The sequence below is a fragment of the Paramormyrops kingsleyae genome, chromosome 23 (assembly GCF_048594095.1).
Source record: "Paramormyrops kingsleyae isolate MSU_618 chromosome 23, PKINGS_0.4, whole genome shotgun sequence".
Taxonomy (NCBI): Eukaryota; Metazoa; Chordata; class Actinopteri; order Osteoglossiformes; family Mormyridae; genus Paramormyrops; species Paramormyrops kingsleyae.
In genome coordinates, this window is record NC_132819.1 from 17,557,117 (window position 1) to 17,701,295 (window position 144,179).

Genomic DNA, 144,179 nt, shown 5'->3' on the forward strand with positions numbered 1-144,179 from the left:
GGCCCTGGGGAAACTCGCTGACTTTCTGGAATTCGCATGTATGTCCCCCTCGAGGTAACTGACGTAGAACAATAGTTAAACACGAAAACACCCTGACAAAACGAAACCCTCACTGGTTCAGGAGCAGAGAAAATACTACACACCACTGGAAACTGCATCAACAAGACTTAATTGTTCCCGACTGGCTAATGTGCTGTGTGCAAACCTGTCTGTATTTTGACACTCGGTAAATGGAATTAATACAAATTGGTCTTTGTAACCATTACGCATTTACCCGAGGGTTATAGTACCCGTATCCAATGTCGATCTATTCTTAGACAAGTTTTCCTTTTTCACAAGGGCATAGCCAAATTAAAACGCAGTCACATTGCATCATATGACCTTCTCTGAAGACAATAACCCAAACGAAAATACTCCGAGTAGGATGTGGGAACTCGAGGGGCTGTTTATGCAGGTAAATTCGCTTTTGTCTATCGGCGTAATGCATTCGGTCTGTCAGGTTAGACGACGAGGTGGCAACAAGTTCCCCGGCTCGTTAACACCAGGAACGGCATTTGTGCTCCAGGTTGTCTCCCTGAATTTTAAAACTGTCAAACAAATCGAAAAAGCCTCGGGGCCATCTATAAAATGTCAGCTCTCGTCAGCGTTCCCCTTCCTCCTGCAGTCGCTGCTTAGCGCCCACAATGGCACCCCCTACAGGTCGATCTGGCTCAGCCAGGGGTTCACGTCCCGTCTGAGGGGGCTCCTCAATGACGGACATTCTGGGGTCACCCCCCCCCCAAAAAAAAAAAAAAAAAACGTCAAGAAAACCAAGATGCCGCTGGGATTATAGTGACGGCATGACGATGCTGATCTGGCAGTCCACTCACCTGCTCTCAGATCCGCTCATCCGGGGAGACGTGATGGACACGGAATGCGATGCGGGGAAAACCTTCAGGAAAGCTAATTATTTTAGCGGCATTAACGGCCTCTGACGGTATGGCAGAGTGCAGCCAGCAACCTCGGGGGTTTTACACGCAACTTAACTGCAGTTCCGTGGTGAAGCAGGAGGGAAGAACTTCATGCTGTAATGCATGCAGCAGTAAACTGCATCGTTTGATAATAACTAAAGCTTGATAGACAGACAAAGACAGATTTCATTAATCCCAGAGGGAAAATTAAATTGACCTTTTTGCGCATATTTAAGACGAAAAAGCAGAACCAAATGAAAATGCCAGTTGTAAGAATTTGAGCTGCGGATCTTTCTCATGAGAGACCATTGCAAGTCTAGTCTGATAGTTTATCTTTGTATTCCAGTGCCTAAAGACTCACTTCTCCCCAAAGCACAGCACCAGCACACAATGATGCATGACAGTAGGCAGTGGTTCAATGGTCTTTTTCCTTTATAATCATAATTATCTTTGATGATTAACATTTATCTAATGTTTTCTCAATGCACAAGTGAGGCAATGGATTCAATGCTGTAAGGAGGGGTAAGCATTCATACAGTCGGGTCTTAATGTCAGAAACTGACCAGGTGACAGTGGAACAGTAACAGAGTTACAGCTGAATCAAACTTGTGATTGCCTCACGAGGCCCTGAAGGTGTAAACACACATACACACACACACACACACACACACTGGCATACCTATCTAAATGGGGATCATCCAAACATTTCTATGGGCAAAACCTTAATCCCAATCATGACATCCTTAACTCCTACCCAGCTCTAAACTTAACCATAAGTAACCGAATAAAATACAGGACAGATTTGGCATTTTTAATTTTTTGATTGCAGTCACAGATTTGTATAAAACTGAAGTTATCCAAATGGAGACCTGAAAAATGTCCCCAAAAGTAAGGAAATTTCAGGTTGATGTGATCCACACACACACACTTTGTCAGTCACATGATTAAGCAGAAATTCGAAGGACAGGATTGTCTAATTAGATGATCCGCTGCAGGTTGAAAATTTTATAATCTACCTGCTTAGAATTTACATTTATAGTTTAAGGTGATCCATCCTCCAATCGCTTATCCTAGTCTGGGTCACATGGAAGAACTGGGAGCAATCACAGGCAGCATAGGCAGAGGTGAAACAGAATGGAATGCCAGTTTAAATGGATGATTTCAAACTATTTGGTAGAGTTATTGAATTTGAACAATCCATCTTACTATTATAGTACTGAAATAAACCACTGGGTGCCCCAACAGGTGGCTGCCCTTCGCGGACAACTTACTCTACAAAGAGCAAGTGGAGGGAGGCGTAAAAACAATTTCCCCACGGGGATCAATAAAGTATCAATTATTATTAATTATTATTGCGCTTGGCTTTGTATTACACTTTTTTTTTCAATACTTCCTTATATATTTCACCTTTACTTGTCTTATTTTAAAAATCTGTCTTATTTAATGCGTGGATTTTAATCTCTGCAGTCTTTCCCTCATTCTCTTAACAACAACCAGGGGCAATGTCTGCAGATTAACCAGGAATAGCAACGCAACAGACTCCTCTTGGTAGCACAGAACAACTCGATCAGCAAACAGGCGAGAGCTGCTTACTGTGTGCATCGCACCCTGAGGCAGACATTCATCATCAGGAAGGGGTGTTTTTTTCGGACCTATGAGCCAAATTCTCCTTAATGGCTTTTGTGTCGGACACAGCTTCAGGTTGGGAATTTCTCCCGTGCTTTTTCCCGTAGGGTGGTGGGCGTGCTTCCGGCGCGGGCGCTCCCAATGGGGCGGCACAGGCAGCGCGGCTCGCCTCCCGCCCACCTGCGCCTCCGTCAGGCCGCGAATTCCTGCCAAGGAGCACGGCGCAGCAGCGGGCCGGGGAATGCGGCGCGGGGGCATTCCTGGGTGCCCTGCTCATACACACCCGGTGCAGAGAGCGGCCTTCGGCGCGGCCTTAACGAGGGCGGGGTGCCAGAGCCGCCTCCCCGCCGACCGCCGGCTCCTTCTGCTTCCGCCGTGTCGCTTCCACACTCAGAAAAGTGAAAGGAATGACAACAGCACACCGTCTGCAAACGCAACGTTACCCTGGCACTACGTCTTTGTTCGGTTTTGAAGGCCTGGTAACTTAATACACTTCGGTTTAACCCCACCGTCAATAAACATTATGGACGTTTACCTAGTCAAGATGGGATTCTTCTTTCAGTCACAGGCCTGCCGAGGCTTGCAGTTTATTGTGATCAGCCCACCTTAAAGGTTTACGTGATTCACTCTAGAGTAACAATTACACTAACACCACATAATCGCTACTGGAAGTCCAAGGTAGCAAACAGGATAAACCCAGACGAACGGCTACCGCAAATTTAAGACGGAGTAGAGCTCAGGAAATACTGTGCAGGCTTCTTCACAAGGCTCTCATCTACAGTACCGTACTAAAGCTGATTAGCTGGCACTCTGCAACCCAAAGCACCAGAGTGTTAAATGAAAGACAACTGGTTATGCTGCAACAGTTCAGCCTCTACTGGAAAACCTTTAAAATTCCCTTGTATCTCTGGGTGATGTGTTACGCGCCACCAACACCATGATAACAGATATCCACCGTGCAGAAAAAGGAATGTTTTTCGAGAACCATAACTTGATTACAGATAACCCTTTTTAGTATATAATTGTCTTGGTCTATTAGTTTACGCACACACATAGGAGGGCACACAGACAAACAAAATGGCGATGCAGATCGTTAAAGATATGACTGAAAAAGTACAGTTTAATATAGGCTTAAAATGCTTTACGGTGATTTTTTTTTTTTTGGAGAATCATGCAAAAAAAAAGCACAAATGAACAACATCAGTGGAAGGTAAGCAGGTGATAAATACTTCAACATTCATTCAGTAAAAGGATCTGGAGACGACAATGCATTCAACCTGCTTTTACGGAAATAAATCAGTCACTTAAGAAAATGTGCAATTTCATATGTTGTTCCTTTGTGTTTGTGCACAGACACAGGTGGGGGGTGTCATCTAAGGCTGGCCTCTTTTGACAGCTTATATTTTTGATAACCTTCACATAATAAAATGGTAAAAAACAAACATTTATTTTAACATGTAATACTGTGTTAGGCTGGAAATTATGATAATTTAGCATCTGGTGATAGAGGCTGGCTATTACATCATTGGCACCTTTGCGGATAACTGTAAGGCTGACTGCTTGGGGAGCAAGCCCACTTCCCCGATAAGGCCACGAGAGACTGCGGACCACCCTCCAGGATTCACACATAAAGGTCCGTCAAGGGGAAGCAACTGAAAAGCAGGAACCGCCACCTCTTCAACTGGGGGCAAAGTAAAAACCAAATCAAAAATTGACCAAAAAATAAAAAACTAAATAAATCCATAAAATGACAACTCTTTTAAAAACACCACTGATGTATAATGTGGTAAGCAGAGTAAAGCCTAAAAACAGCACCCTCGAAAGGTACGCCGGACATCAGCGGGCAAACAAGGAGTCTGCTCCCATGACATGGTATCATTGTGCTATGGATTCAGCACGTGGACAGAAACCCCCTGGGTCGCTGCCACCTTGCCCCATGCACGGTCAACTCAGGACCCACAGTATGCATGAGGCCTGAGAAGTAAAAAGCAGCCTTGGCTTGGTTATTTTAGTCGAACCCCCCCGACCCGATGATTAAACGAGGGTGCGGGCATTTCACACACGCCGACGTGGTCCGCTCCACTCCAAAGCCTCTTCAGCCAGCCGCCGCGGGACTTCAGCTGTTTGAGGGCCTCTGACGAGGGCAGCTGAACGGCCAGTGTCCACCGCATGCAGCACGGGGCTCTATTTAAAGCCCTTACAGGACAGAGATATAAAAAGGAACAAAGGCACTCGACTTTCCAACTACAGCATTTCGATTTGGAATACTTTTTTGTTTTTCAGAGGGAAAAAAAAAACAAAAAAAAAACTATAAATCCCAAGATAAAGCCACATTATGATAGAGAGACATTACTATGGAGAGAGTGGATTTTGGGGTTCAACTATAAGTAAACCATAGTTATTCCGCGAAACAGTGACACGATGTTACATCTTAGATCAATGCGTACCTATGGCACATGTGCTTTTACTTCCGGTACGTTCTCTCAAGCCAATCGCAGGTCAAGAGCGGTTATTTAAAAAAAATCCCATTAGCCATGATTCCTACAATCATCCTAACTTTCAATGGAAAAAAAAATCAAGTTTCTGTACCGCTAAATGTGCATGAACCATTAGATTCAGAGGGAATATGAAGCCTAAACCGTTACGAAGCTCAGAGTTTTAATTTCATTGTGTCAGAAAGTCAGTCGATGCCCTTGAAAGAGCCGAATCACAAACAAAAACGGGAAGCATCGCCAACCCTAAACAGTCAAAGCACCAAGGGCTGCTTTGTTATGAAGAGGATACTAACGAACACACTGTGAAAAAAGGCATTTGGACCAAATACAGCCAGTTTTGTACAAACAAAAGATCTCGCTGGGCCCCCTCGATGCCTAATTTTGACCGTAAACTATACAAAGGGTTGGGGGGGGGGGGTGGAGAAACTCAGCTGTGCACAAGCCAAGTAAAACTCAGACCCAAGTAAAAACTCAGACATTCTCAAGGAGAGTTTACATTGAAAAAAACCGTACCTTTTCTATTTTGTCCAAAATACAAGTAGAATTAAAGTAGTGAATGTGTCTTTTTTTAAATACAAATATATACTTACAAAAATCTCAAATGCTTATTTACAAGAAACCATATGAAAGAGTGTCCATCACTTTGCCGCGCAAATGGCCACCAATCGGTCCATAGGGGTTCAGGTGGCAGCAGGGCGGATGCAGTCACACGGTCGTCTCGCCGTGTTTACTGCTGGCCAGTCTCGTGTAAAACTTCCGCCACGAGTTCAACGTCTTGCCTGACCAAATCCAGAACCCCGAGGTGATGCCGACGATCAGGGTCATAAGGTATTTAATCATGAAGACGGTGAAGTCGGGGCTCATCTTGGGCGGCGGATGCTGCGGGCAGGGGATGGCAAACGTTTTACACGTCTGGCTGACCCAGGTGCGCTCCCACTGCTCGCGAAAGGCCTGCTCGTAAAAGTAGCAGGCGATGACGATGGTGGCCGGCACGGTGTAGAGCACACTGAAGACACCGATGCGCACCATCAGCTTCTCCAGCTTCTCCGTCTTGGTGCCGTCGTGCTTCATGATGGTCCTGATGCGGAAGAGCGACACGAAGCCGGCTAGCAGGAAGGAGGTGCCGATGAAGAGGTAGACGAAGAGGGGCGCCAGCACGAAGCCGCGCAGGGCGTCCACGCTGTGCAGGCCCACGAAGCAGACCCCGCTGAGGACGTCGCCGTCCACCTGCCCCACAGCCAGAATGGTGATGGTCTTGATGGCCGGCACAGCCCAGGCGGCCAGGTGGAAATACTGAGAGTTCGCCTCTATAGCTTCGTGACCCCATTTCATCCCTGCTGATAAAAACCACGTTAGAGCCAGGATAACCCACCAGATGGAGCTGGCCATGCTGAAGAAGTACAGCATCATGAACAAAATGGTGCAGCCCTCTTTCTTGGTGCCTTGGACCACCGTGCGGATGTTGCTGTCAAACTTCTCGTTGCAGACCACCTTGTCCTCCAGCAGAAAGCCAGCGATGTACGCGACAGATACCATCGTGTAACAGCCAGAGAGGAAGATGATGGGCCGCTCTGGATAACTGAACCTCTTCATGTCCACTAGGTAGGTCAAAACTGTGAACAAGGTCGAGGCGCAACACAACACGGACCAGATGCCAATCCAAATACGAGCGAATTTCAACTCGTCCTGGTTAAAGTACATGACCTCACTGGAGTCTGTAGACTGGCATGGAGCCCCACAGTCTTCTTCCCCCAAGAAACGGTAATTTAGATAGGGAGGCACTTTTAAAGCTTTGGGACACCTGAAGCGCCCTTTGGGACCACCGTCATCTCCGGGCGGTTCCGTCACGCCAGGCGTTGGGTTGATCGGCGTGGGTTTATCGGACATGTTCTGACCCACGCACAACTCGCCGGCTCCGTGCACCGGGAAGGACTCGCAAGCCAGGCTGTCTGGCCACTGGAAGCCGAATTTATTCATGAGAGCCTCGCAGCCCTGCCGAGCCCTCTCGCAGAGCGACCTGCACGGGGGCAGAGCCTGCTCCAGCACGGTGCACACCGGGGCGTACATAGAGCACAGAAAGAACTTGAGATCGGGCGAACACTGAACTTTCACCAGCGGGTAGAACTGGTGCACCTCCAGCCCCGCGTCTTCCTGGTTCGTGTGTCCCAGCAAATTCGGCATGATAGTCTCATTGTAGGCTATATCCGTACAAAGGGGGATGGAAATCGGCTGGCAGAAGCCGTGCTCCGGGATGGACATCCCTCGCTCTCCGTACTGCCCGTTTACTCCCAATAGTCCGATAAGGAGAAAGGGAAGCAGCGGAGAAAGTATCCGAATAACTTTACAATGATGCATTACGGCGCAACTGCAATCCGCCATAGCGCGCCTGCTCTTTATATGGAATACACCAACTTCTCCGATCTTTCTCCTTAAAGGTCTTCTCGCAGATATTCCGAAAGTCTGCACGGCTCCACTTTTTCTGATGCACCGGGCTCTCGATCCCTTAATTCCTCTGCAAAAAGCTGAAAGCGCAGAGATGTTCGGAACCCAGCGACTCACTGGCGACCGCTCGCATCGCACCCGCACTCCGCTCTGCCCCGTTTCCAGGCGCCCCACTGTCTCTCCTTCATATGGAAAGGGAGGGACCTTGAAACAGATGGCAGATTTAGGGAGCGTGTACATTTTCCCACATTATGCGCTTTCGTTTTGGAAAAACCAGAATAATTGATTTGTGTACTACATCGATTCCAAAAGTCTGCCACACATCTTGATGACATTAACATCGTACGTGTGGAATACGAAAGTCTAAGAATTTCGATTTGATTAACATGACTGACGTAAGAACCAATAGCAGAGTTGTTTTAAAAAGTGTCTGTAAACTCCAAAATCACTGAATATATCTATGTCCAGTACTCCTCCACTGTCATGATGATAATAGATGTAAGAACAACAACTCAGATAAATTACTGGTGAGAAAAAAACGACGTCGTTAATAAGGGTGCGATGTGAACTCGACTCAGTACATATCACCCTTTCTTAATTGTACGAGTTAAAATGTAGAATTAAGGGAACGGGAATCCAGAGAAAATACTTTATGCAACACATACAGACTCTTCTAATGTATTTAGTGGTGTGTGGAGCAGACGTGGGTCTGATAATTGAAGTGTCTTTTAAAATAATTTCATTTTTTTAGATTTAATAACTAATTTAGCACATTTTTTTTTCCGGAGGGACTCTTGCCCTGCTGTCAGTGCAGCACAGTGCCAGCTATCGCCAGTCAGTGTTTCACCACTGCATCGCTTCTGACCCAGATCGTCCCCCTCTCTCCGTGAGCTCCCCATCCCCATGATTTAACGAGGCTTGCGCCGGTCGAATACTCTCCCAAGCCCCCACTGAAGAACCCAAACCAGATGGCAAATCCAAGCACAACTAAAGTCTAACAGCCTTGTGGTCTCCATTATAATAGGCCGCAATGGCTGAAGATAGGGTCTCTTAGTGGTGGTGGGGGGGAGGGATTGGGGAAAATCACTCTGCCTTAACTCCAAATCACTGTGTGATTTCTAAACTAATAATAATCTAGTATTTGCAATAAACCGGATGAGTATTTTCAAACTAGTAGATGAAATCGTGATTTCATGCAAAGGCATGTTTTTTTTTTTACTATCAAGTAAAATCGCGATGCTCCCTAAATAAATTAGGTCCTATATCCTTCCTTATTGGCTGTCGTGTGTTTCTATTAGGCTGAAACAATTTACACCTGACATCACTTGGACCGGAAAGCAATGCTGTTCAGTTGGAGGTCATCGATACACTTTTGAAATGACTGCATTATTGAAATATTTTGCATATATGCATCTAAAAACTGTAGCGAATGCAAGTATTTTGTAATGTCGTTTATCAGTTGTTTTTTTGACTGGTAAACAGCACAAACTAATTTCATTGTTTTAAATGTATATGCAACAGCAATTATTTTAGTTTTTTAATCCTTTATAAACCTGAAAATATACGTTCATGAAAAATGACCAGACTAAAAAGTTAACTTGTCAGGCGCTTTGCTCTTCGTTCCCATAGCGATCCCAGACATGTAATCTTTTGGTAGAATTCCAAAGGAAATAAATTGCTCACAGCATCTTTTTACTTAATTTAATTGACCAAGGATCTCTAAGGGAATTCTATAGTTTATTGTATACAGTGTTTAGAATTGGGTTAAACTTATTGACCGCAGACGATCAGTGGTGACATGCATTCATTTTTTCACCCTGTGGTCTTGCATGTTGACTGGGCAACCAGCGCGTGCGAGATGATGTTCACAGTAATTGCGATCCCAGTGCCCATCCGCCAGCGGACCCAAACTGGGCCGATGAAAGTGCACTGCAGCGATAAAGCCGTACAGCCGGTCTGCAGGGGGCTGCTGTCCCTGGCTGGATTAATGACGGATGGAGGGAACTGTGAAATTAAAGCAGATTGTGAACTGACAAGCCCGCAGCTGGCCGGTTATCTGGCTGCAGAACTAACAAGGCGTTCGCCTGGGGGGTGATGTGGAGGAGCCCAGCCTTATTGCCCTGTGGACCAGCACGGTGGGAGGAGGTGAATTGAAACTATCTGTGTTCTGAGCACAGTCAGCTGCAATATTTCCGTTGTTTTCTTTCTCTCTCTCTTAACAATCCTGTATATACTCTGACTATAAGAAAAAACACCTAAATGATATAAAAATGTCTAACATTTAATCCTAATCCAGAAACAATAACTGGACAGTTTATCTAAAAAACACAAAATTATGCAAGTTGCCTTTTCGGATGGAGAACATGAGGCGCACTTCTATCGTTTCACGGCGGGAGGTATTGATGTTTTATTTTAGGTAACGGTAACAGTTTACAGGGGACATTATATTTCCCGTACTGACATTACATCCAGGTCATAACAAAGAGAGATAAGCAGCCACTACTGCACTGAGCCACAGCATGTAGAATGTGACACGGTTTAAACTCGGGATCCGGGCTGCTTCTCAGCGGCAGGGAGACAGCAAGCGAGCCTTTCAAAATGCAGACTCTGGCCTCAGCACAGCAGGGACACGTGTAAAATACACACACACACACACACACACATATATATACAGTATATATATAACTGTATATATGTTTGTGTGTGAATATATATATATATATATACATATATATATCACCTTCTATTTTACTAACCCTGAGGGACACCAATGGTCCAAATTGCCTGGGTTTAAGCATTATTATTATTATTATTATTATTACTACATACACTGGCCTAGTCTTAACAGTTCATAACAAAAGTTACACAACAAATAAATATATGTATGTTACGGACGTCACATTCGGGATGTCAAATTATCTCAGAAATCTCAGAAATGCCAAGAATGAGAAGAACCCCAGTAATGCAGGAAACAATGCATCACATCACAGGCAGTTACTCTTAGCCATCCGTGTAGGTATTTTTAAATTAAAAGCAATTTAGTTATGGAACAAATCCAGCTCCCATAAAAAAGACGACATGAAATATACTTCAAATAAACATGCTCACGTACACATATAACCATCAATCTATCAATGGCCTCACTTTCACTCAACAAATTATAGTATAGATTGACAATCAAATTAAAATAAGAGGCTTCAAGTACTTCTGTAATTCAGTTTTGTAAAATATTGGACTAATTAAAATACAGTTTTTGCAATGATTACATCAACACTATAGACATCTGAGTGCAAGGTGATAACTTGAGACTAGAACGTTGATCAGAAGGCTATAGAGCCAAAGCAGACCGTTAACTTGATGTATTACAACCAGCATCTGTAATATAAGCAGTACCAAGATTGCATTAAATTAGTGTAGCAAGGATAAGAAATAACTTCGGAATAACTGATGGCTGTTTCGCTGCTTTATGTACAAACCAGTTTGTAAGGGGGTTAGAGGAAAAAGTCTAACATAAAAAAAATATGTACAGAAGATGAGTATGCAGTATGCCACCATCAAACAGATGTACAGCAGTCAAACTTGAAAACAAACAACTGGTTTCTGTTACTCCACAGCATTAAGGAACGCCCTGACACCCGGCTGTAATACAACCAGGTGTAATAGTCATTGTAACAGTAATATATAAATATTGATTTATTTTCATGCATTGCTTTTTCCCTTGGGTCTCAGTATTGAAGAAATTCCTATACATATTTGAGGGAAGCATTCAGAAAGTTTAACGGCTGAATGGCCACTAGAAATATTTGTCCTAAAAAGGACGTCAATTATGGTGTATTTGACTTCATGCACAGCCCAGCCTAGAAGTGTTGCGTCTTTGCCTAATGATGGATTTGTCTATTAAATCCACAGTAGCATCAATGTGTCTATCTATATTGCCTCAGTAAATATATACAAGTTTGTGTGTGTGTATGTCAGTAATACAACTATGTAGCTGAAGAATGAAGCCCTTCAGTACTGAAGGCAATCATCAGATAATCTGCTTTGGCCTTGGCCTGAATTGCTGAACTCCCTTACCTGGTCAAACACTCAAGATATATATCTTGAGTGTCAACATGATTATTGCCTTGAATTTTCTTTTATGGATCAAAAGTTTCACTTCATCTGTGTGAGAAGACATGAGCGGAATCAGAAGCCTTACAGTTTTTATATTTGTGGGTTTTTCCAAAGAAGGAATTAGAAGACACAATCGCATGGTCGGCACGTTAGATGCAGCGGACGTTGTTGAGGGCGGCACGTCAACAGGTGCTCACACGGTGTAAGACGCACATCGAGCATTTCCTCAGGGGACCGGGCTTGTCGCTTTGCCCGCAAGGCTGATCTGAACTGAAGAATGACGGAATAATGAAACAAAAATCCCCACTGCAGCTCATTCCCCTTCTTGTCATTGTGATCTAGAAGAGAAGAAAACAAATACAGTGAATGTAAGCGGTTCCCGTGTATGTCACAGTCACAGTTTACAGTCACAGTAACCTTTATGCTGGATTCCAGGAACTGCACAGCTTTGCAAAGTCCGCATTACAAAAGATAATGGCTTATTTTTTCACTGTAAGACTTATCACCCTGTATAAGAATATACTAGCTATGTGGTTTTTTTTTTTGCACATAATTATTTTACTGGTTTCAGTACCAGTCCGCTGCTGCTGAACATTATTTGGTTTTGCCGGTTTTGACACTTGAGATAACTCAATAACTGTTTCGTGGATCTTTTTCAGACTTTTCAGAGACATTGTAGGAGGGGCGACAATTTACTGATTAAATTTTGACACAGGTGGACCCAAAATTGAAGTGATGCCGCTTAGTGACTGCAAAAGGAAGGGTGAACGCAGATGGCATTTGACTATGTGAATGTGACAAGTTAAAAAGTATTTAATGTAGAATGATTCTGCAAATTGTCATAGAAGTGGAATGTGCAATAAATGAATATACTTACCTATCATGACAAGGACTCACAGAATTCCGGTAAAAACACATTTATGAACCTTTACATTTCCAGGTGATCCAGGTGAAATTGTACAAGATGTGCATGTGGGATGAGTAGAGTTTAGAGGAAATGTCCAGGGAATACAGTGCTGTCATTTCCAACTGCACCAAATCTAGTTTTCATTGCTGATGACATCAGTTAACCCAGTGGCAGCTGAATATGATTATTTTGGTTTGTAAACAAACAGATGCATCCGTTCTCCCTCAATATAAACACCTATAGAAGATGATGAGGAAGCCGCTGACTTCTGTGAGCAAGGTGAACAGACATGAGCAGCCTTATAAACATTTGATGGTGTTCCTCCATGAGTCGGTGTAACATACTGGGTCTGGCTGGTTTATCAATCCTTAATCCCTCTTTTTTTGTCTGGGGCTACTGCCAATCTTGCACTGTTGAATAATTTATTTGTTACCACAACCCCCCTCCCCCTCCCGGTCTTGGAAATCATTTCCCAGCAGACCTGTGGCTAACCGTGCCTGAAAATCTCAGATGGCCAAGGCTTCTTCCAAAAGGCCCCTTGTAAGCTTGGCCAGCGGCCGGCCCGAGCCCATTAACGGAGGCCTAATTCAAAAGAGTCCCGCCTGCGAGAAACGGACGAATGAGCTGCAAGTGAAGGAGAAAGAGGAAGACAGCCGGTATGAGAGGAAGAGCAGAAGGAAGCCTGGATGCCTGCTAGGAATGTGAGTGACCCGTGACGGTGACGGTCCAACCGGGTTGGATCGAGCTTGTGCCAACTGCCTTATGCCCATTGATTAGTCTGTATTTAACCTGCCAGCGATCAGGCTCCCGAGACTAATTAGTGCTAATGCTACCGGCAGGGACGCCCCATTAAAACCTCGCCTGCTTCACGGGGCCTTGATGTCAGCTCTCAGCGATGCCGCCTCATGTCAGCCGTTTCGCGTAAGCGGCGTGCCCAGCCTTCGTTAACATTCCGTACCATGCCAGCAGAGGCACGAGCGTTCGCCAGTTCCTGGCAAACCTGTCGAAGGGGAAAAGTCTGCCCAAGGTAGCTGATTCTCTCTCCTCGCTCGAAACGTTTCGGCAAAGCAAATGTTGGTTTCCGAGTGCCCCGCCGCGCCTGTACTCTTTGGAAAGTCTGCAGCCTGCATGCTGTGCCTTTTGAGCTGAAACAGTGGAACGTAGTGCAACGATGGCCTGCCAAATCCCGGTGAAACGCAGGCTTACGTTCATCGACTAAAAGAACAGGGCCTTCCAGCTCAGCCACCGCTGGTCCTACTCCTGACCACCCCCCTTCTCTGCCAGTGCCTTAGCGCGTCTAAGACAGACGAGGCTGGATTGTCCTGGTTTAACAGCCAATATATACATATTTTTGGTGCTCAATGCCAGCACACAAAGTAATCTGCTCCGGCGGGATCAAAAACAGCCAACGGAACATGGTTTTCCAGGGATCTCCGGGTGAAGCTGCTCCCCATTTGGCCAGCTGCTCTGCATAGCGTGATTGTAAATCAGGGGTGGACTACAGTACTTAAAGCCCACTACAATGATGCTGCTAGGGAGGAACACTTGCTCGGGACATTGGGCACACTATGGTTCCAGATGCTTCCGCGGCTCCATAGAGGGAGTCTAATAGAAAGCCCAGCATCCATGATTATGTCTGTACCACTGCTCCCAATTCCGGGGGTCTTAAGGGTCTTGCCCGCACAGCTTGACCCATCATCCCACCGTTATCCCCACTGCGAGGCAAATTCTGATAATTTTATCCAGCCTGTAAACAGAAGCACTGGAGAAAAAAGAGCAAAAACATATGGAGGGGTGAACTCAAGATGAGGACGGTGCTGCTTGACTTTAAGGCTCCCCACTGGAAAGGCGGAATTGTAGCGAGATCTGTCATTTCATTTTCTCCCAGTCTTAAAAATAAAAACACAGAGGTAAGAATTGCTGCTTATGTTGATATGTGGGAATGCTTGTTTTAATTTGGTCCTGCAACGGCCACTATAGTCGTAAGTGATGCTGACGTGTGAGATGTAGCGAGAGAACATACAGGAGATGGTGAAGGACACATGTGAACAAATTATTAAAGTTTATTTATAAAAAACAGCTCACAGAACAAACCATGGTACCAGGAGTGCACTGCTACTTCACTGCGGTCCTCAGATTAATTATGGATTCTTTGTGTCCACTGGACGCAAAGGTTTCAGCTGTCGGGGAATGTCGATAGCAACTGGAGGGCGTTCAGTCAGCAATTCGAACTGTATATGGCAGCCGTCAGGTTAGATAACAAGCTTGAAGGAAGGAAGATCACGTTGCTACTCACCATTGCTGGTCCACAGACAGTTGAAGTGTTCACCACTTTTGAATCTGCAGAATCAGAGGAAGATAATCGAAAAGTTCACCGCGCATTGCTTGCCACAGAAGAATGTCACCTATGAAAGGTACGTGTTCTGAACACACATACAGTGACAGAATTAGAGTTTTGACAACTTTGTGACAGATCTGAAATTAAAAGCACAGACACGTTAATTTGCCAACCTGAAGGATTCCATGGCTAGAAACCAAATTGTGTTCAGCTTTTACGATAAAAATTATCAGAGAACATTTGCTCAGGGATGCCAAATTAACTTTGGAAGAAGCAAAAATAAAATACCATGCCAGTGAACTTTGTAGCAGCATGCTAAAACGTTCAATGAGATCACAGGCGAAGCATCAGCAGTGAGAAAAATCAACTGCAACCAAATAAAAATAAGAAACAAACAGCTTGTGAGAAATTTAATTGCAGACGATGTGAATCCCAGCACCAAATTAAACAATGGCCCACATTTGGAAAACAATGTGCAAAATGTAAAGGAAAAAAATCACTTTGCTAAAATGTGCTTCTCAAAGCCAAAACAGAACAGTGATAAATCTGTTAATCAAACTGAAAACATGGGCCTAGAAGATACATTTCTTGTGGGCATGACTTCAAATGATCCAGGTGAAAATGTTGCAGAAGGCAATGTTAATGTAGTAAATGATGACAAATGGATTGCGCAACAACGATCAGGCTAAAAGGCCAAATTAATAAGCACATAAGACATTAAAAAGATGAAAGACAAACCACAGTTCTACGGAAAGTCTACTGCAGTGAATGACTACAATGAGAAAAGATACAGTGTTTGTCAATGCAGGCTGAAAAAAAATGTGAAAGACAAAGTGCATAATTTTACTTTTTACGCGAATCACTGCTGACAATGCATCGAAGTATATGGGACTGGTTAAATGAACATTCCAGATTAGCTGTTCTCCCGCACTACCAAAATCAGACATGGCAGACTCCATCATCCAGAGCTACACAGACGTGTTCAAAGGGTTAGGTGTCTAAAAAAAAAAGTCTAACTGAAAAGAGATGCCCAGCCTGTAGAGCAGACACCGAGATGAGTTCCAGCTTCATTGCATGCTCGCTTGAAGACAGAGTTAGACAAAATGACCGAGATGGATGTAATCACAAAGGTCCAGGAGCCGACCGAGTGGGTGATCTCCATGGTATGCATAGGGAAGAACAGAGACTTGAGAATTTGCATTGATCCAGGTGACCTAAATGCAAACACAAAGAGTGGGCATTGCCAAATTCCAAAGTATGATGAAATAATCAGTAAGATGGTAGGGGCACAATTCTTCTCAAAGCTTGATGCAGCACATGGATTCTGGCAATAATTATGAAAGTTCAAGATACTGTACCTTTAACACACCATATAGGAGGTAAAGATTCCTGTGAATGCCCTTTGGGATTGTTTCAGCCTCAGAAATCTATCGTAAGGCCATGGATCTGATGTTAGAAGGCCTGGATAGTGTCAAATGCTACATCAATGACATAATCGTATGGGGATCCTCAAGGGAGGAACACGGTGAGCGACTGGAAAAAGTGCTAAAAGCTGAATAAAGAAAAATGTGATCTGTTTATATAAGGAATTGCCTTTTTACGAGACAAACTGTCAGCCAAGGGTGTGGAACCTGACCAGATGAAGGTGAACACCATACTCCACAGACAAGAAATAGGTCCTAAGAGTGATGGGGATGATCACAACAGAGTTCCAGTGGATGACAAAGCATGAGCAAGAGTTCGCTGACTTGAACACAGCGCTGACATCTGTTCCTGTATTAAAGCACTACAATCCAACAAAGAGGCTCAAAGCATCACCAGATATATCCAGAAATGGTCCCGGTCTGGTACTACTCCAAGCAGAAGGAGAAGATTGGAAGCCGGTGGCCTACGCATTCAGGTCAATGGCACAAGCTGAATGTAGGTATGTGAAAGTCTGGGCCTTGTGTTTGGCCTACAAAAGTTCCATCGCTACATTTACAGGCTACCTACCTTCACAGGTGAGACAGACCACTGGTCACTGATAGCAATCAAGAAAATGTCTAAATGACATGTTGCCAGAAATCCAGAAATTAATGATGAAACTACAGAAGTATGACCTCTAGTTAATCTACACTCCAGGAAAGCACATAATCTTGGCTGATGTGCCGTCTTATGTACCAGCAGTGAGCCTGGTGAATAGTTCAGAAAAGGATGTTGGAGCTCATGTCGCCATGGTGACATCCACACTGCCAGCGATGGACAAGAAATCACAACAATTAGCTGAAGAAACTGCCAAAGATCCAGAGTTATAGTAAGTGATTGATTACATCAACAACGGTGTCGTAAATGACATGTTAGAGAGGCGGGGCAGAATAGGGATTCCACTAAGTGTGTGGCAGGAGATCCTGAACAGAGGACATCTGGGCATTGAAAAATGTAAAAGAAGAGCAAGAGAGTGTGTGTGTCTGCAGGCCAGGGAGACATTAGAACATCAAAAAATTGATAAGTAGATGGGAACCTTTCAAAAACATCAAAACAGACAAGAAGAAGAGCCAATAATGACTGCTGTCTGTCCCTCCTGCTACACCGTGGGAAAAGGTGGGAACAGACTAGTTTCACCTCAATGGGCAAGGCTATGTGATTGTGATTGGCTACCTTTCTAATTACCCAGAAATGGTGCTGCTACTTAACCAATCAGCAGCAACAGTGATTACTTTGCCTGACATGGCGTATCAAGAAAAGTAGTGAGTGACAATGGGCCTTGTTTTAAATGACAATTTGCAGAACAATATGATGTCATCCACTTCTACTCCAACATATTCACAGCCTAATGGCAAAGCTGAAAAGTGGGTTCATAGCCTAAAACAAGTGTTGAAGAAAGCTATTGAATGTAGGTCTGACCCATATGTTGCTCTACTAAGCTATAGAGCATCACCAATAGATTGCGGCTTATCACCTGCTGAGTTACTGAGGCATCACAACATTCGTACAACATTGCCTTTTTCTGGAAGAGATAAACAGAACACAGTGATGGAAAAATTCAAACTTGCAAAACAGAGACAGAAGCATCACTATGACAAGTCAGTGAAACATCTAAAGCAAGTGAACAAAGATGATGTTGTCGGGGTCAAAGATGCATGGACCAGGAAAACCACTGTTCCTCAGGAGGTTAAACCCAGATCCTACACTGTAAAGACAGAAGATGGTAAAATTCTGAGACAGCAGAAGCATTCCAACCATCCACAAGGGATGATGTAACAGACATGCAGCTAGAACAAGCAAATGGCGAGACACGTCACAAGAAGTTGAGCTGCAGAGCCATCAGGCTTAGCAAGCTTACGAAGATCCACAAGAACAATTAAGAAACCTGAGAGACTATTTAAGTAAAAAAAAGCAATATGAATAATATTTCAGTTGTTATGGACTGTCAGCATTTCTTTCTTCGTGTTTTTTGTTGCTAAATATTTGTATAAAAGAGCTTCTGAAGTGAAACTTTCAATTAAGAAGTATTATTTTAGTTTTCTGATATTTTATTGGATTGATATTTTAATTTGATGATGGTGTTACTATAGTTAAGAAAGGGGGATTTGTTGATATGTAGAAATGCTTGTTTTAATTCGGTCCTGCGTGGCCCACTATAGCTGTACGCGATGCAGACGTGTGAGGAGATATAGTGAGAGAATGTACAGGAGATGGTGAAGGTCATGCACAAATTAAATTTAAAATGTTTATTCATAAAAAATGGCTCACATAGCATTTTGTTCACGGGGACATAAAACTGCTTAGACTCGTGATTTAGATTATTGTGAAAAATCGTCTTTAAAAATGTCATGACAGGTTCAGAGGGATCTAAAAAATAAACCTCTGCAGGGTCTCAGGTTATAGTGCAACAGGAAGGTCTTAACGGCATCATCTCTTTAAATATATATGAAATCTTAATAATATCTTTTATGCTTTGTTTTATTATTCAGTATAAGAAACTGAGTGGCCTATATTAAACACAGCTTAAATAGATGGATGTTCTTCAGAATGTGTCATCAGCTGAAAACAAATGGAAGGGTGGTGATGAGGAGTTTCCACAAAACACATCACAAGTGCATTAGGCAAAATATCAGTGGATGGCACCTGTAATATTTAAATATGTTTGCCAGCTTTTGACAGGGACATGCAGAATTTTTTTTTTATTAGTCATTCCATTTCCTCCAATTTAATCTCCGTAAAGGAGGAATTAGCTGCAACGTAAATGCCTTTTGATTATGTAAATGCATTTTCAGGAATATCCAGAGGTTATAGAAAGACTGCTTTCTGCCAGAGTGAGAGGCAGCTAGCAGGCTGTTTAAACAGGACGGAAGGCGAGAGATATGAGAGGCGCAGCGGCGGCAGTTGAAATGCTTGTTTTAATTGTCATTTTACTGAGACACAGCTGCGGCCAACTGATAAAATGCATGTTAAGCGCAGAAGTTGCTCCTTTGCTACGGCGATTCCTTTGACTGGAAGCTATCAGCAGCATCTCCTCCATCCTCTTTTCCACATTCTCTCACTGTTGCCGGCTCTGACCCCTCCCAGCTCCCCTCTGCCCCCCCTCCTTCCTCCCCCCTCCCCCACGCACCTGCCCCCAGCACCTGTCCTGCTTCATTATTTCCAGTGCGCAGCCCTGGCCAGCCAAAGGCACTGGCCTTCATCCCTTATTTCTGATTGATCAAAGTGCCGTCACCAATTCTCAGATCACAAAGAGAGGGGATGACTCCTCTATGCAAATCGGGGGGTGGACCTTGCTGGCCTTATTACCAAAGGAATTTATAATGCGTACAAGTAAAGAGTATATATCCAAATCATACTCTCGGCAGTGCTTATTTAACACCAATGGAGAGTAAATGTACCTGCACCTTGCACAGCTTATCACCTTTCTCCCTTTAAGATAACGAGGTATTTGGGGGCACTGGCCATTAGATCACTCCTGTATTTACATGGGTCATTTGGACAGGAGCGGACTCCCTGCGGCCAAACGGTAGCCCCTGTGTTCTCACCCTCACAGGTCCCGGCAGTGACACTGGAAGAGCACGCTCAATGGGAGCGTGTGTGTGGCATTTGTACTTGTGGTTGTTTTGTCTCTCACCATTTTCACCAACTTCACGGCATAATGTTTTGTTTTGTTTGGGGATAAAAAGTGACAGGTTAATTACGTGGGTTCAGTGCTATTCTTTTCGGTAATTACATGAAACTTTAAGCACATAAAATCACATAACAAGCCGGCACCATTTCCAATAAACATGTACACTCCTTGTGTTACATACAATACAAGAAAAATAAGTATTCATACCTCACAGCCATCCCATAATGTATAGTAAGAACTTTTAATTTCTTATCTGTGACAGTGCCTGGCTCTGGGAATTACTGGCAACTTTAATGAAATATAATAAGCTAAAATGAACCAAATCTGTGATAAAACGTCTAGGATTTACGATGGTTCCCTCTATAAAAACACTGTGTTTCGTTTCGACATGTATTAGTAACACGATCAGTGAAATTCCAGTGCACATGGATTCATTCCAGACTCATTCCAGATCTGTGCTCCTTTAATATCGTGCCAATGAACAACTGGAGTTTCCAAAACACAACCTTCAAGGAGCAATTTGTTAATCAAGATAATAGGCATTTGTGTGAAAATAACAGGCTTTCTTTTATATTTATGCTTTTCTTCCAGGTAATTCCTTCTCTTTGGTGTTCCGGAGCAATGAAAACGCAACAAATTTGAGGGACAGAGCGTGCAGCGGCCTGTCTGCTTGCAGCCAAGCAAAGGCGGCACTAAGCCTGTCTTGTGAAGCCGGCTGTGTAGGACCTTCCACAAGTGTGTGTGCTGTAGGAAAGCTACAATGTAAAGAAGGGAAAGCCACTGAGCTCCAGGCATCTATCAGAGGGATTATTCCTTAATGAAACGCGAGCAGAGGTGCATAGTGAGCACTACATCACTCAGAATATGAACCTGAGCCAGACCACCTCAGCTCAAGATGAATATTTTAGTTTCTTGACGCTATTTTAAAATTTTATTCTCTCCTCTACAAGGACAATATGTCACTTCTTAAGGTGCCAATGTGCAGACGACGGAGGGAGAAAGCGTAAAGCTGAAGTGCGCAGAGAGCGACGGTCGCATCCTCGTCACCTAACGGTGACCTACATGACCGAGACTACCCTGCCAACGCCATGGGACAGTTGTCTTAGCTGATTCCGGTCTTGTAGTTACAAGCTGACAGGGGAAAATGAAAACAGCCCAGTGGCCATTGTGGGATATTATCAACATGCTGCAGTTCCATGGAAACATTTCAACTCTCATCAGGCTGCCGCTCTCTTCAAAGGTTCAGGAGATGAGATCCAAGGGGCCCCAGATGTCCCTAGATGGCCTTCCGATATGGAAGATAGCAGGATGCCATGTCAACGCTGAACCCCAGCCATGTTTTAACTGGTTCCTTTTTTCTACGGTGAAATTGCCCAGCACAGAATGGATCCAGGGTCACTAAGGCTCCTCGCCACAAATCAACATCAATATACATCAATTTTAATATACATTCTTATATTTTGTCTTCTGACATCAGACTGACTGCAAGTTCTCTCAGTCCCCAGCACTACTGTACGGCTCGGGTTGTTGGAGCGGAAAACGTTCCCATTCGTACTCATTCCGCCCCGCTGCTCCATTAAACCCATCTCTACTCCTGCACCACCCCATTCCTTTCTCGCATCACTGAATCACGGGATACTGTTTGCTGTCCAGCCAGGAGTGTGTCTTGAAAAAAACCCAACCCATAATTCAGCATCAAAGACCAATGTGTGCAACACATCTGGAGGACGTACCCCTTCTGGTACACACAAGGCCCCAAAGGCTCCCGTGTGTCGTAACCAAGTGAGCGTACTTCCGTCTTCTGGTAGTCGTGAACGGTCTCCTAAAGCCCAGCTCTCATGCAAACTGCTGCTTTCCACCACCAGTCATTATAGGGTGTCTTTAACGCTACTGATTCATCTGTTTCCAATTTCCTAATGAACTGGCAACTAGTCTTTTACTGGACAATTTCCCTTCTGTCAGCAATTTTTCTGTCTTCGATCAAGCTGAGCAACACAGAAATTCAACCCAGTTTCACCAAAACACAATTGTTCAAGCATATTTACTCTTTGATGTCAAAATGTCTCCCTTACTGAAATCGACATCCTTGGTCTTAGAAACATAAACATTCCTTGGGCTGTGATTCCTGCTGTATGATGTGAAAGATGTGGAAATATTGTATCTATCCAACTTAAACAGTACATGGTTACGATGGGCCTGGAGCTCATGGCAGGATCCATGTAGGGGATGCCAGTCCATTACAGGGAACACATTCACACACACTACAGGTCATTTAAACGCACCAGTTCACCTAATTGTGTATTTTTGAATTGTAGAATGAAACTGGAGTACCCAAGCTGAGTTAACTGCAAGAAGGTATTGGCATCAACAATTCACAATTTTCTCAGGGCGGTGGGTTCAACGCAACTGCTAGTGTTTAGGGGCCTGTGTCTGTCTCAGAGGATGTTGAAGGGAGAGGCCATTTTTGGGGCTGCTGTTTGGACCTGAGCGGCCATGAAGGAGTGGAAGCTGGAAGTTCTGTGACCTGCTCCTAACATGCTATTTGGCCAAGCCCAAGTGTCCTTGGAGAAGATGAATCTCTGCCCTGGAGGTCTCCGTTGGTATTGCGAGGGTCAGCAGCAATGGAAACACAGCGCCGTATATTTCAGAGCTGTGGAGAGATCCTGGTTCTCAGGTTGGACCTTGTGAACTTACTATTCCCCTGTTGTGGACATAAATTCAGGGAACTAGTGAGATGTATAATGCCATAAAACAAAGCAGACCTACATCTTGCAGGCATATAAACCTTTTCCCACTTGGCTTCCTGGGCTCAATTAAAATATCATAAAACAATTTCAGAACATTCTGACAGGATGCTGATTTCAAATGCATGCAGAATTAACCATTAAGGTACGGTAGGCAGCTCAACAACAATGAAATAACGGGATGTATTTTAAGAGTTTGAGGCATTTGAAATCCCTACCCCCCACCCCATCCACCCACTATGCCTCCCATGAAAAGAAGAGGATTTTCACCCTCGAACGTAAACACCTTTAGAGAAGATCTGGAATCTGAGTAATACTTTGTGTAAATGTACACAGCTGGGCCCCCTGAACTGCAATGAGCCACATCTCAGTGCAAGCGATCAGCATTTTGATACTGATAACCAAGTTATGGATAACCCAGAGACTGTATCCAAACGTTTCCCTTTCCGAGTGCAGAACATCAAACCTGCGGAGGTTCACCGCTATAGCAACAGTCACTGAGGCAGACCCTGCTGCGTGACCCCGAGGCGAGATTCCAGGCGGCCTCCAGGCGCCTGTCTCAAGCTCTGCCTTCTTGCCTGAAGCTTGGCCTGCAGAACATGAGAACGTGGAGTGGAGCCGTGGGCTTCAGGAAGGCCAGCAGGAGATTCTGCTTCGAGTCTGACTCAGTGGGAGGTCCTCTCCTCATCAAAGAGGCTCAATCTGAGATATCCTAAACACGTCCGACTCCCCACTGAGCCCACTGCTGGCCAGGGGGGGGCCGCGGTTGATGGAGAAGGGGCGGGCTACTACCTAACCAGCAACACTCTTGGGCTCCATGTTACAGTACATGGATGGGGGGGGGGGCATTAGTTACTACAGATCAGTTACAATAGACTGATTTCCAAGGTGCGTGAGAAGCCTCTTTCGTAGATGTGATGTAACTTAATCTAAGCTGCGGGGATACTCTTACATCTCACGATCTGGTCGATGGGGACGGAGAGCACAGACCGCTGAGACAGGCAAACACAGGCAATGGGCAGCATCAAGGGTTAGGAACAGACTTACGCAAGAACATAAATTTACAAACGAGAGGAGGCCATTCAGCCCACCAAGCTCGTTTGGGGAGAACTTAACTAATAGCTCAGAGTTGTTAAAATTTTATCTAGCTCTGATTTAAAGGAACCCAGGGTTCTAGCCTGCACTACTTGAACAGGAAAACTATTCCATACTCTAAGTACGCACTGTGTAAAGAAGTGTTTTCTCAAATTCAGTTTAAAACGTTCTCCCACTAATTTCCACCTATGGCTAATTTAACCCGAGGATACTGGTAACTAATAATGTGTACAAGAGGTATCAGTTTTAATCCTCTTCAAACCCATCCCCCTTTCAGTAAAAATCTCTGTGTCGCACAGTCACAATAGTGAATTTCACTCACACTTGCTCTGTGGATGAGTCAGCTCAGTCTCGTGTAGCTGTGGCGTGAACTATGGCTGTAGCCACTGACAAAAGTGATTTATTATGTCAATGTTGTGAATCTACTCATTTCTATATAACATACAGTATGTGAAACATAACATTACATAAATCGCAGAATACACAATTATGGGAGTTAGTCCCAGGGTTGTTTTTCATTTTTGAGCAAGTATGAGAAAAACATTTCTTGGTGCCTACTTCTGCACGAAGGAAAACATTTTGGAAACTGCTGTCGTCATCCTCCTATCATATTACTAACCCGTTCTCATCAAACCCCCGCCTAATCATCTCTGCAGGAAATCACATGCCGCCCTTTCACTTCCCATTCGATATTCTGTGTAAATACATAAAGCATAAACCTATACTGGACTGAGAATGTTCACGAAGTCATGGGCAACTTGGTTTACAGCAAGTGAGTGGCGTTATGAGAAAGGGCTTATGAAAGGTTTGCTTCAATGCCTCGCTTATGTTCAACTAGGTCATATCCTCAGGGAGGGAGCAGAGAGAGGACACAAAGATTCATTGGGAGAGGATTTAATTTTTTCTATCAAAAAAAATATCCCTTCTGCAAATATAGTCTGCTGCATATGCAAAGCATTGTATAATTTTAGCTGCCAGACATTTCACATTTACTTAACGTATAAAAAAACGTGCAATTTATGAATACGTGACTTTTGGGGAGGAATTCTGTATAGGGTAATAAATTACTCTTGGCAAAAAAAAAATAGCTTTCCATATTGCGCTGCTCCTTTGTCCTCTCAGCCACCTTAAAAGACCTTAAAACACGATCAACGCTGACATCTCATATACTGTAAAGTTAAATGGGTAGAACGACACAAACTCAGTAGTGTCTGAAACAAACACAACCTAAATCGGAGAGCTCAGCCATTTCATAACTCTTACAACTGTTCCACATATGTTAGCTATATCATTGAGTTTAGCTAGGTGAAAATGGGAAAAAAACGTCTTGTGTTGATGACTAATTACATCTAGGTACATCTAGATACATATCTAATATTACGATTACTTAAATCCAAGTCCAAACAAATTTACCATGATAAAACCATATTGATGCCAAAGTAATTGAGAAACAAACACTGTCGCATTAGGCCCAGACCTGTTCTCAGTCCGAGCACCCAGACCTGTTCTCAGTCCGAGCACCCAGACCTGTTCTCAGTCTGGGCACCACACACCATTTATCTCTGCTTCTTTATTGTCATTTTTCACCAATAGCTTCCTGAAAGTCTACCAGAGGCTGGGCCTGCCTGCCTGCTGGCAAGCTTTGTAGAAAAACAATGATGATTAGCAACCACTGGCTCACTTTCTCCTTTGAAATTTACGTAATCAATAAATATCAATATCAAACTTCAGAATGTCCTGAACTCTTTTGATCAGTGCTTACCTATCAGCCAAGTGCATCTGGTCTGTGGGAAAAAATAATTCAAAGAGCATTCTCAAATGAACAATACTGCTAGCTGTTATACGGCTATATATCTTTTCTTTTGCTGTCAGTGACTTAGCTAATATGGTTAAATCATAGCACTGACATGCAATCCGTGCTGACATTGGGTGCCCAAACCGGCCTAGCTGCAACATATCACACTAAAACAGTTGACTTTTCACAAACAATGAGTCTGGCATATGCTAAAGGAAATGCAACATACAGTTTTCTTTTTGTAGTTTGGTTTAATGCAGATTATTATTACTCTTGTTATTCAGAGTGGTACAACATGGCTATAGTGTGAACCCAAACACCGTCCTAGGAGAGAATCTTAACAGAATCTTTCATACCCTTATAAACTCAACCCCAATGGCCAGAACAGGTTTTATGTGAATAGTTTTTGTTCTGATTAAGTATTTAGTAGCCTTGCATGTGTGAAAGCATCAGTTTTTGCGAGCTGCTTGGATTCAATCAGCCTTCCACTGAGAACAATGGATGCAGACGGACTTACTTTGCTATCGACTGCGAGCTGGATCTGCATTCCGATGGGATCCATCTCTGTCTTGTCTTCTGGTTGCATCAGGGCAACCTGCCAGATTTCGGCCCCCGAGAAATTAAACGCAACCACCGTAGGGTCGGCAGCTATACTCGGCGAGACTGAACGAAGGTCCCCGAAGAGCTCTTTAGAAGCACGGCCTCATCCAGCGCTCGATCGATAGGTCGGGAGCCGTCGTTTTATCCTCACCCATCCCCCCAGGCGAAATGCGGTCCAGGCCCCCTCGAGCATCTCCGGATATGCACTCGCATGCGGCTTCCAGACAGATGCCGCTCCCTGGCCTGTCAGATCAAACTCCTCTGATTGGGGCTCATGGAGAACCTGTATCTGGCCTGGCTTTGCCCGCAATTAATAAATAACCACCCTTCCCTGTTTAGCATAATGCTGAATTGAACGTTGGCGATCCGTTACATAAGTGTCATTAATAACAATGCGATGTGCTAGAATGAGGAGAATCCCTGTATCCTGCCACGAGTTTTGAAAAATTTGTTAATGACAAATGATCCCATGGTTGCAAAAGGTTTGTTTATGGTAGCAACACTAAACTGAAAGAAGTCTTCAGTCAAAGACATTTCATGTCCCTTAAACTACTTTCTTTAAAAAAAAATTATTTTGCAAAGATGGCCTGCACCTCATTATTGTAGCTCCTGAAAACATTCCAAAACAAAGTATTTCTCTAAGCTTCTGTTCCTGACAGGACAAACGAAGTTGATAATTTAGCAAAGACATCACGCTCTGATGTGTGCGAGACCAAGCCTTGTGTGGGGTGATGCTTGACACTTGACAAGGGGGGCCGATCGTTTGTGATTCATGAGTCAAGATCCGGCAAACCCCATAAGGACCCGAAGATACCCTTCAGGAAATCACACTTGCAAGATTCAGATCCCTGAAGCCAAGCAGAAACACGAATGTCCTGGGATGGACACCTCTGGTCGCTGTTTAATGCATTAGCGCTGCACTAAGCCCGCTAGGCTACAGCAAACAATGATTTTACCTTGGTCAAATCAGAGCTCCTGCTGAGCGTCTGATCAATACTCCACTAAAAAAACTCTAAATTTCAAACACATGTCAAAACAAAGGATTATTCCATATGAGAACCCACTCACCATGGTCACCCCAACACCGCAAGCCTTTCAAAAAGGGATTCCTCCCAGTCAGTTCCCAAGGTCGATTCTGACCTTCCCCTGACAGCGAAACACCACATCCAATATTATTATTACATGATCTGAGTGAAGGACCGGCCCGCTCTTGGGTTTCATGCAAGCTTCAAAAGATCTGGCTCACCGAAGACAGATCCATGGGCAAGGGAACACGGCTGCAAATGTCCAATTACTGAAATGACGGCAGACACTCGTGAGGAAAAAAAATGCGCAACATTCCACTCTGTTTCTGTCATGCTGCCATCCCTGACACACCTGGCCTTCTGTATTTACACTAACAGAGAAAGGCAACTGGTCTAACTGCTGTAATTGCCTTTGCATGGCAATCAAAACCTCTTTATAACTTCTTCTGCTGTGTCTGACATTCTTTTGTTATGTTTACAACATGGAGATTACTTTGACCATTGTCACAATTGTTGACTTACTAATTGTTCCATAAACACAAACAGGTTTCTCTTTAGGAGACGTGCATTTCAAGGCTAAACGCTAATGGCCCATAGACCAAAATCAGGGATAATAAACATACTGTGTTAAGTTTTTCAACAGGTATTTAAAAGAGAGATGTCATTCACGGGGCTGGCAAGCGGTCAAGAGGTGTGGTAAAGCTTTATGTAGCTGATTCTGTCTATGCAGATACTATGTCAGTATCACCATTGTGGACAATAAACCAAATGAGATGGGTTTCGTACAATTCTGAGGTAACCAGGCACGACGTCCAAGCTACTAATCTGTCATACTAATCTGCCAATTCTGTACCATGCAAATGAGCATCGGGCTGGTGGTGAAAAGCTCATCTCTGAGGACACCCACACCGAGCGTCCACCTCTACCTCCGAGGGCTGACGAGGGTTCACCATGGTAGCCACGCGTCCCTCCTGCGGTAACATCCAGGATCAGGATCCTGCACCCCTGCCGGATGGGTCTCCGGGAGCTGGATCTCCAGGCAAGCCGCAGCTATTATCAGCTGCGACACAGACACGATCGTATTCCGTTAGCAAATATGTTCTGGCAAGTCTGTATGCCAGAGAAATGCCTTCTGGGAAATCTATGGTAAAACATTTTGCAACAACCCAGGTGTGAAAACATGCATTTACTTGTATTAAGTAAAATCTGATAGACTGACTGACACTGTAAAGCAGACTAAACTTTTGTAGATCTCTTCCCTTTTAAACACATTAAATGGAGCAATTAATGGGTGATCACAGGAACAAAGGTAGGACGAGCATTGTGAGTGACAGAAGCTGTTTTAGCATAAACTGCACCAAGTTTCAGATAGGATAATCATATTTCTAAAAACCACTGCTGGGAAATCAGCAGCACTGTCAGATGGTATTGAACAAAAGTCTGTTTGATGAGAAGCCGCCGGAAAGGGCCCTTTCACTGTCCTTGCTTAAGGGCCCAACAATGACATGAGTACCCTGTCACAGCTTCCCAGGAAAACGCATACAAATCTGTCTTCATGTGGTGGGCGTCTAAGTGAGGTGATAGCATGTGGAGAAGCTGAAGTACAGTGAGCAGAGATCACAGGTAGGGTCATCTCTGCTACCATCAGCCCACAGCACTGCTTGAGACAAACACAGACTGCCCTAAAATGCCTGAATTTTACGGTCTGGATTTTCAAAAACAGACCCCTTTAAAAGAGAACATCAGCAAGGAATGTTCTCCTTTTCCTCTTTGTGCATAATGGCATTATGTACAGTTTGAGCAAAGCAATGTCATTATGCACAGGGATGTTAACTACTTAAATGACTGGTTCACAATATTTTCCTATACAAATAAGAGTGGGAACATGAAGAATTATTTATACATAAATATTAAACAGCCCCAAGGCCACATGAACGTATGAATACAGCACGTCGCTCTGCCCTGCTCTCCGGCTCATTGAAATGTAAACAGCGCAGAGCTAATTATCCTTTCAGGAAGGAATTGATTAATTTGCCAGTGAGTTGTGTCTTCAACAAAACAACGGAAGACCAAGGTGCTGACTACTGTATATCCCAGCGTACCTAGCCGGGCACAGACTATAAAGTACTGAAATGAAAGTTTGAAAATTAATTAATGTCGGAAAATATAGCTAAACAGAGTGACAAGAGAAGTCTGCGGACAATTTAATGTCAATATCACCACACCGATAATTCCCGACAGGACAAAGACAATGTGTCTTTGTTCTGTTAAGACATTCCCCTTAAAAATTAGAATTTTAAGACTTTTTTCCTCAACCTGGCATACAACTTGAATGTTCGATATGGAATCCTTTTCATGTCTGCTAACTAAAAGGCAGCGGAAGACAGAAAGGGAGAGGTGCGTCTATAAGGAGACATCTCCGGCTCTGCCCTTCACAACGCCTCCATCGCTTTAGTGACAGAGCTCATATGAAGACGGACTCCGAAGGTGGGGTTTCCGGCTCAGAAGCGAAGATCATAAAATGTACAAATGAATCAAATGTCATTTCCCACGACAAAGAGGTAAAAGGAATGCGATTCCCAACCCGCGAGCTCACATCCAGCACCTCGTTTCGAAGAGCCGCTGTATTCATCAGCCTGACGGTTTTTTTTATTATTATTTTGTTTTGCCCCTCAACCTGCTCTAATTCAACTCAAAATATATAACATATGAAGCAACAAACTTGTCAGCCAAGAGACTTAATAAAAAGAACATGCTAAAAACAAAAAAACAAGGTAAACAAAAAACAAGCAAAAAAAAAAACCATTGGGATGCTGTGCCAGGAAGAAGAGCTGGATTCTCATCGTATAAAGCACTGATTTACAAATCTAATGAAGATTTAGCTCAGCCTCCACCAACACCCCAAAGAGAGTACTGTCTTGTGTATTAATTAGCCTATTTTATGTAAGCGTAATGATGCAGTGAGTTTAATGAATCGCATGGTATGAATAACAATCAAGGAGGAGTTGAGGAAAAGTAAATCTGCTTAAGAATTTGTTGCGTGTTTGCATGTATTTAAGGGCCTGCTCCACTGGATACGAATTTAGCAATAATGTCGTCTGGAAATAAGCATGCGTGATTTCATGCGACGGGTGTTTCTTAAACTCTCGGCGAATATAAAACCCCGATTAATTGCATGCATAATTCATGTCAGGTGCTGCTCCTTACGCTAGCCCCGCGCAGCAGGGTGCACAGGCTAACGGTCTCCCTAAACCTCGCTGTGCCCACCCCAGACTCCCTGTCCGGTGTCCTGGGTCCACGCGTCTCTGCTGGGAGCTGGCTCCTCTCTGGACCCTCAGCTGCGAAAATGGGAGGATTAAGTTGGGCTTTTGCCTTCCTGCTCTGAGCCACATAAAGCGATCGCATGTAGCGCATGAAGCTAATGCCGCTGAGGAACGGTAGGCCCAGGACCGGCATCCATTCGACGGCACAAATTGTGTGTAAACGCCTTAGTTCCACTCCTTTATGCCAGTTATCATCCGCTCTTTGTCCTGCCCATTACTAATTAAAACCTGACGCTTCCACAGGTCCTAGTGCCCAGTTCCAGAAATGACCTTCCTAAATACCCCTTTCATACTCTTCATACTGCTTCTGGCACGTCCCATAAGCCGCCCTGTAATCCAGCCACAGAAGCATCTTCAGCTCCTTTTCCGACACCCCCCCCCCCCCCACCCCCACCAAACTCTGAGCCCTGCACCAACAGGACCATCTCAGTTCACGAAACAATTGACGCTTCTCAGGCAAGAGCTCCTTTCAATCAGCGTGTGACTGAGAGCAGCAGAGCTGCAATCCGCTTTAGGAGGAGACATTGTGGCCTTATCTGGGGGACAGGCTGCCGTCTTTAGAGCATGAGCCTCAAAGTTAGGAAACCACCTATTCAAAAGGAGATAAAACGCGCCGCTTATGGACAGACAGAGGTGCATATATGGAAAACTCATAGCCATTAGCACACCCTGCACATTCATTGCCCATAGCTTGGTCACTGATGGGTGCTTTAAACATCTTGCCTGTCTGGTCCTGATTCAAGTAGGTTTATTGGGGGGGAGGACACTTGTTGGTGGTCAAGTATAAAGTTATTTTATCAAGGTAAAATACATTACACAAGATGAATTAAATTACCAATAAAACAAACCATGGCACAGTGAGAGTCTGTTTCACTCCTACAGTGTTATACATACAAATAATTGCTTTACCCGCAGCATTCATATTGATTCGTACCAGACCTCACCGCTGTCTACGGTTCCACAAAATCAACAACATAGTTTTCAGAGAATCCTGCTGTGGGCCTCAATCCGTCGCTTTCAATCAGACTCACAAAGATATGTGAGGGAAGCGGCCATATGTAAATCATATTGCTGCAAAGATTAAAAATGAAAAACATTTATATAAACTACGATTCACTTCTTCCAGGTAGAATCTATGTGCATCAACAATATATATATATATTATATATAATATATGTCAGACCAGTAGCTCTGTTGACAAGAATATGCAATAACACAACATAATGGACGTTAATCAAATCTGCTGACATTTACAAGCAAACGGGTATAAATCAGAGATACCAGAACTACTGCAAAGCTACCAGAAAGCAAATTCCGAGAAATTCCTGTGGTAGAATACCCAGTGTTACCCACACTGGTATCCACTTCATACATTCTTGCCAAGTAAAGATAATTCCAAATAAAAATACTGCTTTTAGGGACATGTTGCTGTTGTGGACTGGATTTCCACTCACCCTCGTCTTGCCCCCTGTGAACCATGGCCTTGTACTGTAGCATATGTTGGTAGCCCTGTGACAACAAACCAGGTTTTGTTTGTTTGTTTATTTTGTTTGTTCTGATGTTCTTAATGAAAAATTCAATAAAAAATGTAATAATAATAAAAAAAACTTTTAGCTAACTTTCAAGCTAAACATACAGTATCATACTTGTTACCCAGCATGCTTATCGCAAATATGGATGGTTTGTTTTGCAAAAAGCTATATGCTATAAATTCTATTATTTCAAGCAGCATCTGGATAAATTTTATTTTCTTATAAATATGTATAAGTGCCTTACAAAAGCTGTATGGCGCTATGTATCAACTAATAATATGCATGATAAACTAACGGCAGTCCATGTCTTGCTCACTTTATGTTTATTTTTTGTACCACTATTCTTAAAAAAAATATATATTCCTTTAACTGCAGAAATTTTTTGTAGCTGTTTTCCCCTTTCTGAGATATATATTTAATGTTTAATTGATGTCAGACATCTAAGCCAAGAGTAATTTCCATCAGGAAATCATACATCTGCATGTGTAATTTTATTTATTTTTTCTTTTATGTCAAGCCGATACGTAAAAAAAAAAAATTATGCAGTGCAACAGAGAAACATCTACTGTCTCATAGTCTGTTGTTATTAGACAGTCTGAAATCCGGTCATAACAACCAAATGCCTGTGGAATTGGCCAGACCATCACACCCAAAAAAATAAAATAATATAAATAAACAGCAGCCGCTTACACAGAGAGCCGGGACACTACAAAGGGTTAATAACTCAGTCGAGGAAATTCGTTGAATTCCCTGCCCGGTTTTAATTCATCTCCTTTATGAATCCAAATTAGAGCGGGCAGCAAGTTCTGCACAAGCTCCTTATCCCAGATCTATCCTTCACCTGCTGGGCAGGACAATCCAGATCACCAGTGGGGTCCAGAAGCCCTTTCATGCCGTCTCCGCGGTAACCTCAGCAGCCAGGCGCTACACAATCGCCAACGCTGGTAATCAGGCCTCACAGCATTGACACTGCAGAGTCTTGTTAGCCAACAACCAAGCGTAAAATTACTCCACTTCAATCCCAGCACTTCGAGTCAATCTATTTTTTTTCCATTCGATTTCATTAAAGGCGCGTACCTTAAGGGTGGCCGGGGAATGGGTGCTTTGTGTGGCCCGTTTTATTACTTAAAGCTCATGGATGGGTTTCTTTCAAGAGCCATCCAGAGGAAAAGTTCCCTCAAACCGCCCCCCCCACACACACACCCCCCCACCCCGTGGCACACCGACGTCTTCTGTTTCTGGGACTTTCTCATCGCGGTGTAGTCGGCATCACAGGGGATGCTTGTTTTGTTTTTACTGGCATCTAACAAGAGCCGAGTGAATATTTCATGGAAATCCAGGCTGGTACAGAAAGCCAGATCAAAATCTTGAAATTACTGCAGGGTAGTGTAATAAATAATTCAGCATATACTAGACAGATCTATCTTCATATATAAAATAAATACGGACTCAGGATGGGGGACATGAGTCAGAGAAAGGTTTAAAAAAAATAACACGCAGGTCGACATCAGCATCAGGACAAATTTCCCACAATGCTCCTTCCTCACGGCCTCGTTTTGGCTCACAGCGATGTTTACCCGTGCCATCCCCTCGCAGTAATTATGTCGCTTGATCCAGTGCGTAACACGATGTTGGACCTTCGCTCCATTTGGCCGAGTAACATGAACACGGCCATAGGAGTGAAGGACACATACATTCATTCCCATTACAATGCGGCGAGGTGCATTTAATTAGAGCTTATCAAAACAATGCATAATGCAAACCCCCCCCCCCCCCATCCTCAGGATCCAGCACAGGGCACTCCGCTCAATAATTACACTGTCTGCTGGGGGCCGTCGTGTAGAAATACTGTGGGACAGAAATCAAAAACAGTATCACTGCGCAGGGAAGTTTAAGGCTACCGCAACTGATCATTTTTAAACATTCTGTTTTTAAAAATGTCTAAATCGGCATTTTGTTTTGATTAATCTGCTTCTGTTATGGTAAGCTGGCGAGTCTGATTTCAGCAAAGCACGTAAATACAGAGAAAGTTCGTGATGCAGCCCTCCCACCTCACACACATCACACGGTGGTTAGAAAAGGCAGCTGAAAAGCCGTAATGGATGACCAAGGGCACAGGGTGGGGGTTGAGGGGGGGGGTCACCAAACGTGCAGGATCACAGGGAAGGACTGAGCCACCTGCGGCCTGGCTGACCTTCCCGACGAGGAGGAGGGCTCTGGAGCTATGCATGACACGCCGGGCGCACGCTTCTGTCTCGGAACTTTCTGGTTTGCCGCTCACAGAGAGGGGGCTGGGCAGGACCAAGAGAGGATGCGAGGTGGGGGGCAGCTAAGTCAGGGGGAATAAATGACAGCTCGAGGGGCAGGTCTGGCCAACAAAGAAGCTGACGATATGAATATATTACAGGAAAGGCTCAGAGGGAATCACACCATGCTCAGCTTCATCAGCGGACCGCACTGCGTCCCTGCTGGACGTGCTGACTGGATGGAAACATGCCTCCATCGGGGGGGGGGGGGGGGGGCAGCATTTCCCGCGCTTTCATTTATGCTGCTCACTGCTCTCAGCTCTGAGGCACAGCAGAGAAAAGAGGAGCACGACATGGAAAAAGGTGCACAGGAATTATAATGTATGAAGTACGACGGCGAAGGATCTGAGCGCTGGCATGAGTTGCGGGATTAGCTGACAGTAAGAACAAAGCTTCACTCACTCTGTATCTACCCATTTATTTTCATCCAATGTTTCCTCTTCATTTCATCACTGTCTACATCACAGGTTCATGATGTTTAATTTGTTACCTTTTACATTGTTCATTGACCGAGTTCAGGTATTTAAATAAGATATAAGATATTACGAATTATAACAGATATTTATAGATGCCAGAGGAGGAAACAGCAGTGATGTTTTTACCCCTGTACTTTATTGTTGACTAATAAAATTTATATTACACAAGTGAAAAAAATCCAAAATACCCTGACAGAACAGTGTGAAACCTTCTACAGTCAGCTCCTAATTTAGTTGAAATTGAAAATGCAGACCTACACCATCGGTGAGTGTGCAGCTCTCCCTCTCCCTGACAGACACAAAGGCACGCTCACACCCACACACAGAACATGCAGGTAGGCAGACAAGGGAGCAGACAGACAGGCAGATGGACAAGCAGACAGAGAGGGCAGACAGACAGACAAATGGAAAGACAGAAGGAGCAGACAGACATGCAGGCAGACAGACAGACAAATGAAAAGACAGAAGGTGCAGACAGACAGATAGACAGACATGCAGGCAGACAGACCGACAAATGGACAGACAGAAGGAGCAGACAGACATGCAGGCAGACAGACAGACAAATGGAAAGACAGACGGGGCAGACAGACATGCAGGCAGACAGATAGACAGACAGACAGACGGAGCAGACAGACAGACATGCAGGCAGACAGACAGACAAATGGAAAGACAGACGGAGCAGACAGACATGCAGGCAGACAGATAGACAGACAGACAGACATGCAGGCAGACAGACAGACATGCAGGCAGACAGACAAACAGACATGCAGGCAGACAGACAGACAGACATGCAGGCAGACAGACAGACATGCAGGCAGGCAGACAGACAGAGAAGCTCCGGCGGGACCGTGGACCTGCTCCTCAACGTTCCACATGGGACGCCCCCCCTCGCTTTTCCGTGACACGCCATCCACAGAACAAAGGCACGGCTGACGACGCTCGAAGGCCCCTCCTCGGATTAACCCCCCATCCCATGAGCAGCACCCCCGCCTGGACGACCCCCCTCCCATCCCCCTCCACCCTTTTGGAGGGTAACTATGCAAATGGGTCTCCCAACCGTCAGAAAAAAGAGCCCCCACATCCCCCCCAACTCTATTTTACATCTCAAGCGACCTGTCCCCTTGGCTGACAAGGCAGTCAGGCTTCCAATTCAATATCTCACACACTCCTGACAGCTGGATCTGGGGGCCTGCCACCTAAAAAAAGAGCTTGTTTAGTCATAATTAACAATTCCCCACAAATTGCCCAGGGTGCGCTAACCGCTCGCAAAAAAACAAACCATTGATGTCTCTCTGCCTGTTCATTTTTTAAACGCTCCTTATCTTGAGTTCAGCAGTTTGCTAACTCAGGAAAAGGGATGCACCCAAAAAAACAGACACGTGTTTACTGAGCTGAATGGTCAAAGCAGGACTCATAGGGGAAAAAAACTGCCCAATTAATGTTGAGTTTGAGACGTTGGTGATTTCACAAACTGAAGCGCAGGGAGGGATTTTAATTGTAAATTTGAACAATGGGAAAATAAATTAGAAAGTGAGAAATAATTAAGCTGATCTAGTGAAAAGTGACTCAAAGACAGAAAATGCAATTTTTTTCCAGCGGAAAAAAAACAGAGCGAAGGGAGATTGTGCTTTGCTCATTAGACAAGCCCATGTGCTGTGAAATGAGATGTGTGGGGTGAGGTTTTCATTTCCTGAGTCTCCCGAAAGGGCCTCCATTTCACCAGTGACCCCCCCCCATCACCGGCGCGTCTGCGGAATTCCCGGCGTGAGGTCAGGCCTGCCGGTTCCATGCCCAGAAAAAGGGGCGTGGTTACCGCGACACGCAGGTTGACACGTGACACGTGCACTGGTGAAGTTCACGGGAAATGACCCGTGTTGATTTTCGTTGTTACGTGATATTCTCTTATTTCCTTTACCCGCACTATGTCGCTAAGAATTCAGATTTCTGTTTTCTTAATAACATGCTTCACTGTTGCAGAAGACTAACGATTTTTAATTTTTTTTTGAACGCAGCACCCTGTTCTATGCGTTATTTCAGGGGCTGAAGTCGTTAATTATCACGTGGCTGTCTGTGTGTGGGTGTGGGGAGCGGAGCGAGACAGACATTCAGCAAGCGAGCCCAGCTAGCTAAGGAGATTATGCTAATGTGTCTCATTCAGAGTCAAACTTACCCAACACATGTCAGAGGTGCAGTATTTGTTCCCTCCAGCGATAAACAAATTATACATGAAATCAATTCCTTTTTACAATATTTTCCACCCTTGGGCGTCCCCCCCCCCACCCCTGGGGGCCTGGGGGCAGTGGAGTAACCAGCCAGAGTCACCCCATTTCGTAGGGCACCAGCTGCCTAGGTGCCATAGCCCCCCCCCGCTGGCTGGCTTTTTCCCTACAAACCCCCCCCCCCCATCCTCGCTGAGCCGCTGAAAGGGGAGGTCCAATGGGCCAGGCTCCCCAGGGCCGCCACTCAGCCTTGGCACAAATCTCCCACGACTCGGAGATGTGTCCGGTTTGGGGGGGGGGGTGTACACAATCAGTCTGAGGCGGGGGCCAGAGAATTGGATGTGACTGCGAGAAGACCTTCGTGGCCAGTTAATGAGAGCGGCCCGCAGGTCCCTTGGGCCACTGGGGGGTCCTGTAAGCTCACTGGTGACGGCAATGAGTGCCCTGAACTGACCATGTAGATCAAGCAGCTCTGATGAAGGACCATCAGCAGCCTCACCTTTCAGGATGGATAGCACCAGTCAACAGATTTTGTCACTAAGGGGTGTCTTTTATTATTTTTTTTCTGTCCCGATTTCAGAAATGCACTCAGAATTTTGCCAACACCCATAGTTTCTGAGTGACGTCATTTTTAGGCTGTACTGACGGTGCATAATTCCTTATTAAGAATGTGTGGGTATATTAAGGTTTAATTTAGGATGAATGATTTAAATTCTATTTTTGGACATTTTTCAGACTTTACAGAAGGATGCAAAGTCCACACTAGACCCGCACATGTCGAAAAGAGAGGTGCGTTTGGAGCGTGGCAGGTTGTAAGATGGGTTTTTCCGAGCTGCAGCCCGATCGAGCCACGTCGACACGTACTGGAGATAAATTACCATGATAACACGCGCTGCCAAAGTTACAGCCTTACAGCCAAAAGACAGAAAATAAACTCCAGTCCAGTGAATAGCTTTGAGGTTTAATGAGGCAATTAAAATGTCATCAGAGCCCTGATCTGGGGTCTAACCTTCCCGCTGCCAAGGACGTAAAAAGTTAAAAGAGTTTTAGCCCCTCAAACAGCTTATTGACCAGAAATACTTTCAGGCTGAGAACCACCCCTACTTTTCGTTCTGGCTTGTCTCGATTTAGCTGATGTTGTGGACAAAATTACAAAGCAAGAAATAAGAACTCAATTTAGATGTAAATCAGAGCTTTGTTGCAATTCACTTGACGATAAAGGCAGTGGGACCCCCCATTAGTCGCGAGGTCTTATTACCACTGGCTGCCAATGAAAAATGGACGCCTTTTAGAGACCTTCGCAGAACTCCATTAAGGATTGTTGTGAAGTCCTCAAATCTTCAGTCAATAGAAACATGCTCAGCTCAGTTCATGAAATTGGTACTTGGGTGATAGTGGCTGTTTCAGATCCAGAGGTGATACCAAAGACTGATGGACTTTCAGCTGCACATGTAGCCTGGAATCTTCCAGAACCAGGTCATGTGGCATAAGAACCTCTGAGCTTCCAATGTAGGGTTTCTGTGACTGTAAGGCTGCCCTCACATGCCTTGAGCCACCCGGGCCTGAAGTGCACAAGAAGGGTGACCAAGCCCAGCTGCGCCGTCCCAGCGTCCTGCCTCCATAGCCCAGCCTGGGACTCAGACCGCACCCCCTCCGGCAGGCCAATGTGGGGACCAGGACCCGGCCTCTGGCTCGCTGTCTCGCTGCTATTCGCGTTTGCGTCCTGAAATGCAGCAACTTGAAATCATCATCTAGAGATGAACACCTGCCACTCACACCTCTCTCCCCATCTCCCTCTGCATTCTTCTCTTTCCTCTCTCTCTTTTTATCACTTTCTCCCCATCTCTTTCCATCTCCACTCTCCCACTAACTCTCCTTTTCCGTTCTCCTCTCTCCCCCTCTCTTCTCTTTCCCTCTCTCCCAATCTCACTCCTTCTCTCCCTAACGCCCCTTTTCTGTTCTTCCCTCTTCCCCCTCCTCCTTCTGTATTCTTCTCTTTCCCTCCCTCTCTTTTGTCTCTCTCTCCCCACTTCCTTCCATCTCCCTGCCTCTCCCTCTACTTTTCCGTCCTCCTCTCTCTCCCCCTCTCTCCCCGACATCCCCCACCCCCGTAACTGTCAGGTGGACATTGTCCCCTGTTCATTCAAGCATCCTTCCAGGCTATCCGCTCAGACAGCCCTTTATGTCAGTTCCACACAGGCCTGTCTTAAAGCAGCCAGAGAACACAAAAGCCGCTCCAGTGGGAATTTCCTGCGAGCCCTGGCTGGGCATAGCCCACGCAAAGGCGCTTCAATAAAACGCACACGCGACTTGGCCAGCTCCGCTCTGCTCACACTCAGCTCCCCGTCGGTCAGACATTTGGCGTTCTGTGGGTGAGGAGAGTCAGTGAAATTAACATCAAGCTTAAACACCCGAATTGCCAGTTATTCCTCATGGTGGATCGGTCAGAAGTCTGAATTAATCTTGTCCTTCCCCCACCATACTTCTTCAATTCTAATGTGTCTCACAAATCTGTGTTTTTTTTTTCCTGAACATTGCAGCAACACGTATATCTATAAATCAGAGACCAATCGCTCTTGGACTCTCCATGCGACGGACTTTCGGCTTTCAGCAACAAAGGAGGCCATTTCAATATGAATGCCACAGCAGAGCACGCACTGGGTTCGCACTGGGCTCATTTCCGTTCGGAGCAGAAAATCGTAGGGCTGCCTTTCTGTGCACAGACCCGAGACCCGGATCTCCCGCCGCTCTGCTTTGCTGGCCAATCCCAACACGATTTCCCCATGAACGGACTCCAACCTGCGTCGCCATGAACCGTAAACGTGCTGACAGCGGCCAGGAAAAAACTTATGAGGCAAAAAAAAAACACATCAAAACTACTTTAAAAAAAAGAGGCACTCGCTAGATCACCTTTGACGGGACGTTTCTTTGTGGGCTCTGAACCGCTCTGTGGTTATTCTGACAGGCGTTTTGATCGGCCGCCCCTGACTGATGGTAAGACCTCCATCATTATAACACATAATGGCTTCAAATGAGGTCTCTCTCTCTGGAAAACTGTCCAAACCCTCCACTGGTCCTGGGGCCCAGCAGGAACCCATCAACATGCCATCAGCAGCAAAAAGAGAGAGGGTGGGAGGCGGGGGTCTTCCTCAGTTCCCTCAAAGACCCGCACGTCTCTTTGTGCACCTGCCAGTAATTCGAGATGTAATCCGCACCTTAAAGCTGTCATTTCGGGTTCGCTCAGTGCCATCATTACTCAACTAACAACGAAATTATTTGCAGCTGCTGACGGTCAATTACTTGTTTTTCTTTTCTTTCTTTCTTTTTTTTTTGCAAACCTTTTCACAACCCTGTTTAATGCAGACAGGGATCTATTATGGGCTTAATAAAAATGACCCTCACTGTTATGAAAGCAGAATTTTCCTAAAGAGACGAGGATGAGTGGTGAGACATTGGATGGATGGATAGATGGGCAGATTTTTCCGGGGTCAGGCCAGCTGGCACGTCTCCACTTTGGTTTTGTGCATGATGCCCTCCCTCACACCAAACACGCATCCTCAGATACCCAACATCGCCAATCTGTCCGAACCACATCAGGTCTAGCACTAGCCACAAATCCATACAACGGTAACATCCTGCCCATGAATTTCGGGTAACTTCCGAATCCTCGTCACGTTCTTCTCTGTCTGCATATAATATTGTGCTTAGCGGTATGACCCCAGATTAAAGGAGAACTGAAAGTGGAACAACAAGATGAAAACCACTGCAAATATCAAACCTCCACTGGATCACTCTGGGGTGTTTTATATTTAATAAGGAAGGATTGTAACACTATAATAGTATAAACTTTACATCTGGGCACAGCTGTGTAATGTCATGTTAATACATGGTATTAACAATCATATAAATAAGCAAATGTGTGTTGATGTCAAACTCAAAAAATTCCTCATAGTCAACACACTTGTTGATCAGGCTGTGGTCTGTCTGGCCACATCCACACGTGATGAACCTCCCCATCCGATCCCCGCGACGGACTCACCTGCTGCCCTCAGTTCTTGCCGGAGGCCTTGGCGTGACTTGCAGCTTTCCCGCTTGCTCGCCCGCTGTCCTCGGGCTGCAGTCTGACATTGGGGACGGTGAAGGTAGAAGACACTGTGGGGAAGGACGAGGAGAAGGTAGGGCCAGCTAAACCATCATATCGCCATAGCTACAATGACATGGTAGAGCCTGCCTCCAACAATGTGTGATTTTCAGACAGTTCTACATTTGTTAATTGTCCAGGGATATCCCTCATGGCTGAGACACTCCCTTTCTGCTGTGTTGTACAAAAGGAAACATATTATGACTGAAATCAGACTGACTCTTAGGCACTATTTTATCTTGTGACAAAATATCCTAGTTCTGCCGGTTTTGAAGAAAACTGTGAAAATTATGGTAACCACCAAATCCAAACCAAGCGCAAAATGCCCTTTTTCTTAGTCTCACTGTGAGTGTAGTTACTGTGTTTGTAGGGCATTGCTCCTCAACTCCTCAGCACCCTTAAATGTGCTAGCCTGAATTTTGCCCATGGCCTGACTTCTGGAGAAATTTAAGGTGCTGCCTGTAGAGCATGATTCATGATATAGCGAGCAGGATGCATTGTGGGCCGCCGTGAAGTCCGAATCGATGCCCACTAGCTCAAAAAATGGCAAGTCTTCCTTGCTATGATTTCACGTTAGACTGGGCATGCTCCGCCGTAAAGGCGAGCCCATGGAGGAGACCCCGTAGCATGCGGAAGCCATACGTGGCGATACTGCGGAGCCGCAGCCTCCGGTCTTTCCCTCGGGGCCTCGTGGCACCACCTGCCTCGACATTCTGGGAGGCGCCACAAGGGGCAGCCGCGAGCTCCCATGTCCACTGTGCGCTTGCCACGCTAACCAGCAACGTTCTGCACTGCTGCCTTTAAAACAGCCAAATGGCTATTTCAAAATTAGTTTAAATACTAGAACTCGTGGCCATAAGTGGAAACTAGCGGGAGAACATTTTAAAATGAATTTGAGGAAGCACTTCTTTACACGGCGTGTAGTTACAGTATGGAAAGTCTTCCTGCTAGTGTAGCGGAAGCTAAAACCATGGGTTCCTTTAAATCAGAGCTAGATAAGATTTTAGCAAGTCTGAGCTATTAGTTAAGTTCTCCCCAAACGAGCTCGATGGGCCGAATGGCCTCCTCTCCTTTGTAAATTTCTTATGTTCTTATAATTATGCTGTTCTCTTTTTTTTAACACGGTAACACTGGATGCATTTCCGAGACAGCAGGCGAAATGTCCTTAAGCAGAGAGCTTCACGGCAAGGCCAAGCAACCCACTGCAACCAGCGAGGCTTCGCCGGGAATGTGCCGTATCTTGTTTTCCAGCTGACTCCCATGGGTGTCTCAAAGGGATTAGCTGGTCGGGCTGAGGGCACAGAAAGGTGACGCCCGTGTCAGGACGGGCCTACGATGCGATTACGGTCCTCGGGCTAGACATGCGCACCCCCCCTGAGGAGGTCTTTGCTGGGCTCCGGTGACCCCTCATCCGTGGATCAGGAGAGCTTCTGTCTGGAACCGCAAGCCTCCCCTAAGTCTCGGTAAGGTGACGTGCACCCCCCCTTAACCACCCCCCCCCGACATACTAACAACTAGTGGTTATAATTATCTTCCTACAACAGAAACTCCGCTCCCCGAGACGTACTGTAAATTTCCACTGTAGGCAGTCAGAACAGCCTCCAGTTAGAAACAAAATTATTTAATCTTCGTTTTGCTCTTCAAAAGATATCAGCTTTTTTCCCCTTTCCCGTCCGTGTTCAGCGTTATGCAGCCAGTGAACCCCCCCCCCCCCCCATGCATGTCACACAACCTGCTGCCTGCTGATAGAAGGATTAATACCGGCAAAAAATCTTAATCTGTGAAATTACAAATTAAATTCTCATATTAAAATTAGCACCCCTGAGGTATTTTGCAGCCTGTGCTGTGATTCTTCCCCCCCCCCTCCCGGTTCAGCACACACATTGTGCTGGTTAATGACTCAGATGAGTCGCACTCTGCTGCTAGCCCTGCTCCGGTCTGATAATGTGGGGCCCCTGTCCCCCCCCCATCCTGGGATTTAGCCGCTGACTGATAAAACTAAGTGCCGACTGCGTAATGGACCCAAATTAGCGACTGGACACCCCAGCATCCTGAGTAGACCCCGCACTCTGCCGTTACCATGACACACAGCGGGACGAGCCTGTCGCCTCCTCGTGCAGGGGGCGGGCTGTCGACACACTGAGATGCAAGACGCACCCCCCACGCTCTTCTTACATCACCGGAGGTTGTACTGGTTCTACCAGGAGGACGAGCTTTTCATAAAGAGTTTCACCATAGGAGGTTTGATTGTCCTGGCTTGCACGCTTGTCTCCATGGTGCCCCTGTTTGGGTATTATTTTCCCAAACGATTCATGACTCAAGGAAAATCACGGGGAAGTTGAGCAGCTCATCCATATCGGTGCGCTTGCACCTCCTGGAACCTGCCGAATCCGATCGCTACCCGCGGTGCCAAACTGCCTTTAACTTCACGGCCTTCAGAACGGTAAATGACGGGGACCCGCTAAATTATCACCGCCGAACGGTCTCTGTAAAAGCTTCTGTCAACGGGAGTCCACGGAGAGACGGCACTTCAAAGACGTCCCTGTCAGCACTCAAAGTGACACCGTCACTTCCCAACCACAACTTTCATGTCAGCTGTTACAAGTCTAAACTATTAGCTCCTTTTTCTTGTAACGTCGCAAAGGATTTTTTTTTTCCAGCTGTTTGAATCCAGCAGGAATTTTGACGGGATGTTTGTTTTCCTCTTAACACCTTGACGTCCATGAGCCGGCTAGTCCTCCTGTACATTAAAGCTTCAATCACTAAATCTCATAATTATACCTCAGTAGCTACACTGAGTTGCACTGGGTTGATACTTTTCATAGGTATCTCTGTGATCTATATTAGTTGACTGATGCTCGTATCAAAGGTTGCTCTCCTTAACTAGCAGTGGGTTGAACCCCGGCTCAGACGGTTTAGGGGGCGACATCGGTCGACGAGGCACTGACTGTCAGGAAGCTCCCAGAGCCGCGGAGGAAGACTCCCGAAGTACTCGTGGCTGAGCGCTGCCTGCGCCGAGAGGCGGCTCTTGGGGAAGCACTGGAGCAGCCGTGAGGCGAGGTCCTCGGCATGGTCCGTGTGGCCGAGCCTGCGGGAGACACACACACGGCACTCGGTCATTAAGCACCACTGCCACCTCACCAGCGTTATAGTGACAGCAACATTTCACTGCTGAATCGCGGGAAAGAGAGAGCAAGGAGGGAGTGGTCTACAGAGAAGGTTCAGGCTGGGCCTGTGTCTCCTTCCCAGGCTCTCCAGCTCTGTGAGGCACGCTAGAGAGACGATCGAACTGCAAATGCCCTCAGGGCTATGGGGTTAAAGCCCGCTACACTTAATAAGGGATAGGGGTCCCAGGCTGCTACACTCCACAAGGGTTATGGGGTCCTGGCCTGTTAAATGCGTGCAATACGAGGGCATATTTATGCATAAACATTCTTTTTAAACACAGTATATCATGACCCTCACCTGTAGAAATGACCGTAATGTGACATGAGAAAAACAGCACATGTGCCAATCCTCAGATGTACCATACAGTCTGAAAACATAATGTAAGCCAACAATCAGTCATGTACAGTCATGGCTATAGTCCGGCATCATTTGACACTGCAATTATACCTTCTTAAAATAATAACCCAGGCCAAGTGCAGCATGATGAGATGAAATGCCCCACATATCACAGCAGCGATTGGCATTGCTAACAGTAATGTAAAGATGGCCGACCACATGTTAATGTTAATGCCCAGTTACATGTCAGTTCAGGTTTTTATTCTACAAAAGTGTAACAGAACTGACATATGTAAATATCTTTGTTTAAAGTCAAGTAAAAAAAAAAAAACTCACATAAGGCCAACAGAGATTTTAGATCTCAGCTGAACTCGGATGAACCATTACAATAAAGACCGTGAACGGGAGGGAAAATGCCAAAAAGCAATTAAGGAGTCCAAAAGCGATCAGGGGATAACGTTCGAAAATCAACACACAGCCGACGAGCTCCGGCATCTTAATTCCAGGACAAATAGAATTTTCCCCGCTGTTCTGCCACAAATACGCGGCTGGCCAACTCTGTAATGCCTTACTATCCTACAGCTACGGTTTACATCTTTGACTGGCAAGACACAGAAATCGTCTTTTAAAAAGAGAATCAACAGAAATACTCAAAAATCATCTTAGTGCTGGAACAGTTGCCCACTGCAGCGTTTACTGGAAAGGACTGTTTCCACATTATTCCTACATCACTTCTCTGTTCTTCAGAAGACTTTCAAATTCTGTGCTTAATTCTCAATGGATCCTGAAGCTCTCAGCAAGATCTCACTAAGGAGGATGCCTTCTGAAAGTGTAGAAATAGCAGTGCTCTTACAAACCCATATACAAGCTTTTGTTTTTCACTTGTTTACTCTTATTTAACACCATACTCTTCACACAATAGAGTAGGTATGTACATACTCGTCAGGAGACAAGAGAGGCTTCCATGGACTGCACAATACATGTTGTGAGCTTGGGGTCCAGAAGCAGAACACAGAAAACACCAATTCTTATAGCAATTATGATTGTACGCTTTGTTCCAGAACTTTCTAAATGGACATTATTGTGAATCTGGCCATAGATCAAAGACCTACGCCATGGAGGCTGACATTCTACAGGTTTCTGATTGGACGGCAGCCAGGTGGATGAGAGAGAGGGGTGGGGATCATCTCATCTTTTGTTTGTATTAGACTCATTAGCCACTAGTTCTGCAACTGTTTTATTCCTGAGTACATACTGTAGCACTTAAAAATTCAAATTTTTCTCCCCTCTTTTGAATATACTCATGGGCTTAACAACTAACCACAAACTGCAGTAACATTCATTTTAAATATCAGCGTAAACTGTCTTCATGACTAACAGAGTCTGGGTATAAAATCCAGAAACAGAATCAGGTGTCATTTTTGGAGAGTTTAACCTGGTTGGTAGGTAATCGGTGAGCATTAAGGGTCCCTGATGAAGACTGACCTTGACACAGACCCACACAAAGGGTGCAGCTCGACTCTCTCTCTCTTAACACCTGCCTCTGTACACACAGCAGGAAGCCCCCCCCCACCACCCCCTATCATTAATCTCAGCAAAATGCCCTTATGGGACTCAAGGTAAGAAAGGCCGGTCTACAGAGTTGTGCCGTTTTCCGCCAAGAAAACGCACCCCCCTGGATAAGCCATGACGACACGCTAGTAAAGAGGACTGAGGACCCAGGAAGACGGGGGGGGGGGGTGAGGGGCTGACAGTCAGCCCCGGACGCCAGCACAAGCCAAGGGGATATCCCTCTGCTCATTCTCATCCTCCCCTATAACTCCAACAAACATTTTAATTATTCCGAAGTACCAGGGAACGCGGAGGCCTGAGTGTCCCCATCGGCTCACGGAGTAGTGGTCAGCCACGAGCCCCCCCCCCCCCCCCCCATTAAAGAGAAGAACACAAATCCCTGCAAAAAAAGGCACAAGCGTCAGTTATTAACAGAGTCTAACTCTCCTAATTCTCCCGGAGGCTGGGGTTATTTACGCAGCGATTTACAAGGGGTGTCTTGAAAACTTTGTGTGCTTGTCCTGTGAGTTGTAGCAGGGGCTTGGCAGAAAAGGTCCTTCTCCCTGCAAACATTTTCCTTCTGCTGTGTAGCGTCACTCGATCAGCACACCGCAGACCCTTTTAAAAAGGCATCATTTTGGCTGGGTCATGTTTGGCTCTTTCACTCTTCTATGGCAGCGATTCTCAATCCATGGGTCACAACCCAAATGCATGTTCTTAAAGGGTCACGAGCCAGAGTTGGAAATGTAAGCATTTTAAAACCAGCAAGCTCCTAAGCTGATCCACGATCAGATTTCCCAGCCCCAATCCTAGAATTAGCCTATATGAATGAGTCTTGGGTCTGCAACCGCTTAGCGCAAAACTAAAGAACACTCAACCAGTCCAAGAAGTCAAACCACAGATGCTTAATTTAAAATTCACTGGCACATCCAATCAGATGTGTGCGATAGGCATTGATTGGCGTAAACTGCAGAGTGCACCGTGAGCTTGATCATAGTGTTAATTTAAACCTATACTTGATACAGGATTGCGACTGGGATGGCGTGGTAAAAACTGGGTCCCAGTGCAAAAAATTGAGAACCGCAGTTCTCTAGTATCTGACCCTGGAGGTTTGAATGGTGAAGTAAGGGAAGTGTGTGTGTGTGGGGGGGGGGGGTTGATTTTGTAAGGTTGATAGGTCACGTTTCAGACCAGCCATGCATACACTGGCGGGCGTCAAATCCGTAACTGGAGAGGTCAGCAGGGCAGCGAGAGTCAGCGCACGCAGTAGCAAGCAGACGTCAAACGTGAAAAAGGGGGGGGTTATTAGGTCAAGGAATCGGAATTACTGCAGAGCAAATTCAGCCTGAGAGCAACTGCTACCCTGCACCACATATTACAAAAATGATTTCCTTTGAACACTGGATGTGACACAGACGTCCCTCTCAAGAGCCTCACACCTGCTACCTCGTGGCTGAAGGGCAAATTGCGGTCACACTGACACTGTCAACTGTCGTCCTTTGATCCGGTTGATCAGCTCTGAGAAGGCAGAGCCAGCTCTTTGTATTACCCAACCCTGACGGACGGGCCCGAATGAAACCCAAACCCCTTTGTATCATCCCAGGTCTATATGCTGCCTGACACGCGCAGCACTGCAAACGCAGTGATGTTTACGCTCCCAGTGACACACCTGCTGATTTTCAGCACATCTGATTTTCAGGTGTTTTTCAGGATCACTGGACTCGCTTGCATTGGAAAACAGGGAATTGGTTCGTAATTGTAATTGGTGTAATTCTAGTTTTGCACGTTACGTTTTCATGATGTCCACCTAAGCTAAATAATTACATAAAGTCCATAAATCGGATACTCCCCCCCCCCAAGTCTGTCCTGTGGAAGTCGACCTTACGTTCTACCGAAGATTTGAACATGAACATGCAGTTTGTTTGTTCGCACAGTTGTGAATACATCATGAGCAGGTTGTGTGATAAAAATGCAGCTGATACCCCCCCCACCCCCCCAAACCCCCCCCAACCAGCCCTGGGCAACCTGGAGAGTGGTTAGGGCATTCGCATTCCTAACAACTACGAGATTCGTTGGGTCCGTTGCTCTGGCAGGGCGGGTGATTGCCGGGCTGCATCTCAGCTATCACGCCTATCGATTTGCCGAGGTGAGTCCTTGCGGCGTGCAGCTGTGCCGGATAACGCCCTGGATTGGTGTTACCAATCACCTAATGTCAGTTTGGTGACAGAGCAAAAGGGGCTCCATGGAAACATATGGAAGGTGGGGGGTCCCTCTAAAATAAACTGCTGATGTACAGCATGACCTAAGGCTCTTTGTAGGAACACAGTCCCTCCACATCTGCTCCAGCGAATGTGATCACTGCGCTGAACTGAACGAGGCATGAAGGTACCAACCCGAGACTCACAGCCACAGAGGGCAGACAGACTGAGAAAGTGAAGATAACGTTTGGAAAGATATTACAGCACTATCTGTGCTGGGATTAAACACCTGGGTACAGGAGGGACATGAGGTCACGTTTTAATGGAAACTCAGCTGGGATGTAGCGTTCAGTTAGTATATTTCTAACCAAATAAATCAAGGTAGATGATCATGCGCCCCTCCTGTGGTGACATCCAGTGCTGCTGACTGCAGCCCAAATTCAGGGCCCCACAGGAAGGAGTAAAAAATAAAAACTCTAGACACAGGAGTAGGATAAATACTCACTTGTATGTATTCACTTGTAGGTAGAGTATAAATACTTACTCACAAGTAAAGAATAAATACTTACTTGTAAGTACTCACTTGAATGCAAGGGATAAGTAGTCACTTGTAGGTGCTCATTTGTAAGTAAAGGAGAAGTACTCACATGTAGGTACTCAGTTATTGGCAAATTATAAGTACTCACTTGTAGGTAAAGGATAAGTACTCACTTGTTCCACGCATGTCTCAGCTTTTTGGGGCTGTACACAGTAAAACGTTCTGAAAAAGAGAGACAGAGTGGCTGTATGATCGATTCTCTACACGTTCAGCAATCAGCTAACGACAGTGGGATCGAGAGTATGGATGCTCCGCTGCAGGGCTGGGTTGTCAGCCTGGGCCTCCTGACGGCTTTTTGTCTTGCTTTGGGGAGCTCCCGCTCTTCTCGGTGACGTGTCACAGTACTCTACACGACGGACTCCTGTCAAATGATTTCCCACTGTGAAGCACGGGACAGCGAGCAACCCAGACGAAACCCTGTACTGGATGAACTTGTAACAAGCAGTACTGGAAAAAATGATGCCGGCCGTAGAATAACCGGGATATTTATGTAACACAGATTCATATCCACCTGCCAAAGATGACAGCGTTCAGTATGAAGACCTCGACATACACTCATGGTTACACACGGCAGCCTACGCACTAGGTCACTTTCACTTTCCTCGTTGCTGGATCAGAACCTCCAGAACAACCCCAGCTGACTTCAGCGAGCCAAAGACAAACTTAAGGAGAATGGGCCTTTTGTGGATGGATCTTCTGTTGGGCTCCCTCGAACCCTAAACTGTGGGGCATGTCACGCTGGTGCCCCATGCGGTGTATTTAACGTCTACATAAACGATACCCAGCATCTCCTGCCCACTGTGCTGTCATTCCAGAGTTGCAGTTGTTATTCGTCTTGTTTATTGTTCTGTACATGATTCTATGGGTTTCAAGTACATATTTCACTGCAACATCGATGACAAAGCGTTCCGAGTACCGGTCCTCCCCCTGCCTGTGGAGGACCCAGTTAAGAGCCTCCTGGTGTTTAGGTGACAGGAGGTGAGCAGGGAGGTCGCCCCCCACTCCCTGCACCCATGCGGAAGGGCTCTGGTGAGCCGGCTGGGGAGAGTGAAAGAGGCCGTCGGCCTGTGGGGGGGAGAGACGGTGTCTGTTTTGGTAATCCCCTCTGCTTGCACCCGTCTCTGAGGCTGCTGGGGGGGGCTCTCCGTTGCCGTTGGGCCGCGGTAATGAGGGCTGGCAGCGGCGGCGGGCCGCTTGTAATTTTGTGTGCCTCCCTACCGCGGAGCTATTGATCAGGACCAGCTGTGTAAGCCCTCCAGTGCCGTCCGTGGGAGAGACGTCTCCCTGCTGGATCGTGCTGTGTGAAGCCCTCCATCTTACGTGGGGGTGCAAATAAAAAGGCCAGAGAGGCCATTAGCCCATCCCCCCCCCCCAAATAGAGTTTACTCTACAACTGTGAGGATGACAGAGCTACTCCACTTAGTATGTAGAGCTAGTGGGAAAGCCCATATGATTCAGAGTATTGTTGCAGTGTAAAAAACTTAAAATCTCCCCAAAATTCACCTACTGCTTTCTTCTTCCTCCCTGACCAGAAATGCCATTTTTAGACAAAGGCACTTATTGTGAAAATGTGACTAAGAGACCCAGTAGCATTTCAAATGATTTGTTCAGGTGTTGCAGCCTCCGCGGGGTGTTGTGGTATGTTACAGCTCCTCAAGCGCAAAGCGGAGACCCAGAGAGACTCCATGAACCAACAGCGCCCTCTGCTGGCAAAGAGATGAACTACAACAGTGTACCATAGTCCTGGCTTGACAAATCAAGATACCACGGGAATTATCCCAACTTATCACTAGGGGCAAAACCTCCATTCTATGCCGTTCTTCTCTTTGTGGCTAAGATCATCACCAGAATCTTTAATGATATGCATATTCTCACCCATTCCTTAGAGGCCTGGTGCTTCTGAGCTAACCTAACCACGCACAAAGAAAACGCTGACCGCTCGATGAATCCGTGCCCAAGGTCGAGCAGACGTGTTCACCTGGTTTGAAGTGAGGCAAAGAGTGGACCCCTGGCCAGGTGTCTTCAGAGGGCGTGCCCAGGACCTGCCAATCAAAAAGAAGATGTCTGAATTGGGGGTATTACCATACAGGTGTGTCTAATCTGTAATAGGAAAGAGCATTTAACATTTAATTTGAGGAAGTAAACATTTCAGATAATAGGAAAGTTTTAATAAGCAGAGGCGGTGACTGAGCTGGATGAAGGCATATCAGAGGACAGCTATGTGACCAGAGAATATAATTACTATATAAACACAGCTGAAACCATAAGGGTCGTAATCAATCTATCCAACCTTCCTTTTGGACAGTGTCATCTGCTTCCTGCTTTCAATCACGAGCTTAAACTTTGAAGCTACTCCTGTGTAGATTTGTTTATGGGACACGATGGTCTTGGAGGAATTTAGGTGCTCCTGATGCTCGACAGGTCTGGCCATGTATGCAGGACTAGCCAAGCAGAGAAGATACAGGAACTCGGTCTGTTTTTATCTGGGATAGAAAACCAGCAGCGTGGATGGGCTCCAGACCAGGATTGAAGGGCAGCCAGGCTCAGTGCTGGGGGGCCCAACAACCCAGGGGGATGGGGGGGGGGGGTGGCAGGGAGCGGCTGTTTTGTCAAAAACTGCCGTCCGCTTCCAAGCTGCCCAGCCTCCCCACTTCGGGGGGGTTTGAGAGTGACGGGACCCCCGGCGTTGAACAATGTCGTCGGGGTATCAGAGCATCTGCAGTGGGGGGAGTCACTCTGAATGGCAGGCCAGGAAAGGGGCAGAGCGCGGTGGGCCGCCAGAGACGCGGGGGAGGGCCACGCTCCATCAGGCGGGGCCCGCGGAGCCCCGTCGGCGCGGCTCTCTTTGCACCACTTCCCTGCCAAGTCACTGCTCCGTAAAAAAATAAATAAATAAGGCTGAGTCACGCTTCCACAACACAAGGCACAGGGAAGCCATCCACAAATCACACTCCCAACAAACACAGCGCCACAAAGGCAACAGACGCAACCTTCCCTTAGTGACAAATAAGCAAAATACATCTGTTCTTCTGCCCTTTGTTTCTTTTCTTTGGAGATATTTATTTAAGGCAAAAAAAAAAAAAAGCAGAATTGATTTGCAGCAAGAACTTGGACCGTTTGCCGTCTTTGAAACATATGTCTGGAAAAGGAAGAGAAGGGAATACTGAGGTTCTCGAGTCCCAGGTAGCGATTCCCTTCCTTGTGTAATTATATTGCTCAACGTCCCAACGTTTTATTAGTGAGTTACTCATTTGAAAGCTTGTTAATGAAAGATAAATAGTCTTTACAAGCTCACTGAGACATAAATCAGTCATGTATCTATTTTTCATGCGATCATTAAATACCAGTTGCATAGGGCTTAACCTTATAAATGCTTGTGTTTCATAAGGTTAATTTATGTATATTTTATAACCCTGGCACGCATATAATGCATACCATCCACGTTGTTATAATCGCATAAATTCAACTAAACAACAGGACTGTTGACAGGACTGTTGCATCAAACAGATGTCATTCTGAATTATGTACACAACAGATGTCATCTCATAACTGTTGGAAAGCAGGAATTCCTTTGTGTCATTTGGCCATGCTTAGAAAAAGTTTATCCCAGAATTCACCAGTACCAGATTATGATTGCTGCAATGTCCCTACAAAAATAGTTTAATTATTTAAACCATTTTAACTGTGCAGTAAAATCCCAGAGATTAAAAATGGCCACATTTAAATGTAGCTGGGCTTTTATAATGGAAAGTATCTGCTCCAGATAAGCATTACCAGTGGCTAGTTACAGCCGACATACTAGGGGTAGTAACTCTGAATAGGCAGCAGAGGGCGCCAATGCCCAGTAACTAAGTAGCGTGTTGAAATGAAGGACCTGAGCCTGGTTGGCTTGTGATGAGGGTGCTATTCAGGTTTCAAAAGAGGATCCATGATCATTTCTTTAGATTTAATGTAAAATGCTTGTTTACACAAATCATCCTCAAAAGAGTAAATATTAAATGCATTAAAATTCAGTTACTTAAGAAAACCAACTCTTCTGTACAACCACGATAGGACATTACAGCTATTATTTTGGACATTGTTGGGAAAAAAAATAGGATAATATTTCTATTTGTATTTTAGCATTAAGTCCATCCATCCATCCACCTTATCCTGTCTACCTCCATCTATCCTGGGGGGTCCGGAGCCCAACCCAGCCTTATGTATACTGTTCAAATCTAAATGTTATTATATTTGATTTTTAAAAACTAACTTCAACCTATATGTTTTTTCCCTTAAATCCCAGCATTTTGCCATTTAAAGGCATGATGCCCGCATCTCTGGATGGTGTGTCCGCGTAACCCGACCCAGCACCGGAGGACACGCGCAGATGAGCCGGAATTACCCTCACACCCCGGCCGTTAGAGACAAAGCCACAAAGGGTCATTATCCCGCTACTCACAAACCCCCCCTCCGCCCCCCCATGCACACGCTGAAGTCAATGAACCTCCGTGCTTCCACAGTACATACTGCTAATTACAGAGCAAAAAGGGAGCGGGTGGCACCAGGGCACTACCCCCCCACACGCCGTCTCCATCACGCGGCCAGCTCGACCCAGGGGTGCCCTAAGAGACCCTTATCAGCCAGACTCCATCTCACAGCGCCGGCAGACCCAGAGACACCGGGAAATATCCTTTGGACACATACCACTGAAATATCCATAAATACAATAAACACCAATAAACACAATAAGATACATCTGTTAAATATCTACCAGGGGGCAGTACATGTGTGCAATGATAGACTGACATCCCAGATCAGAAAACATGACTACAGAACGGATGGATTGGTGGATGGATGGATGGATACCACTCAGATACTGAAATACAGGTGCTCCTCGGCTTACGATACAGTTATGTTCTGATGTGCTCATCGTACGTAAGTGGAAAATAAGTCGTAAGTCGAATATGAATACTATAAATAAGCAAATAACTACTGTCACTGATTATGTACATTAATTAAAGTAATTACTCTAACTAACTAAATACCTGTACAATTTGGTCAAACACAGAAAAAAAAAGCACTGTCCTATAAAAACACCATGTGTTACGTTGTTAAACACTGCATGAGATGTTTACACTTGCGATCACTGCAGAGACTGGAGTGTGGCTGTGTGGGTGCTGCTATCGCCGACATCAGTAGACAGTGCCGTGCGGCGTATCGCCAGCCTGGGAACAGATCAAAATTCAATGCTGACTACCGATCACACTGCAAAATCACACTGCAAAATCACACTGCAAAATATTGTCAAAAGGCAAAATATCGCAAGTTGAAACATCTTAAATGCTCTGTTGACATTTTGGTCCTTCATCTTGTCCTGAGCGGGACAGTAACGCTCTGCTCACAAACTCGCGGCGCTCCACTTTGGCAGCCCTGCCAAATGCTTCTGAGCTCCACTAGGGGGCGGAGCGGGTTACATCTCCATCGAGGTCAGTCTGACACGCCAGCGAATTCCACTGCGTTTTTCACTGATCGCTCAGCACTGCAGGTCCTGTCCCGCTGAGGCTGGATGCTGAGCTTACTGCGGACCTCCACCCAATTAAACACGCCGCCGAAACCATCAAATCCAGCTCCTCAGAACCGATAGAACATACTCTGCTTCAAACCCCGAAGGACACATCAGAGTGACATTCCTTTGTGTGTTTAAACTGTCTGCAAACCCGAGTGACTCGTTGTGCATGTAAAAGAAAAAATAAATGGTGCCCTTGGCATTTAAAACAGCGAAAGAGTGACGGCACTTTGAAAAATGACATTTTAAACCAAAGGCAGTGGCTGCACATCCTGCCAGTGAGAGATAGAATGTGGCCTCTGAAAGGCTGCCGGTTCGCATCCCACAGAGGCCGCCGCCGGTTCGCGTCCCACAGAGGAGGCCGCCGGTTCTCGTGGGGATTCTGTAAAGATGGCGAACCTTCTCCTGATAAACTCCACCCCAACGGTCAAAAATGCTCACGTACTTAATGCTGCCCCAGAAAGCGTGATTCTGTTTACGGCAATTATTTGGTGCCGTGCCTGAAAGTGGGCTGGCCTGGTCGGGGGGGCTAAACGAATGACCGCGTTGATGAACTTTCCCCGCCTGACACCAGACAGTGATCAGTAGCACCTCTGGGGAGGCTCCTCTGGTCTGTATATACCCACCAACCATCTCTGAAGAAGTCTTCAAAGCCACCCCCCCCCCCCCCCAAAAACAGGGCGTCTCCGGCCCAACATGCCCCTTCTCGCCTTGCATGTCGTTGATAAAGATCGGATGCATGGCATGCGTTTAATATGCACGTTTTAATAATTTATTCCCACAGCACATTAATTCTACTCTCAATAATTAGTTTATGGAAAAATCACCGCTGGCTTTTTAAATATTTATGTATACGGTCCAGAATGTGGTAATACTTCATCTGATACGTATGTCATACATGGCAGCCCACGTCAATAAATCGCAGCTGCACATTAGCACTAAGGCATCCCGCACCCAAGTGACTCTTTCCATCAATTATCTCTGCAGCCGTGAGGCTCGCAGGTCTGATTTACATCCAAATGAGGCTCTTGGAGATGCCGTGTGCCCACCGGGCGGCGATGCGGTGAGAGGGCAGAGCCCTGCAGCCCAGGATGGATCAACGCAGAGGGAGGTACGGGACCCACCAGGAAGATCCGCTCCAGCTGGTCCTGGATATCCTTCATGCCGGGAAAGGCGGCCACCCCCTGGATCATTTCGACGAAGATGCATCCCACACCCCTGAGGTGAGAAGTGAGGATAGAGGATGTGAGTGAGGAGAAGCAGGGAGAAGGGGTTGGCCTTGGTGGCTGGCATGCAATCTGCCCCCACCAGCATCGCATGCCCCCACCAGCATCGCATGCCCCCACCAGCATCACATGCCCCCACCAGTGTTGCATGCCTGCACCAGCTCCGCATGCCCCCACTGGTGCTGCATGCCCCCACCAGTGTCTCGTGTCCCCACCAGCGTCAATTCCTTCACCAGCATCGCATGCCTTCACCAGCATCGCATGCCCCCACTAACATCAATGACCCCATTAGCGTCGCATGCCCCCACCAGCGCTGCATGCCCCCACCGGTGTCGCATGCCCCCACCAGCGCTGCATGCCTGTATCCTTGACGGTGGCTTTCAGCTACTCTGGAAATCTTTTAACTGAATTTCACTTAAGACTGCAAGCACCACTTCTAAATTAGTTCTAAATTAAATAACCAAACCTTCATTTTTTATTTTTAATCAACATCACAAAAACCTCCAAGCTTTCCTGATAATGAAAAAATATCTGTACTGAAGCCCAAGGTGAGGTTAAATATTATTCACTGTTAATTTTGCTGTGTCCTGTGTCATAGTCCAATCCGGGGCTGTCTAAAATATCTGTAACGTTTTACATAAATTACATTGTTATATTTGTTTGAGTCCAGGGAGAGATTTTTTTTTTAAATTCCGCAGTAATCAGGTCCCAGGTGTCACAATCATTCTGATTTCTGCAGTATTTCATCTTAATTTGCCCAAAAACGACCAAAGGCAGAATAACCTGCAAACCCGTTTCTCTTTACCACAAATGCTACCTTATTTGATATTTTCCCTCTACAATTAAGTTATCTCTCTTTCCTTCTGTCTTCCTATTACACTTATCTCATACCTTCCTACTCGTATCTTAATCTCTTATCGTACCACTGGGCCTCCTCTCAAATTCCCGTTACGCTAATGACCTGCTGTCAGTCACACAGACAGCTGGTCACGAGGGGCCAACTCTCACTCCACCGATTAACATACTGCTGCTGTCCTTACAGACGTCTTTGTGGTTTTTGTGCATCTGTGGGACTCAACTTGACTTCCCAATTTTATTCAAAATCAAAATCAAATTTTTTTTTCTTTGATTCGATTCTTAACCGGCAGCAAAGTAAACCTTGTCAGAGGAGAATGTTGTCGTCGTCAGGGGCCAAATACCGTGGTTATTCTGACGGACACTGTGATTAATTTTAACCACAGATATGGCACTTAACGGACACAGGTGAGTCCTTCAGCTGGAAAAGCATCCCAGTTGGCCACCTCATGGCACTGGCATAGAGGAGACAGTGGGGTCTCCCAGTCCCAGGAGCAATTGGGGTTAAGAACTGGCAACCTTCTCACAGAGACCCCTCCCCCACCAAAGAAATTAAGTTTTTTTGTTTAATACTATTTTGGTCAGGGCATAATTCCATAAATGTTATTTTATAGTTCGGATGTCTTTGTTCTAAAATGGTACAAATAAACATTTCTATGGGTAGGTGTGTCCGAAATTTTGACTGGCACTGTAGCCGGCCCCCTGGCATTACCGTCCCCTTATTCTCCTCGCCCCCGAAGCACCGCTCTTCTGCTTGGCACCTTACTTCAGGGGTGGACGGGCGTCGAAAAGCAGCCCAGTGCCAAGTTGGTCCCCTGTTGACCAGGGGCCTCGACCGACGGGATGGGCACCCCTGGTATACACGCTATATAATGCCAAGGTTAGGGAAGAAATGACGGCCCACAAGGAAAATTCCCAAGCTTCCCGATGGCCAGTCCGCACCTCTGCCTCACTCCGACTCTCCGTGGCGGCTTGAATCCTGTCCCCTGCCCTCACCGACGCTGCTGTTTCCACAGCCTCGTTTAAACATTTAGTCTGTACCCTTCGTTCCTCCACTCTCCATACCTCCACGCTCTGCCTACGCTCCTTTTTTTTACCTCACGACGGGTGGAACAGGCAGGCATGGGAACCTCACCATCACAGATGGCTTCAGCCACCTCCTCAGAAGACACCTCGAGCTTAACATCAGCCTGATGATCTGGCCAACAGTTACTCGAACATGATGGAAGGTACCAGAGCATTTATAAAGTCAGAATAAGCACTGAATAAACAGTGAGGATCTACTATGTTCCCTGTACACTCCACACACCCCTATCTCCCCTCATGCTACAATGTTATAACTCCCATAACATCCCATAATAATCATATTATTAATCTGCAGTCTGCTGCTCCCGTCCCCAGCATGCGGAATATGAAGAGAATCATTTTTCAGTAGCTTATGGCCGTGATTAAGATTTTTCCCCATATACCTAAAGTGCAGCAGATACCTTCTCAGCAAGTGCCGGCATGCATAAATCACCTCACGCACTTATAATCTCCTCAATACATCATTCCATCCCATAATAAGCGGGCTGCACGAAAAATAACGGAAGCCAATGGCAGTGTAACTAATGACTTGTGTGAGAGGGACTGCAATTAAAATAGTCCTATCGCAGGTAAGGATCCCTCGTGGGTATGACACTGGTGTTTAGCAGCTCTTCCCTTCTAGAACGTTCTAGCAGAGTGTAGAATCCCTTGAACTCCCCAGAGCACCATGTTCTTAGGTGAGTTTCAGAGCCTGGCACTGGGACATCGTGCTCCCCGAAAGCTGTCCTCACGCCTGTCTAGTCAGAGACTCTCGACGTTGAAACTTCTCAAAGTAGCTCCTGAGCTGAGGTCAGCAACCAATGTGTCCATTTTTCTCCCTCCATATATGCGTCTGACTAACATCACCCTCTCTGAGGACGGTCAGCACCACTCACACCTGGATGTCCGCTGGTGATGCAGACACATGAAGACATTTGTTTATTTCCCCCCCCCATGTTTATAAACTGATGCTACAACTGAGTAGTGTACTGGAGAACATCCCATACTTGCCCTTACCGTCACAGGGCTACAGCAGTAGGACTAACTCGTGCTTTAGCACGATAAAGCAGGTATTTGCTCAGGGTTACTGCATATACCGAACGTCATTAGCTCTGGTCGCTAACTAAAGAGTAACAACATTCATAATCTAGCTTTTTCAAGCAAGAGCAAGTTTTTAGTACCGATAACAGATATAACCTGCTATCAGTTTAAAGTACTTCAGCATAACCACATCTGGACATTATTTGCTGCACTTGGTTCTATAAGTTTGCTTTTTCCTGTTTAGTCTCGCAAACACTGATTGGCCCACTTGTTTCAATGTTCGATTGGCACATGATGAGGATCATACCCGTTCCAGGGGTTTATGGGCCGCCGGAGCGTCAGCAGAGGAGATGGACTGCATTGCGGACACTCACCACATGTCCAGGCAGGTCGAGTAGTCGGTGGAACCCAACAGGACGTCCGGTGGTCTGTACCAGAGTGTCACCACCTCATTGGAGTACGTGTGGCTGGGGACCGACTTGGCACGGGCGAGCCCTGTTCCAGGACATCAAGGAGAGAAGGTCAGGAGGCCCTGAGGCCGGGGAACATGGCAGCAGGGGGGAGGCACTGAACAAGCAGGCAGCTCCATTGTACTCAGCTAAACCTTAGAATGTGCAGACAAAGTCAGATAAATAACAGACTAAAAAATGACATTAATGTTGAGTCAAAATATTTAAGTATTTAAGCTGTTCATCTGACAACTAATACTTACTGAATATGACCGAACAGCCATTTCATGCAAGGAATAGCAAAAATAACTCCTGAGTGCACTCCTGAGGACCAGAGGGTGTGCTGGCAGAACTCTTAGGGGTGAAATATAAAGGGAGTGCTGGCTGTGTCTGTGTCAGGGTTCAGCACGGCCAAAAGGGGGCGATAGAGAGACGGAGCAGGGTATGGCTGGCTGAGAGTGTACAGCACTACACTTTTAGCAGGCTCTGCGTGCTAATCACCACCCCCACCCACCCTAGTGGCGTTGTCATGGTTACACCACAGGGAGGCCTAACTTTCTTTAAAGGGATGGGACTCCGCAAGCAGCCATTATATCAGTACATTTACACAAAGCCCCCCCCCCCTGGTGAGAGAAAGCTGCGGGTATCACAGAATAACTCCGGCGGCGCGGAGCTGGGTGCTCCGAGCTCAAAGCCGACGGCCCCATTTCGGCGGAGCCGCGGACCCAGAAGCGAAGGTCAGACAAGGCAGATCTCTGAATTATACATCACACATCCTGGAGCATCAAAGGAGCTCAGGGCGCGTGAGGGTGACACCTCAGTCACTCCCCCACACCCCCCCCCCTCCCCACCAGCGCTGTGTCATCCTGTCAATATGTCCTGGTTTCATAATATTGGTGGAATTCACTTTATCTTATTATCAAGTAAATTCCTGTTTCTTTGGTCTGTTTCGTAACAGGAACCGTCGAGCGGTAAAGCAAACCTCACCAGCGATGATGGTTGAGGCTGCGATAAAAGCCTGTTTGACATGTAGCCAGTCAGCTAAAGAAGTGGAAAATTTTGATATAGTAGGATAAACCAGACAGGTAAAAGAACAAAGTTATTGTGTGTGATACAGTAAAATAATAATGGATGTATGAAATGCTTCAATTTGGATTTTGTCCATCCATCCATCCATCCATGCCCATTTGTCATATACAGGTCTGCAGGGAAATATCCCAGAATAACCCAGGAAGGGATGCCAGCCAATTGTAGGGGTGCTTTGCAAAACACTCAGGCAGTCAAACTAAACGTTTAAAGCTATTTATCTGGGTAGTAAGTGTATAAAAAACAATTTAACATTATAACATATGCAAATTAAGAATAACACAATAAAAACTAACCAGAATTTCTGCTGTTCTACAAAAAGTTACTGCTATCTAGTTGGATGGCTAGATGAACACTGCTTCAGTTCCCAAACCTCTCCTCAGGGGCACCTCAGCCGTTCCATGTGTTTGTCATCGATAGCTCACTTAATTAATTAATCCAATTAGCTAAATAACTCAATTAGCTATTGATTAACCATATGTGGTGTGCTAGTTGGTATGTCAGATGGTTACTGCAAATACTGGTGTGATTTTAAGAGAGGTTTTGAAATGGCTAAATTGACACACTTTGACAAGACATAACGTCATAATTTTACACCAACGTGAAATTAATTTTAGCACTATTTTTTTTGACTGCATAAGAGTTGCACTGTACAGTAATTGAATATTCAGATTAATATTGCTTGATATCCAGATTCGGCTTTCCGAATGGCCTCCATTAGCCATGTCACTGCATTCTTTCCAGTGATCCAGAGAAAGCCGTCACTGATATACAGTCAGCTGTCTTCTTCAGAGACGCCCACTGGTACGATGGCCTCTTCGCCGTGATGGGGCTCGCCGGCAGAGCCCCGGCTGGCTTCTCCTCCTGCCAGCGCTGACGTCCTGTCACCAGACGTCCGGGGAGATCCTCCCTCAGCGCCGTGCCTCTTCCAAGAGGAGCCTTCATCTCTGGCGCGTCGCCCGTCTCCTCGGAGCGCGGCATGGAGGGAGCCGCCTTTTAATTAGGAGACTTACTGGTGTTTTTAACTTCCGCCAGCATGATTTCACTGCTGGCATCAGAGCCTAAGCTCACAGCCACATGGATCGGTTGCATTTAACGCCCTTTGACGAGTCATAGGGTAACAATGTGCATATATTTCACATCTATGAACAGATTACACGGTCAGGTTATATGTTAAGAGCGATGTGGAGATATAAACATATTCTATTGTGTCTGAAAGAGGAGCTGAGTGGGGACTCTCTCTCCCAAACAGTACTTTGTATTTTACAGACATTACCATCCACTGTAGAAGGAATTATGTGTTGAGCTGGCAACGTTAATCTCAACCAGCTGCATATGTGCCTCCTATTGGTAGGGAAAAGCTCTGCTCCTGCTTTGCTGGGTTCAGCATTGGCAGAAAGAAGTTTTTTTTTTTTTTAAAACGCCACTGACTACTTTGGGGTATATATATGTGTGTGTGTGTGTGTGTGTGTGTGTGTGTGTGAGTGTGTGCTTTTTTTTTTTTCTTTTAATCTTCGTTAACGCAGCTATTTGTACTGCACACACACATGAACACAAACTAGAACCAACCCCTGATCTCAGTGTAAGCCGGTGCGCAGCTATTTTAGTAGAAAAAAACTGCACTTCACGATGAAACCGGCATCCAGACAAGACACCCCCTGTAAAGACCCTGCAGCAAGTTCCCCTCCAGCTCCCCACCCCCCCCCCCCCACCCCCCACCTGCCGCCTCCTGACTCATCCCCACCCTGGATGCACTTCCTAAGGCGGAACAGCCTGCCTCCACGCCCAGCTGCCCAGAGATCCGCATGGGTCAGGATTACCGCGTCACTGCCCAGCCATGCGGCCCCGCCGGCTCCCTCTGACACAGCAGGGTTGGGGGGGGGGGGCGGGAGGGGGCAGCCGTACCGAAGTCGGCCAGCTTCAGCTCGCCAGTGTCGCTGATCAGCAGGTTCTGGGGCTTGAGGTCACGGTGCAGGATGTAGCGCTGGTGGATGTAGGACAGACCACGCAGCAGCTGGAACAGGAAGAGCTGAGGGGGTGTGGCAGATGGGGGGGGGGGGGGGGGGAGACAACAAGGCAGGGCTCAGCACATCACTACGGTGCGGCAGACCTCAGCAGCTCTAGTGAGGTAAAACAAGTGAAAGCTCAAAAAAATGACGTAATATAAAATAACACGTAAATAACAACAGGAAATCACAGGCCTGGCAGACGGGTCGGTTAGCTAGTTAGCATGCGCGACCTGTCACAGACAAGACTGACAAGTTTAAATGGCCGTAGCCTGGCAGAGTTCTGCAGAGCGATGCGTTTAATGTCCTGCCTCCTTTGTCGAGCTGGTTTGTCGAGGTGTGCGGGCTTTTGCCCCCCCGTTTCACGCTACCGACTGCCCCCGGCCTGGCTCTCCGATCTCGGCGTCTGCGATGGTTTAAAAGCCATGTCGGCGAGCAGCTGGGAATAGCAGGGCTATTAGTGGGTGGCTGTTTACAGTCTCCTTTTGGGAAGGCTGCTTTGATAGTTTAGTGAGAGTTTATTCTGTAAAAGTGAGGTCGCTGAGCCTTAAGTGAACGTCTTATCGCAGATCTCCAGCTTGGCAGATTTATCCAGAGGCACCAGGGCCCTGTACTACCAAGCGGGGATACTGGCTTATCGGGGTAACTTGTCGGATTTAAGGTAGTCTGGGCAAAATGTAAGTGAGCGAATATGAAGTCCATTTAAACTGCGGTACCTTAAATCCGACAAGTTGCCCCGATAAGCCAGTAACCCCGCTTCGTAGTACGGCCACAGGAGTCATCCATCTGGAATAAAACACGACTTGGGTCTGCAGCCTTAGCAATTCTATGCCTCTACAGTGAAATATATAATTCACAGATGAAAAAATATGATGCTTTTCGGTCGAGGCCCAGTGACCTGGTTAGACAGGCTGCCTTTAATTTGATTTTTACTCCAAAATCTAGAGGGAGTTTTTATAGTGCAGTGCCCTGAAGCCTTTACATCAGCCCGACGGTGCCAAGCTGTACAAGCACCTGGCAACCCGCCGTGCCCCAAGCGAGCCCTTGGGAGACACGGCGGACACGTCACTGCTTAATTATTCAATGACCTACTAAGCGGGCTCATGTTCTGCTCACATATTATGCAAAACACAGTGCAATGAAGACAAGTGACACTTTACAACAGCTTTACAACAGCTGAACGTGCCAATCCTCTAAGGTTAACTAGCTTATAGGGCTAATTCACCCAAGAGGTCAACAAATACATGCTAACTGATCATACTGGTAATCAGTCATGTCTGACACAGGAATTCCGGAATTCTCATGTTGATACTGGAATTTCCAGACCATGGGCTCTTTCCAACACCTACCTTCACATTATCCGGATGCAGACCACCAGGGTGTTTTTCCATGTACTGACACAGGTCTGTGTGCTGTAGGGGAGATACAGAGAGAGGGAGGGAGGGAAGGAGGGAGAATGAAAGTTTCAATCAGAGAAAAACAGCTCAGACTCTTTCAGCTTTCAAAAAGTATCCTACAAATCCATTGATGTCATATTGCTCCTTTATGACATTATTATAAGCATGATACAATGTATCACAATCATTATATCACCTATTTATACAGCCCCCTCTACTTTGGCCATGTTGCCTCAGTGTATCTAATGACAGCAATATCATAGACTGCCATAATTGTGGTTAAATAAAATGGCAGTAAAAGTGGGAAAAAACAGAAAAGAGGAAATAAAAGCTTTGAAAGTTACACAAGAAAGCTCTGGGGGTATGAGACCAGCTGGCCGTCAACGCCCCCATCTGGGATCCGAACGTTTCGTAAATGTAAAGTATGCTTCTGTTCAGCTCTCTGGTAGAGAAGCTGCTGATCACTGGCCGCATCTTGGTTTCCTCTTGGTTTAATCATCTCTGATTCATTTTTGAATTGAATTCAATGTAATGAATAAGAAGAGGTTGAAGAAATCTAGATGAAATGTTGATCTGTGTAACATGTTGAATATAAACATTCATTCACTCATTTAAGGTCAAGGTTAAATTCAAGGCCAAATTTATTTATATAGCACGTTTAAAATCAACCAAAGACCCATTAAAAGGACCAAAAGCCAATGAAAAAAAATACGTTTTTAAAGTAAACATTTATTGGATGCTCTTATTCAAATCTTAATGCGCGTTTTCTGGGATTTGAACCTAAGACCTATGTGTTGTTAGTACAAGGCAGCAGGCCTACTTGTCAAGCAAACACAGTACCTTCCCCAAAATATTCCCACTAAATTGGAAGCATAGAATTGTCCAAAACAGCTTGATATGCATAGAGGACGGATACATGCATCCAGCATGCCTGTGCCCCAGAGCACAAAGCAAGGTCCATAAAGGCACGGTTGGCTAAGTTTGGCGTGGAAGAATTTAACTGGCCCGTAAAAAGTGTTGACCTCAACCCCATCAAACACCTTTGCTCTGAACTAGAACCGGAGATTGCGAGCCAGGCCTTCACGTCCAACATCAGTGCCTGACCTCAGAAATGCTGTTCTGGATGACTGGGAAAAAATTCCCACAGACACACTCCAAAAACTTGTGGAAAGCCTTCCCAGAAGAGCGGCAGCTGTTATAGCTGCAAAGGGGGAACCAACTCCATATTATAGGGGGAACCAACTCCAAAATGATATGTATAGATTTAGAATGCGATGTCATAAAAGATCCTGCAGTGTAATGACCAAGTGGCCTAATACTTTTGTCCATATACTCCATGTATCCCCAGAGGGGCGAGGGTAATGCATCCCTGGTATTCACGCTGGCCTGTTCTCGGCAGGCAGCTACATGGGCTTCTTACTGTGTCAGGAGCTGGGCTGGCTGCAGTGTGTGAACACAGTGGCTGGTTTGGCAGGGGTGTGTGCTGAATACACAATCCCATAACCCCAGAGGCGTACAGGCACGCGGGTCTGACCATCTCAGTCTTATACAAAACCCAGATGTAAATAAGTACATGGATAAATAAACTCAACTCCATAAAAAATAAAGCAACAAACGTGAGTCTTTGTAATCCAGTCAAAGACAAGAGAAACGTGTGAGCAATCAGTAATAGGGGGGCAAAAATCTCGGATGGTTTAAAAGAGTTTTATCTTTTTACTCGTTTTTATTTCCCTCATGTTCCTGTGTGACCTGCTTTGAAATGGGAGATCTTAATCTTATTTCCACCACAAACTACTAGTTAAAAATGAATTAGCTGCTATGCACCCCTGTCACATGACGTTTTAATACAACATTAGCTTTTAGGCTCCATTAGTGTAATTCATCACAACAAGGGAAAGTATTATTATTTTAAAATGTCAAGGAGATTTCATTACATTTACATACTAAAAACAGCTATCAAACCCACTACACACTCACATCATGGAATTAAACGCTATGCCAGGGCCGGATCTGCTTTCGGGCGGAGGCTCTCGATTACGTCGATCGCTCACACTTACCACGTACTCGAAGACCAGAGTCAGCGTTTCCTTGGTGTGGATGATGTCATGGAGCAGTACAATGTTAGTGTGTTTCAGGCCTTTCAGAAGGGAAGCTGTGGAGAAATAACCCAGAAGATCAAAATTTCAACTGGAGAGTCCAAGATCTCGCCCATGGAAAATCTGAAGGGTTCAAGTTGGACATTTTCTGAGCAGCTATACTGTTTAAGGGAGGTGTGGTCCCAAAATGCTCTTCAAAATAGATCCCTAAGCAGTCGAACCTGCAGAACCTTCCGGCAAGACACACAATTAGTCTCCTAAGTCCCTTAGCTCAAAGAACCAATCAGACCTCCACTTTATCTCCCGGGGGGGGCGGGGGTGTCTGGCTCACTGACCTCTGCTACGCTTCAGATTCTGAGCAGGTTGTCCTCATTTAATCTTCAGAAGTCATCCATCTTTTTTTTTTTTTTAAAGAACACTTAAAACCAATTAGTAGATGAGAAACAACACATATCTCACTCACTCTTCTGTACAGCCTTGTACAGAGAAAACAACTCGATTAAGGCCTTTCATCAATTACACCGTGGAGAAGAAGCACGAGAGAGAGAAATGAAGATAATTATGGCTAACGCGGTATGAGAAAAGCTCTACAATATCATGGACTCACTCCTCTGTGAATATTATTTAAATGCACTTTCAATACGAACCACGATATATTCATGTACAATATCTCGTGCTTCCTGCCGCTGGCGTCAACAGTCCTCAATTCTCTTTTCATAACGTAAATCTCTGCTTCTTGCAGTAAATTTGTATAATTTATTTTCTTCAGAAAATGGATGACTAATTTTGAGTAATACTGTAGGTGAATGATTACACACGGCAACACTGCCTTTATGAAATACTGTCCTTGATTTTCGGCCTTCCACAGAGATTAACAGGAGAGTCTCTTTGTGAGAGAGTTTGTTCTGTTGAGGTTTTTTGTTATTTAGCACAAGAGACTGTCTGCGTGTGGAAGGCGGCAGGGGGCATTATTGAGCAAGTGCTCGTTAGTAGTAGACTGTGAGTACTGGGTTCTACCCATTTGTCTAGCAGGCCCCAGAAGTTGGGCTGAAGGGCGGAGCACTGGCACTGGAACTGGCACTGGAACTGGCACTGGCACTGGCACTGGCGTGTCCCCAACAGCTATGGCTCACCGGCCGCTTGCATAAAGCCGAGGTCGTCGCAGACACCCTAACACCTTCCACATGTCCGCAGATGCCACTGATTCACTTCCCAAATCTGATCATGGAGACCTGAGCATCTGAACACCACTGCTGAAGTGCTGAAAAACACTGCTTACATTTGCTGCACTGTCACTTTAAGCATAGACAGTACTTCCAGGCGCTAATTTCTCACTGTATACAGTGTGCCTGTTCACCGTTTGTCTAATGTAAAATTGATGTTGTTATGTAATTTATATATATGTTATGTTGACTTATTGTAGTCTTCCCACTGACTTCCCCTTAAATTATTGATTACTGAATATGACTTTTCCGCGCTATATAAATGAATCCATAACTCTGCCTTTAGCACTGTAATGTCTGTCTTGTTATGACTGTTGATCCGGGGCTCCAGGATGAACGTTATTGTCACTGCGTGCTTCCTCTGCTTCACCCGCCTCACACGTAGCACAATTTCACACTCTCTCCTCACAAGGGAGCCCCCCCCGCCCATTTAAAATTACAGATCTGTAATGAAGTTCCAGAAAGGTGATCCAACATCTGCAGCACATCACGCCCACCCTGCTTCCCCGATGCGACGCCTCGCGTGCTGTCAATCACCCAGACTGCCATATGGAGACAGCAGTAAAACATCATTTATTACAAGGATAGTCTGGCTGCCATTTTAATCACCTGACTCTCCGCTCGCTGTCTAAAGATTTATGGCTTATGAAAAGTGCCAAGTATTCGACCGAGAATGGCGGAGTTGAGAAATGGGGTGACAGAGACTGGGGAATACAGAGCTTTACTGTATAGTCAGTATACATCCTGTAAATCTTGGACGACCAAAAAAACTCAGGCGCAGCCAGAATAGTAAGTGCTCAGAATGAAGTGCCAGTTTTATAAAGTGTGAGTATCAGCAGTGCCCATCACAAGGAAAGCCGGGAGGCAGGGCGTGCACCAGCAGGCACAGGAAGTGAAGTGCACTTGGAAAGGTGGCATTGGAACGCACCTTCCCTTATGGCGGTGAACGGGGTGCCTTCTTCCTCCTGTAGCCGGATCACTTTCAGTGCAACCATCTTGCCATTCACCCTGGGATACGGAAACAGAACATTGCTGGATGAGAACTTGGGTGAGTTAAAAAAAAACACTTTCCATAGTTTTCAGAGTGGCTTATTTTGGAGGACAACTTATAAAAATAATACCAGATATAGCTACTGAATCCATTCCAGTGGGAAAATACTTTAAAATTATAAGTGAAAAATAGCTTAGATAATTCCAGTGATATCTGATTTGGACTATGTCTAACATAGACTATGTCAGTTGGCTTGATTTAGTAAATTTAGCTAAAGTACTGGCACTGTAAGGACACAGCTTGGCTCTGTTTTTTATACAGAATAAGGTACAATTTCTGCTCATTTACTCAAATTGTTGTTTCAAATGTGAAGCCCTTTGCTGGAGGCATCCGCAGTGGGCCCAGCAGGGAGTCGGAGCGGCCTCCATTGGGTTGCCAGTTCACAATGTGTAATAAGTGTAAAATCCACCCATCCATCAGGGCACGAGGCAGAGGACACCCTGCACCCACACACACACGCACATGCACACACACACACACGCAAGTTGGTCTTCCTATCTAAATGGGGACCGTCCTTTCTTTTCTATGGGAAAAACCCTGATCCCAATCACGACCCCCTTAACCCCTACCCATCCCTAACCTTAACCATAAGTAACCAACCCAAATCTGTGAATCTGCATTCACAGATTTTTATAAAACTGGGGTTATCCAAATGGGGACCTCAAATGATGTCCCCAAAAGTATGGACATTTCAGGTTTTACTATACTTTGGGGACAATTTGGTCCTCAAATGTGATCTATGCAAACCCCCCCCCACACACACACACACACACGCACACACATGCACAGTCCATGTATTCACATCTTTGTGGGGACTCTCCATTCATTTCTATGGCCATATCCCTTCACCCCTATCCCTAACCTTAACCATAAATAACCATAAATAAAAGTCTTTTGGCATTTTTCATTTTTTGATTGCAGTCACAGGTTTTTATACAATTGAGGTTATCCTTATGAAGATCAGAAAAATGTCTCTACAAGGTAAAAAATTACAGGATTTGACCACATTGTGGTGAAATCTGGCCGGCGCAACGTAATAATTACAAAAATGGCAGCATTTCTCAAGTGGTGCATTGTGACCCAAAACTGGGTTGTGAGACTATTGTCAGTGGGTCAAGGAGTATGTGCTTAAAATATATATATATTGGAATACCCTGCCTCAGGTGACAACTTTTATCGTGAATCTGAGTGGTATTGTACTGATAAGGAACAGTGTGGGTCTTCAGGCTAATCGAGCAGAGAACCAATGCACTACAGGTAATTCATAGCTATGTAACATGGGAGAATATGCAAATCGAACCCCTGGAGCCCTGGAAGTGTGAGACGGCAGTGCTGTCCACCGGACTGACATATCTATTATCTGTGACCGGAGGGTTGGTGGGTCTGAGGTCCAGGGGGTGCCCAGGAATACTGAGTACAAAATGTATGAAATGCTTTCGCTGCTTCAGTGGATGAAATATTGCGCTGATTTGGGGGAAAAAAGGCACAGAGCAGAGAGTAAAGCCAGTGCAGCAGCAGAGCATGTGTGCAGTGTGACATGAGGACAGGCCAGGATACCACTTCGCGTATGGATACAGTATGTGTGGCATAAGCTGGTATAAAAGGTTTATTCAAACACACTTACTTGCTCTTCCCTTTGAAGACGGTGGCGTATGAGCCCTCACCCAGCTTCTCCAGCTTTTCATAGGAGTCCGCCTTGCCAAACTTGGGGCTTGTTGGCTGTTACACAATGACAGCGGGTTGCAGAGGGAAACACACAACTCCAGCCCACCCGCAGTGTCCTCAAATACCCGGTACAGACATTTGCCCCAGCAGTTCAAAGGAAAAACACTATATCTGTACATAAATAAACTTTCGAAATCCAAAGTTTTGGCCAAAAAACAACAGCACTAACGTGTTCATGGAATTTTCGCTCATGGGAGTTTTACTTACACAAAAATGTTCTGAGGGCAGAATGAAAAATGATTGGTTCAGTGAAATAAACAATCAGATTGCAGAGGAGGTGGATCCAGGCAACTAGTGGAGGCAGGACCAACCAATCAGATCTCTTGGTCCCACCTCCTTTAGTTGCTTGGACCCACCTCCTCTACAATCTGATTGGTTATCTCTCTGAAGCAATCATTTTTTCTGAGCTGGATTTTTCCTAGTACATTTTTGTGTATGCCCTGCACTTTGCATCCCCTTTCTTTGAGCGAATGCCCGGTCCTGAACCGCGATCAGGAGGGACTGGACTAGAGCTCACTGTCCCTGCTGCAGATCACAGCAGAGCTATGACCAGTTCCTGCGAAACCACACCGTGCAGCTCTGCTTACGCTGCAGAATAAAATTATTATTTAGGAAGCATTTTGTTTGTGCTGTGAGCAATTCTGATGTTAGAGCAATTTGACTGTGCCAGACTGCAGTCTCATGGGTTTTTACTGCCAGTGATATGAGCTTTATCCTGAAACGCTCCTTTCAGGGTACAGAAAATTCAGACCTGAACACTGAAACACGGACTTAAGAGTATGTTAAAAAATTTCCCCAAAAAATTATTGTACTAATAACAAAGTAGCTGACAATAAAGTTTAAATGATATTTCCTGTTTTAGAATACAAATTTAAGCTTCCTGACTTCCATAATTCATCTCCACAGTAACACTGCTGTTATATGTTCTGAGTTCATAGGCGTCCTCGTGTATGCCTGTTGTATCTCAGTATCAGTTGTTCTGAGTTCATAGGCGTCCTCGTGTATGCCTGTTGTATCTCAGTATCAGTTGTTCTGAGTTCATAGGCGTCCTCGTGTATGCCTGTTGTATCTCAGTATCAGTTCCAGCCTGGTATGCTCCTTCTCTCTCCCCCAGGCCTGGAAATCTCTGCATTGAGCAGTCAGCTGAGCACGAGGTGCACAGCCGGGTACCTTGGCTCAAAGGGCGCCACCACCAGCTGACCAGCTGACCAATCATAATGAAGCATTTTACTCAGTGGCATCGATGAGCCAAACTTTTAACGGCTTGAAGGGCCTAGAATGCTTTTGGTGCCCCAGAACAGGCACATGCTCCTCCTGTGTTTTTCATGACTCTGGCACGCACGTGGCACAGCCCCCGCCTGTGTCGGTCCGTCTCCTTATCCACAGCCAATCCCTTACTCCGGAGGAAGCTAATCTCTGATCGTCTCTGCACTTCTCTACTCTCACAGACGCACCTCTGTTCAAACGCACAGCTGTCCTCCAAAAGCAACATGACCGATGCTGTCAGTAATAAAACATTCAGCATTATGCCGCACCCACCCCCCCTCTCCAAAAGAAAAAAAACAGCCTTGCCTGGACATTTCATAAAGTCAGTTTTTTTCTGTCTGTGTCACTTTAGTGGAATTTAAGTTTGGGCTGCATAATGAAGCGGGATTTGGGCCCACGGCAGCTAGTGGGCAGTGACTGCGTCAGAAAATGAATCCTTTTAAGAAAAAAAATAATACTAGGGTATAACTAAGGGTTCTGCATACATAATGCATCTCCTGCCTGCGAATGAATCTGCTGTCTTATTATCGGACTTTTGATCAGACACCTCTTACAGTGAAGGCTTCCAGGTTATGCATTAAGTCACAGAAAAATATAAAGTTTCAAAAACTTAGACTCACAGAAAATGACTGTCCAGAAGGAACTGATTAGTTTATAAAACTGCATACTTGTGGACTAATGGGACACCAAGTACATTTTGGTTGTAGATTCCCAATTAATGTAATTTATCTTTAAAAAATATACCTATATTTCTGCACTCTACTATATAATGAATCAAATGAATCAAATTTTTAATTTCAATTACAATTTCGGCTGCCAACGATTATCAAAATGAAATAATTTTGTTGTTTTTTAGTTCAATAACGCACGATATTTCCAAAGTTAGTCCAAAGTTATTTGGTCAGTACTGACCAAAATAATCGTGATTATGATTTCTCCAGAATCGGGCAGCTCTACAATATTAAAAAAAAAAACAGTCTGGTGAATTCCGCTGTTTAAGTTCATGATCACATGTAGAGCAGAAGAGCAACAAGTCTAGCTGCCCATCCCAGTGACGGATGCGGATCCATGATGTTAAATCCCAGTCAAACATAAACAGGTGAAACGACCCCAGAATCAGAGAGGCTAGGAGACATTAGAGTTCCATCATAACCAGCTTATATTGCCGCTTACATGAAGAAATTGCTTCTTAGTATATTAGTAAAGTGTCATTTTTACCAGTTACCATCAACTGCCATCAACTGCCTGCTCTTTCAGCTCCTGAACATCCTGTTGGCAAATTTTACTTTATGGTGATGTAACGAAAGCTCCAATATAACCTTTAACCTACTATATATAAACAATCATTCCTTAACAAACATAACTACTTGACTTGTTATGACTATTTAATTGGTCATTTATTTGATAAAGGAAAAAACGTCGTCGACCCTAAGTTCAGGCCAGCAGCACACATCCCGCTCTGTGGAAAATCGCTCTGTGGAATGAGCTGATTTTAAGACAATTACTGCGATCGATTCACCTCAATGAGGAAAAGCGCTGGGCAGAGAGACGTGTAATGACACAACAGCACAGCCACAAATGAAAAATCAATGACGGCAGGAGCTCGGAGATATCGCAGGGCCCTTCCAGTGCCGCGTCTTCTCCTATGGACTTGGGCGTAAGCCGTGAAAAGAATCACCAGCACTACCGCCGGATTTCCCACGAAGCGATAGAAAGACTACCTGGCTCACGTTCTCATGTATATTTCAGGGCTGTGAATCTGCCATTAAACGTGCCATTCTTTGATCAGCTCTCATGGTTTCTTGTGGCATAATAGGCACTCGTCAAGCAAGCCCTGATCCACAAGCACATTCAGAACCACTGGCTTTTTCCATATATCTGTCCCCCACCTTCACGAGCGTCTGGGCTATTTGCTCACACAGCCTCACATGCAGGCAGCTACGCAGCAGATGCTAATGGCTAACAGTGTGTAGCGTAGGTGACAGACCACGTATATGATTACAGCAACTGGAGATGTGCTCGCCAACATGCGATACCTGCACGGCTCGCAAACTGCCTGTTACGCCGAAAATCTACGAGCGGCCATTTTCGACAGTTAGCGCATCCCGTGAGTCACAAAAACAAACGGGAACAATGTGCGAAACGGTCCTTTTGTCTAAATAAAGGCGGCTTTGTTCGGCGCACAAAGGAAACGTGTTTCTCGCAGAAGTTAATACAAGCAACCCGCGCGCTAATTTATTTTTAAAGCTGTGTTTTTCTGGCTTACTCAAATGCACATGCCATTTCTCGTCAAATAAACAGCCAGGAAATAAAAAAAAAAAAATGTTTCAGTCTTAGGAAGTAAATTTTGTTTGCTACTAAGACTAATAATATATATAAAAATGAAGGGTGTGGTGGAGTAGAGTTTAGAACTGTCACTTTACACCTCTAAGATCATGGTCTCAAGGCTTGATGGTGTGTATGTGGTATACACATATAGGACTTTCAGAAAATTTACTATATACACCACATATTAGTACATACACCAGTCAAACGTTTTTGCACACACTGAGATTTTCCACATTTGTATGTTACTCACGTAACAAAATACACTCTGCTAACAAATAAATTTAAACTATGTGAGTACCATTACTGACAAGAAAATGACATATATTTGATTCATCAAAGTAACCTATGCAGTTACCTACTCTGTCATATATGTTATAAAGGAAACTTGTTTTAGTTTCACTCAACTTTCCAATGTTTAACAAGAATAAAAAATTTGCAGTTTATGAAATAAATGGAAAAGTGGTAAATAGCTGTGGTGTGTAAAGACCTTTGACTGGTAGTTTATATGGATAATTTATTTATAAAGTCATCAAGCTAACATTGACAACCTTTATTAAAATGTAAAATGTCAAAATAACGTTCCATTAACGTTACAGTAAGAACGTTCTCTGCCAACTTTGAGACATAATGTTGGCTAAAATGCTTTGAACGTTCCCTACTACTGTAGCTAAGAAGCAACTACGAAATTCAGGCAGAGTGTCATCCATCGTATCCCAGAACCCCCAGGCACGCCCTAGTCCTACGGGCAGATGAACCATACCGAGCGGGGGTTCGAGTGGCGACGGAGCTTGGGAGACTCCTTGCTCGACGGCGCCGCCCTGGAGGTGATGCAGGCATTGTTTTCCGAGTGGACCCTCTTGACCTGGCTGGCCGGCTTCTCGAAGGTGTCGAAGCCGCTCTGGGTTCGCTGCACCCGCGCCTTCCTGTCCTCAGGGATGGTGTCCAGGGGCTTGATGACCGAGTCCGTTCCCTGGCAGCTCCGTGTGGACATCTTCGTGACACATATCTGCCAAAATGAGGGGCACCGGTACAAATTAACGAATACAAACTGACACAAATTAACAAATACACAGACCTACTCCATCTTCAAACTGTTTTCCAATTACAGGGCAACGGGAGTGGATACCTGTCCACTACTTACTCTGTAACATAATAACCCTTCTTGCGTGTCCAAACACTGAATCTCCTCTACTCAGGAGGTTATAATGATTTAGTCTTCAAAACAAAACAAGCTCCTAAACGCAGAGTACCTACCGGCCACTCCATGGAGAACGGGAGGAGATCTACGAGCAGCCTCAGAGTGGGCCTGAGCTTCTCCCGTTGCCACCTCAACAGATTAAATATTTAGCTACATTTCAATCAAGGTGAAAACCAAACCTAGCCCCGTCATGGAGCTGAAATCCTAATTACCCTTCTACGCCGTATCTAAATGCAGTCACCTTGCCACTGTGGACACGGTAAAGACTCAGCTGATCCCCTGTTATGCATCAACCACTTGTCTCATCTCTATTTTCCTTCTTTCAAGCACGAATGGAGACCATTCAGAGACAGCCAAAAATAAAAACCGTGCTTAAATCAATCTGCCTGATGTATCAATTCCATACAAAAATCTGATTTGGAAGGAAAATCCATGCAGCAGAGACAGAGGTCAGGTAAAGTGAACTGTGACTGACAGGGAACACATAGAAATGGCTGTATCCCATCCCTGGTACCACCTACAATGACTCATGGTGAAGTTTTCCGGACTTTCAGACCTATTTTGTTCCTAAACATAGATGGAATTCGCATGGTTAATGGTTCGTCCGGAAAAAAAAAAACATCATCTTGACACTTTATAAAGTGAAAAGAGCGCCTTTGCTGTTCTGCAAAACCAGTGAGGCCTGAAGTTCGACACTGAAATTAAACAACAACAAAAAAAAAACAATGTAAGGAGAGGCGAACCATAACGATGGCAAAACAACAGGAAAACTTGCTGCGGTGACCAGCATAAACAAGCTTTCACTGCAGTGATTTACCAAAGGACTTGGTTGATAAATCAAAAATGCAATGGATGTAGTTGGTTTGTGAGATTTACATGAATGACTAGTTTACTTTTGTTTCCACTGGTCAAAAAACTCAGAGGGCTGCTGTACTCAATGAGCATGTACTCAATGAGCATGTACTCAATGAGCATGTACTCAATGAGCATGTACTCAATGAGCATGGCCTTGCCTCTTTGCAAGAGGAGACTTCATACTGTCCATTACATCTCTAAATGACTTTCCAGTTATAAAACGCGGCATTTTGTGAAAACTGGATCCTGAGATTGCTCTACCTTCTGCTGAGAAGCCAGCTTGCCTGGGTGTCACTGCAGTCTATCTGCACTATATATAAAAAGCCCCCTTCTGCTTTAAAGTTAAGTGAAAAGCATACCAGGTTTAATGGAATGTTCCATAATCAGCATTCCCACAGCTTTCCAGAAGCTTCCACTGTGGCCAGAAGGACACAGATCAGGGAACACCTAACACTCCCTGTAATTAATCCACCAGGCATCAGACATCGGCACTTGGGAGTCTCTGCTCTCTTTCTCATCCTTAATTAGTGCCAAATATCCATGAACAACAATGTGCAGAACATCCCCCCCCAATTCACACTTAATAGCCAAATTCTCCCCCATAACAAAGAACCCATAAATGCTGTGGGTGAGACCATGCAAGCCCTAAGGACCAACAGAAACTTCGATGGATTTGCCAATGTTATATTTTAAGTCTTAACCTTGTCCCGAGTTGCACCAGATCTACAGTACAATTACCACACTGGCAATGTATCAACAGAAAGAAATGAATGAGGCAATAATGTAAGTGAGCTTACTTGCGACAGGATGATGGAGCTAAACAGTCCATAATGCTCCATCCTCAAGAGGACAACGAGCTGTGTCCAAGAGTAAGCAATGAACTAAATGAAGCCTCTGGCAATGTTAGCTAGTTAAATATTGAGAAAAGGACTAGCTGTACACAAACATGCGGACAACGAACAGAGAGAGGAATGGATGTCAACAAGAAATCAATACAGGCCTATGAGGCCTGAAAAGGAGTTTCTCTCTTGTTTTTAAAGGTATACATCACTTAAGTTATATTATACAATACAATAGCGGGGTCAATGGCACGCTTTCATGGATCAATGCTGCTTAAAGTACACTCAAGGATTAGTCAAAGAAGCTTTGAATTTACACGGCCGCTTCAATCAAGATTGGCTTGGTAATACCTGACCCTGATTAAATATGAGAGAAAATAACCAGGATTAAAGGGGCAGTTCACTCCAAAAATGAAAAAAAAGAAGTTTTACAGAGGTTTTAGTGCTATCTATCCATATAGGCTGTTCTGCTGGGAGATGCCTAGTTTTGGGGATATAACGGGAGCGGATGGCATTCTTTCTGCGGTGATTTAAGACGCCAAAAAAAATACATCCGAAAAATTCAACAGCAATGTCTCTTACCAGAAATCATAACCTGGTTGCTCAAGATAATCCACAGACTTTATAGTAAGCGGTTTAATATAGGAACTATTTTCTTCTACTGAACTACACACACCGGTTGTATCACTGCACAGAAGATACCAGCTCTCGTATCTTCTGCAAACTGATTTCTACGGCCGATATCTCCAAAACTAGGCAACTGTCAGCAGAACAACCTATGCTGGGTACAGCACTAAAGCCCCTCTAAAACATCTTTTTCAGTTTTGGGGTGACCTGCCTTTCTAACCTGAGAAAACTTCAGATATATTCGGAATGCCATCTAAAAGTGAGATATGATGTACTACTATATCATGCCACATGCCATAAATGGATAACTAGAACGATTACACAATAAACCTCTTCGCTTCAAGCCTAAATTTCTCCAAGAAGTGCCCCATCAATCCTCACAAAGGACACCTGTCCATTCAATGTATCATGAGACAATATCGGAACCTCAATTACCACTGGTCAGTTTAAATTCAGTGCTGTTATTTGCAACAGTTATTGTACAAATAAAAGATGCAGGAAGCCTAAATTTGGAATTAAGGGAGTTGGTAGCTAGGAGTAAATAAACAAACTTTATCGAAACTTTTTTGAAATCCAAAGTAATCTGTTTCTTTTCTTAATCATAAGGGGTCTGTCCTTTATTAGCCGTCAAAAAGCGAATCAATTTCATCTTCACAACAAACAGGCTAGTTTTCAGTCTGTCAGCTAGCTGCAAAATTACTGTGTGTTTTTTTACATTCATCATTGCACTGGGGCTTAATACGGGATGTCAGGACAAATTGATCGGTCTGCAGAGTATGGACACAAGATGAACGCTGATTTTAATTAGACGTGAGTACATAACATCCTCTGTGACACAAAAGGCCGCTTGCACTAAGTGCCGTCTGTCTTGGCTGTAGACTAATACGTCATTACAGGGGAAGACTTGGCAGAGACATTACTGTGAGAGTAGGACCAATATTAATGGCTAAATTGGCAGGTCTCCACAGAAATTTTTTGTCTTTTTTTGCTGTTCTACAAGCAGCACAATAAGCGAGATTAATCACGCACTCGCCGAATGGGAGCATGGTCGTGGTTTTTCACAAGGAGGACCAAACGTCTTTTGTTTCACAGCATTGCCAACCGAAAGACAACAAGATCTGGATGCACAACAAAGGCGAGAGTGAAAAAGGGATTGGGTACCGCTTTACAATGGACGGAGGTCACGTGAGGGTTTAAGGAACCCCCCCCCCTCCCCCTACATGAAGTCCTCGTCTTAAATGATGCTTGGCTGTCTACCCTGATGGGAATAAGTCCACTTCATTCCTGTGGAATCTCCGAATTATCATTAGCAGCTCCAGCTCAGTACCCAGATCTTATCTCCATATCATGATTTATCTGATTTATAATTTTTCTACCACACTTGGCATCTCTGGTGAGACATCAGAGAAATTTCGCATGTCTGGCCACAAGATAAATTAATCTTTATTGTTCCTACCAACTACTATGTCTAGAGTTGAAGATAATTATAGCATCGTCTTTATTAAATTTCACATCTCAGTACAGGATCTCTTGGTAACATTACGGTTATGGTCACTGTTTCACTTACTCAACCAGCTTCACTACTGGAATCAGTAAGTCGAATGTTCTGCAATAATATGTAGCGATTTGACTTTACAGACTCATTATTATAAATAAAACAGACTTGCACAATATGTTATACAAGAGAAGAGACATTTACAGAGAATAAAGAGCCTCACAATATCACAAATATATAAATTAAAAACATTAAAGACTGACTGTGTTACTGCATTGAACAGGAGACATTCAGGTTTGAGCAGAATTCTCAACACTAACAGCTCTCTAAATCAGGATATTTTAACAAGAATGTCCTACCGATATAGATATAAAACATTTAACATCAAAACACAGGACTTTGTGTTCTTACTGGCTACAGTTCAGCACTATGGCACTCGTACTTAGGCGTGATAACAGGAACTACATGCAGGCTTGAGAAATGTTTACAAATAAAGCAGAAAAGAAGCTATATTTTATGGGGCTGTTCTGCCCTTTCCTATGGCAAAGCATGGAGTAATTCATAGACTAGGACATGAAAGCCTCATGCAAATGACAGCAGTGAAATGGGGAGACCCCCCCGGCAAGCTGACGTGGGGAATTACCGGATTGCTGTTACTTATAGAATGAATGACGGAGACGGTTAGCATCACTGCGTGCAGCACGTGTGTGTGTGTGTGTGTGTGTGTGTGTGTGTGTGTGTGATGCCAGTTTCTCTTGCCCCAGCGCTCCCCAGTAATCTGGCTCAGCTGAAGTGCGTCGTTTTTTCTGAGCACCTCTGCAAGACGGCGAGGAATCGCGCTCTGCGCTCTGCTGGGGATAAGGCAGGCAGCCACGGACACACTGAGTGCGGAACCCGGAACCAGCACCCTAACCAAGCCCCCCCCCCCCAGCTTTTACAGGGCTGTTTGACCGGGCTCTCTTACCCCTAATCATGCCGCCACTTCAGCTCCTTCCAAACTTGGTGTACCAAGGAAACCCGAACCATAAATAGTTTCATTTGGGCTGTGAGACCTGAGGGCCCCCAGCAGATGGCATCAATGATGACGGGGTCCCTCGGGGCACGTGTCCGAGGGCAGGCGGTGACGCGGAGTGTTGGAGTATGCCGGCGAAGTGGCACCTTTCCCCAAAAAAGCGTGAGTGCCTCTGAAACGCTGATGCCCGCCGAGCCACGCCTGCCCCTCTGTTCCCCGGACCCGTGCACACACCCTCCCCAGCCCCCCCCCCCCCCCACCAGGCGATGTGTCCCCTCGGCATGCTGGGACGGCGCAGGCAGCATCAGCACGCGTGGGGTTTGCTTCAGTACAGCACATGCCGCACGCCTGACAGGATGAGGCTGCCAGGGGGCGGGGGGGGGGGGGGAGGGGGGAAATCGAAGCGAAGGTCTCGCCTTACCTTAGCGTGGCGACTGTCTGCGGGAACGAGCCGGGAGGAAAGAAAACAGAGACGCCGCCGGAGTGCCGTTGGATTACATTCTGGGCAATCAGCAGCAAATGAACTCAAAACATCTTTCTGCCAAGCGATGTGAGACGGGGGGGGGGGGACGGGGGGGCATACTAAGAGGAAGGCAGAAGGGGGGGATCCGAGACTGGCAACAGCCACGCTGTCCGCGCGGGTGGGCTCAATGGGAGACACTGCGTGCGCTCCAGGTGTACGGACGCGCTGGAAATGCGACGCGCGCCATGCCGGCTGCCTTGGCTGCATGCCCGAGGTGCGCAGCAGCGAGGCAGCAGCGTGCACCAACCCCACAGGGGGATGGACCGGCCTGTGGAGTTTTCAAGGAAGTTACAGGCAGCATTTGTACCAACATCACTGCTCCTAGAATGGGCTGCACTGGCAGTGGACAGTCCAGAGGTCCTCAGGGGCGACTTAAGCTAAGAGCATCTTTCCAAACTACGGAAGAGGGTTCGGCACGATCGGGTATGGGTATTAAAACAGTTCTGTTATAAAGCAGTAGAATAACAAACAATAGAAGCAATAACAAACACGTAAAAGGAGCTATTCAGAGCATCATTTCTAATACAATTGATCTATTTAAAATATAAGATAACAGATGACAGAAAAGAGATTAAAGTGTTACTTTAAGCACACATCTATGCATTTGTGAACAGATGGAGCACGGGTGGGGGGGGGGGGGGGGGCGTGGGGAGCCTGGAGGCGACTGCAGGAAGCAGCGGGCACACCCTGGCATGGCTGCCAAAACATCACAGGGCACGTGCCCACCCACACACACTGCAGTGTAGAGGCACCAATTCACCCACACTGTGTATCTCACCATACTTGGAGGAGACCCACACAACTTGGAGTGAAGATCTAAACCCCCCCCCCCCCCCCCCCCACACACACACACAGAGCAAGGGTGGGAATCAAACCCACAACCTTGCAGGTGGGAGGCACTACAGCAAACCCATAATCGCCAAATTATGAAAGAAACCCCCCCACACCTCTGAATTTCCGCCTGCTCAGCATGATGGTCGCTCTTGCAGAATTCATTATTCATGAGGCCAGAATTTCCTTTCTCAGTTGGGTGGGTCCAGGCAACAATGACATAGCAGCTCCCTGCAACCCTGATTACCACAGTCAGAGGATGAATGTCAGCATCACTGGCTGGTTCCTTCAGGTCCACTGTAATGGGTCGACTGGGATTATGAGCATACTGCTACCAGTGGCCCCAACCTCAGCCATGCTGACTCGGGGGACACCCCTCAGTGTTACAGCTCTGAGTTAATCCTCAGGTAAATAAGAAGCTGGGATTCAAAGCCTGATGAAGCAGATCTTCATTTCATATGTTTACTTCAAACATCGGATGGAGCGCTCATAAACCTAACAAAGATGTTGGGAAAAAGCTTAGGTCTCGTTGTATTTATACAAGGATACCAAAAATCAGCTTTGCGTCTGCTTTAAACCACGCAAAAAGAACAAAGGTACCCCAGAGAATAACCAGAGGCCACCCGGAGATTCCTCCTGTATGCCCACTCACGCTTTGCAGGGTTTTATACTGTAACCTGACTAATTGCTTGCTGGTTGGTCCATGCTATGGTGAAGTGGCAGGCCAATCAGGGAGCTGTCACATGACCTTCAGGACAGCTGGGCATCTGACAAGGCGAAACCCCACAGTGTTTTAAAGTCATCTGAAAGACCATGGGAATGACAACAGTGAAAACAAACAGTATGAGCCACAGTTCTCATGCAACCGAGATTAATTTATGGTAGATTGCTGAATAAGTGATCTAAAAAATCTCAGATGTCAACACCTCAGATGTGAAACAGTTGAAACAATAAAATAACTTCAATAATTGAATGAGTCTTTCTACACATTAGCTTCATAGGATCGGGATACCACAAACCTCCTGTTTCACATGGTCTGCTATTGCTTGCTTGCTTGCACCCCAGGTCTTCACAAACACTTCAGTAACTCCCAAATGCCTGTAAAATCGCATACTTAAGTGGGACAATGAGGGACAGGGATGACGTCACCCTCCTCTTGTTTGCTCTCCTGAATGTTCCGGCCTGCAGACCACCCAGAGGATGATGGGAAAGGGGGCCCATTCAGAGCAGATCTGTACTATGCTGGAGGATTTGCACAGCCACTGGGTGGTCTGTCTTTCTGTCTGGGGGTCAGGTGCAGGATGTGTGGGACACACTGTGAGGGATTTGAGGGCCACCCTTGTAAGCGGTGACAGGGGACAGGAGGAATGCACTGGACAGGACGTCCGGACATAATAACGGCAGCGCTGTCTCTCCAATTCACAACTACACAATTCATTCGTTCTTTTTTATTAGCAAAATAAATTCTTTTTTTGTTAACCGAACATGTACAGCAATTCCTTGGATGAGGTATTCATGTGATCTGATTCATGTGAAATATTCAGCTTGTATCTTAATAAACACACTCCAAATGCTGCTACCAGCCACCGAACATACCCGATTCCAAGAGACGTGAGTCTCTGCAGGACAGAATAGGAGCAGTATGGAAAGGTGGGCGTCTTGAAAGGCAATAGGTTTTCAAAAAGTTATTTCCATTGGCAGAAAATGCTGTCAATAAATGTTATTTCAGAAAGAGACCAGACATATAGGTCAGGCAATAACTATGATTAACACTTAACAGATATCTACAATGAAACGTCTATTTCATATTTGTTCGTACAGCGTAGGTCATGTCCTATGCTTGTTCACGTTTTCTGCCATATTGCCAGAAAGCCCAAAGGACATTATGTGCATGGTTCCACCCACTTTGCCACACACTATTCCTGATGACACACCCATTAACCTTCTGAAATGCCCATTAACCTTCTGACACGCCCACTACTCCAGCCTGTAGAGACTTATACATGGATTCTGAGAAATAATTGACCCAAAGCGCTCAATGCATAAGTCTGGATACATCCGTTTCCTGATCACATTCATGATATCATTTATTTCACACGTGATTACGAGTTGAATCTCCTGAAAGCACCACTAACAATAGTATATTGAAGGAATCCTGTGGTCAGTCTCAAGCAGCAGTCAACTGTTAAAAGCGGCCAAAATACCATGACCTCATAATAGCATTTACTGTATAAGAAAATATACTGATGTCTAAGCTTCTATGTTTGCCACAAGGACGATAACATGTAACAGAATGCACTACTAGTCTTTCCACAGAAATGGCTGCACGTACTCGGAATGCAGATTTATATCCCACCATCCTTGCCATTCTAACACGGGAGATTATGTCGGGGGCGTGGTCAGGGAATATCAGGGCATGGTCAGAGTGTGTTGGGGCATGGTCATGGCATATCAGGGCATGGTCATCGTGTGGGGGCATGATTGCAGGGTGTTATGGGTGTGGTCAGTGTGTTGGGGCATGGTCAGAGTGTGTTGGGGCGTGTCAGGGCATATCAGGGCGTGGTCAGAGTGTGTTGGGGCGTGTCAGGGCATATCAGGGCATGGTCAGAGTGTGTTGGGGCATGGTCATGGCATATCAGGGCATGGTCATCGTGTGGGGGCATGATTGCAGGGTGTTATGGGTGTGGTCAGTGTGTTGGGGCATGGTCAGAGTGTGTTGGGGCGTGTCAGGGCATATCAGGGCGTGGTCAGAGTGTGTTGGGGCGTGTCAGGGCATATCAGGGCGTGGTCAGAGTGTGTTGGGGCGTGTCAGGGCATATCAGGGCGTGGTCAGAGTGTGTTGGGGTGTGTCAGGGCATATCAGGGCGTGGTCAGAGTGTGTTGGGGCGTGTCAGGGCATATCAGGGCGTGGTCAGAGTGTGTTGGGGCGTGTCAGGGCATATCAGGGCGTGGTCAGAGTGTGTTGGGGCGTGTCAGGGCATATCAGGGCGTGGTCAGAGTGTGTTGGGGCGTGTCAGGGCATATCAGGGCTTGGTCAGAGTGTGTTGGGGCGTGTCAGGGCATATCAGGGCGTGGTCAGAGTGTGTTGGGGCGTGTCAGGGCATATCAGGGCGTGGTCAGAGTGTGTTGGGGCGTGTCAGGGCATATCAGGGCGTGGTCAGAGTGTGTTGGGGCGTGTCAGGGCATATCAGGGCGTGGTCAGAGTGTGTTGGGACGTGTCAGGGCATATCAGGGCGTGGTCAGAGTGTGTTGGGGCGTGTCAGGGCATATCAGGGTGTGGTCAGAGTGTGTTGGGGCATGTCATGGCATATCAGGGCGTGGTCAGAGTGTGTTGGGGCGTGTCAGGGCATATCAGGGCGTGGTCAGAGTGTGTTGGGGCGTGGTCATGGCATATCAGGGCGTGGTCATCGTGTGGGGGCATGATTGCAGGGTGTCAAGGGTGTGGTCAGAGTGTGTTGAGGCAAAATATACAAGAAAATAAAGTAAATTCATTCCGAGAAAAAAAATCCCTTATCAAGAAACAACAATCTTTTTAATAAAACCATATGTGCTGCAGTTGTTGGCAGCCCTGCACCTAATACTTTGTACAGCCTGTCAGAACTATAACATCTTATAAGACTGGAAAATACAGAGGCCATTTCTCTTTACAGAATCTCTTCCCATCACCCAGGGTCCTACAGGGGTTGGACAATGAGACTGAAACACCTGGCCAATAGTGTTTGAGGTTTCATGCCTGTATATGCACGGCCTGCTGGCCAGTCTTCACTGATTGCACATTCCATCAGTAACAGCAGAGTGTGAAGGTTGAATTAGCAGAGCAGTAGCACAGCTGTACATAAAATACTGCAATCCACACAACATAACGGGCGACACGTAAGACTTCAAAAGAGGACAAATTGTTGGTGCATATCTCGCTGTGGAATCTGTAACCAGGACAGCAATTCATTGTGGTGTGTCGTGAGCCACAGTATCCAGGGTAATGTCGGCATACTACCACGAAGGGTGGACCACGTTCAACAGGAGTTACTGTCGGTGTAACAGGAAGCTGTCTGAAAGGGACGTCCGGGTACTAACCTAGACTGTATCCAAAAAACATAAAACCACAGCTGCCCAACTCACCACAGATTTAATGTACACCTCGGCGCTCCTGTTTCCACCAAATCGGTTCATTAGGAGCTACACAGGGTCAATATTTATGGTCGGGCTGCTATAGCCAAACCTTTGGTCACTTGGGCCAAAGACAAACATTGGTTTTAATGGTGCCAGCAGCACAGATCTTGGGCTGTGGACAATGTGAGACATGTACTGTTCTCTGATGAGTCCACCTTCACTGTCTTTCCCACATCTGGGAGAGTTATGGTGGGGAGAGGCCCCAAAGAGGTTTATCACATGGACTGTCGCGCACCCAGAGTGCAGCACGGGTGTGGATTAGTGATGGGTTAATCTTTTACGAAGGGGGCCAATAATTATGGAGGGGGCAGCATATTTATTGTATATGAACTGTGGCAGTGTTGTCAGCTAGCTTTGCTGTCTTTGGGTTGGTGAGCTGATTAGTTGGCAGGTTACTGGAAGAACACTGGCTTTTTGCAAATGGATGTTTATTTTTTTAATGTTTCCCCAACCCCTTTGATCTGACCCCTGCACTGAAGAAATAAATCAAGACTCACAGACCCAGCTTTGTGGTAAGAGTCATCCATTTTGTGCCAAGACAAACAGACTGCAGGTAAAGGGGCACTCTGAGCTACACATAGTTATCAAGTACAGGGCTGCAGTGAACCTTAAGTCCATCACAGGAAGCTCATGGCAGGAGTCAGGGGATACCCTGGTTGGGAGGGCAGTCAGTCACAGGGCACACAGCACGGGTAGACCCTGGATAGGAGGGCAGTGCACTGCAGGGCATACAGCACGGGTACACCTCAGATGGGATGGCAGTGCACTGCAGGGCATACAGCACGGGTACACCCCGGATGGGATGGCAGTGCACTGCAGGGCACACAGCATGGGTACACCCCAGATGGGATGCCAGGAAAAAACCCTGCAATATGGACAGACCATGCAAATGCCACACACAGGGACCATCAGCATCATCATCCATCCATCCATCCATCCATCTATCTTCTATCCACTTTTCCTGGCCAGTGTCATGAAGGGTTCCTTTAGATTTTATCACCTTATGGAAGAAATCTGTACAATTTCCACTCTGTTGACTGTACATTAGTGAGTCTTCCATGCGATGCTGGGAGCAGCAAACTCACGCACTGCCCATAATCATCCCCACGAGACGAGAGAGAGAGAGAGAGAGAGAGAGAGAGAGAGAGACTGACATGTGGGAGTTCGACACCAGATTTAAAGGCTGGGCTGTAGCTGCAGAGGTAAAATCCCAGAGGGTGCAGAGAGAAACACACCATTAAACTGAAAAACGCACAGCTGTCATCACTGGCAGTGACAGGGATCTCTGCAGCTTCCACGCTTCCCAGCACCATTTGTAATAAACACTGAAAAATACATACAACCTCAATACAACGAATACAAAGTCTACCAACCAGTTACCGAAAGCTTGAAAAGGATGATGTTTAAGACAGAAATTAAGATGTATTTGTTTGTTTTTATAATGCACTTATACTGTATAAGTGTTGTTCTTAACTGTGACATGGCTTGTCAAAGCCAAACAACTAATCTTCTTCACCCAATGAAACACCTTCCAGAAACAATCTTTGCACCGGTAGCGGAAAATTGCATAGTTGCGGCGCAGTGCAGCATCAGAGCTGTTTATACACGCCATACCAATGTACCACACTTTCCGATCATAAACTACAGATGCCCAGGTATCATTGTCAGCTGTCTCCTGAGATTGTCTACCCATGAACTCAGAATAAACTCAGTCATATCTATTGAATCGGACTAGAACGTCAATTTATCATAAAAGTCACTTTATGTACATAACTGAGAGCCCCATCATGTGGAGTGATCAGCATTAACTCTAATTGGTCTCTTCAGATTAGGTCTCCTGTGTACAAAATATAATATCTTTTTTTTTTTTTTTTTGTAAAAGCATACATTTGTTAAAATTTCACAAATTAATTGGAGACTAACAGAATGTTTTGCCTAAAATCAGATGATAAAACAAAATTACCAATGGGCACCAATTAATTTCTACAATTACATCGCCACTCATAAAACCAGAATAAATCATTATTTAATCAACTCCTTTAACTGCTGCAGAAAGTCAACATTTTATATGAAATTAAATCTCAGAGACATCCTTAAATGTGCCCATCCATCCGTTTTCTCTACCTGCTTGTCCTATGCGGGATCGTCGGGGTGCAGAGCCTATCCCCGAAGCTGAAGCTATGGGCGCAAGCTTAAATGTACCTTAAACATATATATTCATTTCCATAATCACTTTTTCAAAGACGAATCACACAGCCTACACACTGAATGGCATGCTAGTCCACCTCAGGGCACACACACACACACACACACACACACACATATTATTATATTATTATTATTATTACTATAAATTTATTTAGATCAGGAAAGAAGGGCAGTCTCCATGCCTCTACACTAAATGCTGATATATCACTTCTGGGGGGGGGGGGGTCACCTTACATTTGTTATGCTCCTTTAGACGGATCACAGTAATGCAAAGTATACTCGCAGAGCCAGCCAGCGGTCCCATTAAGCAGAAAGCCGTTCCTCACACCCCCTTCGTCTCTCACTGTACGAACACAGTGTCTTGTTAGAGTTCATGTCACCCTTCATCAGCTGATAACTATAATCATAAGCAACGTCCATCTCCTCTCAGGCTCATCCTTCCCAGATTGTTATATAAACAGAAAAATAAGGAAATATCAAACGAAGTTTAATAGAAGCAAACACACAAACTTTGGGAGGCAAGAATTCATGGTGTAAGCAGAGTATGTACCTTCAATACAGCATATGTGTACACATAGTATACTAAGTGTATATACACACTACATTTAGAGTTTAAAAAGTGTACGGCCTAAATCTGCTCTCTCTCATGTACACTAATGGCTAAAATTGTGGAAATAGGCCTACTTCCAATTTTTACAGATTGCAGAATTTTATTCAGCTGTTGCTTCAGTTATTTATTCAATCGTTCAGTGTATATTTTTCATATTCTGTGATGGTTTATTAACACTACCGCCAATATTCGTGTGGTCGTTTTTAAATCGTAATGGCCAAAAATGCTAGGCGTTTCCACAATTTTAGCATATACAACGTACAAAACGCACAACAGCATTAAGTGATAGATGTGACCAGGCGAAAGCTTAGCGGAGATGATTACTACAGGGCAGGCAGAAAGTAAGTGACAGAAAAAAGCTTCTTTCTATGTCACACAAAAAAAGATGTTCAAAAACTGGTGCACCTACCTCATCAAAAGAGTGGTCAGTGTCTTTTTTGGATGCTTTAAAAGGGAAAGGACACAGAATCACTCTCGTGTATGTAACTATTTGAAAACTTCACCACAAAATGAACCATATTTGGCAAAAGTCACGTGAAGACCAAACACATTTATACCATATTTTTATATATATGAAATACATTGTTTTAAATAATACATGACATGATACTTATAAAGAACAGCACAATCTTACTTAAATGTCAAACGCGCAAATGAAAACTGACCGAATGGGAGATTTCAACACACACACTTAACAATATACAGTATACGACAATTCGTACTAAACACGTTACATTTTCCTCATTTACAAGGCAGGCTTACATAACTGGTCTATACATCAGCAACTAATGTAGACACATACATGGTTCAATCGCTAACTTAATGAAATTACTCCTCATGGCAGGATAATTTAATGAGCCTGTAATTTTACTTTAAATAAGAATCAAGATGATGAGCAGCGATACCTTTCTGTCTCTATATACTGCGTAGCCTATATGCAGGCTTATACATTTTAATACTAATATAAAAATACAACAATTTCAAAGATTTACTTGCTTTGCGGAATTCTGCCACCCCCGTCATGCGCGTGTATCTGCGCTCTCGCGGAATATACATTATCACACCGTCTACATTATAGGTTATTATACACACACCGCAAACAGCATGTGCGCAGCAGCCTGCCATTAACAGCAAGAAAACTTTTTCTTAGGCCTATTATTATGTATTACTCGGCAAAACGATTTCTAAAATTATGCTTTGAATATACAAAAGAAATGCGATTGCACGCCTCGTTTTGTTTTGCAGATTTTATAATGCTATCGCATGCCGTGTTAAGAGATAACTTTATAGGTCTATTATTTTAACTAAAATGGGACTCACGGCTCAGCTTTTCAATAGCGATGGTTTACATTTTATAAAAACTCCAGACAGAGGCCACCCCGAACCCGAGCCCATCGGAAGCGGAACATTAGTCCCGAAAATGGACCAGACTCACCGATGCGCCTGAAGCTGCCAGAGAAAGTTCTTCGCAACTTTTTCATTTTCCCGATTTTTTCCGATGCCTGTGATGATGGGATCAGGTCGCACATGCTGTATATATTTTTACCTTAATTTCGACGCTCTTTCCTGTGCCCTTTTGTTAAGCTATCATGCACATTAAATGTCTCTTACGGAATCCATATAAATATAATTTGGTTAAGTTTAATTGACTTACATACCCCCTTTTGATGCGAAGTAACTCTAAATAGATCATACACTACGGGGAAAACATCTAAAAACACGGAACATGAAATGAAGTTTTAAGGACCGGTATTTTGGGGGGTATGGTATTTATAATAGGGCTTCTTTTATTCTACCTCTAGCCCGCTTGTCATTTTGGGGCTGATTTTTATCCCGTAAGCGCTGAAATCACGCTCCGCTCCTGTGCCCACCCCCACAGCCGGCCGATTGGTTAATCTGTGAAAAGGTACTCAGCGATTGGCTATCGCAGCCGTCCGTGACAAAGCTGCGGAATCGGCCTTTGTCTTTAAATTACAGGGGCGCACTAATACTGTAACTGTCCTTTATACTCTAACAAACGGCTGTACATATTTGCTCCAAGCATTACATGAGAAATACTTTTCAAAACATGTTAACTGTGTTTATTTATGTTAAGATACTTGCTTACGTGTAAGCTTAAAAGTGAGGTAGTTTTAAACTTAACTGATGGGTATCATAAATCTTAAATGTTTAAATTCTCAGTTTTTAAGCTTCCAGCTGTCGCACTACATTGCTTTCTCGTCTGAGAAACTTTCGTGTCCTTCCTGATTCTCCAATCTGAAGGAAGACGTGTCCCAGGACAGACTCCATTACCGGTTCTTCCGCTTCTTTTTCCGCTTTTCTTTCACGCCTTAGCAGATATTCATAAAACAGGTCAGCTGATAAATCACTTTGACATGCAAAAGACGCCTAGCTTTCCACGACATATTCAAAACCCAAATAAATACATAAGCAACACCGTTCTGTGACGGCTAAGGTAATTTAAGAGCTCGTAATTTCTTTTGACAGTCTGGCGAGGGCCCTCAATTTCTCAATTTTTATTGTTAAAGGGGTGAAAACTGCATTAGCTGTCATTTTGTACGGGCGGAGGGGGGATCACCAAATTATGTTATCAAAGTAAAAACTCGTCACCATGTTAAACATAAAACATATATAAACAACCCTTTAGGATAAGTAGGCTATTCCGTCTTTTGTGCTTTGCGATTCAGTCCTCCAATAAGTAGACCTTTCTCTTATACTAATTAAGCTGTGCTTCTATGTCATTGTGTATTTACACTCATGGAATCACGTTTTATTCAGCAAGCGCATCCACATAAAGAGTAACCTTAGACTAAAATAACATTAGAAAGCCCCCCCCCCCCCCCAAACTACGTGACCAGAGACAAATCACTTTACTAAAAGGCACAGTTTATTGATTTTTTTAAATAGCAGACAGGACTACACTTGCATCTTTGTTCATTAAAAAGGCTGCGAGAAAACCACGAATCATGATTTTAATTTTTAATCATACACAGCTGTTTCATAATGCTTTACAATCAACAGGCACACAGCAGAGAGCGGTTAAAACCTGAACACCAGCAAAAATGTGGTCATTCACAGCTGGCTAACAACGTGTACCAAGGGCAAAAAAATCTGGGATGTACAAAACAAAAGTGTTATTCCTTTTGTTATGTCACAGACAGATATACAGAATATTTGGTCTTGCTGTACGGATCCCACATGGTGCAACACCGCCATCTGTTGGCAAGGTCTCATTTCCCGCTCAGTCACTGTTGCCTTCGTAGAAAATGCCACATCCATTATTTATAAGCGTTGGCTTTGTGTTTGGGCAGAAAGCTAAAATTCCGCGGTACTGGTCCAAGGATCATCTCGCTGTAGTGGGGGAAAAAAGGTATCTTTTTGATGAAATATGCATTATTATATAGTACTATGGACAAGTCTTAGGCAGCCAAAGAAAATGATGTATAAATGATCCTCATGTTGGTGTAAAACTATGACATTATGCCTGTCAAAGTGTGGCAGCTTAGCCATTTCAGAACCCCCAGTATTTGTAGCAACCATCCAATACACCCATGTATTTTTTGACTTGACCATTAGCACACAGCTAATCAATATCTCATTGACCTTTTAAAAATAATTAAATTAATTGAATAAGTGAGCTAGTGGTGAAATTTAACAGATTCATGGAATGGCTGAGGTGCCCCTGAGGAGAGGTTTGGGAACTGAAGCGGTCTACATCTAGCCATCCAGCAAGATATCAGTAACTTTTTGGAGAACAGAAGAAATTATTACCAGTTTTCATTGTGTTACTCTTAATTTGCATGTTATACTGTGTTAAACTGTGATTTTTGTTCTGAGCAAATGTGCACTTACTATCCAGATAATTAGCTTTAAACATTTCTTTGGACTTTTGCACAGTACTGTAAGTAAATAAGAACAAGTAATTTATGAACAAGAGGAGGCCATTCGGCCCATCAAGCATGTATGGGAGAACTCAGTTAATAGCTTAAAGTTGTTAAAATCTAATCTAGCTCTGATTTAAAGGAACCTGAAGTTTTAGCTTGCACTACACTAACAGGAAGACTATTCCATACTCTACATGTTGTGTAAAGAAGTGTTTTCTCAAATCCAGGTCAAAATGTTCTCCCACTCATTTCCACCTATGGCCATGAGTATTTTAACTAATATTGAAGTGATGACGTGGGTATAAAACACATGTGTATAAATGATGAGTTACGGGTAGTGAACTTCAAACTTGTTGAATAAATAGCACCAGTTCTCAGCATTTGCCGGCAGAGCCTCACCTGATCTTGACCCAGTCACCCACGTGCTGGCTGGCCATCAGGGTCTCCAGGTAGTCGCGGCCCACGTAATACGGAGGACGCTCATTGATCTTCTGCGGCATGCGCTCCAACAGCCCCACAGGGATGTACCTTCCAAAAGACACGTCAAAAAAAAAAAAAAAGTCAAAAGTTCAATTACAAAAATGGACATGAATCCAGAGACATCCGAGTAAAACCTGACGCCGAAGGGTGAGACATATCGGCGGTGAATCAGAGTGAAACACGAGGAGTGTCGCGTCCAGACGTTTGTTCCACGGTCCACATTAGGTGCTGCTAGATGTTCCGATATAATGCAGTGTGACCTGACTCAGGATGACTTCCTCTTTGTGAAGTTATATAATTAAAGAGCGAATAAGTCGTTTCAGGATTAGGAATTGGCTTTTCATTGCAGGCTTAGAATTAGTTAATCATTTTTATTACACACTCGACACAAAGAGGCAAGGAGCGTGCACTGATACAGCGCGTTGCCGCACCTACCACACGACAAACCACCTCAGGGATGAGAACCCGAGTGCAGCCGTGTGGCAGGCGATACCTCAACACCACACTAGTCCAAATGGACCAGTATGAGGTTTTCTTCCAGTGATTGGAGTGTCAATCCTGCCACCAGCCCCCAAGTTTTCCCTGTAAGTTGGAGGACCTCCTTATAGGGCTGGATGTAGATTAACGCCATACTCAAGACCAAGAAATAGCAGGTTAAGGGCCTTGCTCAAGGGGCTCAACAGAGTAGAATGACTCTGGGCATTCATGGGATTTGAACCAGCAACCTTCTGATTGCTGGCACAGATCACTAGCCTCAGAGCCACCACTCCGCCCACACAAAGTGACTCGGTTAAAAATCCAGTAAGAGTAATATAGCGTTTCCATTCCCATAGACTTTGATCGGAATTTGCCTGCCCTTAATTGTTAATCTGGATGCCATTAAAGGTGCCGTTTCTGCACAGGAGAAAGACAGAGGTGCAAGACACACCACAAAAGAGAGCACGCGTGGCTCAGGGGTTAAGCCTCTGTGTTTGTGTTCAGGTGGTTGCCGGTTCGAATCCTCTGGACAGTAAAGCTGTTGCATGACCATTGGGCTCCAGGAGACCCAGATAAAAGGCTGACCCTGAGCTCTGACCCCAAGGTTAACCTCACCTGCGTGTGTCTTAAAAGGAGAGCAAGATGGAATTTGTGAAAACTATAGAATCCCTATGTACTTGTACAAATGGCAAATAAAGTATCATAAATTTTTTCCTCAGAGTTGCACGTGTTCCACTACATATAAATGCCCTGAATTCATTACTTCATGGAGGAGTTGAGTGCCCACACACTGGCCCCCACCTGCACAAGAAGGACAGCCACTCCAAAAGGAACGTGCGGGTCTTCTCCAGGCCCTGGGTGTCGGAACCCCACTGCTCTAAACCAAAGTGGGTGAAGTCCTTCAGGATGTCCAGGCGCTCATTTGAGGATATGTCCCAGTGCCTCTGCTCCTTAATCTCGGTGAAAATCCACGGTTTGATCAGGGCGCCCCTGAAAACGGACACAGGAGTTTCACTGCCATGCGAGAAGATTATAAAACAAACTGCCTTTGCATCAGGGAGCCCTGGCATGCCAAGACGACTGTTTCTATTGTAGGAGGTCACTCAATAGTTAATTTTACCTTCCCAACATAATTCCAGACACTCCCGTTTCCCGGGCCTTCATCGCATCCTCGTAAGATAGAATGTCTCCGTTACCTGTAGGGACACCAGTGAACCATCAGCGTCGCACTCAAACGTGGGTGAACATCAGGAGACGCACTCCGACTCACCAAAGAGAGGGACGGGACTGGCTAGCTTGGAGCAGAAGTCGATGTACTCCCAGTCGGCCATTTTGGTGTAACGCTGCTCACGTGATCTCCCATGTAGCTTGAAAAGACACCATTTTATTTCATGACTGTTTGTTGACGTGTTTGAAATCCAAAAGCTCTTCAAGACAACCAAGTCAAATCAAGGCTTCCAGGAGCAGCTGATACTTACTGTGATCATAGAGATGCCCCAGTTTTTCAACTCCGGGATCAATTTATGTGCTATGTTAACTTTGTCTTGAACGCCGGTCCGGATTTTAACGGTTAAAGGGACATCAAGAACCTGTTGAGAGAATGTGGGGATGAGAACACCATAACGGAGAACCAGAGATCCAGCTCCCAAATGCACTGGAGCTACAGTGTTCTTTCATGATAGTGATACTCTGTTCTAGTATTTCACACTAAAAAAAAAATAAAAAAATAATTTCTCAATATTTAGTTTTGCATGTAATACTGCATTACACATCACATGCAGTAGGGGGCGATATGGCTTACAGAGTTCATCCCTCTGACTATCTTCTCAAACTTGTTAGTGCGAGTCATCAGTCCACAACCGCCACCCTAAAACAGATCAACAATATGCCAAAAACCATTCAATACACTTACACTTTTAAAAAAAATAAGCTTCGACAACGTCGGTTTGTTCACAAATTGTAAAAAGGCGACCTCATCCATTTAGAGGGGACTCTACCTTCTTGTAGACCAGGTCAATGGGACAGCCGGAGTTTATGTCAACAAAGTCCACTTCAATGTTGCTGTTCAGCAGCTCTGCACACTTGGTCATGGTATCGGGAAAGCAGCCTTCAAGCTGAGACCAAAACGAGAAAAATATACAGAACTGTGCAAGTGGCTAATGCAGACAAAGGAAACATTAAAGATTTTCACCTTGGCAGTAAGTATATATCTGCTCAGAATAAAAAGCTATTTAATGTTATAACATATGCAAATTAACAGCAAAACAAAAACTAACAGGAATTTCTTCTGTTCTCCAAAAAGCTACTGACATCTTGCTGGATGGCTAGATGAACAGTGCTTCAGTTCCCAAACCTCTCCTCAGGGGCACCTCAGCCATTCCAGTAAATAGCTCAAAAAGTCAGTCAGGTATTTATTTGGCCATACAATGTGTCCTTGTGGTCAAAAAATGCACTGGGTGTATTGGATGGTCACTGCAAACACGGGGGTGACTTTAGGAGAGGTTATAAAATGGCTAAGCTGACACTTTGACAGACATCATAGTCACCAGCATGAAGACCATTTAAACGCCAAATGAGGAGGAACCCTTATACGAATAAAATACCAGTATGCATATCAAACTGGTATGCCCCGGGCACTCCCCTGACCTGCACGCCAAAAATGTCTTCGCTCTCGTGCCGCTTGAGGAGTGCCCACTCCGACGACTGGCCCTGCAGCAGATTGGTGCACATGGCCATTTCACCGCACGTGACGTCAGCTCCGAAGCGCTTGCACACGCGGCGGAAGGGGAGGTTCCCGCACTGAGGGAGGAAGGGAGAGAACAGGCATGGGAGCGCACTCCCTCACACGGCACCGAAACACACTCTAACGGGAGCTTCCATTTACTCACTGTGGTTAAGGGGGCCAGATACAGCTTATTTCTGAAATCCACCTTAAAAAATAAAAACAGAAAGTTAACCGTCACCTCCATAGGTCAAAAGAAATGTTTAAAATAAATTTTAACCAAAACTATAGTTTTAGAACATTTCATATAATCTAATAATAATCCAAGACAATCAAATGACAAATACACAGGCAGACCAATTGCTATTTTTTCTGGGGTTTTTTTAAGCTACCCTTCTGATTCAGCCTTCTCTGCCTACTAAGAAGGGCCAGACATCTCCTCTTCTCTGCAAATCCTACACTGCAGCAGAGATGAAACACCAAGAACTGCTTCCACAGGCAGCCAATGGATCTCAGGCACCCTGGCAAGTCGATTAAGCAGCGAGAAGCTGAGCGAGAAGCTGAGCGAGAAGCTGAGCGAGAAGCTGAGCAAGAAGCTGAGCAAGAAGCTGAGCAAGAAGCAGAGATGCCCTTGCTGACTATTCCCTCCCCTGCAGTACAACAATGCTAATTAGCTCCATCACCACAAGGTTCCCGATCAGTCGGGAGAGTAACAAAGCCCGCGATCCAGCTGTGATCTGAGCCGACGGGCTCAGTCTGTCCTCAGGCGAAGCGCCTTAACAAACAGAGCCACACAGGAGGTCCTGCAGAGTTTGCTTTGTGAAGTTTCCTGTTGCAGCAGGGACACGGCAAAGCTGAGACAATGACAGACCACGAGGTTCACTTTGGAGGATCGCGTTCAGAGTAAATAAATTACTCACTTTTGCAAATCTTTTATTGAAGTGGCTTACTCAAACAAATCCCCGAGAAAATAAATAAAACACAACAAAATTAAATGTCATGCAAAGTAACTGTGATACGCTAGGAGCAGCACAGTGGTTCAGTGGGCGTGCTGAGGCCCCCCCCCCGCCAGGGCCCCCCCCCCGCCAGGGCCCCCCCTGTGTGTGCAGAGCTCACATGTTCTCCCCATGTTTGCGTGGGTTTCCACCCACAGTCCAAAAACATGCAGTTAGGACAGCAGTGGGCATTCTTACCCAGGAAGCATATGCGGGTTTTCACTGCAGCTCCCTAATTATATTACTAATAAGAGGACTGATTGACTGAAGAGTCCTCACACCTGGGTTTGAACAGCTGACCTAAAGGTTATCTCAAAAACTTGCATACACACCGGCCCTTTCTGGATAAGATTGTCCACCCCTGAGTTAGGAGATCTGACATCTTTGGATTACCAGCACTGTGCAGGTTTGCGTCCCTGGGGAGCCTATGCTGCAAACTGCATTACTGCTGCAGAGCTGCTAATCTTTGCAGTCCATTATTAAAACGAAGTTTCAATGCACCGAGCACTTGGATAACAATCCTTCAGAGGATTGCCCAGCTGTCTAAATGCTCAATATCAGCTTCTCTCAAGTGATGCTGATATTTTTACTGCCAGTCTTTATCTAATCATTAATCACAATGACATTTCTGCATCAGAGAAGGAAGAAATTACGTTACATTGTTCTATTATGACTGATTGTGCCACAAAAGAATACCACTGTACTTCTTCCATTAGAAAAAAAAAGGCAGATTTAAGTTCGACAGGATACGGAGTTGTTATGCAGTGCGACTAGCCAAAAGAATAGGCCTGAGGTTGCCAATCAAAGACCGAAGATTGGGTGAGACCTACCTGCTTCTTCTCACAGGGACGCAGTTTTATGACATCAGCATCCGTCAGAGGACCAGTAGTCTTGACGGGAGCATTCTGCCCTGAGCTATCTGGCGACATCTCAGAGGAATTCACATCTGCAAGTTCCCTGCAGGAAGTAGTTTCCTCACAGTCCGCTCCACCAGCACCCAGACCTTCGGCTCCCGCCCGTATCACTCCGGTTGCCGTAGACCCTACGGTGTCTGCTGGGGCAGCCCCTGCCATAGTGCGGTTCGGAGCCGCCCCCCCAGCTGTAGGGGCCTCCCCATTGGAGCATGTCTCTGCCTGGTTGTCAGCCTGGTTCTTCTTACATCCTCCTTGATCGGCACCTTTGCCGATCGTCCTCAGGTACACCTCCGAGGCACCGAAAGGCACCTGCCTCTTTCGTAGACGCTTCTGAAGGCCTTTGTCCAGACTGTTCTTCACAGTAGGTCTCCCCTCGGTCTTTGTCAGCAGCTCCTCGTTTACCAGGTTCTTGAAGGAGCCGTCCACATGGGCCTTGGAGTACCTGCAGGTCACACCGTAGGGGCACTTTCCGAAGGTGCTGAAGAGGTGACAGTGCTCTCCGACATCGGCGGGCTTCAGAGACATGTACTCAGCTACATCATGGAAGAATCTGCATCTCTCTCCAAAAAAGCAGCTGGTGGTTCGCTCCTGAATGAGCAAAAACAGCTTTAGCAATGCTTGAACACAACTGGCGAAAGTATGTTTTTGTAGCAGATATACTTTCAAATACCTGAATTATGGAGGGACACAGCCGCATGTCATCATAACTGTGTGGTTTCATGTGCGGCCTGGATTTAAACTGCCCCCTGGCTCTCTTTTTGTCTTGTTTTCCCTTGCAGTCTTCTGCCGGTCCCTCCACTTTTACTTTTTTCTCTGGTGGTTCACAAGTCTGGTCCAGAGAGTCCTCTGGGCTCTCTCCTTTGGGGACAGTTTCTTCATTTCCCTTACCAGCGCTTTCCCTCTGCCATCCTGAGTCAATAAACTCATGGAATTTTTCTTTGGTTGTATGATATCTACAAGGAAAGTCACTTAGTGCAAACAAGAACGAGCACAAGGCAGACACAGGACATACGTACACATAAACATCCAATTCGTTTGTAAATTTTGATTTAATCCTCAACTTACTGTGTTTTGATAGCTGCCGCACCCCTGTCACTGCTGACATCTGGATTCTTGGCAGTACCGTTGCTAATCGTCTCATCCATTGGTGATTTCGAGTTTCGAGTAGGTTACCTAAATATGCCTGCACCTCCTCACCAACTTGTCATTAGTTGGGAAAATAAAACACGACGATTAGTTGTTAAATGCATGTCAGCTAATTACAAAGTCTTTCTACAATCGATTCTAGATATATGGTTACTCATAATGAAAATTGAATGCTTAGAATATGATTAGAAAACCCAAACATTTAACCACACAAATATCAATTTCCCAGTGTATGCACAAATAACATCATTATACAGCTACGATTTCACAAACCTAAAAATGTATCTTACAAATGATCAGGCGGGAGAAAAGGACAAATAAAAGACTTCGATCAGTTACGGTTAATTAAGACAGCACGAACCTCACAGTAAAGTAACCGGTTCCAGGGTAAAACCACGACGCACCACGCCGCTTCCCCGCGCTGTCAGCTAAACACGCCGTAAGCACGCAGACACACGTGACGAGCCGGTGCGCTGTCGCCCCTGTTCCGTGTAGCACTCTACACCCCTTGCCATTTTGGTTCCTACCGTAACCTGTGGAGCGGGCTTTTATTCCGAGACCAGAAATAATAGCAACATCACGTTCAGTTTCTCCTACGAAATCTAAAATTCAATTTTTACTTTACATGTCAAAAATGCCACACCCAGCAAAGGACAAACCACTTCAGGGATGGAAACTCAAGTGCAGCAGGTGATATCTCAGCACTACACTAGTTTTAATTGATGGAAGTGTTTTTTCCCAGTGCCAACTCTACCACCAACCTGCATATTTCTCCTGGAAGTTGGAGGACCTCCTTGCTGGGCAGGATGTAGATTGACATACTCAGGATTAAGCAATTGCAGGTTAAAGGCCGTGCTCAAGGACTCCACTCCACTGTTATATATGGGATTCAATCCGGCAACCTTCTGATTGCCAGCACAGATTCCTAGCCTCAGAGCAACCACCCTGCAGATTCACATGGATATATACAGAATATTTAGGACCAAATCTAACCCATTTAGAAACTGCATATTCTCTCCTCCCCCTCCCTCCGACAGATGTAAACCCCCCACACCAAGAACTGGAAGTTCATTACTTCCAGTCACTTATTTTTCACCAGTACATACTATCTCACTGTGTTACATTCATGTCTTCATATTTGTCTGCATTTGTCATTTTCTATGCTGAGAATCCTCATTGCTAAGTGGCGTTTCGTTGTTTTAAAAACAATGACAAAGATCCATCCTATTTACCAAACATTCTCTTCCAATCAGACCAATTAAAACCTTAAATCCTTTTCATTTGCCCACACATCCATTACTATTTTTTTTTTTAAAGCTGAGTTAAATCAGTAGTTTCTAGCGTTTGTACTGCATTGCAAAGGCAGGCTATTTGCATTAGTGACCGACCACATCAAGTCCCACCCTAAAGAACCCCATCTGGTTTGGTACTTTAGCTACTGGTATCCTACCAATGATAACTAGTACAGTGAAAGCATGTGACGATGTAACCCAAAGTATTTAAAGGGAATACTAGTGTAGATGTAGGGCAAACAGTAATCAAGGTCATTAAAGGTGTCTCTGGCAAAGACATCCTAAATGGAGGCTTATGTACCAGATCTCAGCTCCCAAAACAGTCAGCAAAGAATTAAGTGATATGATGGTTTGGTTGTTCACATATGGGCCTGTTAATCCGTAGAATCCATCAACAATCATACACCAATTAACCAGAGGTAAAAAGTTTATTAACACTTCAAAATAACCAAACATGACAAAGTACACAGGTGAATTCGGAATCTCTCTCCGGTCCACGGTTTATGCTGGGGGGGAGAAAAAAAAAAAAAAAAAAAAAAGTATGAACTTAAGCTTTGCTATTGGACATTGGAAAGCAAATGAAATTGGAGGAATACATTTACCTTCACCAAAGCAACGTTCGTCACAAGATCTCTCAGAGGGTAAGCACACTTCAGTGTGGCACATGAAGTACATCTGGGAGGGACAAACCAGACTGATACACTGTCGTGCAGTTTAAGGGTCTGTGCATGCAGACAATTCAGGTATGGTCCTCTCACCTCTTCATCTAGGAACTTCTTGGATTTCAGATCTAAGAACTGAAAAGTTCTGATCTCAAAGCGACGCCGCTGTTTGGACTGAGGCAGGCCTTTGCCATAAAGGATGGAGGCTGAGCCATCCAGTTTATTGGGACACCTTGGGAATTGAAGGTGTAGATCAGGGTTATTCAACTCACGGTCCTCGAGGTCCAAGCACTGTTGGTTTTCCAGCCTTCCTTTACCTGTCAGTCAGGTGTGAAGCCTCTGACCAATCAGAATCAGTAATTATTAAACAACTACCTGGGAGAACTGAAAACACGGCCTGGATTTGGAATCGAGGTCCAGAGTTGAAGAACCCTGTTATAGATTAACACAGGGAATGGACACGCACACACATACCCTTCATGTATTAGGACCAAAGCATTTGTTGCAGAGCGTGGATAGGCAACACAGTAGTGCACCAAGATCACTGCAGAGCCATCGCTGGTACTCAGGTGCAACTCCAAAAACACAGACTTTCCAAGCAGAAGTTTGAGGGGCAGATGATCTCGAGAGTAGAACTTTGTGAACGTGCGATCTGAAAGACAGCCATGTTAGCCTCACGGAGTGCTGGACCTCTAAATGCCACCTGAGGAGAAAGACCTACCTGCTGCAATCTTCAATTGTACATTATACAATCCACTAGATGTCACAGTCAAGGGCCAACTCGGACTTTTAACCACATATCCAGAGGTAATGAAGAAAGGCATGCCCAAAGCACCACTCTTTGAATAGCGACATTCTACCAATAACCTGTAGGAACAAACCCAAGAGGGGAGGAAAAAATAAAAAAAATTTAAAATTACCATCATCCAAAAATGTGACTCACTATCACATTTGGAAGCTGTCTATGTAGCCATTTCAGAACAACCCACAGGCTTCTCAAGTAATCACCACTGACCTAAAATAAGGATCCCGTGTGATGGCGCCGAATTTGAGATTGTACACTTTAATGTTCGACTGTATTTCTGCCATGTACACCACTGTATCCCCCAGCGTCTGGAGAAAGGAGAACGTTGACATTCCAGCAATAAGGCATGAAGCCGGTCAAAGGTCAGGCAGTGTGTGAAGTAGTTTATAGGAGGGAATCGCACATATTTTTGTGGGAGTTGTACTGAAAATGTTCTGAGCAGAAAAAGTGGTAATCTCTGAACCAATCAGATTGTAGATGAGGTGGGACCAACCAATCTGATGCTCTGACCCACTCTTTTCAAATCTAGTCAATTTTAATTCATCTACTTACATAAGAACGAGTCCCACACTCAGTCACTGAGAACTTGAAGACCGCAAAGTCACGGGACCGAATAACTGGAGCGCATCGGTCCTTTCCCGCTACCACCAAGTTGGAGGGATCCATGGGATATGGCTTTTCAGCACGGCCAACAGCAACCACAAAGTTCTTGTCTGCCGTGCATGCTGAAGAACAGAAGAGGCAACAGTGCGTTCAATTCAAGAGACATTTCAGCTTCACAAGTTTGTCTCCATTTTGGAATGCTTACCATCCATTGGATAGAAACAAGAGGACGTTTTAGGATCTACGCAGCAGCCTTTAGCCAAGCACAGAGATGCAGAAATCCCAGAGGGACCACAACGTAAACGATGACTCTGAGGGATCTTGCAGCCTTGCAAGACAAACCCAGAATTTAGACAGCATTTATAGATCGTTAGAAGGCATTGGAATGCAACGTTAAAATTTACATACCCACTTTTGGTACATTTTTACTGGGTACGTTATTCAAGATACTGGGTACGTTATTCACAATGGGAGCAGGAGGTATTTTAACATCGAAATTGGGTTTTCCACCCCAAGGCAGCCGCTGGGGTGTAGTGAACTGTACTTGTGTAACAGGAGCACTAGTGCTACGGCACACTGAAACAAACGGCCCCGATCTAGCCATATCCTTTTGCAAAGGTTCATCTGCCTGCGGCCTCTTCAGCGGTGCCAAAGGAGGTTCGGAGGAAGGCAGTCCATCAGTACAGGATGCATCAATGTCACCATTTTGTCCATCAAAGGTCGAATAAACCAGCTTCACAGTGTACAGTCTTTTCTAAAAGAGATTTCCAATGAGAAGGTTGAAGCTGCACGAACATTTCAGGAGACACTTAAAACGGCACAGGCAGTTTACCTTAAGAGTGACATGACAGCCCGTAAAGGAGATGCTCAGGGTATTATGATCCAGACCCTCTTTCATAGAATACCCACAAGACCCAGCGAGCGCTACTACAGGTATAAGCCCTTCAGATCCTTAAAAGAAAAAACGCATTTACCTACTGGGGCAGAGAATATAGTTTGGCGGTTTCTTTATCCAAAAAACCGGGAACAGCACACCTTACCCTGAACTTTGATTTTTTCCTTTGGCCCAGAAGGCAGCCTCACAGTCATTTTCTCGTCAGAGCAGAAGACTGCAAATCCTTCAGATGATTTCTTTGGCAAAGGAAACTTATAAATTTCTTTAATAAGAGCAGGTCCTGCTACGTTTCCCAACTCCAGATCACCGTCACGGTCTGAAAAGTACTCGACCGTAGAAGAAGCATTATGTAAATCTCGTAGATGTGTTGTGATTTTACTTTCAGGGTAGTCATAATCGTTATCAGAATACGGATAAAAGGCCACATCAGGTTCATCCAGCAATTCACCAGTGAAACTACTTTGGTATCCGTGCATTCGTTCTAATCGCTGTGCTTTAGTCAGTTCAATGCAAACCGAACTCAACAGTAACAACACTAAATTTGACATTCTTCTCCAAGCCATGAACACACAGACCGCGGTAGTTTAAAAGCTAGCAGTAAAACGTCGTATACCGCACAACGACGGCTTGCTGAAGCGGGTAAAATAGCGCCCACGTGGCCATGCAATGAGCGCGTGCACCTGATACCAGCCAGCATTCTCACGTGCTCACGCTGCTGTATCCATCGCTGCGTCGCTGCTTACGTGCTTACGCCGTAAAACCGAACTGACGTCATCTGTGTATAGTAAAGAAAACAGCCAGCTTAAATAACAGTCAGATTCAAACGTGATTCTGCAAAGTTACAATCGCTACTGGTTTATAAAAGGCACAAAACCATCGGAATGCGCCAACTGATGCACCATCCAGACACTGGGTATGTTAAAGCAGCGATTCTCAACCCATGGGTTGCGACCCTAATTTGGGTGGCGGCAAGACTAGGAGGCGGAGTTGGAAATATAAGCATTTTAGAACCACCAAGCTACTTCCTTGATCAACGATCAGATTTCTCAACCCCAGTCCTAGAATGAACCTATATAAACTGGTCTTGGGTCTACAAATGCTTACCGTAAAACTTGTGAATATACTCAACCAATAAAGGAGCCAAACCACAGATGCTTAATTTAAAATTCACTGGCACATCCAATCAGATTTGTGCGATTGGCATTGATTCACATCAAAATTGGGTCGCGGTGCAAAAAAGGTTGAGAACCACTGTGTTAGAGCCACACCTCCAGCTCTTGTACACTGTGACAGTATCAAACTGTTCTTGTGGGTAGTAGAATGCTGTGAAAATATGCGATAACAGCCTCATCACGTTAATAACCTTTTGTCAACCAACACGCTAAAATGTATCACAATGTGGTAATGATTAAATTAATATAACGTCATCAATACACGCAGTTAAATTCATATACATTAAGGTAGGCCTACTAAAATTGTTTTACTGTTTTAATCTCAACAAAGACTCAAGCTGTGTCCTAAATACATCCCACAATTTTTAATATTTAACCATAGAATTTACAGTTCGCACATACAAATATGACCCAAATTGCTTCAGTATCACTTAACTGTGGTTCTACCCTTGTGTAGCACAATTGACTTGCAAGTTCACTCGCCGTGGAAGATTGGAACACCCCTTAGCGACCGGAACTTCCTAATTGCGTCACCGGTTTCAGCGTGTGGTTACGCTATGCTAGATGCTGCTACAGCCGGTTAACCGGTGCTTATTATAGTGTTATCGGGGCTCTCGTCTTTGCTGTGCTGGTCGCTGATGTCTGTATAGCTAGGACTTTAGTCCTTCTGATGCTCCAGAGCATCGTTTTTTTGAACAGTAACAAGTGCCTTCAAAAGTCTTCTAGGTAACTGGCTAATTCCGCTAAGCTATGTACCACCAATATGTACAGTAAAGTATTAGTCACTATATTAATAGTTTTGTTCGCATTCGCTTTTAATTCGATTTCGGTTCCTCCCGATTTAATCCCACCGTATATTATGAGCGTCATGTACCGACGCATCATCGCCCTATCACAAGGTGAAGAATCGCTATGTGTTTGCAAGAAAACGGAAGAAAAGGGGAATTTGCATGCTCGAATTGACATATGCGCTGCATATTAGCAGGTCTTAAATATGTTTATACATGAAACCTGGTTTCTGGTTCCTTGGCAGCGTCGCGTTGTTGCACCATTTACATGTGTGCACGGTAAGGTGATTAAGTGTTGCGGTTTGTTACATCAGACTTGGAAACAATCTGGCTGTGATATTTGGTAGCAGTTACTATCTAACTGGACGCTGTGACCTTTGGTAAAAGTTACTGGTAGTTGATTTGGTTCCCATTCTCCTTTCGGTTTTGCCGGTGTCAGCACGATGGGTGGAGTCAGCCTTTATAATCCGTGTTAAAGGTTTCGTTTTCTCAGCAGTACAAAGGTTTACCTTCTTTGATCTGCAGGATTTAGGGTCCCGGCTTAGAGTCAAGATGTCCTGTCTCCCAGCGCTGTTTAAGTACGTGGATGAACACCAGGAGGAGTACATTCAGGTGGGAAATTCAGACGCTTGGTCATGTTTAAGCCATGCTCTGTGTCAGACAAATCTGTACTGACCATTTTAGATAACGTAAATGATGTTAAAGATATTGATGTTAAATCCTGTGGCCACCAATCGAATTCATTTGCTTTGAGGTGATTTAATGCTTCTTAAAATTTATGCTTAGGAGTTCACATCCTTGTCACGTCTTGTGATTCGACAGTGACACATTCTTTCAGTGCTGGTTCACTCTTAAAACGGGAATAGAAACTTTTTTATTGTAAAAAGTGCCGATTTGCACATTCTCTAATCTCCTGATAATAGCAGCTGTGAAAGAGGAAGGTGTAGCATATTTAAATCGGTCTTTTGAACAAAATTCAGGTGTCGACTAGATGTAGCATTTTTTTTTTCACTCTGTATTATGCATTTGGAATAATGGTAATTTCTGGAGAAAAGACAGCTCTCTGAAACCTTGTGGGAAAAACATTCTATGATCCCCTTCCAGAGACTGGCAGAATGGGTGTCGGTGCAGAGCGTGTCAGCCTGGCCAGAGAAGCGGGGCGAGATCAAGAAGATGATGAAGATTGCGGCTAAGGACATCGAGAGGCTTGGAGGCTCAGTCGAGCTGGTCGACCTCGGAAAGCAGAAGGTGAGGTTGGAGCTCCAAGCGATTCGGGCTCCAAGCACTGAGTGACGCCTGTAAACAGGTCATGGGGCGAACAATGGAATGAATTACTTCTAAACATAAGCTAAACATAAACATGTACCTTAACCAGAGGGTTGCAGGTTCGAGCCCCGGGTCCTCCTGACCCCATCCAAGTGTCCTTGAGCAAGACACTGAACCCCAAATTACTCCCGGTGAGCTGGTTGGCGCCTTGCATGGCAGCCTTCACCACTGGTGTGTGAATGTGAGTGTGGATGGTGAATGTGAGGCATGTATTGTAAAGCACTTTGAGTACTCGTAGGAGTAGAAAAGCGCTATATAAATGCAGTCCATTTACCATTTAACCACTTTTACTGTGTTCAACATGAGAAATCATCAAGTTGTCTAAGTCTCTAATACAGGGGTCTCCAACTCCGGTCCTGGAGAGCTACTATCCAGTAGGTTTTCTATCCTACTTGGCTTCTGATGAGCCGTACCTGTTCCTGGTATTTACCTGAGAACAGGTGTGGCTCATCAGAAGCCGGGTAGGATAGAAAACCTACTGGACGGTATCTCTCCAGGACCGGAGTTGGAGATCCCTGCTCTAATAAATAAGCTCATGTTCACCTGATGGAGTCTGCCCAAGGAGTTACAGCTGAATATTATCAGGTCATTAAGATTTATTGCCTCTTCTGGTTTTGAGGAGTGATCTTGTGACCCTTTTACGTAACCGGTGGTGTACCAACGGGAGCAAAGGTGTCCGGCCGCTTGAGAAGGGCTTCCCGTTTCCACACAGACAGAACCTGGTGTGAGTCCTTTAGTAACTTCAGAAATGTCAGGGAGTTCATTTCGGCGTCTCTCCACCTCAGCTGCACAGCGGAGAAGAAATCCCTTTACCTCCCATCATTTTGGGCCAGCTGGGCTCTGACCCAAAGAAGAAAACCGTGTGTATCTATGGTCACCTGGATGTGCAGCCAGCCAACATCGACGACGGTTGGGACACGGAGCCCTTCACTCTCGTGGAGAAAGATGGTGGGAACACTTTCATTTTCAGATTTTCTCATCCTGTTGGTACTTGTGTTGCAGGTTTCCACTGTTTTGAAAATCAGCATCAGGTATTTCTGGTTCATTAATGAATGAAGAATCCACTTATGTTCAGAGTTCAGGTTCACGTAGATAGACTCCTTTACAAAACTGAATTGACCATCGATCTCTTATGTAATGCTTGTGAAGTCCTTTGTGGGTACCTGGAGAATTTCAGGCACTTAAACCATTTGTGCAGAACCTAGGGCGTGTTTTTGCTGCAAGAATTAAAATCCTGGTTGTCTTGGTAATATTGTTGAAAAATTTGGCAGGAAAACCCACCGGCTTTGTGAGGAAATATGGGAATAGCATTGGATTTCGACGTGTCTGACTGGCTTCCCTAGCTGCCCTTTCTCACATTGCCTCCTTGACATTGTGCTTTCCAGGGAAGCTGTATGGACGAGGTTCCACCGATGATAAGGGCCCAGTTCTAGCCTGGTTTAACTGCATCGAGGCCTATCAGAAGATCCAACAGGTACTGTTTTATGTGGTTTTCGAATGTCTCGTTTAACGTCTGGGAAGGCAATCCACAGCTCAGTTCCGGGAACGGGCCCAGACTTGCAGGCGTTAAATCACTAAGCCAGGAGATTTGACCTTTAGGTATCAGGGTATTCACCCAAAGAATGATTTAAGGCCTTCTGGAGTTTAATTTGTAGCTACTTGTGGTATTTGATAACATGTCCCAAGTTCTGGTCTATTTTCATTTGGGAGTCACAGTTAAGGGAATGAGTCATTACCGCCTGACCATTAATTGAGTAATCACTGAGTTTGAATAATAGTCAGCAATGTAAACTTTCCTGTCAGCGTAACACTTTACAAGTCTACATGAACAAGCTTGACGAGCAGTGAGCTGTATAAGGCTTAAGGACAACTCGGAGACATTGGGCAGCAGCTGTTCCTGTCCTGTTTTGTTTTTTCAGTAGTAAAAGTATTATTAGTACTGAAGTATGATCATTCAGTAATAATGGTTATTACTGATAATGTGCAATGTGTATATATTATGTTGTGGGGTTATTATAGCTACTAAAACTGAAACTAGAAGTGAACAAAATATTTTTTATGTTATATTTAACTGTAATTTTAGTAGGCCTACCTTAATGTTATCCCAATACCTACTGTCAAGGTTAAAACAGGGCTGGTGGCATTGCAAATTATTGGTACAATCTTTCACACATTCAATTTTAAGTAAAGTTATTGATTGTGAGTGTTTTGAAATCGGTGTATTAAACTTTGTTTCAGGATTTCTCTGAACGCCTTTTACTATAATTGTATGGTTTTTTTACTTTAATATTTCTAGGAATGATTCCTCACCAAAATACTTCACACTTTGTCCTTAGTGGTTTCATGTGCAAGGCATGTGAGTCACTTCCAGTATGGTATCAAAACATGGTACTGAAAGGTAAAATTAATACTGAAAGTAAATGAAAACTGAACCAAAACTTGAAATGTTCATGAATTAAAAACAAAATTAAAACTATTTGTACATTCTTAAAAGAAACTGAAACTAAACTAAAACTGAAAAATAAAACAGAAAACTAAATAAAAACAAAAACTAATGCAAATTTCAGAACTGTAATAACCCTGGTGGGGGCCAAATGCCCCGCCCCCCAGTAATAAAAACAAGTGATTTTGACCATGTGGGGAGATTTTTTTGGTCTGCACAAGGGGAAACTCAATTTTACAAAAATCTGTGATTGCAACCTAAAAACTAAAAAATCATAGATGGGTTTAGGGTTATGCCCATGGAAATGAATGGACGGTCCCCACAAAGATCTGAAGAGATGCACTCTGTGTGTGTGTGTCCTACATTGAGCTCTGCTTGATGTCTAAGACAGGGTTGTGTGGACGAGGCGTTGGTTAAGTCACGCTCAGTCCACAGGTCAGCTTCAAGGGCCTGTGTTTACAACCTGATAAAACGGCAACAGTGATGTTTAAAAGTCCATTTCTCGGTACCCTTAAACACAGCAGAACCACACAGTCTCTTGTGCCCAAATGGTTAATCTATTCCAGGTCAGCATTGATTTTTTATTTTTTTTTTTGGTTTTCATCATTTTAAATGTCCCTGTTCTATACTGCCCCCCCCCCCCCCCCTCGCCAACAGGAGCTGCCAATCAACATCAAATTCTGCTTCGAGGGAATGGAGGAGTCGGGCTCAGAGGGCCTGGACGAGTTGGTGTTTTCCCGGAAGGATTCCTTCTTCAAGGATGTGGACTACGTGTGCATCTCTGATAACTACTGGCTGGGCAAGAAGAAGCCCTGCATCACTTACGGGCTCAGGGGAATCTGTTACTTCTTCATAGAGGTAGGAGGCCTCGCGGTGCCCCCATCTTCCTGGAGGCTTGTGTGGAGGTTCTTTCACGTCCTTAGGAACCGTCTGATCTTGTCGTTTCTCGGCGCAGGTGGAGTGCTGCGATAAGGACCTCCATTCCGGGGTTTTTGGGGGCTCCGTCCACGAGGCCATGTCTGACCTCATCGCACTAATGGGTGAGTGTTCTCAACTCGCTTTCTAAGGGGTCTGGTTCCTTTTTTTGTGGCTGGGAACTGGCTTCGCGGATGTCCTCCTGCTCTCTGATGCTTTGTTTTGTTCGGTTTATCTGATTTTTGGAACCTTGAGTCGTGCTCCTTGTCTTCATCGCGTCCTGCAGGTTGCCTTCTGGATAATAAGGGTAAAATCTTGGTGCCGGGAATGTACGACAGCGTCGCCCAGCTGACCGAGGAGGAGAGGAAGCTGTATGAGAAGATAGACTTCGACTTGGAGGAGTACTGCCAGGATGTGGGGTGCTGCAAGCTGCTGCATGATACCAAGGTGCTGTCCGCACATCTGCCTGCGTCGGGTTGAGGAAAAGCTAACAATTGGGACCGTCTGATTTATTTTTTTTTGGTTTGCGTGTCTGGGTGTGTTTACTGAGGGCGGAAACAAAACGCGGGGTCTTGCGGAGACTGAGGAGAGGATACAGAAGAAGCTTGGTAAGGGCTTGGGATTCCCTGTATCCGCAGGAACAAATCCTGATGCACCGCTGGAGATTCCCCTCCCTCTCCCTTCATGGCATCGAGGGGGCGTTTTCCGAAAGTGGGGCCAAGACCGTCATCCCGCGCAAGGTCACCGGAAAGTTCTCCATCCGCCTGGTACCTGACATGGATCCCAAGACGGTTGAGCGTCAGGTACGGCCTGGTTAACGTCTCTAGGGAAGCTGAGGAATCTTCTGCTCCGGAAAAAGTAACTGTTGTGCCAGTAGTCTGCTTTAGTCAAACCAACAGCATCTAGGATTGCATTGATTCTTTTTTATATATCTCACTCATCTTGTTTGCCTTGTTCTCTCCTAACGAGCTGCTTATTCTCTCCAGTTAAATACTGCTTACATGTCATTGGATGTTATCTCCAACTTGTTCTCTTGCCACAAAGCTTTAAAACGCCTCCATAATATATTCCAGTAATAGTGTAATGAGCTGTTTTCTGCTTTCGATGAACTTTAATTTATGGCCATTAGTTGCACTGTTATTGATTATGTATTTTATTACCTGTTTTAAGGCTTGGGATTTTAGCCAGCAGCACCCCCTAGTGGAAGAAGCAGAAATTTAACTGAAACGTACCTTTTCATCAAAAATGAAAGTAAATTGAATTATAGGTGTTTTATGCATAAAAATTGTAATTAATTCTACTTATAATATGAATAAGTAGAGGTTATTGTTTCACATAAAGCTTTAGGGCTGCTCGATTACATAGGAGCTGGATAGTATACGTATAAAGGAGCATTGGAGCTTCTTGGTAAGGACCGTCTGTGTGCGTTCTCACTCTGCAGGTGATGGATCACCTGAAGCTGAAGTTTGCTGAGCGTGACAGCCCCAACAAGCTGAAGGTGTACATGGGGCATGGGGCAAAGGCCTGGGTTTCTGACTTCAACCATCCACACTACATGGCGGGCAGGAGAGCCATGAAAACAGGCAAGGGAGTGCGGCTTTAAAGGCATGCAGAGCGAAGGTGCAGGCAGACGTGCAGCCAGGGTCATGCGTTACAGACATCCATCCATCCATCCATCCATCCATCCATCCACTAATCAAGGGAGTGCGGCTTTAAAGGCATGCAGAGCGAAGGTGCAGGCAGACGTGCAGCCAGGGTCATGCGTTACAGACATCCATCCATCCATCCATCCATCCATCCATCCATCCATCCACTAATCAAGGGAGTGCGGCTTTAAAGGCATGCAGAGCGAAGGTGCAGGCAGACGTGCAGCCAGGGTCATGCGTTACAGACATCCATCCATCCATCCATCCACTAATCAAGGGAGTGCGGCTTTAAAGGCATGCAGAGCGAAGGTGCAGGCAGACGTGCAGCCAGGGTCATGCGTTACAGACATCCATCCATCCATCCACTAATCAAGGAAGTGCTACTTTAAACGACTGCAGATTGTAGATGCAGGCAAGCAGCCAGGTTCTTTTGACATCCATCCATCCATCCATCTTCTGCCTGCTTGTCCTGGTAGGGTCACATGTAGCCTAGAGCCATTATAGAGCAACTGTGCCACCTGCTGGACATACGGTGAACTGAACGCTTAGAAACGGTCTGGTTTACGTCGCACCGTTTAGCGAACCTCTCCCTGTCCACACCTGCAGTTTTTGGAGTGGAGCCAGACCTGACGAGGGAGGGAGGCAGCATCCCGGTCACCCTGACCTTCCAGGAGGCCACCGGCCGCAACGTCATGCTGCTGCCCATGGGCTCCTCGGACGATGGTGCACACTCGCAGAACGAGAAGATCAACCGGTAACGTGCGCCGAACCTGTCCGGCCTCCCGTTTGAGGGTCCTGTCCGGCCTCCTGTATGAAGATCATGGTTGCTCCTTCTCACCCTGTGCTGTCCTTCCAGGTCTAACTACATCCAGGGAATCAAGATGCTGGGAGCGTACTTCCACGAGGTCTCTCAGCTGGAGTGATGCGATTGGTCCCCGTGTTGACGTCCACGACGCAAAGCTGACGTGCTTATTTTTTTCTTTGTTCGTTTTTCAAGATCCTTGAATCAAGCCCTTTATCCCTTTATCAGACGGAATAGATCTATGTGGGAGAATAAGCAGCTGAACACCCTGCAATTGTAGCCATGGTAACCTGTGCAGTTTATATACAAATAAAGACTGTTTGATTATGAACAGAAATGATTTGTTTCTGCAGTTGGCAATCAAATAAACAACGTTATTGGATTTCCCACATTCTTGATAAGTATTACCTCTGATGCTCTAACCATCAAAGGGTTTCACGACCATGAGACAGATTTTCTTCTTTAATAGGTTTCTGATCTTCCCAGAGACAATGTGGACCGTTATAAGGCAATATGTGAGATGGGGTTTAAAGGTCCTTAACTGATGTCTGTGACTAGGCTCAGTCTCAAAATGAGATGTTCTCTGTGTTATTCCTGACAATTCAAAGGGATGTCACTCATTAAAAAGCAATAGCCCTACATGCCACTCCTGTTCAGTCATAAACTGCTTTTCACAGATTTTATCATCCTAGCAGGAAGCTAAGATGGGTGCTGTGTCTGACTCTATGTAGTAAAGGTTCACACTGAGCCAGGCTCAGGAAGCCGAGGGCATGAGGCAGGGAATACTCCTCTCGTTTTTCTCCATTTTCCTCCACTTTCCTGCGGGATCAATAAAGTTTTCTGATTCTCTCACAGAGCTGAGCTGGGATTGTCTCTGACGTTTGGTTTCTTCAGTCCTCGAGTCCTGCCCGTAAGGTTAATCATTAGAGAGAAGTTGTACATGTTCGGTAACTATACACCTCTTTAAAGTTGTCAGACCATCCATCCATCCACCTTCCATACCTGCTTGTCGTAAGCAGGGTCCTGGGGGTCCAAATCCTATCCCGAAAGCTCTGGGCACAAGGCTGGGAATAGCCCAGGGTGGGGCGCCCACCCATCACGAGGCACATTCACACACCAGTCACTCTGATGGACAATTGGGCAACTCCAGTTCACTGTGTTTAAGGTTGTCAGGACTTCTTAACCTCTAGTGTTTCTGAATACAGTATATGCAGATAGCGTTAAGGTGCAGCCGTACTTTTTGATAGGTCTAAAATGATGGTGGTCAGTATAAGTAATTAGCATTAATTAGTGAATTAGGGTCCTTTGTGTTCCTGGGGACAGGCTCCCGGCTGACTGTGACCCTATACTGGACGATGATGATGAACCTTTCATTCAGCCCTAGGATGAAACAGCTATTAGTAGAGTACCTGACATAAAACTGCTAATATTCATTAAAAAATGAAGTTTTGTCATTTGAAAGGGTCTGTGCTCTGGGTCACCTTCCGCCCCCACCCCCCAACCAAGTTAATATACCAACATGGTGCCTTCATGCTCCTGATTGGATAGGACAGGCATATTCTCTTTGAGCTGACCCCCCCCCCACCATCATCAAGCCTGCGAGGACAGGTGGGAGTGACATGCTGCCGGTCCCGTTTTACTCCCCTCCCCCGCTGTGGAGGTCACTGGTGTCGCATGCCCGTTACTCTGCCCCAGGTGCAGCACAGGCCGCGGTGGATAAATCAGGACGGACAGAGTCACGGTGGACGGGTACCTTCAGGTGACGGCCCTTTGTGGGATTCGACTGGACACCGCAGCTCTGCCCTAGAGACTCGTTATCCCTGCTCCCTCTTCATGTGCTATTTACATCCATTAAAGATTCTCCTTTGACTTTCAAATATATTATTATTTTTTTTGTTTTCCATGCTTTGATGTGTGTCCGGTTGTCAGCGGCTGTTCTGGGCCTCCTCAGAAACCTCAGTGAGCGATGATCTGGCAATGTGATTCGCCGTCTGGGATCATCCAGTTTGAATTCATAGGTCATGGAGGGAAGGATTTCAGACAGACAGACTAACAGACACACTGACAGAAAGACTGACAGACGAGTCTCCCCCCTTTATGTCACTTCACCTTTAATAAAGACGTACAATAGTGCATGCTTTTGCTGGCCGAAAGACATACGAAGAGTATTTTCCCTTTTAAAATAAGAGAAAAGCAAAAATAGCATTTGTTTATCAGTGAACCAATTATAGATATACAGTCATGTGTCGCATAATGATGTTTGTCAGTGATGGTCCACATACAGTGTTGCCAAATTTCACGAGCAGGGGCCTTGCTAGAGATTTTGGGCCCCATAAAGGCATATCATATTGCGCGCCCCCCCCAGTCCAGACTGTCGCTCAGGGGCCCTTGGAATTGTTTTAACTTTCCTCTGCCTTATAGACCCCCTGCTCCCAAGACAAACAAGCAACCTCACCCCTGAAAGGAAGCCCAGAATAAGCCCACTATGCAAAGTAAGATGGAGTAATCAAGCCCCAAGACAAACCCAAAATACACGTGGCACTGTTTGTCCTGTGTTTGCCATATTATGTGTGTTCCTGGTACATAAACATGCATACAGCAGTAACTGAAATACTGGAAGCATGGTTCTAAAGTTTTCATTTATCATTTTCTTTTGTTAGTGTGACAGTAAACATTTTACGGTTTGCCATGAAATATGGTCCTTCTAACACATTTTACACAAATTATTGGATACTGAATTCATGAATATCTCAACACAAAGAAAAACACTGAGAGAGATGCAAAAATATTTTATATATCTGCATAACAACTATTTCTAATTAACCTGTAACCACTTATTCAATATCAAATTCTGGCCAAAAATTAAACGTACACGATACAATGTGATGCAAATTCTTCAATTAATTGAGCTAGCCAAAATGGCTGAAACTATCTATAAAGGAAATAAGTGCGCGAATCAGAAGAAGAATGCGGCAATACAGCAACTACAACAAACCGTAAAAGCATGTTCCGAATTTCAACAGTTTTTATCGTGATGATCCCCCCGCCCCCGCTTGGTGAATAAATATCTTTTGTTTGGTAAATCAAAATACTGTCAAAATACCATATACCGCGGTATAATGGACAGTATGACGGCATGCAAAATTAAATTAGATTACGTCGAAGATTAACTTTATTGATCCCAGGGGAAAATTATTGCCCATAAGCAAAGTTACACATATTCTAAATCGAAGGCAGCATTTGATGCCATGATATCGTTTACATTTTGAGCTATTTTATGCGCATTAGTCATATGTATGTCAGCATATGTCAATCGTTTGATCAATGATGATTGGCTCTGCAGTATTACTGTGAGTAGTATTTTAATTTCTTTGAAAGGTATTTCTGTTGTATTCTAAAATTAACAGGTAAATGAAACTACACTTTACATACAGTATTTATAGTTAATTTAAGCCGTTTGTGTATCATATAATTTCTGTTTTTACTACATGCTAAGCGACACGAATAATTGCATCTTCGAGGAAGTTGCATTTTCAGGCCTGTCCCGTCTGAGCGGTCATTACACTCAATGGGCACTAGATGGCGGCGTATCACTGCATTTGCTTATGAACCCACACGGAATGCCGCGCTAAGCAGTTATCACTGACAGAGCTTTAGTTATTAAATGACACGCGTCTTAGTTCGCCATCTGCTTCTTAAAAAACAAAACCATATGAATATATCAAGTACAGATTCACGGTTATTTTTGTCTGAAAAATATGCATCCCTAATCTGCCTCGTGACAGTGTACTAGGTCCTGTATCAATTAAAAAAAATAAGCAATTTATTCTACATTGTAGATGGAAGAACACAAAACTTATTTCAATGCTTTTGCCACAGAGCCATTGATATCATTCATAATTCATTGAGGTGACGGGTGTCACAGCGCCGTGCGAGAGGACTTGGGAGAAAAAGGCGGAAATGGAGAAGGAAAAAAGCCCGCGAATCAACCGGCATTCAAATGTGACCCGGATCGACTCCAGAGGGGGAGCCAGGTGGAAAGGGGAGGGCAAGCAGGCACGAGAGACCCAGGTGAGGACGAGAAGGAGCGGGGGGATTAAATGGGCCGATTCTGCAGGGGTCATTATGACCCAGGATTATAAAGATGCTTGTGAATTGGGGCAGAAATGCTGGCTTTAGTCAGGTCCGTCGGGGATGCAGGACGGCAGGATGGATGGATCAGAGCTGGGGGAGACCAGACCACCTGAGCACGGCAAATGTGACCCGCCCAGCCAGCCTGTACCACGTAGTGCGATGCAATGGCTTGTACCGGTTGCTCACATGCATGTCATATATACTGCCATCCAGCAGGGGGCAGGATCATTGTAGTTAGTCCCTCAGAAACTGCAGGACATGCATGCTGAAGGACAGACAGAAGGTGGACTGAGAGCAGGAAGAGACCTGGGACGGTGTGTGGATGGGCTATTTCCCGAATTATTCTTTGAAGTTCTGCGCTCAATTTGTCGAGTGACATGTTTTTGAATTTCTCATCAAATGTTTGGTCTCGGCGGAGGTGACGTGGTGCAAAGGGCAGGTATCCAGAGAGAGTGCTTCAGGAGGCCACCAGATGCTGTGCACAGACTCGGTTCTGCCGGCTGGTTCTGTACCTCTGTATCCTCCCCGTTGGTGCCGCTGGACCTCAGGATGCATGTCTGAGTGCCTGATCCCCAAACGGTGTCTGCTGTGAGCTTCTGAGCGCGTTGGGCTGCTGCCTTCCCTAGCCTGCAGCCTAATGAGGGAGGATTGTGTTGGCAATTTGCTTCACGTGGCGCCATCATCTCGGAGGTGACCGCCACCACCCCACAGTGTGAGAAGGTCTAGTTTAGTGTACGCCGTGCTGATCACCCTATTATACTCTGCCTCTTAATCCTTGACATACTTAAGCCAGATGGACCTCATCCCCTGCCTGTAATGCACTATAAATGAGCTTCACGGAGCTGTTCTTATCCCCTGTAACTGATAAACCAGCTCAGCCTTAATCCTACATGTAGTTAATAGGATGCTCCCCCGCTTTACCCCCCGTCCCCCCTCCCCCTAAACTCGCCCGCCTCCTTAGTGCCCCCTCAGTGCCACAGGTGTCCAATGCCGTAGGGCCCGTGAGCCTGCAAGGCGACTCGGAAAACTGAGAGTAAAGACAGAAACGAACTGCAGATGAAATCCTGATCTGGCAGCGAATCGGGCTCCGGATACACTGTCAGTCCAAAACATGTGGCTCATAACGGATGTGTCCATTACTTCGGTTCTCTCGTAATTATAGACAATAAGTCTTGTCGGTGGGTTAAAGCTCAATAAAAGCTAGCAAAATCCAAAGGAGGGTAAGGCAACTAATTTAAAATAACTGAGCCAGGCTTTTCAGAACTTAATTTCCCCTGTGTGTGGATAACCGATCATTCTTAATCCATTAAGATTTATTTTGTCGTTTGTAATGCTAAATGGCTTTGCACCGGTCTCAGGTATGACTTTGGAGCCGTCACTAGGTTAAGCGCCCAACGAACTCCATTACTCTTTCTGGACGATGTGTATTAATTGCTTTGAAAATCACCTTATAGTGCGGGAGGCAAAGGAGACATTTACAAATGGAAACCTTTCGGCTCCTCAGCCGGTCGCTCAGAAAAACTCCTCTGGCCTCTGATGCTGCCTCCTTCTACGTCCCGAGCGCCTTTAATTAGACGGCGGCCCGTTCGGCGTGGCTGCAACGCCGACGTTAACAAAGGGGCCTTTAGCTTCCCCAGATACAACACAGCAGGAAGCAGAATAGGTCTCATTCCGGCAAGCACTTAGCTATTTATACACTGTAGCAGAACACACATCCATTTAAAACAGCTCAGTGCTCCTGTGTTCTTTATATCGCCCTCTTATGGCCAGCCTTTGTCAGTGCCATTGGCCGTTAGATACATGAACACAGCAGGGCCAGAGAGACATTACATCACAGCTGCCATCAGATGTTTTTAATCATTATAAACTCCTGCAGTCCGAAACCATGTGGTGAACGGGTGATACTAACTAAACTGGATAAGCAAGATGGATAGATGGATGGATATATATTATGGATGGATGGATGGATGGATGTATGAATGGATGGATGGATGGATGTATGAATGGATGGATGGATGGATGTATAATGGATGGCTAGACAGATGAATGGATGGATGGATTGATGTATAATGGATAGATGGATGGATGGATGTATGAATAGATGGAAGGATGTATAATGGATGTCTGGACGGTTGAATGGATGGATGGATGAATGGATGGATGGACGATGGATAGATGTATAATGGATGGATGAATGAATGAATTGATGGATGGATGGATGGGTGTATTAACCCTCATTCACACGCATGGGACCTTTCAGGGCTGTGGGCTATGGTGAGGCCTGATGGTGTCTGATCAGAGCGTCTCGCTCGCGGCTGCCTCAGGCCGTCCCCCTCAGATCGAACCCGCGTCGGCTAACTGAGCACTCAAAGCGATGAAAGCTAAACAAAGGGATTCCGCCGAGCCGTCTGTTCTTGCATCACGTGACCGGTATGGGACCAGGACGCCTCTTTCCGGAGGCTTTTAAACCAGGAGGCGTAGACAGCTTCCTGTGGGAGTGTTTGTTCCGCCCTCAGTGGCGTGTTCCTCGCACGGACAAGGAGAACAGAACTGGGACATGGTTACAATCAGATTGATCTGCGGCCCTCTGTGGTCGTGTCTGGGGGCTGACTTTTACCAGGTGGGGATCCATCATTTTGCTCCGGTGACAGCTGCCTGGATAACTCAGGAGGGGCTCGCAGACACCTGCGTACCCCCAGCCCCACCCCCGTGCGCCTTAACAGAGAACCCAGCAGATAGAAAGCGTGGATTGTCTCTTAAAGGGAAAATGCCACTTTTAAGAGACCTGAGACCCTCTCATGTGCTGCGTCGTGTTTGGGTCGTAGGGTGGGAATCTACTGTAAATGTACTCCTTTTTTGAAATTTCCTGTAAGTAATAATCAGGATATTTTACTGTCTTGTGTCCTGGTGTGTGGTTAGACACATTTCCTAATATGCACTGTACTGTCACATCAACCGCTGGTTATGCAGGAGTTTGTTCTAAGCAGCCTCTTAGGGAAGGGCGTAAAAACGGTTCATTGACCTGTTAGAAAAGCGCCGATGATTAAGAGCCTTGTGTCTGTTGTGTGGTAGTGTAGGTATGATTTTATGAATGAAAAGTGGCGCTTCGTTTGAGGACCTTAAATGCCAGTCCAGCTCACGGAACACGTACTCGCACACTGTGGGCGATGGAGGGGTGCCGGAACACCTAACTGTGTGTTTGGACTGCGGGAGGAAACCTGCGTCACATGAGGAGAGCATGGAGCTCCAAAGACGGAGAGGAGGCAGGAATCAGGAATCAGGCGCGGCACAGCAGGTGTGAAGTCACAGTGCTACCCACAGAGTCGCACTGCCAGAAACACTAAAAACATTCATATTAATTGGGAAAAAAACAACACTTGCCCAATACTAACCGTGTACCGCATGAAATAATTCTTTGTAGTCATCAAGTAATATTTCGATGGCTAAACATCTGTTTTCTTCTGAACGATGCATGGTAACAAATCAAAGAACAAAAATAAAGCATCAAAACATAATGCTGCATTAACTCATGATATCAATTGAAGGCAGTAAGGTCTAATTAATGATTTAACTAGAGCAAACTCAAGTTCATGGCTCCCTGAGAATCACGGACATGGACTAATCCCAGGTTTCTTTTTCCCCCGAAAGCTTTTTTTAACTAACCAGGGATTAGGAACCAGAAAGAGGTCATGAGAATCCAGCTCGCAGTTTACATGCGTGTTTCTCTTTGTGTTTTAACAGCCAGCGCTGAAAAGGCACTTCTGAGAGGAACTTTTCTAACTGAAGTTAGAGTTAATCACTTAATCGGATCTGGACGATATGTGCTCTCAGCCTCTTGCATTGTGATACCATCCACAGCCCCAACACCGCCGTTTCGACTGCCAAACCCCCCCCCCCCCCCACCACCATTCCCCGCGTTCCTGTGATTAGAGACTTTATTAGTGTAATGACCTCGTTTATTATCTGAACATTCATTTGTTACGCAGGTATTTTATGTGAATACAATTACCATTACAATGCTCCTAAATTATTGATTTTACTGAGCAGCATATCAATTTGTTTAATTTATTTTGCAAATAGTTTTTTTTTTCCCTTTCTTTCTCATGACTGTTTAACATGAAACACACAGCTGATAGGCCAGGAACGTATCCAGAGCATTTTAATTAAGGCTACTTTCTTTCTGATTAATCAGTGAGATTAGGGGAAGGGAGGTTGCACACATATTTGTCAATTTCCCAAAAAATGCATTTTCTAGATGAGAAAACGACCCATTTGCATTTCGAGAACTTATTTGTTTTTGTTTTTTTTTTGTTCACTATACAATGAGCTGACCACAGACAGACCAGACCGAGGTGATGGATAATTTGCCCACTGTGTACAGGCCTGGAATACAGACGTGGCTCCATTTGTTTTGTGTTGTGGACCAGGTGGGTACCCGGACGCCTTTCCGCTGGCTGGGGGACAAGGTCAGGAGAAAGTGTCCCCTGTCCCCTGCCCAGGCCCCACCTCCCTCACCGACACCTCTCACTGCCGACTCGCTGCGTTTCTGACGCAAATATCAGCAACACTTGCTACTGTGAGTTACTGTCTTTCACAAGTAAGGGTCAGACACGTAGGCACATAGCAGAGCACCCCCCCCCCCCCCCCCGGTGGTCAGAAAAATCTACCAAGGGAATCCTATGCTGGACACCCCCCAAAAAATGTTCTGGCTACGGTCCTTGTCGGTCTGTACCTGGGATTCTGCAAAATTGCTGAATAATTCATTAGCAGTATTAGTACAGCATGAATTCAGCCTCATTAACATGGAATGGACCCCCCCCTGGAGGCCGGGACACCTTCCCTTCTCCTGGTACCCTAAACGCAGCCCTGCCCCTTAGGGGTAGCTGTGAAGCCCGCCCCCATCTGTAGGCCCCGGTGTCCACTCGCACTTGAAGCTACCAGAAAATAAACTGTACACAGGAGAGTTAATAACCCTCTCAGGAAGTACAAACGCAGCCCCCAAATCAGTGTACCAGAATGTCCCGGGGGATCCGTGGGGGGGGCATTTTCACAAGTGACTAGGGTCCCTTCTTTAGGGTGAGCAAATATCCTGATCTGCAAGTTAACCTGCGCCTGGGATCTGCGACCAGGACGCCTGTGGGCCTGCAGGCCGCCCCCCTGTCCCACCAACGCTCGCTGGTGGCTAATGGCTCTCCCACGGCACTGCGCTTCCCTGATAAATGGCAGGCTAGACCCTACGCTCCTTCATCCAGACAGTTGAAGTCCTCTTATTTATTAATGACAATAATTAGAAGTAAACCTCCATACAAAGCAGACTGAAGTGATTAGTGTTTTAACGACGGAGCGGCCGGCGGAGGTGTCGAATTGATTTATGCACCCAGGGATGACCTTTTGAGTCCGGTTGATGCCACGTGAGGCATGGGGGAGGAGTTGGGAGGTGACGGAGGGCAGGTAAATCCGACGTCTCTGATCCAGCATTCGCACCGGACCAAAAGCGTGAGACTCCGCACCAAAAGGGTCGGTTTTCGTTCGTGCAAATTGTTGACGTCTTGGAGTCGGTCCTTGCAATTGACGTGGTGCTTCGTGGAGGAAGTCAATGGCAGGCAAGCATGCTTTAAACACATTAATCATCTTTAATATAAGCTTGCAAATGTATGGCATCAATAACAGTGCTCAGGCCTAATAAATTATATTTCTCATTTAGGCAAACGACCAAGGAAACACACAAAAAAAACAAATTTATTACAACACAGGTATTTTTAGTGAATCAAATTATTCATCCTCGACTGACCCAATACTGTTAATCTCTGAATAAAAATTGCAAGGGAGTAATATTTTCATTCGTTTAAAATCTTTTGCCTATATTTAGTTGCATCATGTGTTTTTGGGTAATTCAGTCAGATGCTCATGTTGGTTCACAGGCCTTTTGTCAAGGCTGAAGCTTTCGGGGATTTTACATGTCTGCCCCCTTCTGGTAAGGGGGGTGTGGTGCAATGCTGTGTGGGCTTTCACTGCCCGGGATTAAACTGTGGGTTTTGTTATCAGAGACGTCTGTGCAGAGACATGCAGACAACAGCCCTAAAGGGGGCTTTGTTCTGTCGCGGGGTGATGCTGTGATAATGTAACTCCCAGCCTCTGACTATCAAGGCAGCCCCAACCTGTAATCTGTGAATTGATTAAATTATAGGATGTTCTGTTGCTGGTGTCAGGAGGAGCTATATATTTCACATTAAAGGTGTGAGTTTCAAGTAATTCTGCGGTCTGCCATTGAGATTCGCGTAAAGTATTTACACGTTAGATTTTGTTCCCGAGGGGGTGGGCCAGGGAGCCGATTCCTGTTCCTGCTGCTGCTTCAGGTTCTCGCTGTTTCCTGACAGTGCGGAGGACTAGAGGACTGAAGCGCAGGTCTGGCAGAGAGTTGCACAGTACTAAGGCCGTCTCGTTACCGCTCTTCCTCTCAGTCTTTGACACGCTTAAGCCAAATGGATCTCATCGTGTCTGGTAGGCAGTGCCAGTGAGCTTCAGACCAGTCCCTCATGGATGGGGGAAAAAACACACACCCCTTCCACACAATCCAGAATGTTCTCGCTAAGACGCTCGCCCAAATCTCCTGCGATCGACCTCTCTTACCCCGGCGATCCTGAGGCTTGTTTACATGCTCTACGCCACACAACGGAACAACATCCCTCTCAAACTTGGGTGGCAGCTAAATTAGGAGCACTCCTTTCCACCTGCGCCTGACATGCCTGATGCAGCCCTGGGGGAGGCGCACTCGAGTCTGACGGCCGTGCTGAAAAAAAATGATTCCGACCGCCCCAGAGGAACAGCGCGCGCATCAGCTGTCAAGCTTTATTTACCTGCAACCGGCGGGAAAAAAAATGTTTGTATAGAATATCGAAGGCGTTGGTGGATGCTTAAGTATGTTGTGGCATTTAATTAAGAAATGCAAATGAAGGGTTAGGCCAGAGAGAAACTTTGACCCCCCTGCCAATCAACCTCAGGGGACGTGTTCCGAGAGGAGCTGGCGTTGCGTATCGACGCAGGACGTCCAGAAGGGGGGGCTGGCCTCATGATACTTGCAGAAGGACTGGAGCAATTTGGGTTTAGGTCGAAGCCCAAAATGTTGGGAAGGGATGAACATGTGTGGATGTTCTTTTCGTGTGCCAGCGACCTTGCAGCTACCTCAGCAAACCCCAAACCTACAAATGGAGAGACATAAACACAACATCCTTCCAACAGAGCCCCAGGCAAAGCTTACAGTGCGACAAATCCCAAGCTATCGTTCATTGTTTTTCATTGATACCCTCCAGTTTGATTTTGATTCCCTATCAGTCGTAGCATCTTAACCCTTCCTCACTAGTAGGGACTGGCTGTACCGGTTCCCTCCGTGAGAGGCGTGTTACTAGCTTTCATGCAGTAGGGGGCGCTAACGAGGTAGGCCGTCTTTCTCCGGAAGTGTGTACCGCGTACCAGCCCAGACTGCCGGTGGATTTTGACAGGGATCAAACCGCTTTGTCGGCACTGATGTAGTAATCACATGTTTCTCTTCAACACGTTTGTCTTGGATGAAGAGCGTGCAGGTGCTGCCGCGTATTAGTGCCGGTTAGTGTTAAGCGAAAGCATGTGTCCCCAAGTCGTGAGCTCGCAGTTGCTCCAGCTGTGTTCAGTCTGTGACCAACTGCTGCGCTAGACTTTCACCATTATGATCACAGCCTGGCAAACTGTAGTAAGTGCACATAAACAATTTAACCAATCATTTTTTAAGATTTAACGTACAGTGCAATGTATTTCTTAAATTTTCATATTCATTTTTATATTTTCTAAAAAGAGACTAAATCCATGGCGAGCTCCACGATTTTTTTTATCAAATGCATTTTTACCGTGGACATGATATTTAAAAATGTAGCCTATGTCGTTATATTTTTCTCAATCAAAACATTTTGCCACGGACACGTTTGTATGTTTGCGTACAGGTTGATGATTCCTGTATTGCAGTTAATCAGTTATTTGTTTGAACCGAACGTGCATCAGTGGGCCTTTGTTTGGGAATTCAACATAAACAACTTGACCTCGGCTGAATCGTTTATAATCGGCTTAAAAGACGTCCACAGAAGGAGTCCGCTCGTTAACCCCACCCTTGGAAGGATATGCGTTCGGGGGGCAACGTGTGGAACCGTGACCCACCGAACCAGCGAGAGTAACAGCTCCAAAAACAAACTGCCGACTAGGCTGATATTACGAGACCCTTCATATTTAATGCAGGAGCAGCAGACGATGATTTTCCCCTAATCCTCCAGCGTGTGGTGCTCATGCTGAGGCCAAGCCACTTAATGAGAGTTTTCTCTACTCTTCCATCATTTTAAAACAGACGCAGGAATCAGCACCCCCCCCCCCCTCCCCGCAGACTCTCGACACGAGTCGTTTTTTCCGTACATGCTAAATTATGTATCAGAAATTTTAAAACGCTGTGAAACATTGGTTTAATATAGACATACAATGAGAAAAGTCCTTCTGCCTGGAGACGTTGTGAGACTAATTTAAACAACATATTTCTTGATGTGATTCTTATTTTTCCACTTCTCAGATTTTTCCCGATGCGGTTTCTACGCCAGGCGTCTGATGTCAGATCAGCCGGGACGAGTTTGACTTGTGAAAGTGCGATTTTCTCTCGTTCTCAGATCGACGACGCGCCTGGCGCTTGTCACTGCGTCTCCAACACACCTCGCCCTTTGTTCAGCCCGGGCCATCAGACGGGCTCATAGCTTAACCATAAAAAGAGGAAATGGTCTTTCCTCTTTACCCGCCCCCCCCCCCTTTTGTTGACTGCGTGCTCACCAGCATTCTGTGATTAAAGCATCAATTACGTGCTCCTGTCTTCCAGAATATGCGCATTAAAAAAAATAAAATCGCAGATCTGTTCGTTTAGTGTCATCTGCCCTGACTTAACTTAGGCCGTGTTGTTTGGTCCCCATCCTACTGTAATATTTTATAATCCTCAAATAGAATCTGGTTAAAACTGCAGCAAAACTATTTATATTTTCAGTCTCAGCTGTAGCAGATGAGACGGAATCCCTGTGTGGATGATTATAACGTCACTCTGATCTCCTCTGCCCCAATAATTGTAAATCATCTCTTCATAATGTGTCTGAGGCTGTCCGTAGCAGGCAATTAAATGGCAGAATATAATGGACCAAATTATTGCCTGTCAGGTTTCGAACAACACAGTTGGTATTTGAGTTAGCAACTTTATTGGACTACAGCTCGGAGGAGAGGAAATACACTCCATTATTTAAACCTCTGATTGTTGAAGCCATTTATTTGAGGGCTGCAAGTGCAAGCCGGGGTTTACAATGCATGAGATGAACAAAAGTCCTATAAATCAGGATAAAAATCTCAAAGTAAACGCATCTGCCAAAACTGAGCAGTTTAAAAAAGAAAATATTTAGCAATACTAGACAATCAAGCTGGCTGTGGAGGACTCTGGATGCTGTGTTTACTTTCTAAAAGGAAGGAATTTGACACCCTTCTTTATAACTGATTTGAGTTTCTCAGAATAGACAAAATAGAATGAAACTTTGCTTTACTGACACATCGCAACACGAAAGCTAATAAATTTCAGAGCGGTTTGCAGATTGTGTGTCATGTGTGCTTACATGAGTTCTGAGGTCCGTTGACTGTGTTACTGTGTCACACTCAAGCTGCTCACTTCACAGAACAGTTTCGATGTCTTCAAGCCCCGCGCAGACACAGTGCGCTTGGACGTGTGATCTGTTGTGCCGTTTGCACCGAAGTTCACAGCGAGTGGCACGAAACACTACCAGAAAACAGACGATTAGACTGCAAATGGATGAGCAGGCCGCTTTTCTCTTTATCAGTTGCCGGACGAGTATAGCCCCCATCCTGTGATTCCTTACTGGGCGAGATCTCTCTGCGGGACAGACAGCTTTACAGCCAGATAGCCGGCGTAATGAGATCAAGCCCTGCGTGATGGATCGGACGTCCGCGGAGGCGTTTATAAACGTCGGCGGCGAGGCCAAATGGAGCCGGACACCGGAGCCGGGTTGGGACCGGTGTCACGTATTAAAATGAAGCTCATAATCAATCCCGCCGTTCAGGAAGGCTGCTTCTCATTAGGCGTGGGGGGAGATTGTCTTGCCGCGGGGGGAGATCGCAGAGCCAGAGCGACGCAACAGTTTTTATAATCGAATTAGCGGAAGCGGGTCAGGAAGGAGAAGCGATTGAGCACCGCTGGGTTTGCAATTAGCCTGCGCGGCGGTAACGCTAAACAAGTAAACATTTAAAGAGTGCTCGCTTTCCCCGGGAACGCAATATCGCTCTCTGGTGTTATTTAACTCGGGCGGGGCCATCCGGGATCTAGAGACAAGCACCGGCTTCGAGAGACGCAATTTAGACAGCGGTTCAGCATATTAATTAGAGTTTATTGAAGTTTCTCATTACTACGAGCCGTGGTTGGAATTGTGCTGTAAGCAGCTTTTTTTTGTGGGTGCGATATTACTGTAATTTTAAACCCGGGTCTGATTAGCCCCCCCCCCCCACCCCGCTCTGCAGGGTTTGTCCGCCTCCCCTCTATTGATCTTGCGCTTTTTAATAATGCCTTCAGCCGGTCCGGTGCTGGGTGCAGTGCAGGACGACCGGACTCGGCCCGCGGCCCGCAGAGGGGTCTAATCACGGCTTCTGCATCAGAGCAAACAAAAGAGGGGTAAGAAAAGCCCTGCTCAGCAGAGCGAGGCCTTCAGGAAGACGGAGGGGGGCCCTGGGGGGCCGTGCCGACGCGCTTGGAGGGGGCCTTTCTGAATGTGTGCTCACAGGCCATATACGACGGGGTGAGACACAGGTGTCGCACAGGGGTGTCGCACAGGGGTGTCGCCAGGGAAACGGGGCTCGGCCTAAAGCAGGGGGTCCTATTGGTGCTACCTCTTAAAAACCAAATGACAGAGCATCTGTATCCCAGTGGTGCGTCACAGAGCCCGGGTCCGACTCGGCCCGTCCAGGGCATCCTTTCCAACATTCTCGCTCAAAGTGGCCCGTCTGGCTGCTTTTTTTTTTAAAGCCATCTGTTTTTGCACCCCCCCCAACCCCCGCCAGGAGCCGCGCCGAACGGCATCTCCCCCAGCGGGATTATCACACGCCGCGTATTCTCCCGTCGCGAGCTGTTCCGGCGGCAGGCAGGGGACGCCTTAGCGCGGGAGAGCCGCTTGAGTGTGTAATGCAAATTTACTGCCCATCACCGCCGCCTCCTCATCCCTCTTAAATGGCAATTCTTTCCTTCTTTCTATCTTTTATTCTCCCATCCGAGTCTGAGAGCTGTATGTTAAAAATAAGTATTTTTAAAAACGACGTGGAAAATTTAATGTAGCACTGAATTTTTACAGCTTGTCCTAAATAAGAGCAAAGTGGACCTTCGCTAATTTATGCTCGGCTAGTAGCGGCTCTGAGAACTGATGATATGGGTTTGTCTTCCTGCATCCATTACAGACAATTGCTTGACAGTCCAATAAGTCACAGGCCTTCATGGCAATTTCCATGTCCCCCAAGGACAAAATGGTAAAAGGGGATCCACTTAAACTTACAAGCTGATAAAATAGTTGCTGTTAAAATGAAAGATTGTACATAAAAGAGGACCATTTCCAAGTCTGTGACACCCAGGAGGGAAGGTTTTTAGGTTCGGAATGAGCTTTTAATTATAACTGACCCCCTTTTTTGTTGCCGTAGGAAACCGTTCATGCTGTTATCGCCACAAAATATGCTATATTATGATGACCCGAGGACGTTTTATGAGGCTGGAGTGGATCCGGGTCCATCATCACTCAACCCTGGATGGGTCTCTTCACTTAAGCTACGGCGGGAGCGATCCGTCTCTGCCGTGGATCTTCAGAAGTTACCCGCCGGTAGGGGAGATGCTCGCTGGCCATCTGAAGCTCCACGGAGACGGGAAGACGATGGCGGACGCGATTCTCTCCGATCGTGTGGCCTTGGCTTCGCGAGACTCTCTGCCTATTTACGGGGCTTAAATGTAGCGCTGGGGAATGGCGGGAGATGTTGGAAATAGCTAATCGTGTCTTTCTGCTCCTAAGGGAGGCGCCGCGACAACTTAAAATTTCAAGATAAATTATCTGCGTTCTGGTTAAAGGGTATGACGGAGCGGACTGAACACGAGGGCCGGAGGTTCAGGCACCGCGAGGCCGGCATTCTCAGAGGTCACAGGTTGCGGCGCATCTTCCGAGATCCATGCCATGGAAAGAGGAGCAGCTTCGAAAGACTTGTCGGTGCGAGGCTCTGAATTAGAATATCTGTGTGCTCCCCTGCAGCCGCCCTGCAATCGTGAGCTCTCAGGGACTTCATTAGTCACAAAGGACCTTTCACACAGGACGCACAATCCGCTCCGCCTAACTGCTGTTGTCATAAATAATCAGCGAGCTCACTGATTGTAATTGCATGTTAGCACTACTGGATGGCATGTGCGGGCGCGTGTGAGGCGACATAGAAGATTTCACGGAAAAAAAACCACATATAAAGGTACTTAAGATTCACATGTGAAAATCCGATCCTCATCTGGGTCACTTAACACGCGTGTTTCCGCGAACGCTCGTCTGCAGTTGGACGAGGCTCCTCCCTCCGCTGTGCTGGGAAATGGTAGTTACGGCATTGTTTGTTTTTGCCCGGATTTGCAAGCGGACACGTAATGAGCATGCGAAGACCCGCAGGTTTGTATTTGTTCGTGAATGACAGATGAAGATTAGCGCTCTCCTGCGGGAACCACGGCGATGGACAAACATGCTAATGGGTTTGGTTGATGGGGCTGATGCCGGCGTGTCACACAGCAGGGGGCGCTGTCCTCAGTAGCCATCAGGTGTGGGAAGACAGAGGGCTAACCAGAAGACTCATTTCATAACTTTTTACTGCACACCCAAGGTCCAAAAAAAATGGCACAGAATTCAAAATTCGTTTTTTTTCCTGGATTTACCGAGGATCACCGGGTAACTTTGACTGGTTTGTTTCCTTGATTGAAAGATTTATCCAGTTGTTTCACATTAACACTAGAGACACATGCATGACTATGTGAGACTGACCAATCAGCACACAGCAAGAACTCAGTGCTTAAGTGAAATCCAGGTCCTTTGAAATGGTATTTTACAAATCCAGTGTTAGCTCAAAGTGTCCTCCCTGACATGGATTATCTGGGCACCCTAGATTAGACTCCAGACTGGAAACAGCAGATTTAAATGTTTTAAATAACTACAACAGTCCATCCTCGCCACGCACGGACGGAGCGGTTACCTGTGTGCTGAGCTACATACTTTTTAATAGTCACTAATAGTCACTCACAAATAATCCTTTCGTTTATCAGTGGCTCCACCTTGGATTATTGAGAGCTGAAAGTTGAAATCCCACATAAATTGTGTACTTTTCTTGAATCTAAATAAAAACAAAAATGCCTGACTTATCTTAAGCTTGGTTTGCCTTATATTAACGGACTTTTATCACCTGTGCTGGTTTTCCTGACAGCCTCTGCGTTTTGAACATCCCGAGACAGTCCGGTTGATGTCGATCTTCACGACCCTGATTCTCATTTCCACTCCATGTTTGTGACCAGCCCCTTCCAGGGCTCAGACCAGTCACAGTCAGAGCTCCGAGAACATCTGCATCTTTTCAACCGGGGAACAAACACAAAAAAGGCCGTCATCACTAATTCATTTTGCTCATATTGGCTTTCCAGGCTTTCTGGATAGGTTGAACTTATGGGGGGGGGGGGGGGAATACCCCGATGGTTCAATCACGGCTGTTTGGAATCAATCAGCAGTAATACCAGTGTTGTGGGGGCTCCCAATGACTCCATAGCAAGCCCCTCTGCTCTGTCTCCAATTGTTTTTGTCTTGATAGATTTCAGAGTGATAATTTTATGCAAGTTATGATTAAAACCCAGTTACTGTCACCCTTAGAGAACAAATTAAAAATACCCTGTTTAGAAAAAATGACAGTTTTAAAAATATATGAAATTACACGTTAGCGCTGAAGAACGATGGAATTTATTGAGCCGAAATGTGTTGCGGGAGATTTAGGAATCTTACACTAAGGGGGGAGAAGTTAATGACTGATTAACAACAGTGATTAAAAGATGAGGAAAAGGTATGTAATTAAAATTGCAGTTCTTGCCTGTCAAGTGTGCGTGTCATCCATTGTGTACTTGTTAAAAGCTCGGGAAAAAGAAACCAGCACTTAATTTCAGGCCGGGTCCCGGGAAGAGGCTGATAATTTTCCTGCGGATGTGGCTTTGAAGGCTGTAGCTCATGTTTAAGTGAGGCCATGCCATTAGAAGTTCACAGCCATGCATTTTGTGTTGACAGTCATCGGCAGAGAATATTTGGCAGTCGGGAGTAATTTAACTTAATTAATGGGATGCATATTTGATGGAGGAATAAAATATTCAGGCTCAGCAAAGTGGGAAAAAGGGAAAGATTTAGTGGGAGTAAAAGGTGGAGGAATGTAATTTGTGCGTTCAATTCGGCCACGGGGGTGGGGGGGGGGGTGAAGGATTGTCTTTCGGGTGATATAAAGCTCAGCTGATCCTTAGATTGGAATGTGCTGTCGCTCAACAATGGGAGCAATCAGGACGGCGGCCGGCGATTTTATCAATACGGGGGAGAATGAGACAGGGACATTACTGTGTTTGGCAAACTTGTGTCGGTGCAGGGCAGCTTGGATGGGGAGGGGGGTGAGCTTTAAATATTCATGATGGCTTTTAAGGGGCCAGTTCTACCAGGGGCCTTTGGTGCATGTGGCTGACGTGACACCCGACAATGAAAAACCTCTCACCGTGTCTTTAATCTCTCTCGTCATGTTTGAATTGGCTTCCTGTAGCTACGGATTATTTCATAGCAGCTTGTCGGGAGGCCTTTACCCAGTATTAGCGTAGCATCTGTTCTCACAAGGGTCTCTGCTTTCTCCATTTCGGCGTGTTGTTTCCTGCGTCCTGGCTGTAATGCACCCGGTTCACGTAAGGCCTTGTTGGCACGTACGATATCTTTGAATGGACATCGACCCTGTTTTGAAGAGGCTGGGGCTTGTCGCAGCACCACACCTGGCCGCTCGTGCCATTTTGAGGTCCCTACATGTCAACGAGAGTCTGTCAGAGCCATTTACATGGGACTTTAAGCACCGCTGTAGAAATAACAGGCTGTCACATGACCTCCAGCGGAGTATCCTGTGGACGTTATCCCGGCTGCTGACGTCTGGTTGGGTTAAGGTCCACATGGCTGTGGTTTATCAGGAAGCGCCTGAATCAGCATTGCCACTTCAAAGCACGCAATCCTCACATGATTTGCTCATCGTGGTAATTACCGTTTACAAGCCCAGCACTTATAGTACTGGCCTCCAGGGGGCGAGCATCCTTCTGACGCATAGGAAAATACCATGTTCAAACTATTTCATAATATTCATTATGCAGGAGCTCTTCATAAATCTTTGAATGTGACACATTTAGAGATCATAGCACTGGTTTAAGGAGCGATGGGGGGTGATTTGGTGACATTGCTGGGTCTGTAGCACAACGACCCCCAAAGTTTCACCCTGAGTGATTCCTGGCACAGCTGTTGGCTAAAGGGATTGAAAGGAAAGGAGAGACCCCATACCACCACATGCTGTCACACAGCGAAACCCCTCCCCCCCCATTAATACAGATCTTTATGGTCAGGATGACATCAAGGTGCTCTCTGGTATAGCATGGCTAGATTTCACAAATTGCCCAAATCTGGCACTGAATCTGCCGTAATTAGAGTGGAGTACAGGCTGATTTATGGTGTGCTCTGTCTCTCACTGCTACAGCACAGCTTCAGAGGAAATGCTCACCAGTGCAGCACAGCTCCAGAGGAATTCCTCCCTGGTACAGCACAGCTTCAGAGGAAATGCTCACCAGTGCAGCACAGCTTCAGAGGAAATGCTCACCGGTATAGCACAGCTTCAGAGGGAATGCTCACCAGTGCAGCACAGCTTCAGAGGAAATGCTCACCGGTATAGCACAGCTTCAGAGGGAATGCTCACCAGTGCAGCACAGCTTCAGAGGAAATGCTCACCGGTATAGCACAGCTTCAGAGGGAATGCTCACCAGTGCAGCACAGCTTCAGAGGAAATGCTCACCGGTATAGCACAGCTTCAGAGGGAATGCTCACCAGTGCAGCACAGCTTCAGAGGAAATGCTCACCGGTATAGCACAGCTTCAGAGGGAATGCTCACCAGTGCAGCACAACTTCAGAGGAAATGCTCACCGGTATAGCACAGCTCCCGAGGAAATGCTCACCGGTACAGCACAGCTCCAGAGGAAATGCTCACCGGTGCAGCACAGCTTCAGAGGAAATGCCCACCGGTATAGCACAGCTCCAGAGGGAATGCTCACCAGTGCAGCACAGCTTCAGAGGAAATGCTCACCGGTATAGCACAGCTTCAGAGGAAATGCAAACAGGGGCCCCCAGCAGCCTCTGGCTTTAGATATGAGAAAGTGAGTCATGTTCCCAGTGGCCCTTGACCATGGGCGTCTTGCGGTGACACTGTGACAGCTTACGATCCCTGAGGGGGGTGTAAAAAGCCAAGGCCTGATGAACACACTCTCTCCTGATGCTGTTTATCACCTACCGGGGCCACCACTCCCCCACACCAATAACTCAGCTGGGGGGCCCCTCACGCGGGGCTCGGCGAGGGAAAGCCCACCTTGGTATTCGCTTTCAAAAGTAGGTCAAGACAGCACACGAGTGATGGTCAGCCAGTGCCGGGCTGGGTGTCTGTGACCGAATCTGCTGCCATTCTGCTGCCTCATGGAGATCAGCTGATCTGCTCCCCCAATCCTGCTCATCCCCTCTCTCCTTTCATCACCCCATCAGACAAATTACTCCAAAGGCTCACATTTCTCGTTTAGACCTCTTTGATTTGTGCTGGAAATGCATGTTTTTTTCCAGAGCTGGTCCATTTATAACAGAAGTAACATAATGTGCTAAGTCTGTAAAACCTCTTAGCTGTAACTGTATGAGAGTTTAGACGATTTCAGATGCTGCAGGGCTGTGCATACAGTCTGGGCTTCCTTTTGGGGAAAGGAGCTAGATTTCACAAATTGGCCAAATCTGGCACTGAAACTGCCGTAATTAGAGTGGCACACAGTCTGATTTATGGTGTGCTCTGTCTCTCCACTGCTACATGTGTTTTGTCCTAGTTCATGGTGGGGGAGGGGTAATTGCACATGAGATTTTTAACATGGCTGTCACAGATGAAGTCTCTCCCCTCAGCCAATCACGAGGCAGGGAATAAGGTCGACAGGAGGGAGAGACGGAGGGTCAGGGGTCAAAGAGTAGGCGAGCAGGGTGTACAAACAAGGCACCACTGAAAGGGGGGGGGCTTGTGCTGTGTGTGCTGCGGAGAGGAGGACAAGGAGGGTGGACCTTTCGGGGGAGGGGGACTGTGGACAAAATATATTGCTGCTCGGGGGCACGGGTCCCGTCCACATCTTTTAGGCCCCCCTAGTTATCGTTCGTGATCTCCGCAGAATTGCCTAACTGGGCGGGATGTGCTTTGAGGCTCAGGGGAAATACCAGTAGAGTGCTTAATGCTCTGCTCGTTCATATGTTTCCTATGTGTAGACACAAGCCCACTCTGTGAGCTTTATGCACTGATAAGATCTATGGCCATAATACCCAAAGGCATCCTTATATCACGTTTAGGTGGAGAAAAAAAAATAAAAAATACTAATTTCATTTTTATTAATAAATTCAAGTTTAAATAACTGAATCAATTTCTAACGCTGTATTTAAGAGCACATCACACATAAGGTAAGTTACGTCTTGTATTTTAATAGGATTTAAAACTGGACATAGCTGGAATATTACAATTATATTAAAACAACCACGGAGCGATACATTTACGCAATACAAATATACCAGCGCACGAATTTGTATTAACGGATTTGTAGCAACTGGTAAAAGCAGTGAAACGGGACGCGTATGATCGCAGGCGTGCATTGCCGGCATGGATACGTTAAGGAGCTCTGTGATCTACGGACTGATCGCCTCTAAGGACCGGGACAAACTGGAAGGATCTTCATTGTTAGCCTTTCGACCCTGTAGCTCCGGTCTGCTGAAGAGGTGTTGATGGGAAAGCGCGTCTTCCCCGCTTCCTTAACCTCGGACACTCTGCTGCTGGAATAATTGGCCCAGTCCAGCTCTTCCCTTTAATTGAGACTCATTATTTTCTGTGGACATAACGCGCGCGATGTTACGTTTTTTTGCCGTAGGAAAAAAGAGCGTCTCATAATAATACGACCTATTGAAGTTTTCCCCCCTTTTTGTTGCCACGGGCATAGAATCGGTGAAATAAATAAAGGGCGATGAAATGAAATATTTGTTTGCAGAAGTACACAATTGTTTTCCAATTAGAAAGGGCTCCTAAGCAGCTGCATGTATCAGGGAATCCTGCTATGCCTCACTTAATCAATAGATGGCGCCAGTTAACTTTTGAACAATTCAATTTTGTTCAGGCAACTACTGTGTTTTTAAGTGTGAAAATGAATATGGAGGCATACGCTTGAACACAGTATTTTTGATTAATCTTACTAATTCCGCTACTATTATCATTACCATTGTTTCTTAGAATTTGCATGCTACTATAGTAAAGCAAAAGTAATAATACTTATATGAAAATATGTTTTTCATGTAATGTTTATTATTTCTAATTTATGGAATTGTAAATGCAATACACATATGAAATTATAATTCATGACAAAAATAAATAAAAATAATAATAATTGCGTTTGCATGGGCTGTGCTTTGTTTTAGGGATTTTATTTCTACTGAACATTGCTGGAAAAGATGCAGATTTAAATAGTTTGTTGTTTATTTTAATAGGTAGTATTTTTTTTTTTTACAACACTCACAAATTAAACACAGTGTAAAAACTATCACATTGAAATATTAATGTTTAGATAGTTATTGTATTTTATATGCCCACCAACAATTGTTTAGCAAATAGAATAAGTGTAAAATGTAGTAGAGAAATAATATATAAAACCATAAAAAAAAAAACACTTTAAGGGAAAAATTTAATAATCCCATTAAAGCTTAGCCATTGTTTTCTTTAGGGTTCCCTCTTTTCTGGTTAATAAGTGATTAAGGAACCGTTTAGGAAAGAGAAAAGTCAGAACGTGGCAGTGTGTGGGTCTCCCTCCCGGTGTTCCCATAACTAGGACATGGCTGTTCTGTGTTCAGCCCGCTGGACCTTGGGGGACACTGGGCCTGTCTCCGGAGAGTCCCGCTATACACGGAGCCAAGGCTGTCACTGAGGAGAACGTGCCGAGAGGGCAATTACAGAAAGGACAGAGACTAGGCGGTAATAAGTCCCTACAGATCCTTAATGAAGAGGGGTCTTTAAACAAAAAGGAGAGTGGAGAAATTAGCATTGGCGATAATGAGGCCTGTCTGTAAGGTGTGTGCGTGCGAGCGTGTGTGTGTGTGAGTGTGTGTGAGCGTGCACACGTGCATGCGCGAAACCACCGTCAAAATCGCAGCACCGCATCGGGACCTCAGCTTGTACTGTGCCAGGTATACCCGGAACCCAAGCAAACACACGCACACACACACACACAAAGAGTACAGAGAGCTCCACCAACCTCCACAAGAAAGCAACTGCTCTCTCTTTGTAGATAAAATTGTTATTAATGAGGCCTCTCATTTATCTGTACATTATTGCATGTTATTGGTAGTGACAAGATAATATTTTATCCCATAATCTTTCATCATCCACTGGTATATGAGTCATGCATCAGGTCCCTTTTTTCATTCTACCAAAGTAATTTTATATATTTCACACAAACATATTTTTCCCATCAAAGAATAAATTACACTCAAATTAAAAAGCACATATAGATTAATACTGGATAGAGGTATCATTATTTCACTATTTCCCAAATTTAATTATTACACCTTGTTAATCATGCAAACTAAGAACATGTTTGAGTTAAATTGTGACGGTGGTTATGTTTTTAATCAGATCTTATGCCGAAAATTCAGGATTCAAGCCAGCGCCTTACTTTTGAATTAGCTTCTTCGCAAAAAGATGTGTGAGTTTCCATCAGTTTCTTAATGATTTTAGCATAAACTACTTCAGAGTCTGACACTGGCTGATGCTTACAGAGAATAGGGGCAGACTTTATGTCTTTTAGCATAAAACGTATGAAGGCAAATGCATTTGCATATATTCTTATTTTTCTCTTGAATATTTAACATTCAGTGGGTCGCTTCAATTCACCTTGGTTAGCATGATGACTTCTAAAGCACTCAAATTATAATACATATTTGTCACAGAAATAAACGAATAGGCAAATAAGCAAAACAGCATTACAAGTGGAGTTGAAGGTTAAGACTAATTACCGAAATGAAAACTTTTGTATTTTTTTTTTCTACAGTGGTATATCAGTTGCAGATTTAATTTGGTGTCCATAACAGCCACTAGGTCTGAGAAGATCAAATATAGCATGGATGATACTGCTTTGTTTACTGCTCTGATCAGATGTGGCTGACAGAAATGTTCGTTTAAATCTACCTGTGCTGAGATCGAACAGCACAGTGTAAGAGGCCGAACGTTTCACAAAAACCCTGTTGATGAGAAAGGGCCTTTACCTCATCAGACTCACAGTCGTTTTTCTAGTCTGGGCCATCTTCTAAAAAACAATTTTTGTTTTATAAACTGTAAATTTAATTCTTAATGCATATATACACATAACACTGTACTTGACGTCTCTCTTCTCCATAGATTTTAACTCTCTTCCTCGAAACCAGGTTGTACTTGTCCACTATGTTTAGTCTGTGAGTAAAATACAAGCCTGTAAATATGGCATACGCTTAACTATGATTGAATGTAAGGAGAGGCACTGCGAGACGAAGGGTGATGGGGGGCGTAATGTAAATGTGAGGGGGGTCATAAGAGACATACCGAAGCACTCAGCTGAGCTCCAGGCTCTCGGAAGCGGCTGCTTTCAGTGCTTTATGAGTTTGCGACAGCTCACCTGACATGAAGAAAAACATTATTTTCCCCAGTAATAACAACAATAATAATAATAGCATTATAATCATATATAGTGTAATACTACTATAGATAATTCTCAATATACTGTATAGTTTTTTGTTCTTCATTTTATTCACTGTAGATCTGTAAAGTAGGTAATATTAATGGAATTCTTGTTAATAAGTGTTGTGTATAAGACAGTAGTTGCTGCATTATTGTATTTTTGGAGGAAAACATCGTTTGTAAATGATCATATTCAGATTTTTTTTTTACTTAGGTTTTGGCAAATTTATGCTTATCCCGTGGACTTTGAAAAGAATAGCGAAAATGGATAAGTTAAACAGAAATAAATCTCCAGAAAATGATATACTAGCAATATTAACTATGCATATAGATTATAAAAATGCACGTTTACTTATATCTGTATTTTGCTGACAGAAATGAATTCTTAACTGCGACTTCGATGCTAAATTAATGCTTGATGCGTTTCGAACAATACATCCTTTGATACGTCTACCGTTAACTGCATTAAAATATATTGTAAATTTCAGGTGTATGATTTATATACGTTAAAATGAAGTAAACACATATGCAATAGTACACCTTCTGCCTTTCTATGTTTATCTTTTTTTCCTTTTATCATAGAGCTTTTTAACAACCCTTTCAAGCGAAGCCTGTCTCTTTTTCCAAAGCGTCATATCCAGCTTTTTGTGTAACACATTACTGGTCTGCGTTTGAGCCTGACTGAGCAATTATTCACCAAACTTTTGCTCGCATGCATAGTGACAATGGGGATGCAGGCTCTGTCTGCACTGACAGGAGACACATTGGACGAGGACCAAACGGCGCTGAATCCCTTAATGATTACATCTGCTGATGGCTTTCATAAGAGTGCACGGAGATTGTGACAACTCCATAGCCAGGGATGTGGCAGGGAAACTTTTGAACGGAAATTCCGCAAACTGTGATTGAATTTGTCGTGAAAGAGTGTCAGCACCAATAACGTATCGGTGCACAAGGTTGCTGGTTTTTCCCTAGACCGTTAAGGGGGCTGAGGACTGACCAACATGACAAGTCACTCCTGCGTGTTTGCCTTCAGACAGCAAAGGACAAATGGACTTCGCGGTGCCTCTGATCACAATGCTATTCCTCATTTTCAGCCTTTTTTTCTGGGACACCCCAGCAAAACAAAGATGCTTTGAGGACATAATTAAAGATATCGTTCAAAGAACAACTTTTTGCATATTTGAATTATTACAGTCGTTAAAATCATACAAATATGGAAATATGATTGCCAGGAGCACATAAATCAATGATCAGCAAGACCTCAAAATCCTATAAATATGGGGAGTTAAATACTTTAAAATGCAAATTATATCTGTAAATTTGCATATGGCGGATTTTAAAAGAAATATTCCTCCTTAAGAACCTTTGAGGTGGCACGGAGGTTTGTGGGTAAACACGCACTTTTTTATTCATCATTGGTCAAGTAGCAAGATTTGATAAACGATAGTGAACTCGAGTGGCATGATAAAGATGACTGAATCCTTTTGTGGGTCTAGAAAGTGCCTTGAAGTCATCTGAATAATTAAGAGTTAATTATTCTTCATCCATCTAAATCCGAAAAGGACAGATTTAGGGAAGGAATTTATAATTTTTGCCCGGCATACTGTCTTGTCGCTATGTGATAAACCTAAAGTGACTTTGAATAATTCCTAGTGACCTTACAATAATTATGCCCCATACAAGAATTTTGTTGTGTACGTGTGTGCATATATGTGTGTGTATATGTGTATGCGTGAGTTCCTGGTGATCCACATTAAAAGACACTTGTTTTGTGGTTAGAATAAAAAAATCTAAGCCTTTAATTTATAATTAATGGAAGCTTTTTTTAATAATGAAATTAGCTCACAGCATACGCAACACCAGAGGGTGCAGTTTTTTCTATTCTTGCATCTCCCCAGTGCATCTGCCTTTCCGCAGCTTCTGCATGTATGTTTGTGCGTAACATGCATATATGCTTAGTGCGATATACATAATTGTATGAATAACTTTGATAGGCGGGGCATTTGTCTGTACGTTTAAATATTGTGAACGTTTAAATAACAAATAGATGCAAAAGGCAGCACAGAAATGAGGTATCATCTTGCGTTGAACGCGTATAGAAACGCAAAGTGCCTAAATACAAAAAAACTAGGCGACAGGGGGAAAAAAATCAATGAACATGACGTGCTCCCCGTGTATTACTGAAAGGGTTACATTGTTAGGTTAAATACCGGCTAGATCCTCTTCAAAAATCAATTTTGCCGTAAAGTCCGAGGCGCGCCGCTCGCCCCGAAAGCATCGCGTTACGCCGCGCGCCCAGCGGCAGCGCGCGCTGGCGCCTCGCAGTATTGACCCGTGAGACGCGGGGTGGCCGACTGGCCCTTTCGCTTCCCCTGTTTTTAACAATAAAAACCGCCGGATGTTACGGCCTGTAACAAAATAAATGAAATGAAATTAAAAGCGCGACTTGTCGTCTGGCAACTTAAGTTTGTTGTATTTTATTCCGTTTGGAAGGTCACACGGTGAGACCGTAAAGAGGCCATTTCGGGGTTTTGCTTGACAGCCGTAAATGCGTGAGACATTCCCTCACTCGGCATACAAAACTGCTCTCTTCCCTCTGCATTTAGGCCGTTTTAAGCTTTAAAATGATTTTTAGCGTTTTGATGAAGTAGTTGAATCCTAGGGACAATCCTTTGCTGGCGTTTTTATGACGCTGGTCGACTTTTGCATCTTATTTCTGTGCTGGTACCGTCACCCTGTACGTACACGGACAGAAGTGTCCTTTGCAAAACTCGTCCGCGTCCGTGGGGAAAAAAAGCAACATTTGGAAATATGTCCGTGGTAAAAAAAAAAAAAAAAGATTACAATTTCTTCATATGAAGAATGTGTATTTGTGCCGGTGAGGAGCCTGGTTCCTCGCATGCCACACGTACCGCTTTTCTTTAAATATCACCCTGCTTTCCCGGATTTGATGCAGACAATTCGCAGCATAATCCCGTTACTTGCGTAATAATCTCAGTAGGCAGCGCAGGGAAATTTTTGGGCAGGATAAACAGACTTATTTTATTTATTTTTTGCTTTTGTCATGACGCACTTTTCCGAAAATCATACTTAATCTCCAGCATGTTTGTGAATGTGCGCGAGTGCACACCATATCATTTTAGTCTCTGAAAGTGCTGCCTGCCATGACATTGTATTGTGACCATTGTGAACTCCTCTCTTTAGTACTTCTCGGGGAATTTGCTCACTCAGGTTTCCCCCGCTGCAGTTTCCCTACATCTACCAGCGTTTTAGTTTCCAATGCTTGACCCTGACCCATGAAGGACACATCAAGGGCACCGTGGTGTCCAGTCCCTGTTACTCATCACTGCATAGACTCAGATTATTATGAGGGGAATGGGGTTTGTGTGTATGTGTGTGTGTGTTTGTGTGTGTGTGTGTGTGTGGGGTGTCTCAAAAAGTGGGCACAGATTAAATGAATAAACCCACAAAAAAAAAAATAAATACTGACAAGCCTGGCTTATTAAAAATATAATGTCGCACTGGACATTGCGTGAGAAACGAGCTCACACTTAAGCGCTTTCTGCCGCTGCACAGATTGGATGTAGATGCAAGTGATCCAACTATTCCAAAAAGAAATCCATCTGGAAAGATAACTGTCCCAAGGATACCAGAGGGGGCCGGAGCAGCCAATCAGCTGTGCAGATGATACAGAGATAATGTCACTTTCTGGAAGCCATCCGTGCAGTTATAAGTGTTACCCTCAATGCATCATTTGCTTGCATGGGGTCCAGTTGCAGCCACTTCTGCTTTCTCTTGGATTTCTACGCATTTCCCTGCTCACCCAGCATAATGGACTGGTCTACTGCAGATCTCTCTCTCTCTCCGCTTCCACCAAGATATGAACTTAATATCATCATAGGTTAATACTTCATATATTACCCATTTTTACTGGCAAAATGTTTTATTCTTGAATGCCTCTATTTGTTAATTTTCATTTTAGCAATACATGATCAGTGATAAGCTAAAGTGTCATCCTTAGCTGTGAATTTTTTTTGACAAAAATATTGAATTATTTTGGAGGATTACTGAGCTATTTTGAAATTTGTTAAAAACAAAGCAAAAATGATTGCTGTTATAATAACAATGAAAACAAGCAGATTTTTGTTATAACAATTATGTATTAGCAATTAACACTATATCAGTGGGTAATCATAATTCTTGGTTGCTAAAAAAACAATATACTGGACAATAAACAGTGACATAAGAAATCAGATATATTGAAATACATGCATTGAAAACATGTTTAATTAAATCTTAAAAAAATATTAAATATTTTTATTGAATGTTGTGTAACTGTGATATTTGCACATCATGCAGTGTTTTAGTCTTGAATGATTCTTAGTTTCAGGCATGAAACCCTTTGAGGTAAGTAGTGTCTTCATGATATTGCTTGACAATAAGGTACATGAAGAAGGAACGATGCAGAGCTCAGGCGTACAATCGCTAAAATACGTTACTGTTTATTACCAGGCTGAAATGGCAACTGGCAAAAGGCTCTGTGATTTTCTCAGTGAACAGGAAAAAAGGGAAAATAAAGGATTTTCCCAAATGATAGTAATGAAAGTCAGTAATGAGACAGAGAGTAAAGTACTTCTTTACTGTTTTGATACTTTTAAAATATGTGTAGCAGAGGTTTCCCTCTTAGATTCTGGGAAGTTGAAGCAGCAAAATAAAGGAAGTCAGAGAGAGAGAGAGACGTCCTGGATTTTGTGCATACGGTGCACCTTCGCTGGTGAGTGAGTGTTAAGGTTCTTGCCTGAGAGGACTATCCAGGCTCAGATAAAGACTTTGCAGCTGGAGATGTCTTTCTGTCTCATGAGCACATGCGTTTTGACTGAAGCCCTTGCAAAGAAAATAATGATAAAAAAAAAAACAGGAGAGGACATTCCACTTTAATAATGAAACAAATATCCCCATTTCTAAAAATAAAACCTTCAAATGCATCCTTCCTGCTAATCAAGTTCTGATTTTAATTTATTCTTTCTGTGGGCTTTATTAGTATGCTAGCTGTTGGCAAAATGATTATGACAAGACTGAGTTTCCTCAAAATCCAAGCACGATAAAAGTAGGGAGAGCCGGGCATGCTTGACACAATAAAGTGAATGCTGAAAGTGAATTTGACTCTAATGGCCTACAACGTAAACTTAAATAAAACAAAATAAACATGTTTACGTAATAATTGCGAAGAAAAAAAAACTGCAATGTGTTTCACATGTGCAGTGGCTGCTCCCTTGTTACAGGTTCTGCATTCTTCACTTTTATTTTTATTAGAAGAGAACTGATAAATTAATAATAACCAAAAGATATTAGCGTAGCTGATGTTGCAATATGTCTTGGCAGCGGTTTGTTTCTCAGTATGCATGCGTGTGGGATAATGGGAAATAATAAAAAAGGCTGTCTTTTCCTAGTCGTTCGGTGCGGAGACTTTGACAGTAATTCATCTAAACTTAACAGCCCCTAGTCATCTCTAACTCGATCTAGTCAATCCTATCTAGGGTCGTCATATTCCACAGAAGCCTTGGTGATCAGGCTTCGGCCGCTGTTTACGCCATCGCTGTCTTTGCTGCCCTGGCTGCTCAGTGCCACGCTCTCTGTTTTCCTTGTTGTGTCGCGACGTTAAGTTACCTGAGGAGCAGCTGATCCGCTAACAGCGGGCATCCAGGAGTGCCCCCCTGAGACGGACGGGGAGGGGGGGGGGTGGGCACACTGCTGCGCCTCGTTGCCATGCCTTTCCTCAGCAGTGTGTCCTTGTGTTGTTACAGTGCGCGCTGTTGTTCCAGGTAACCGGCGCTGTACGTTCTTCACCCTGAGCAGACAGGGTGGCCACGCGGGGCACCAGATCATGCCGCTGTCACTGACAAGAGGTGTCACCCTCCGTGTGCCCTCTGCTGCTTATTTATTTATTTGTCTTTCTGCTAAGGAGTGACAATATCACTTGATTTGTGAATTATCATGCCCTGCACACTGCAATTACCATCAGCTGAAAAATAACACCCCCCCCCCCCCCATTTCAAGGGCAGCCGCACTGGGTTTTCCAGAAGCATGTCCGTGTTTTTACTGTGCGACGTACGGTACGCGTGCCTCAATGCCGCTTGATGGTAACTTTTCTGGGAGTGTTTCTGGAGTGCCGGGGGGGTGGGGGGGTGGTTGATAGGCTCTCGGGGATGTGCTAAACGCGCTGTGAGGGGGTGTGAGGGACAGTGAGAGACTGAGGCACCCCGAGTGAGCTCTTCAGCTAAAGAAGCAGACTTTCCGGCATTCGGACAAGCTAAGCGCGCTTTTGGGTGCCTTGGAATCGTGAAATGTATATCTCACTACGTGGCAGGATGGCATTACGCTGCCAGAAATTTCCTGATATTAATAATCAAGGGAAATCAACACTTTCATAAGCCAGACTGGGTTGTTTCAGTAAAAAAAAGTACAATTTATTATGGCCTACAAGGTTCACATTATTATTATTTATTATTTTTTAATTATTATTAATAAATGTTCTTACTATTAACTGTTGTCTGTCTTTTTTTATTACATTTGCACATTCTTTTTATTGCACTGTACTGGACACACACAAAATCAAAACATTGTGTTTTATTGTATTGTGCTGTTGATATTAGGCATTTATTTTTTGTATTTGTATTTATGAGTAGCACCACAGGGGGGCAAGGCAAATAGCACTTCAATGCACTATGTATTTTTTACAAGGATGTTTTGACAAAAAAAAACCCCTTGAATCTTGATCATTGGGTACCTAAGATCTGAGCATTGCTTACTTTGGGAGGCCTCACCAGCCCCCTGCTGAATGGTGGGCTGATGCCATCTTTAGAGACTGCAGAGAGTACATTTGTTTAAGCATATGAAACAAAAGCCATTGTCTCTCCTTGACCCCGTGTGTAAGGTGTGCCTGGCACAGGGTCAGTGTCATTAGCTGCACACAAGGAGAGGACTGCTGTAGAGAAGGTGTCCAACCCATGATTGACACACCGCCTGTGCTCATTCCCCTCAAACGCTGCGGCACTGCTGGGGTGGGGAGGCTGGACGAAAAAGCGATTCGTACTCGAAACATCTCGACAAACCACGGGTGAATGACCGGCGCTGGGAAGTTAGCCACGCAGT

At 45.1% G+C, this 144,179-nt stretch overlaps 5 protein-coding genes and 1 long non-coding RNA gene across 19 annotated transcripts; 2 read left to right on the forward strand and 4 right to left on the reverse strand.

The window, feature by feature from the left end:
• Window positions 1-3,678: 3,678 nt before the first annotated feature.
• LOC111852242 (frizzled-1-like) lies at window positions 3,679-7,799 on the reverse strand. The gene has a single exon (XM_023827900.2). The coding sequence runs from the start codon at window positions 7,751-7,753 to the stop codon at window positions 5,777-5,779; it is 1,977 nt and encodes a 658-aa protein (XP_023683668.2). The 5' UTR covers window positions 7,754-7,799; the 3' UTR covers window positions 3,679-5,776.
• A 2,106-nt stretch (window positions 7,800-9,905) lies between these two features.
• LOC111852255 (cyclin-dependent kinase 14) lies at window positions 9,906-89,614 on the reverse strand. 10 transcript variants are annotated; one of them, XR_011984848.1, is made up of 16 exons: window positions 88,796-88,920; window positions 88,213-88,247; window positions 74,196-74,441; window positions 69,741-69,835; window positions 67,994-68,073; window positions 65,804-65,898; window positions 63,699-63,761; window positions 62,249-62,372; window positions 59,183-59,303; window positions 55,746-55,839; window positions 51,052-51,115; window positions 49,187-49,235; window positions 44,171-44,310; window positions 41,121-41,233; window positions 14,830-14,873; window positions 9,906-11,964 (listed from the first exon to the last, which is right to left on the reverse strand). XR_011984848.1 is itself a non-coding variant. In XM_072705349.1 (16 exons), exons 2-15 carry the CDS (start codon window positions 89,282-89,284, stop codon window positions 41,130-41,132), a joined length of 1,356 nt encoding a protein of 451 aa, XP_072561450.1. In that variant the 5' UTR covers window positions 89,285-89,305; window positions 89,462-89,614; the 3' UTR covers window positions 9,906-11,964; window positions 41,121-41,129. The 10 variants fall into 10 exon arrangements, 9 of the variants coding, with proteins under 9 accessions (XP_072561450.1, XP_072561449.1, XP_072561454.1 ...); XM_072705349.1 differs by lacking the exons at window positions 14,830-14,873; window positions 88,796-88,920 and adding exons at window positions 89,239-89,305; window positions 89,462-89,614; XM_072705348.1 differs by lacking the exons at window positions 14,830-14,873; window positions 88,796-88,920 and adding an exon at window positions 89,239-89,614.
• Window positions 42,349-59,237, forward strand: LOC140581833 (uncharacterized). The gene is made up of 3 exons (XR_011984849.1): window positions 42,349-42,685; window positions 55,609-55,844; window positions 59,125-59,237. It is a non-coding gene; the product is annotated as an uncharacterized lncRNA (long non-coding RNA).
• Window positions 89,615-90,668: 1,054 nt separating the features above from the next.
• dus3l (dihydrouridine synthase 3-like (S. cerevisiae)) lies at window positions 90,669-98,902 on the reverse strand. 2 transcript variants are annotated; one of them, XM_023827901.2, is made up of 14 exons: window positions 98,783-98,902; window positions 98,341-98,475; window positions 97,946-98,228; window positions 97,192-97,863; window positions 95,533-95,574; window positions 95,291-95,443; window positions 94,642-94,758; window positions 94,446-94,511; window positions 94,123-94,233; window positions 93,915-94,011; window positions 93,765-93,840; window positions 93,446-93,634; window positions 92,087-92,215; window positions 90,669-91,154 (listed from the first exon to the last, which is right to left on the reverse strand). In XM_023827901.2, exons 2-14 carry the CDS (start codon window positions 98,418-98,420, stop codon window positions 91,082-91,084), a joined length of 2,088 nt encoding a protein of 695 aa, XP_023683669.2. In that variant the 5' UTR covers window positions 98,421-98,475; window positions 98,783-98,902; the 3' UTR covers window positions 90,669-91,081. The 2 variants fall into 2 exon arrangements, with proteins under 2 accessions (XP_023683669.2, XP_023683670.2); XM_023827902.2 differs by having other exon boundaries at window positions 98,695-98,783.
• A 1,220-nt stretch (window positions 98,903-100,122) lies between these two features.
• Window positions 100,123-103,438, reverse strand: LOC111852259 (zona pellucida sperm-binding protein 4-like). Of its 2 annotated transcripts, XM_023827933.2 has the most exons (11): window positions 102,824-103,438; window positions 102,616-102,734; window positions 102,192-102,537; window positions 101,989-102,111; window positions 101,733-101,905; window positions 101,391-101,488; window positions 101,097-101,242; window positions 100,850-101,027; window positions 100,472-100,607; window positions 100,316-100,388; window positions 100,123-100,219 (listed from the first exon to the last, which is right to left on the reverse strand). In XM_023827933.2, the coding sequence occupies exons 1-11, from the start codon at window positions 103,239-103,241 to the stop codon at window positions 100,215-100,217; spliced, it is 1,815 nt and encodes a 604-aa protein (XP_023683701.2). In that variant the 5' UTR covers window positions 103,242-103,438; the 3' UTR covers window positions 100,123-100,214. The 2 variants fall into 2 exon arrangements, with proteins under 2 accessions (XP_023683701.2, XP_023683703.1); XM_023827935.2 differs by lacking the exon at window positions 102,192-102,537 and having other exon boundaries at window positions 102,824-103,436.
• Window positions 103,439-103,450: 12 nt separating this feature from the next.
• Window positions 103,451-112,624, forward strand: cndp2 (carnosine dipeptidase 2). Of its 3 annotated transcripts, none has more exons than XM_023827937.2 (12): window positions 103,451-103,591; window positions 105,164-105,250; window positions 105,743-105,886; window positions 106,750-106,912; window positions 107,350-107,438; window positions 109,065-109,265; window positions 109,363-109,447; window positions 109,609-109,769; window positions 109,961-110,125; window positions 110,764-110,905; window positions 111,575-111,722; window positions 111,825-112,624. In XM_023827937.2, the coding sequence occupies exons 2-12, from the start codon at window positions 105,191-105,193 to the stop codon at window positions 111,889-111,891; spliced, it is 1,425 nt and encodes a 474-aa protein (XP_023683705.1). In that variant the 5' UTR covers window positions 103,451-103,591; window positions 105,164-105,190; the 3' UTR covers window positions 111,892-112,624. The 3 variants fall into 3 exon arrangements, with proteins under 3 accessions (XP_023683705.1, XP_023683704.1, XP_023683706.1); XM_023827936.2 differs by lacking the exon at window positions 103,451-103,591 and adding an exon at window positions 104,362-104,576; XM_023827938.2 differs by lacking the exon at window positions 103,451-103,591 and adding an exon at window positions 104,731-104,749.
• Window positions 112,625-144,179: the final 31,555 nt, after the last annotated feature.

Bases quoted from the DNA above. Each gene is read 5' to 3' on its own strand.
- cndp2 (XM_023827937.2), top strand. From the start codon at position 105,191: ATGTCCTGTCTCCCAGCGCTGTTTAAGTACGTGGATGAACACCAGGAG. The intron at 105,887-106,749 runs GTGAGGTTGGAG...TCTCCACCTCAG, and splicing joins TCGACCTCGGAAAGCAGAAG to CTGCACAGCGGAGAAGAAAT. The intron at 109,266-109,362 runs GTAGGAGGCCTC...TTCTCGGCGCAG, and splicing joins TCTGTTACTTCTTCATAGAG to GTGGAGTGCTGCGATAAGGA.
- LOC111852255 (XM_072705348.1), bottom strand. From the start codon at position 89,332: ATGTGCGACCTGATCCCATCATCACAGGCATCGGAAAAAATCGGGAAA. The intron at 59,304-62,248 runs GTACGGCTGCCC...GTCCTGGAACAG, and splicing joins GCTGAAGCTGGCCGACTTCG to GGCTCGCCCGTGCCAAGTCG. The intron at 55,840-59,182 runs GTGAGTGTCCGC...TTCTCACCTCAG, and splicing joins TCGACCTGCCTGGACATGTG to GGGTGTGGGATGCATCTTCG.
- LOC111852242 (XM_023827900.2), bottom strand. From the start codon at position 7,753: ATGTACACGCTCCCTAAATCTGCCATCTGTTTCAAGGTCCCTCCCTTT.
- LOC111852259 (XM_023827933.2), bottom strand. From the start codon at position 103,241: ATGGCTTGGAGAAGAATGTCAAATTTAGTGTTGTTACTGTTGAGTTCG. The intron at 102,538-102,615 runs GTAAACTGCCTG...AATCTCTTTTAG, and splicing joins GCTGTCATGTCACTCTTAAG to AAAAGACTGTACACTGTGAA. The intron at 101,489-101,732 runs GTAAGTAGATGA...TCCTTTCTCCAG, and splicing joins AGTGTGGGACTCGTTCTTAT to ACGCTGGGGGATACAGTGGT.
- dus3l (XM_023827901.2), bottom strand. From the start codon at position 98,420: ATGGATGAGACGATTAGCAACGGTACTGCCAAGAATCCAGATGTCAGC. The intron at 97,864-97,945 runs GTATTTGAAAGT...TTGCTCATTCAG, and splicing joins TGTGTCCCTCCATAATTCAG to GAGCGAACCACCAGCTGCTT. The intron at 94,234-94,445 runs GTAAGCCATATC...TTCTCTCAACAG, and splicing joins TAGTCAGAGGGATGAACTCT to GTTCTTGATGTCCCTTTAAC.